The 144,179-nt window shown below is 34.3% G+C and overlaps 10 protein-coding genes, 2 long non-coding RNA genes and 1 pseudogene across 18 annotated transcripts in view; 3 read left to right on the plus strand and 10 right to left on the minus strand.

Moving 5' to 3' along the window:
- The first annotated feature begins 1,969 nt into the window (after positions 1-1,969).
- LOC130987937 (uncharacterized) lies at positions 1,970-4,407 on the plus strand. Of its 4 annotated transcripts, none has more exons than XM_057911649.1 (4): positions 1,971-2,533; positions 3,906-3,977; positions 4,060-4,109; positions 4,241-4,407. In XM_057911649.1, exons 1-3 carry the CDS (start codon positions 2,117-2,119, stop codon positions 4,078-4,080), a joined length of 510 nt encoding a protein of 169 aa, XP_057767632.1. In that variant the 5' UTR covers positions 1,971-2,116; the 3' UTR covers positions 4,081-4,109; positions 4,241-4,407. The 4 variants fall into 4 exon arrangements, with proteins under 4 accessions (XP_057767633.1, XP_057767634.1, XP_057767632.1 ...); XM_057911647.1 differs by having other exon boundaries at positions 1,972-2,533; positions 4,255-4,407; XM_057911650.1 differs by lacking the exon at positions 3,906-3,977 and having other exon boundaries at positions 1,970-2,533.
- Positions 4,408-32,200: 27,793 nt separating this feature from the next.
- LOC130987938 (zinc finger protein SHOOT GRAVITROPISM 5-like) lies at positions 32,201-34,654 on the minus strand. The gene is made up of 2 exons (XM_057911652.1): positions 33,831-34,654; positions 32,201-33,195 (listed from the first exon to the last, which is right to left on the minus strand). Exons 1-2 carry the CDS (start codon positions 34,301-34,303, stop codon positions 32,460-32,462), a joined length of 1,209 nt encoding a protein of 402 aa, XP_057767635.1. The 5' UTR covers positions 34,304-34,654; the 3' UTR covers positions 32,201-32,459.
- A 1,749-nt stretch (positions 34,655-36,403) lies between these two features.
- On the minus strand, positions 36,404-37,268 carry LOC130987939 (uncharacterized). Its single transcript, XR_009089883.1, has 2 exons — positions 37,139-37,268; positions 36,404-36,638 (listed from the first exon to the last, which is right to left on the minus strand). It is a non-coding gene; the product is annotated as an uncharacterized LOC130987939 (long non-coding RNA).
- A 17,678-nt stretch (positions 37,269-54,946) lies between these two features.
- On the minus strand, positions 54,947-57,575 carry LOC130987940 (uncharacterized). Of its 3 annotated transcripts, none has more exons than XM_057911653.1 (2): positions 56,605-57,575; positions 54,947-55,238 (listed from the first exon to the last, which is right to left on the minus strand). In XM_057911653.1, the coding sequence occupies exons 1-2, from the start codon at positions 57,357-57,359 to the stop codon at positions 55,079-55,081; spliced, it is 915 nt and encodes a 304-aa protein (XP_057767636.1). In that variant the 5' UTR covers positions 57,360-57,575; the 3' UTR covers positions 54,947-55,078. The 3 variants fall into 3 exon arrangements, with proteins under 3 accessions (XP_057767636.1, XP_057767637.1, XP_057767638.1); XM_057911654.1 differs by having other exon boundaries at positions 55,209-55,345; positions 56,605-57,556; XM_057911655.1 differs by lacking the exon at positions 54,947-55,238 and adding an exon at positions 55,271-55,389 and having other exon boundaries at positions 56,605-57,555.
- A 2,140-nt stretch (positions 57,576-59,715) lies between these two features.
- On the minus strand, positions 59,716-61,449 carry LOC130987941 (protein BASIC PENTACYSTEINE2-like). Its single transcript, XM_057911656.1, has 2 exons — positions 61,334-61,449; positions 59,716-61,092 (listed from the first exon to the last, which is right to left on the minus strand). Exon 2 carries the CDS (start codon positions 60,944-60,946, stop codon positions 60,011-60,013), a length of 936 nt encoding a protein of 311 aa, XP_057767639.1. The 5' UTR covers positions 60,947-61,092; positions 61,334-61,449; the 3' UTR covers positions 59,716-60,010.
- Positions 61,450-63,494: 2,045 nt separating this feature from the next.
- LOC130987943 (protein PAM71-homolog, chloroplastic-like) lies at positions 63,495-69,659 on the plus strand. Its single transcript, XM_057911657.1, has 10 exons — positions 63,495-63,837; positions 65,510-65,666; positions 65,959-66,139; positions 66,578-66,625; positions 67,512-67,608; positions 67,949-68,112; positions 68,281-68,346; positions 68,990-69,040; positions 69,140-69,244; positions 69,322-69,659. Exons 1-10 carry the CDS (start codon positions 63,699-63,701, stop codon positions 69,385-69,387), a joined length of 1,074 nt encoding a protein of 357 aa, XP_057767640.1. The 5' UTR covers positions 63,495-63,698; the 3' UTR covers positions 69,388-69,659.
- A 1,138-nt stretch (positions 69,660-70,797) lies between these two features.
- Positions 70,798-77,514, minus strand: LOC130987944 (putative 3,4-dihydroxy-2-butanone kinase). 2 transcript variants are annotated; one of them, XM_057911659.1, is made up of 21 exons: positions 77,450-77,514; positions 77,279-77,353; positions 76,393-76,466; positions 76,237-76,300; positions 75,351-75,463; positions 75,197-75,244; positions 74,919-74,990; positions 74,740-74,829; positions 74,258-74,431; positions 73,801-73,884; positions 73,612-73,667; positions 73,366-73,496; positions 73,197-73,289; positions 73,020-73,084; positions 72,332-72,475; positions 72,213-72,253; positions 71,825-71,908; positions 71,639-71,712; positions 71,444-71,556; positions 71,267-71,362; positions 70,798-71,134 (listed from the first exon to the last, which is right to left on the minus strand). In XM_057911659.1, exons 2-21 carry the CDS (start codon positions 77,316-77,318, stop codon positions 71,012-71,014), a joined length of 1,779 nt encoding a protein of 592 aa, XP_057767642.1. In that variant the 5' UTR covers positions 77,319-77,353; positions 77,450-77,514; the 3' UTR covers positions 70,798-71,011. The 2 variants fall into 2 exon arrangements, with proteins under 2 accessions (XP_057767642.1, XP_057767641.1); XM_057911658.1 differs by having other exon boundaries at positions 72,210-72,253; positions 77,450-77,513.
- A 1,954-nt stretch (positions 77,515-79,468) lies between these two features.
- LOC130987945 (uncharacterized) lies at positions 79,469-83,648 on the minus strand. Its single transcript, XM_057911661.1, has 7 exons — positions 82,887-83,648; positions 81,241-81,279; positions 81,081-81,151; positions 80,510-80,574; positions 80,323-80,412; positions 80,144-80,236; positions 79,469-80,060 (listed from the first exon to the last, which is right to left on the minus strand). Exons 1-7 carry the CDS (start codon positions 83,315-83,317, stop codon positions 79,620-79,622), a joined length of 1,230 nt encoding a protein of 409 aa, XP_057767644.1. The 5' UTR covers positions 83,318-83,648; the 3' UTR covers positions 79,469-79,619.
- A 4,875-nt stretch (positions 83,649-88,523) lies between these two features.
- Positions 88,524-91,761, minus strand: LOC130987946 (purple acid phosphatase 17-like; annotated as a pseudogene).
- Positions 91,762-94,313: 2,552 nt separating this feature from the next.
- On the plus strand, positions 94,314-104,899 carry LOC130987947 (probable serine/threonine protein kinase IREH1). The gene is made up of 17 exons (XM_057911662.1): positions 94,314-95,179; positions 97,563-97,633; positions 97,749-97,928; positions 98,021-99,385; positions 100,179-100,355; positions 100,435-100,677; positions 100,812-100,904; positions 100,994-101,134; positions 101,223-101,315; positions 101,929-102,133; positions 102,641-102,726; positions 103,361-103,449; positions 103,846-103,897; positions 103,987-104,043; positions 104,129-104,302; positions 104,386-104,466; positions 104,557-104,899. Exons 1-17 carry the CDS (start codon positions 94,507-94,509, stop codon positions 104,638-104,640), a joined length of 3,864 nt encoding a protein of 1,287 aa, XP_057767645.1. The 5' UTR covers positions 94,314-94,506; the 3' UTR covers positions 104,641-104,899.
- An 8,431-nt stretch (positions 104,900-113,330) lies between these two features.
- On the minus strand, positions 113,331-116,171 carry LOC130987948 (probable inactive receptor kinase At1g48480). Its single transcript, XM_057911663.1, has 2 exons — positions 114,579-116,171; positions 113,331-114,054 (listed from the first exon to the last, which is right to left on the minus strand). Exons 1-2 carry the CDS (start codon positions 115,894-115,896, stop codon positions 113,444-113,446), a joined length of 1,929 nt encoding a protein of 642 aa, XP_057767646.1. The 5' UTR covers positions 115,897-116,171; the 3' UTR covers positions 113,331-113,443.
- Positions 116,172-134,129: 17,958 nt separating this feature from the next.
- Positions 134,130-135,511, minus strand: LOC130987949 (uncharacterized). Its single transcript, XR_009089884.1, has 2 exons — positions 134,849-135,511; positions 134,130-134,321 (listed from the first exon to the last, which is right to left on the minus strand). It is a non-coding gene; the product is annotated as an uncharacterized LOC130987949 (long non-coding RNA).
- A 7,805-nt stretch (positions 135,512-143,316) lies between these two features.
- Positions 143,317-144,179, minus strand: part of LOC130987950 (uncharacterized) — a 7,511-nt gene continuing 6,648 nt past the window's right edge. The window contains exon 11 of the mRNA XM_057911664.1: positions 143,317-143,909. Coding sequence (XP_057767647.1) covers positions 143,684-143,909 — 226 coding nt within the window. The 3' untranslated portion in view covers positions 143,317-143,683. The remainder of the gene's footprint in view (positions 143,910-144,179) is intronic.

Genomic DNA, 144,179 nt, shown 5'->3' on the forward strand with positions numbered 1-144,179 from the left:
TTGTACAGAAAATCATCATATAATGCAGTTGAGCACTATTTGGATGATGATCCTTTGCCCAATAATGATAATTTTGATATTCTTGATTGGTGGAAAAGAGATCAAACGTATCCCACCTTGCAAAAAATTGTCAAGGATGTTCTTGCTATTCCCGTCTCTTCGGTTGCTTCGGAAAGTGCTTTTAGCACCGGTGGAAGAGTGGTTAGTTCTCATCGTTCTAGACTTCACTCTCAAACTGTGGAAGCATTGATGTGCTTGCAAAATTGGATGGTTGATGATATCAAAGGTAATACTTTACTTTTATGCTACTTTAAATTTTATTATTATTATCTCTTTTACTTGTATTCATAATATAATTTTTCTTTTTTCCAAGGTAAATTGGAGGACACACATTCTTATTCTATTGTTACCGAAGATTGTGATGAAGATGGAGATCAAATTGATTATATTGATATGGTATTTGATTTTAATCCATTTTATATTTTTTACAATTGAAATAAGTTTTATTTCTCATTATATCTTGTTCTTAATTTTTGTAGGATGTTGATGATGTCGAAAGTAGCTGCAATATGGAAGACATCTTTGAGGATTACAGAAATTGATCGTTTCAATATTAGGATTATTATGTTCTCATTTTGGATTGTTTGGTTTTAAATGAATTATGACGTTCTTATTTATTTTGGATTGTTTAGTTTTAAATGGATTATGGTGTATTTTGTATTCTTGAATGATTGTTGAAACTTTAGACAATTGTTATGATTTTTATTTTAATGTTTAATTAGCTTAGAATTTATTTTTTAGAAAAATGATATGGATCTGGGTCTGGACCCGAGACCCTGTGGATCTTATGGATCTGGGTCTGGATCCCATTTTTTTGGATCCAATGGATCTGGACCGGATCTGGATCTAAGTAAAAAAACATGGATCTGGATCTGGACCAAGCAGGATCCGGTCCAGATCCGGCCCATTGCCATCCCTAGCTGAAGAGCAACGTCTACTACGAGGAATGAAGAGCATGAGGCAGGGTTGTCTTCGAGCATTCTTAGGGACTTCTCTCACTTAGCTAGGTCAGGGCTGCGACCCCAATTTTACCATTTTGCCCCCTGTACGTCTTTATAAATAGAACTACTGTACCACAATGTAACTTACGTGATTTCTAATACAATGGTCTTTACATTTCTTAATTAGCAATTGCTCTCAACTTCTACTCAAACGCACAACAGGTAAATCCTCTTAGAAACAATCCACTGAAAATGGACTCGTCACTAATAATAATAACTTTAATAATATTCATTTATCTGTCATCCACATACACGACCTACAAGTTAATATAATTTCTACTTTCATTAGTGACACCAACCCAACCTATATATTTTTTATTTTCAATTTATTTTTAATCATCTAGTATCTATTATATTTTTTTATTATATTTTTACAAATAAAATAAAAACTTATCTAAAATATTTTATTTTTGTAATTTATAATCATATTAAAACTTGCAGAATTTTAAAAGTTAGGATAATCTTGCGAATTTGGACAATTTTGAAAATTTGAATAAAAATAATTGGGATGATTTAGATCCATAACTTCAAATAAAAACAAATTTGTGAACAAAAAACTAAAGAGAATGTAAAATTATAAGAGATGAATTTAATTTGTGTGTGAGAATATAGCAAAATTAGGCTATATTTATAGAGCTAAAATTAATAAGAATTTTAATATTTTATTTATAAAGAAAAAATGTAGTCCCTCCGTCCCACTGTATCTGAGACTCTTTCCTTTTTTTGGTAAAAAAATTTTAACCTTCAAACACATTTTTACTTTTTCACCTACAAACAAAATACACTTTTCTTAATTTCTGTGTCAAAAAAAAAAAAGTCTCACATACAGTAAGACGGGGGGAGTAATTAAATTTAAACACCAATGAAAACACAAATGTAGGATGGCAGATGAGATGACCTTGGGGCGGCTGAAAAAATATTAAACAATTTCTTGTTTTTTCTCGGTGACCAAGAAATTTCGTGGGTATTTCTTGTTTGTTTAATTTGAGCTATAAAGACGCAGCTAGGAGAGTAAATTCATCTGCAGTTGTAGAGCTAAAGAAGCATAGTGGAGAATGGTGGATGCTGCGACGACATTCATACTGGATATGGTGAAGGAACTGGTGGTGGAGCAGATAGATCTGATATCGGGGGCGGAGAAGGAGCTGAAGCAGGTGCAGAGCGAGCTGGAGCTGATGAATGCGTTCTTGATGGAGTACGCGGCGAAGCAGGAGAAGGGTGAGGTGTTCATACATTTTGAGAGGCAGATCATGGAGGCTGTCTACAAGGCCGAGGACACCATCGACGCCTGCCTCACCCACAAGGCCAAATCCGGCGGCGGCGGCGTTCTCAACCTCAAGCATCATCTTGACTTGGCCAAGAAGGTCAAGGAACTTAGGCTGCAGCTCCAGCCTATATTCGATCGAACCATTCAGGCCTTCAACGCATCTGCTGAACCCCAAGGAACATCAGATGATAATAAGTTCAAAAAGGTATTCATTTATGTTTTTCATCAATTCTTGGTTGCGTCTAAATACACAAACTTTCAGCATTTTTCGATACGCGAACGTTGTGCTCATTTGATTTTTTCCAACTCTGAATAAATTGTAGTACTCCCTCCGTCCACAATTTAAAGCCCCACTTTGATGTGGGCACGGAGACTAAGAAAACTGAAAATGGTGATGTGGATGAAATAAAATGGTAGTTGACTAAAGTGTTAAAGGTGGTGTGTGGTGGGTCTACTAGTGATAAAGTGTAATAAATATAGAATATAAAAATAATAAATGTGTTGTAAGGTGGGTCCATTAGTGACAAATGGTAGTAATTTTAAATAAAGAGGGAGGGTAATAAGGTACAAAAAGCATAATAGAGCTTTAATTTATGGACAAAAATGTAAGGGGAAGTAGGGCTTTAAATTGTGGACGGAGGGAGTAATTGACTTGGCTTCTACATGGTATATTATTGCCTATGTGGCTTACGCGTGTCAATTTTTAATTTAACTTATTTGCGTGTAAATACACAAACTTTAAGCATTTTTTAGTTTTTCCCACGAACTTAATACTTTTAAGATTTTTGCACGTAACATGAAGTTCATGGAAAAACTATAAAATACTGAAAGTTCGTTTATTTACACGTAAGTAACTTTTTAAAAAAAAATAATTAAGACCGTCGGCTGGTCATTTCACGGTGGATACGTCAGCATTAATTTGGAAAAAAAATATTGTGGGAAAAATCAGTCGATCACAAAGTTCATAATATTTATATTGAAAAAATAAATTTTGTGAAAAAAATTTAAAAATACTGAAAGTTCATGTATTTACACGTAAATAATCCTTTTATAAATAGGTATTTATGAATATTCTTACTAAATGAAAATCAATATACTTAACATAAAAACTTGAGTACAATCGGTTGTACTGTACAATCGAGTTGACTCGCATCTTGATCCGAACCCGCATTCTAACTCAAATCGTGTAAGTGACTATTTGATTATACAAATGACACTGTCTATAATTGACACTATTCAGTTATATAAATGATACTATATCATTTAAAATGTTACTATAACATTTAAAATGTTTTAGTGTCAATTACAAAAAAAAATGTCATTTATATTTTTGAATATTGTCAATTATACACAGTGTCATTTACAATGTTATAGTGTCACTTATACGCAATGTCATTTGTATAACACAATAGTGTCAATTATAAACAGTATCATTTTTATAATCGAATAGTGTCATTTACAATTTCCTTTATTCTGAATTTGCCGCGGGAAGAGAAAGAAACTCCGCCTAGTCTTCTTCTTCATTTTCCTCTATTTTCTTCATTATTTTCTTCTCTAATTTTTTCATCTTGGTTTAGTTCGAAAAATTAACATTCTCTGTTATCGGAGTTTTGCTCCTCGGTTCGGTGCGGTTCATCTACCTCCATTCCGTGAGTTTCTTCCTCAAATTTATATTTTACTTTTGTAGTATTTTTTTTTTAAATTGTTGACGATTTTAACATTTTTTTTCAGCGAAAAAATGTCAAGGATTAAAACCGAAACGAAGAAGAAAAATAACTCAGGTAGATATGCATCGGTTGTTATTTAATTTTTGTTCCCTTGGTACGTTGTTTTGCTATATAATCTGCATTATTGATTTATCACTGATAATTCTTTTATTGTAAGTTAAGTTTATATTTACATCTTTAGTCAGTGGTATATATGCAGACATTCGCGGCCGAGGAAGACACTCTAATCAAGTATTTGAATGGAAAAAACAGAGCAACTTGGTGTTATCTCCATCGTGGAAATTGGATAATTAATTGAAATTGTGAGTGTAATAATTTTGAGTTTTGTTAAAAGGATAATTCTATTCATGGATGCACGAGTTTTAAGAAATCTTGTAAAATATAATGTGAGTGGAGAAATGATCTCACATTGATTGTGAATCTGTGATGTTTAATGGAAGAATTATTACATTTACGAAAAAGAAAAAATATGTATATTTTTATGGGACGGGGAGAGTAATACTTATCTAGCATTATAACTATGGATTTATTATTTTATCCTATGGTTTAAAACATTCTGATGAATGCTATCTAAATGTTCAACTCGCTGAATGCTCTACCCGATGATAGAAGCCTTATAAAAATTACTCCATCATATAAGGATTATGAGCTATAAAATATTTAATTTGGGGACTATCAACTATAGAGTATTTAATTTAAGAATTATGGGTTATGGGGTAAAATAATTAATGAACTCATAATTATTCATTATTATTATTATAGATGTGGTCTGTAATGAGTAAATGAGAAGTATGAATAGAATTATTCAAACTTTCTCTTATAGGCCCAAATGAAAAAGTGAATGACCTCGTGAAGTGCCATAGCCCGTAGGTACACGCTCAAATGGTGGACATGTACAAAAATGAGCAACAATCCAAAACTTTTAAAACAAAGAGAAAAAAAAATCATGAAAAGAATTAATAAAAACAAAATATCAATCAAAATGAGAATAAAATTTGGAAAATTGAGGTATTTGAAGATCGTGGGGAATACATCCTTTTGGATGTGTGAGTCATTAAGGCTTCAAGTAGCACATGGACTTGGATTAAATATTTCTATAGTCCAATTAATTATTTTCACATATTAAGAATATACTTCAACTTGATGGGCTGACCCGATTTTAGGCCCGGTTGAGCTTGGTCCAGTTTTACTCCTAAGTATGGTGGGCCGGCCCAGCCCAGCCAATCTAATTGATAGCACTATTGTAAGATTTGATATTTCAAATTTAAATATCATATACTAGTCATATGTTTTTTATTTATTTATTTATATATATATTTATAAATGGGAGTGCATATATATGAATATGGAAACGAATTTGTGAAAAGGAGAGATGCATAAATGAGTAGGTCTTGGGTGAGGTTGACCTCATAGCATGAGACGGGTCGGGTCGGGTCGGGGGCGCGGGTCGGGTCGGGTTTGGATGCGGGTCTGGGATAAAGTACACATTATCATTAATAAAAGTAACAATTATTGTGAACAAATGTAATAATTTAAAAACATTACATTTCTTCATGTCAATAATTACTTTTCATTATAATAACAATTACTTTGAATAACGGAGAAAATAAATAGAATATAGAAAAAAAAAATTAAGTAATCATTATCTTAAGGAAAAGTAACTATTGATATGATGAAATAATCAAATAATCATTGTCTTGAGGAAAAGTAACTATTGATATGATGAAATGTAATGTTTCTAAATTATTACATTTGTTCACAATAATTATTACTTTTATTAATGAGAACGTGTACTTTATTTCTAGTATCCCAGACCCGCGCCCAAAACCCACCCGACCCGTCAAACCCGCGCCCCGACCCGACCCGACCCGTCTCATGGTATGAGGTTGACCTCACCCAAGTTTTTGTGTGCATAAAAAGGAATAGAAAATCAAGTTTGAAAGGGGGAGAGACAGATAAGAAGAGAGGTAGCTAGGTGTAGCTTAAACTTTGTCACTTGCATCTAAAGCCTACCTTTATTCCATTCCTTCCAACATCACAAGCTGCATGTTTTTACTTTCTCTCTCATCCCTCTCTCTCTCTCAACATTTACAGTGCATCCAATAGCTTTTGCTTTGCTTTATTTCTTGGGACAAAGATAAAATATTGGTGAATATTAAGAAGGGAATAAAGTTATCTGAGTAAGCCAGACAATGTATTGTTTTAACTTTGAATTCATTTATTCATTTGATTTGAGAAGTAATGGAATCATTGTCAAGTAGCTAGGTTTAAATTCTGTTGAGCATTACTCAAGTTGGACTGATTTGATACTTGTCAGTATTATTTTTGACTCATATTTTAATAATATTCAATCTTACCTCTAGGATATATATAGTGACATACAACTTACCAATTATTTTCCAAGAAACACATGCATACCCATCACTACAAGTACTCCAATAATATTTGTATCTTTCAAGTTGGACCCTCCCTTAGCAAATAAATATATAGGTTAATCATATGTAGTTTCAGCCTTCGATTCGGCGTTTTTCAAAAAATGTCCCCGACTTACGTTTTCACTTAACCATGGAAAAGAATTGATTTATGTCTTGCTCTATAGAATTCAGCGACAGAATAATGAACGAGTCTCGTGGCTAGAGTTAATCTGCATTTTTCAATATGAAATTGCAGAAAGAAAATATCATAACCTAAGAATAGTGGCTCATCATTTCATCGTCGAACTTTATAAGACGAGCATAAATCAAACTTTTTTCAAAATTAAAAGTTTTTGAAGTGATAATTAATTTAAGTTGGGGATACAAATTATACAATATATATATATATATATATATATATATATATATCCATTAATTAAGACATGGATGATGGGTTGTCCTACTTTTGTTATCCTTTTCTCTCTTTTTTCTTTTTGGTTTGAATGAATTAACTTTCGTAAGAAGGAGACCTTTTTAGTATCCATGTGCCCACCTCCCATTTCACATATGAAAGACAAAACACTCAAGATAAATTCCCCAAAACCACTAAGATTAACACATTTTTGTCTTGGATATCTCTTGAAGCTTATTCCATGAAATAACAAGACATTCACAATAAAGGAAACAAATCTACAAAAAGAAAAAAATTATAAGATGGATTAATTGCTAGGGCATGAGAATCTACATATGTGATTTTTACATGGAAATTCTTAATCAAGATTTCATGTACTCAAATTGCTCTTGTATATAAAAAATCCAAACCCATGTATTGCAATAGAAAAGAGAGGCATGGGAATTTCTCATCAACAATCCTATCATACTTTAATTATTTCAAGTCACACATCACTAATGAAAAGCATTAATACCAATCTCATGAAACAAAATTAAATGTTCTAAAAAGGTTAAGATTCTAATTATTTAATGAACATATAATAAAACATTATTGTATATACAATGGTGCTTCTTTTGTGCTTCATATATTACGATAATGTTTTTTTTTTTTCTTTTTCATGGCAACAATAGATCATACAATAATGATTAATATGATGCAGCTTAGTTTTTAACCTAAGCACCAAAAGAGTATGTATAGCTCGTGATAGATAGATATTCATAAATGGTGAATATACTTTACATAAATTGGATAATGCAAGATGTAGTATATGATTAAACAATCATCTTAAAAATACATAGGGATGAAAAACAAACAAAAAGTAAAAAGGAACATAGGAGTAGTAACATGGTGTCACACACACAAACACACACACTTAGAAAAGGAATAAAGATAAGCAAAGAAAAAAGTGGTTATTGAAATGACATATGCTTTGGTAAGAAGGATCTAAAGAGGGAGTGGAGTGGGCATTCTTTTTATCTCTTATAGATGTAAAATCAATTCTCCAACAAACCCTAATCATCAATATAATGAACCAAAGGGGGTCCGATTAAATTGGAATCTGTCAGGCCTTGTTTCTTCTCAAATTTGTATATTTTGCCATATTTTGAAATGTATTGTTTTATACTCTATGTTAATTAATGTAACAATATTAAAGTTTTTGGATGAAAATTAAGATGTCAGCACCGTAGTGGGTACCTGTATTTATAACTAGTTTCTTGTTTTTCTCTTATCTTTTTAATTTTGAAACAAAATATACCATTTTCAGGGTTAGTCTGATTTTTCCATGGATCTTTTTAAATTCCTGAAATGAACGCCTGAAATGCCAGAAATTGTCAATGGGTAATTGAATAGGGTAGATTAGTCCAATTTAAAAGAGTTTCCGATACTCATTTATAACATTTCAGGCATCCATCTCAACATTGATTTGGAAGAATTTGACATTCATGAGAAAAATCAAACAATTGTGAAAGTGGTGTATTTTATTTTAAAATTATAAATTCATGGGAAAAATCAGAATTCACTTGAAATTAGTGTATTTTACGGTAAATAACTCTTTATTATATATGTAAGCTCAGATTTTGTATAATGTAAGTGATTGTGATGCTTAGTAATTTTAGAAAAGTAATAATTATATGGTTAAGTAAATAATAATATTTATAATACAAAATTAATTTATTTATGTAAATGGGTATTTATTAAGATGGGTATTCAATTATAAGTACAAAACTTAATTACTTTAAATATTCTATAAATTTAAATGAATTTATGTAAATAGCCGATATTACTATATGAGTTTGAGACGAGTATAAATAGTAAAATCAATTTATTACTTTGCCATCCCTAGTGAAAATGGAAAAACGTGTTCAATTATATAGACAATATGTTGATAACATTCTCGCGTTAGCAACAAACATGATATATAAAACAAATCTTGTTGGATTGAGTTATACTATTTAATATATGAGTCCAATTATGGAAATAAGAAATCATTACATTAGTTCATTGTTAGGGATCATATTGTAAAACTACAGCCATGAAACGACATTTCGAATTAATAATATAGAAGAAGATAACCTCTACCTGAAAACGGATAAATCGAGCAGGCTACTTGTTATGATAAATAAATAAAATAAATAAAAAAAAAAGACATTTAATGAAATTTCAAATAAATCCAAATATATGTCGCAGAATATATAGATTTAAAAAATAAGAGATGAGACTAAAGATGTCGGGTGCCAATCTGTGACAAAGTTGGGCAGTTAATGCTTAGAGGAAAAAGAATTGATTAAATTAAAGTTTGATGTTTGAGAATGAAAGCAATGATTTGGTTGTAAGGTTTTTGAAATTTGGGTATTTTGTTTTATAAACATAAATTAGAAGATTAAATAAATAAGATAGAAATATGAAGAGGAAACAGACCATGTGGAGGTGGGGTGTCACGCTTTTAAATCCAAAAAGAGAAGTTTCCCAGCGACACTCCAAAAGTCAAAAGCATCAAATCTAAAAGATTAGAAAAGCTACTTTCCAAAAGAACCTAACCCTTGTCTTCCAAAAAACAAATAAATAAATAAATACATAAAAAAATAAACGAGTATAATGATATATAGGGTTCGTTTATGTTAAAAGTGTCTCACATTGGTTGAAGATAGTGGCATGAGCCATTTTATATGATGAGGCAACCCTCTCCCTTATAAGGCATTTTAAGGGAGGAATATGTCCAATATCCATTTATAATATGGTATCAGAGCCAACTCAATCCAATGATGAACCCCTCCAATATCGTTGTCAATAAATGACGTTTGGGATAGTCCACGCTGCCCGTGAGGAGGGTGTGTTAAAAGTGTCTCACATTGGTTGGAGATAGTGGCATGAGCCACTTTTATTACTCCATGATACTCTCTTCATTCCAATTCAATAGCTGAATAGCTAGCCTATGTTTTTTTTATTTGAATGTCTCTTTTTAGTAAGTTATTTTCTAAATGGAAAGTCAATACGTAACAATTACTATATCCACATAACTCATTATTTACACCAAATTTCATTGTGGGCTCACACATAATTATATTTTATTTTATTTTAAAAATAGTAATATCTTCATTTTTCTCTCTATTTTTGTTGGACAAATATATCTTCAAAAAAAAATTACTTTCTTTCTCCTATTTTATTATAAACTATTCGTTTCTTAACATCTGTGCCCAAACTCTGTAGCATATTGAATTGGGACGGATGGAGTATGAGATAATGTGTGATATCTTTGACTAAGAGCATCCGCAATGGGCTTACGTAATAGCCTACTTGATAGTGGGTGACCACATTGAGTAAGTAGTGCTGCATTGGGGTTACTTGATAGCCTACTTGATTTTTTTAGTTTTTAAAGAGGAGAGAGAGATTTTTAAAAAGGAGAAGAGAATTAAAAAATAAATAAAAAAAAATAGATCGCTCGTGTATATCCGAAGACTCGAGTAGGCCTCGAGTAAGGTCCCCCGCAATGCCCTACTCAATTGCAACGCTCTACTCGAGTAGGAGCGTTGCAGATGCTCTAAGATATCTCATGTTTGGTAAGATATACAAAAAAAAAAGTGTTACACTATCACACTCAGGTGTGATACAAAATCAAAAGAATATGGATAGTAGACAACAAGTCATTAATTTATAAAAAGGCTTTGATTTTTTAAACAAGCAATATATTAGTGTGTTATAGGTAGGGCTGGGAATTTCGGGATCGGGTAATCGAGTACCCGATACCCGACCCGAAAAAATCGGGTATCGGGTACCTTATACCCGAAAAAATCGGGGTCGGGGTCGGGGTCGGGTATTTAGGCTGTGAAAAAATCGGGTATCGGGTATACCCGAATTACCCGATTTTTTAATTAATAAATTTTAAACTATTTAATTCCCAAACTCCCACTGCCCTAATCAATTCATCCCAAATCAATTCATTATTCATCCCTCGATTCCCTCCCAATTCCCAAATCAATTCATCCATCCCAATCAATTCATCCCTCCCAAACTGAACTCCCAGTCCGCCGGCCCTCCTCTCGGCTCTCACTCCAGAGTCCAGCCCCGGCCGGCCGCCCCACTCGCCGTCGCCCCTCGCCCCTCGCCAGCCCAGCGTCGGCGCGTCGCCGTCGTTCCCAGCCTCCCCAGTCCGCGACCCTCGCCCGCCCGCCGTTCCCGTCTCCGTGACGTCGCGACCCTCGCCAATCGTTCCCAGATTCGAGACCCTTGCTCAGTCGCCCAGCCGTTCCCGTCGTTCCGCCGCCGCCTACGACTTCGCCCCGCAGCAACCGCACCGCCTCCGAGCTCCAACAGGCGCTGCTGCTTCTTCTTCTTCCTCTTTTTTTTTTAAAATAAACAGATATGCTTTTTTGTACAAAATGGAGAATTGCTACAGATCTGAAAGTTGCTACGACTTAGAGTTTGAGAATTGAGCAAAAAAAATGAAATTATGTACAGATCTGAAAGTTGCTACAGATCGGGTAATTTAGGGTACCCGAATACCCGATTCGGGTACCCGAGTCGGGTATTAGGGTACCCGATTTCAATTTTGGGGTCGGGGTCGGGTATAGGGTTTAGGGGATTTTCGGGTTCGGGTACCCGATTTTTTCGGGTAGGGTACCCGAACCCAACCCGATTCCCAGCCCTAGTTATAGGTATTTATCTCACTCCTATAATGTATAGCAATCGAGTTCATAGTATATATATATGGACGGTCTAAATAGATTTTTATTTTATTTTATTATATGGTGGGTTTAAATAGATTTTTATTTTATTTATTTTATTGTATTTTATTTTATGATGATATAATAATTATTATGTAGATTACAAAGCATGTTTATAGTACAAGCATTGTTGTATAGTTGACAAAGTAAATATGATTAACTTACACCAAAAAAACTCATCTCTATATATTTATTAATTTATATATGTATATATATAATATATCTATGCACAAATTCATTATCACTTTGGACCGATTCAACTTAATTTTTAGAATCATGCATGAATCTCATTGGAAAATTTTCAAGTAAACTTTAAGGTTAATTAATTACTACTAAAAGACTAACCATATTTGTCGCAATTCTAAAAATATTTCAATAATGACATCACTTTTTTGATTTGTATGTAGTAACAATTGAAAAAGATGTTGTGACACAGACTTTTTTCAATGTCGACAAGAAATCGAAGGAAACAAACTATTGGATCTTGAAAGAAAAAACTATGCACGGCAATTTCAGTTCATATAGTACTACATAGTCATTGTACGTATAATAAAGTTATATTTCTAAATTATATACACGATTTTATAGAATATATAGTACATATATTTAAATACTAGGACAATATCGGTGGAAGCTAGATAGCCTTCCACATCTTATTTAGTCTTAGGAATTTGGCATTTTACTTTGCAAAATATAAACTCTATCTAGTCGAAAGTACTACTTCACATGTTTACATACAATAAAAACTACTCCCTCCGTCTTAATTCAATATGTCATATTTTCTTATTTGAACGTTCTAATTTAATAGGTCACTTTTCAAAATGGAAAGTCAACATATAACAAATATTCTCGCATAACTCATTATTTACACCAAATGTCATTCTACCTTACACATAATTATTTCTTCTTTATTTCTCTCTCTTACTTTTTGGAAACATATATCCTGAAAAAAGTTATTTTCTCTCTCATATTTTATTATAAATTATTAATTTCTTAATATATGTGCCCGACCCTTGTGGCCTTGGGACGGAGGGAGTATCTCATACCATTGCTACTTTTGAAGCATACGGTTTATCATTTTCAAATATTCATAAATTATTGTATATGAATGAATAAATTTATTTAATGATTTAATCATAAAAAGTAGTAACTTATAAAGATTTAATGTTCTAAACTTCTTTTTTAAAGCCTATAAACTCTTAAAATAAAATTTGAAGATCTTCATGTATTTATAAAGATTTAATGTTCTTAACTTATTGTTTATATCTGACACATAAATTATTTGATTCTTTTTAATTATATATAAGCAAGATGAATACAATCTTCGAGAGTCAAAGTTGCTCGACAAAAAAGAATTCAATAGATGTGGACTTGAAAAATTAAATCATTAATTTAACTGGAATTTTAAAGGATAATAATTTTGAACCATCAATAATTAAAATTATCGACCAAAGAGTGAGTCTAAGACCAAAGAGTAGTTTCAAATTTGAAATTAATTTCAAAATTGAGTGGCAATTTTGTAGTTATAATAAAATTGAAAGTTTATATTTAAATTATATTTTTCTTTTTATTTTTTATTTCTTTAACTTCTTATTTTTTGTTTTATTTCTTTCCAAAATTGTGAAATTCGATTAATTATAAAATATTTAATACGCATATTAAATTAAAGATCACGAAAAGAGCTTTAATTTGATATATTCTATGTAAATATTTGATTTAAAATGTAAAAATTAAAATTTTTTAAATATTAAAATTTATAAATTTCTCTCATCTCTCATATTTTTGGAAAAAATATATATTTTTAATTCTTTTTTATTAGTATTTTTTAACTTTTTTTATTTTTTTATTTTTTAATATTCAATTCAAATATATTTAATTACAATTAATTTTTATTATATTTATGAGTATGATAATTGAATTAATATTAATTTTTATGTAAATATAAAAAATTAAAAAAAATTCCGTGCATTACACGGGATCCAAATGCTAGTTTAATAAAACGAGCACTATAACAAAACAATTTTGATAAAACTACCTATAATAAATAAATAAATAAATAAATAACGCAATGTAAATTTAAGACAAATAATTAAAACCAGATTGAAGAACACATAAGTATCATGGTTCATATTGTCTCCAAAAAAAAAGGTATCATGGTTCATATATTAGTAAATTTTTTGAAGCAGTTCAATTAGTAAATTGGGTTAAGCTCTTTAACTTTTGGGCCTGTTTCATGAGATAGTCTGGCTTTTTTTTTTAAATACTAATATTATTGGATTTTGGTCACTGGATGTAGTCGGAAAAAAAATATAGAGTTTCATGACATTAACTTTCATGCTATTTTCCGACCACATTCTATAACCAAAACTCAAAAATATAAGTATCATTAGAATGACAGTGACAAGAGATTTGCAACGGTACCTTTGGATTGCCCATAGAATTCCAGACAATCAAGTTTATTAGCCAGTGAATTTTGGGCTTATATCAAATTCTAAAGCAAAAAATTATTGCATTCTTTTATCAAAAAAATAGATTTAATTAAAAACAAAAATTTGGGTATAATTTGTATATGTATAAGCAAGTAACCCCTTAAATTTATATAACAAGAAAAATGTATATATATATTGAAAATCTGATTATCTAATTTTATACAAACACAAAGATGATTTGTTTGGAGCTCGCAAGACTTTTGAAATTATTATTTTTTATTTAAAAAATATAAATTCTTTCTCCTAATTACTGAAAGAATAGTTGATCATATATCGTACAAACATTTTTTCTGTTTATATATATATATTTTTTGTAGCCACCTGAATTACTGAAAAAAAAATATATTATAGCCACCTGCTGAAATAGAAATTTATTGAAAAACACAAAGCAAAAAGCGAAACCTAAAACCCTTGTAAGCACAGGCACAGACTAAGGGCCGAGCCTCATTAAAACTTCTTTAAGAAAAACCCCAAGAGGGAAAACCAAAAAAAGGAAAAAGAGTGTCTATCTATAAGAGAAAAACTAAAAGGAGCAAACGGGCAAGAGGCGGAATTAAAACTACCTCAGGAGCTCGGGCCGAACCATTGTCCCTAGGAAGACCGGGCCCCCAAAACCCATAACAAAAGAAAAAGCAAAGCATTGCTGATAAAACAGCGAATGCCAAAAGAAGCAACCCAAAGGGGATCACCCAGGAGGAGCAGGGACCAGCGCACCAGAACCCTGAGAAACCCCATCCCAGGTGCCCCAAACCAACAACCACCAATGGATCGAATGCCGCCAAACCGGTCGAGAGACTCAGACCATGCGGATGAATACTGCCACTCCCAGTGGCAGAGCCAGGAATTAAGTTGGGAGGGGCTGAAATTGTACGGGGTTCGGGGCAGTAGCCCCCAAAAAATTTTTTTGGGCGTTTCATATGTTTAAGGCATTTTTTATTAAAAGACGAACATAATAGTAACAATAAAAAATATTTTCATAAATTATATAGTTTCAATATATTACAAAAAAAATAAATTGAACATTTTGTATATTTAAGACATTTTTTATTAAAAGATAAGCATAATAGCAAACAACATTTTCATAGATTATATAGTTTCAATATAGTATAAACTAGTTTCAATACATTACAAACTTTTTTTTGGGCATTTCGTACATTTTAGGCATTTCTTATTAAAAGACAAGCATAATAGTAATAATAATGAACAACATTTTCATAGATTATATAATTTTAAATAACACAATTATCTTTAAATTAAGTATATATGAGGGAATATAACAAGCAAATCAACTTTTGTAAAACAAAATTCTTTTGTAATAGCTATAGGCATATATCTATCTATCCATATATATGTATATTTATTTATTTAAATTATAAAATAAATAAATAAATTGGAGAGAGAGGGAGGGAGGGGGGAGGGGGGGGGGGCTAAAGCCCCCTAGCTCCCCTAGCCACGCCCGTCCCGCCAGCCACAAACGCAAACCGCAGCACCAGCTTACACTACAAAACCACCCGAACAAACGTCCTGTGCGCGTCGTCATGAACCAGATGCTCAATCTCCGAGATCGAGTGAAACCAAAAACCTTCTCTAACAAGTTTAGACGCGAGGAAATCAACAACCTTATTCCATTCTCTGTTAATGTGAGAGCAGCGAACCTCACACTCAATAATATAATTACGAATGCTTCGCCAACGACTTTTGAAACGCCATGGCACATTCAAAGAATCCCGCCACATAATATTAATCACGTACATGGAGTCTGACTCTACCCAAATTTTACGCTAATCGTAAACAATAGCTCTCTCCAAAGCAATCATCAAAGCAAACAATTCCACTTCGAAAGCTATACCATCGCCGGCGCCGCCCACAAAATGATAACAACCAACAGCATTGTTGAAAGTATTATAGCCACCTGAATTACAATAAAAGTTCAATAACAAATGAAGAAATCCTCTGCAAAATTATCAATAGCAATTAAATGTTATACATACCGCAATACTGCAATTGTATGCAATGAAAGTATGATTTACAATGGCATTGCACTATAGTTTTTATGTATACAAAAAATATAAATCTTTCAAAAAATATTCTAAAAAATTTCAACAAGAGGTTGGCCCATCACGTAAAGTATGTTTTCTCTTTCAAAATATATAAATATATATGTATACTATATGTGGATTATATGGTTTATAAACGAGCACGTGGGTAATCTGTATAAATAAGGATAAATTGGAAGATTGCCACAGTAATTGGAGTGTAATTTGTACTATATATATAATAATAATAATTAAAAAAGAAAATGTAAATAAAATATGAAAAATGTACTTTATTTTGACCAATCAAAGGTAAACCCTCACAACCCCAACCCCACGCCCACCACTCCGCGCTACATAGTTGCAGTAATGATATGTTGTAAAAAGAAAAAGGATATAAAGATTCGATTTTCTGATATTCACATAGAATATATGTCTAGGATTAGACTTTCTAACATGTTATCAATATCATCAATTAATATATAATACGAAAATTATTCCTGCACATTATTAATTATCTCTTAATGTGCACGACTAAAATGTCATTCATCAACCGAGAAATTCCATATGCCGTCAAAGAAAAAAAATCGGCAATAGACTAGTCAAGTAAATTATGCATGAAACCAGGGATCTGAAGCTTATCGATAAGCTTATAACGGAGTCAGTCGTCTTTCCAAAAATTAGTAATCAAGTCATTGCCAACGTAGCTATACGTGTTATTCACCATCTTGTTCACCTTGTCTCTCAAACCCAACCAGACTGAAGAACACCGGTGGTCTTCACTAAATCGAAATTGGTTAAATAACAATGTTTCATAATCTTGTAACCAAAGTCTTTGCCAAGAATTGTTTTTCACGCTATTTTCATAAGGAAGCATTTATTCATGAGATGATTCGCATCCTGATCCAAACCCGTATTCTAACTCAAATCGTGTAAATGACACTATTCGGTTATACAAATGACACTGCCTGTAATTGACACTATTCTGTTATATAAATGACGCTGCGTATAAATGACACTATAACATTGAAAATGACAATGTGTATAATTGGCACTATTCAAAAATATAAATGACACTTCCTGTAATTGACACTATAATATTTTAAAGGGCAAAGGTGCAGATTAGTCTCTGAACTCGACCCCCTAGAGCGTTTACCCCCCATACTCGGTCAAGGAGCATTGACCTCCCCGAACTCTCGAGAAAAAGATGCAACTAAACCCACGAACCAAACGGCCGATAAACGTCGTTTCTTCCAGTTTTTCTGGCGTAACCGGAGCAGATTTGCAGCAAATGCGGTATAACCGGAGCAGATCTGCAGCGGCGGCGGCGGCGTTCGAATTTTCTGGCATTTCGAGTGTATGACCTCTTCAGCAAGAATCTGAATTTCATGCGAATTTTGGCACCTTAATTCTCTGCCCTTTGCCATCACAAATTCTTTTGAAAACCCTTTCGCTTTGAAAATCTATTCGAAATTGAAACCTAGAAAATTGAAGAAATCCAGCCGGAGAAGATGACCAGAAATCGGCCGAAGAAGGAGGATTTTGTGATGAGCTCTGTTCAGCCGAAGAAGCTTTTCAGAAGCAAGAAGGCGTTTAGGCCGAGGAGGGTGGTGGCAAGTATGTACAACCAAAACAACGCGTCGTCTCAAGCTTCAGCAATGAGGAAGAGATCTCTGCCGGAGAATGATGGGGACGAGGGCAAAAGGGTGGAGAATAAAAGGTCTTTATCCCCGGGGAAGACAAGGGCTATTAAAGCGAGGTCCGTGTGAAGAAGAGGTGGGAGATTCCTAGTGAGATGATTGTGGTTCATGGCAGCTTTATTGTTCGCTATTATTTTTACTACGCCGCAAGTATACGGTGTAGTTGCAATATAGGGAAGCAAGGTCGTATTCCACAAGGATTAGTAGTCAAATTCTAGTGATTACCTTAAGTCATTATGCTAGAGCTATTTAGACTAAACAAGGAGGTGAGTGGTTTAATTATCAACTAAATACTCAACAAGTGCAAAGACAAATAAAATCAAATAAGCAAAGTGGATTAACAAGTGATTAAGGCGATTTAGGGACTAGGCATCGATGATTAAGCAAAGGACTTCAATTATAACTCAATACTAATCTTGACGAACCTAATTATCTAGAGTGATCTCCCAACTAGTTCTAGCCCCCTCCCGGACGACTAGAGCGGTAGATTACGGGTCATAGTTGCCGTCCCCGGTCAACTTCTAACCTATGACTCCCAAAAGCACACAAAGATCGACATACTCTCACCCAACTCTCAACCTCCCGGTTATCGAATTGATATGTTTCAAACACCTTATCTATTGCAATTATCCTCTCCCGATTCAAAGTGCAAATTAGAAATGCATAGAATGTGGCCAACAATCCATACAAGAAATAAATCAAGGGTTTGAAAAGATAATGTGCAAATGAACAAACAAGATTTATATTGAGCATAAATAATCAATCCATTACAATAATCATCTAGCCTAATCCCCAAATCAAAGAGAAATTTAGCCTATCATGTTCAACAATAACATACCCAATGAAAAGAGAAACATAAATGAAAAAGAGAGAAAGAATGAACAAATCCTATTGAGAAGCTTGCTTCAATCTTCTCTCATCTTCAATCCTTCTTCAAATGGGTAGGAATGAGTATGAATGTTGGGGATTAGGGCTTGGATATGGAGGTAGGAATGTTGGGGATGATGAATAATGGGTGAGTATGAGGTTGGGGAAGATGAATAATGTGAGGAAAAGGGGGAGAAAGGGGTTTAAGGGCTGAAAAACGCGACTCCGCTCTTTTCCCGCGGTCATGGCCCGCGCCCGTGGTGCTCAAACGTGGGCAAAACTCAGGGAACCCGCGGTCCCGCCCCGCGGCCGCGGGTGGTGACCGCGGTACACCCCTGGAATTGGGAACAGCTGACCCGCGGTCCCACCCCGCGGCCGCGGGTGGTGACCGCGGGGTACTGGGCGTATTGCGCAGTCCGCTCGTTTTGCTCCGTTCTCCCTCGTCCGGACTCGGATTTGGTCGCCGTTTGCGCTCACGGATTCCTCTCGAGACGTACTTCAATCTCATATCTTCAAAATCCTCCAATTAATCATTGAGGTTTCCTGAAATTGCTCCAAAACTACACCAAGATATCAAATCTTTATAAAACTAAATATTCGGGCACAAACAAGCATTCACAAGCAAAACATGAAGGGAAATGACAACAAAACATGTGGAATTGAGGTCAAAAGGGTGGAGAATAAAAGGTCTTTATCCCCGGGGAAGACAAGGGCTATTAAAGCGAGGTCCGTGTGAAGAAGAGGTGGGAGATTCCTAGTGAGATGATTGTGGTTCATGGCAGCTTTATCGAAATTGAAACCCTTTAGTGGTGCCGGCAAGATTTCCCCTTTCGACGGATGAATATCGCTGGAAAATTGAAGAAATCCAGCCGGAGAAGATGACTAGATTTTTTTTTATAAGAAAAATCGTTTAACGGCGTTAAACCGCGTTAAACGCGAGGGGTAAAATGCATTCAGAGAGGTCAATGCGCCTTGACCGAGTATAGAGGGTAAACGCTCTAGGGGAGTCGAGTTCAGGGACCAATCTGCACATTTGCCCTATTTTAAATAACACTATAAGATTGAAAATGACACTATAACAATTTGAAATGTTACAGTGTCATTTATATAATTGAATAATATCAATTATAAGCAGTGTCATTTGTATAAATAAATAGTGTCATGTACATGATTTGGGCCAAGATACGAGTTTAAATTAGCATGTGGGTTATGATTTAGGTGCGGATCAACTCGAGTGTACGGTGTACCCAAATGTACAAGAGATTTTGTGTATGATAAATACATTACGATAGTATTTCCCTCGAGTCGGTAGGATCAATCTTTTATGAAATTAAATTCTTGATTCCACAAGTGGCCTCGAATCTCATAATTATTTTTTTTTTGTTTGAATTTTTTTAATTTTATAGTGTACGTTGTTTTTTGTAATTTTATTATATATATATATATATATATATATATATATTCTCATATTCTCATATTCTCTAATAAAAAAATTATGAAAAATATTATCACATCACTACCTCATAATATATATACTATCATGAATTAAAGAAAAAATGAGAAAAAAAGATTGTTGCTCGAGGAAAATTATCCATCACACCAAACATATAAAAAAAAAGTAAAAAAATAATAAAAGTATATATTTTTCACACTGCTTCTCGATCAAATTAATAGAATGTAGCCTAACAGAAAAAATCTAGGTTAGCAAACGTACTATTGGTTATAAATCAATCCCAAAACACGTAATGAGCATCGAGCTAGGATACCAATTTTGAAATAGAAGATTTCAATTAAATATTATTCTATTTAATTAAGAGTTTGCACTTTGCATGTTATAAACACATGGACCACCATATATATATATATAGGGAGAGGTTCAAGAAAGAACCATAAATAAAAGAAGACCGGAGAACCATTTTCAGTCATTCGATCATCAAGATCTACGGTGGATGCATCATCTTGTTGGATGAATGCAGATCCTGGGTTCGAATCCCGAAGGGAGCATTTTTTTTAAAAAAAATTAGTGCATTAATTTTAACAGCGAATGCATTAATTTTTACAGTGGATGCATTAGATTTGATGGTTCTCCCGTTCTCACAAATAATGTAGTTCTCTCTAGAACCACACCCTATATATATCTATATATATATATCTATATATATATCTATATATATATATATATATATATATATATATATATATATATATATATATATATAGGGGAGGGCTACAGTGAAAACACTTCTTAAAATATAAATATAAACGTTTTTTAATGTACGAATTTTATCCAACAGGGTTACGAATTCATCCAACAGGGTTACGAATTGTAAAAATAAATTTTTCCTACCTTTGGGATTCGAACCCAGGACCACGAATTCATTTAAAAGGGTTACGAATCAACCGTAGATCTTGATGATCTAAGGGCTGAAAATTGTTTATATTTTATATTTTAAGAAGTGTTTTTATTTTACCCTCCCCTATATATATATATATAGGGTCAAGTTAAACAGAGAATTATTATATATTTCATTTTGAACAAGTCTATACATGTTACGAACATATCAATATAACAAACGAACAGACGTATTTAGTAAAAAAATAGAAAAACTCGCCACCAACAAGATTCGAACCCGGGGCAAATTGCTGTTCATGCGGTACATTGATTTGTTCGTAAAAATTGTAGATCTGTTCGTTTTTGTTTCACGAATTCTCTATTCTCTAAATATTTAGCATTCTCTGTTTAACTTTTCTCTCTCTCTCTCTCTCTCTGTATATATATATATATATATATATAGGGTAGGGTTAATATAAAAACCCCTCTTAAGATGAAAACTAGGAACCAATTTAAAGCCATTGATTTAAATAAAATAGAGGGCTGAGATTAAACTACAGATGCACAATTTCGATTGCATAGATGCACGGTTTCAATTGCATAGATGCACAATTTCGATTTGCTTGAGTATTTTGCATTGTTGGTTTCAATTGCATAAATTGCATATTTTTTAAGTGCACAGTAAAATATAATAGATGCACAGTTTCTTTTGTTGACTAAATCCTAACCATTAGATCTAATATTTAAAAGGTCAAGATTAGGTTCCTAGTTCTCATTTTAACAGAGGTTTTTATTAGAACCTCTTCCTATATATATAGATATATATATCTGGGTGATGGTCGCAGTCGCAGAAATTTTTTTCCCTCTACATTGGAGTGGTTGAAATCCTAGTTTTAAAGATTGGATGCATTGTAATATTATATACTTCTCATGCTTTCAATTTATGACCCTTAGCTTAACGAGGTCCGACCCTCAGCTTGTGCCTATTCTTCTAAGGATTTGTTTAAGTTTTTTCTCTTCTGTTTTTTCAATAAAATCATATTAATAATAATTTTTTCAATTTATAACGTCATTTTTAATAGAGTCAATTTGTGAAATAGTCATATTGCGCAATGAAACTCAATATTTTTGGTCACGCATCTACAAAACACACATTTCAGCTATTTTTTAATGTTTTAGGACTATTTTGCCCTTAATTAGACGGACTGGGTTAGGATTACGCGCGCAGACTGGGCTTCGGGTCAGATTGCGCTCGTTGGTTATAATGCTGGTACAAATGACACTATTAGTGCCAATTGTTCCATTCATGTGCCACAATTAGTGCCAATTGTGCCAAGAGAAAGAACGTGGCCGCGGAAAGAAGCGCGATCATTGACTTTCCCGCGAATGCTGGCAGTTGGTACAAATGACACTATTAGTGCTAATTGTGTCTTTTATTGGGTACGCTTAACACAATTAGTGCCAATTGTGCCAAGAGAAAGGGTGCGGCCGCGGAGAGAAGCGCAACTGTTGACTTTCCCGCGCTGACAATTGGTAAAAATGGTACTATTAGTGCTAATTGTGTCAGCGGCCGTCCAGTGGAGCAATGAGCGAGGGAGACAAGGGACGCGAGGGTATTTTGAACCGAAATTGTAAAAAATTATCATAATTTGTATTTTTCAAAGGAGTGGTCAAAAATTAAGTCTCAACGCTCAATTTGACTATACAGGTGCATATTCTCTTTCTAATAACCGTGGAGATTGTTGTTTCCACTATACTTTTTTCTTCAGAAGCACAATTAAGTACGCGCTTTATTAATTTTATTATTAGAATTTGTTAAATGGAAGGATGAGTATTTGATTATTCCTTTTAATTTAATTGATTAAAAAAATTTAATATTACGAGAATATAATTGAACAGAACAAACCCTAAATCGTTAACTAAATCGAAATAAACAATTTTTCGGTTTTTCCATTTTCTAATTTTTTGTTTTAAAGTGAAGTACTTGATTCCAAGCATTTTTTAAATTTAATTAACAATATAAATAGTCTAACAAAATAAGTGATATTCAACAAGACGAAATCATCAATTAATTAAAAGTTCAACAAAAATAATAAATATTAATTAGGGAATGATCTAATTTATAAGTAATTAGAAACACATAATATTTACAAACTTATTTTAGTCAAGCTGAATCAGAAATTACTTTGGATGGACTAAAAAATAAATGCGGGTAACAATAATGAATCTTTCATCAATCTGAAAGTATATAATTAGTCAAACTTTTTTATTTTTTTGAGAGGAATATATGATTAGTCAAACTTATTTTAGTATATATATGAAGGACAAATAATTGAATAATGGCAATAAATTATTATATAAATAAATGTCATTTTCACGTCCTTTATATATGGAATGTGAAATACATGGTGAAACAAGAAAGCAGCCAAATGCAGTATTAATTCTATCGTGATAAATATTAAATAGTCCCCTTACATGTATTTTTGCTAGAGGAGGATGTACAAGAATTTATTTTGAAAAGCATAGTCAAAACTTTCCTCATATTTATCCTACCAAAAGGCCACAGTAGCCTATAAATTTAAATTTGTCACACTAGAATACTATTACACTTACTATTTACTAGCTAGCTAGCTAGCTAAACTACTTACGGTTTCAAACAAAAAAAGGTTTGGTATATGTTAATGGAATTATTATTATAATACATATAATAGAGTGAGAAATTACTTTATTTTAAAATATAAGCTAAATTATAAACTATATAATCATTGATATTTACTGTTCAGATTTAATAGTATAGATCAAGGAATAAAATAACACTACAAAAAAATTTAGCGACGGAAAATTAATCCGTAGTTAGATTTAACGACGGATTAGCGACGTAATTTTTTGTAGCTAAAACTTTAGTTGTCATTCAGTTGTGCAGGCTGTAGCGACAGAATAATTCGGTAGCTAACTCTTGCCTCCAATCCGTCAATTAATATAACGCACGAATACCTGTATTCAATTGATGTGATGAACATTTTCCTCCCTCCAAAATTCGAACTCATATGAAAATATTGTTCGTACATTACCTTGATTTGTTCGTAAATTTTATTAACTTTCTCACAATTAATTTGAATGAATATCAGCCATAAGATTTAAATATCTAACGTTCCAGATTCATTCTCAATTTTCCTATAGATTATTTATCTCTCTCTTTAGATATATAAATCTATAAAGAGTGGTTAGATTGTAAATCACTCTCAAAGTATAAATTAGGAAAATATTTACACTATTGATATACCTAAAATCTAATGGTTGAGATTTAATCTTTAGGCAATCTCTTTGTAAATGCCTAAATTTTACGTGAAACATGTCTGAATTCATTCTGTAAATGTCTAAATTTTGAAAATAAAATTTCACTCTTTATGGGATTCGAACTCAGGATTATGAATTTTTAATAAAGTCATATATAAATCCACCGTAAATCTTCATGATTTAAAGGCTGAAAATGATTCCTATATTATATTTTAAAATGAGTTTTTATTTTACAAATATCCTATTTTCCATAATGGGATGTCTCATTCATTTTTTGGCAACATATTATCTCTGTATACCTAATATTTAAATAATTTTTACCAATCTACTTTATCTACTAATTACACACTTTTTAACTTCGTGCCCAAAAGTAATGAGACATTTATAATGGGACAGAGAGAGTAACATTTAATAGTGATTTCTTAATATTAGTTTGTTAAATTTGTATTATTTTTGTCCATTTTCTCTTTCTTAGTGAATTTTCATTACTGAGTTTGAGTCGATTCTTTAGTTAAAGTAAGATTATGAACTATTAATAGTAAAAGATAGTTCATTTTTGTATAAGATGGAACATTTGTTAAAATTATTATTTGGGTGTGGTTACAATGATTTTACATTCTCATTGTATGTAATGGTTCTTATTTGGGAATTGATTTTTTGTGAGAATATGAGAACAATGCATTCGTTGTTAAAATTAACGTACTTAAAAAATGTGCACCCTCTAAGATTAGAACTCAAATGATACATTCATCCGACAAAATAATATATCTACCATAAATTTTGATGATCAAAATAACTAAAAATAATTATTTATTCTCATTTTATATACTCCCTCCTCCGTTCCAATATAAATGTCTCATAACTTTTGGGCACAGAAATTAAGAAATGTGTAAAAAGTAGATAAAATGAGTTGGTGTAAATTATTTAAATATTAGTTATAGAGAGAGAATATATTGCCAAAAAAGGAATGAGACATTTATATTGGAACATTTCATTATGGAAAGTGGAACATTTATAATATTGGGATAGAATAATAATTTGCGTGTGAGACCTCAACATCAAACAATACAACACCGCACGCAGGCGGGAATATAACACCACATAAAATGGGAAAACATCACCGCATGCAGACGAGATTGAACCCAAGACCTCTCACAAATGAGAGTTTTTGAGTGCCTCAACTTTGCCACTAGAGCAAGGCCTTATGGGCCTATGTAAGCAAAACTTAATATTTATCTAACTCGATTTCAATATTGTTAAGAGTGTGTTTGATTGAGCTTAATTATAGTTTTTTTAATATAGTTTATAAATTTTTAAATAGGTGTTTGATAAAATAAGTTTTAATAACTTATAATCTCCTCAAAAAATAAAATCCTCAATCCCAACTTATTTTTTTAACAATCTTATAAGCAAAGATCATTTATAAAATCAATATCATGTAACATTGTGCCAATTTATAAGTTCTTAAAACTTATAAGCTATTTAAAATAGGGTTAAGTACCAAATTGTCCCCTATCGATGGCGTCCCTATGGCTTTTAGCCCCTTAAAGTCAGGGGGGAGAGCTGCCCACTACCTCAACGTGGCCTTTTGGCATCGATATCCCCCCTATCGATAGGGGTCCCCGTCGCGTTTAGCCCCTTAAAATCAGGGGGGAGAGTTGCCCCCGTCGAAAGGTTGGGGAGGAAATTGGTGCCAAAAAGTCACGTTAAGGTAGTGGGCAGCTCTCCCCCCTGACTTTAGGGGGCTAAAAGCCATAAGGACGTCATCGATAGAGGGCAATTTGATACTTAACCCTTTAAAATAACCTTAGACAGACACCCTCTAAATTATAAGCTATTTATAAATGAGCCCAATTAAAAATGACATTTCAAAACATAAAATTAATTTTTTTCAAATACATAAATTATTTATTCTGAAATATATAGTACTTTTATTTACTTAAAATTCATTTTTTATGATTAGTTAAATAAGTACACTTATCACTAATTAAAGCCTCAAAATATAATCTAAATGTCAAATTAATAGTTTAGGATCTCATTCTAACTTATAATAATGTATTAACGAGCTTGGTCACTATACCTAGGGGTGGGACGGTATACCTTAATAAATTATCCATAAGGATACCTTACATTTACCTCTGGTATAGAGAAATTTTATATCTTTACCTTTCCTTTACCTACGGTATACCTTAGTCCGGTATACCTTAAATTACCGTATGAAAAAATCTCATACCTTTACCGTACCTTTGTTCGGCATACCGTATCATGTTTCGGTATACCGCACTTACACGGTATATTGAAATTGATAAATTTCGGTACGATAATATCGATAATTTTGTTTTAAACCTGCTTAATTACCTGATAAACAACATCAAACAAATATAATGTCAACAATAAAATTCAAACGCAATAAAATAAATAAAGTACAAAATTTGTTCCCGTCTCAGCAATTTCACAAGTCTACAATATAACAACATTAAATAAGTCTATAACTTAAATAAGGTGAATATTATATTATAACTATGCTATAAGCCTATAATATCAATATAAATAATACTCTATAATTCAATTATATTAAATTGTATAGCCTATATATTATACTATGTTCATTTTTGTACCGATGATATTTATATTCTCATACTTGTATATATATTCATGTAAATATAGATGTTATAAGTTAGATGTAATTTATTGTAGAACAATAATCTTAGTTATATAGTATAAAATATAACTATATAACTCACATAAAGTGAATATTATATCATAACTATATGAAATATATTTTGTTTATTTTTGTATCATTTGATGATATTTATAAAGTCATGTACTTGTATATATTCATATAATATAGATTATATACATCATTTTATAAAATTTTATCAATATTTTTAAAAATATATATTATATATTTTAAAACTATAGATTTTGATACGGTATATACTGCGATTTTCGACATACCGATATATATCGACAATTGCGGTATATCATAATAAAGTATTATACCTTAATACCAGTATATACGGGTATACCGTTAATAAGGTATCATACTTTATTTCGGTATATACCTTTAATACGGTATTTATTAATTTTTTCGGTATATATCTCGGTATCGGTATATGCCGATGTACCCCGGTATCTGGAAAATCCATACGTTTACCTTGCCGTAAATCTTCGGTACGGTATCATACCTTACCGAAAAATCCGATATACCTTAAGTTAGGTATTTTATGGCATCATACGGTATGACCGGTATACCGAGTTTTTGGTATATTTCTCTCGCCCTAACTATACCTAATTATTGTACCGCTATCAAGTGATATGGAGTACTAGATAAACAACATATATAAAATAAAATAAAATAAAATAAAATACATTTCCGCTACAATACATGAAATATAGTGTATGCACTCTACCCACGTGGCGCAAGTGCCCCATATTTTTTTTTACTAAATATTTCTCTACGTTTTAGATTGAGACACTTGATGAGCATAGATTTTGGTAAAATTGGTGGTTAGTGGAGAAAGACTCCGACCATTATTTAAAATGAGTGGTTGAAATTGAATTAAAGTTGATTTTTTTGTAAATAAAAAGTATTGACAAGGATAAAATATAAGGAAAAGTGGTGGGCTCTTGTCTTAAAAGGAAGAATGCTCTATTTTTTGTGGACACCAAATATAATAATTATGCCCCATTTTTTATGGGCGAAGGGAGTATTAATATATTATTTATTAAAATAAATTAGAACTCTAATTAAAAATGCACAATCCATAAAGTATCTCCAATTATGATTAACAAACGCACTATCGTTATTGGTTATTTTAATGTGCCACATGCGCTGAGACAACCTCACACTATACGGATTTAAAAACATACTAATACAAAAAGACAAAAAAATATTGGCTACAATTTTTTACTACACTTATTTTGTAAGAAAAAGTGAAAAGGGTCAAAAAGTAATTGAGAGAGAGAGAGGAAAAGGAAATTTAGAGGGATGACTTTTTCGGGCAGGAATTGAGCTTTTCCTGTATTTTGCAAAGTCAGGGAAAGACAAATATCGCACATACGTACGCAGTTATTTCTCTCTTCTCTCTCTCTCTCTCTCTCTATATATATATATATATATATATCACATACACACACAACACACACACACGGCCATGGAGAGAGAGAGAGAGAGAGGGAGGGAGAGAGATGGGAAGTTGGGAGTGATGATAGGCTGCATAAATGGAAAGATGCCTGGTGAGAGACACTGATTCTGATGAAGGTGAATCCAAAGAAAAATTGTGAAATAAATGGAGCGAGTGAGAGTGACGAGTCGTGGATGAACGATGACAAGTGTGGCACTGAAAAACATGGCGTTTTTGGTTATTACATGCATTTATAAGGGTGCAGCAACTGCACACCCAAAAGGACTCTTATATCCCCACCCCATTCTTCCCTTCCTACTTGTACATCTATTGCGTACTATCCACCCCAACCCCACCCCACCCCAATAATCTCTTCATTTCTCTCTATATATTTCCTCCTCCGTCCCAATGAAAACGGTGCGTATTCTTTTTCGAGCCGTCCCAATGAAAGTGGTGCATTTCATTGTTTGGTAATAATTTTACACTACCGACAATGGGCCCCACACACCTTTACACACTTTTATACTGCAATCTTATCATCCTTAAATCTCGTGCCGAAAAGAAGTGCATCACTTTCGTGTTGGGACAGATGGAGTACTAATTATCATTTAAATCACCAATTTTTGATCTAATTTACAATTTTAACCTAATTTTTTTGGGAATAATTTAAATTAAGTGGGCGTTTGCCAAAATGTTCATCTCGTCGAGCTAGCCCGTTAAAGTATCACCAACGGCATGAATTAATAAATAATTATTGGGTTGTCAAAAGATTTCGTAGAGTTTTAATTTTGCCAAAAAAATTGATAAGTTTTGTTTCATAAGTTTTAAGAGTCATTTGCAAATTAATTGTTGTGTAAAAGTTCGTGATTTTTAAACCACAAATTAAATAATGTCTCTTTATTTATAATATATATATAGAGAGAAGGGTTCAACAGAGAAAGCTAAATATTGTGGAGAATAGAGAATTCGCAAAATAAAAACGAACAGATCTATAGTTTTAATGAACAGATCAATGTACCGCATGAACAACAATTTGCACCGGGTTCGAATCCTGCTGGTGGCGAATTTTTCTATATTTTATTAAATACGTCTGTTCATTACTTATGTTGATCTGTTCGTAAAATATATAGATTTATTCGTTCTCTCGAAAAAGATAATTCTCTATTGAACTCAACCCTATATATATATATGTGTGTGTGTGAGAGATATGATTACATGAAATTTGTATGATGCACATATGTTTGTACCGTGATGATGTGATACAATAATCTTTTAGCAGTCCGTTATTTAATGCTGGGTCAAGGCGAGGTTCCTTTTTCCAGCGAGCAAAGATCTTCAAATAGTCCAAACACAAAATCTAACAAACATTTACCTAAGTTGACACTTGATAACCACAAAATATGTGTGTGTAGTGTAGTGTATATAATTTCATTAAACAATATTCAATATGCATGTCTGTCTAATTACTAATTTGTCATTCAAACAGTTATTTTTTTTTTTTCACAGTAGTTGTAGAAAGATTGTAGTTGAGGAGAGTTTCATCATTTTTGGTGATTTTTGTATTTTGTACCAATAGATATTAGTTGTCTATGGCCACCATTGTAACTTTGATCGATAAATTTATCGTGAGAAAAAAATAAGGGATAACAAAAATTCCCTCACTTTAAGTTTCTTCATTTCCCCCCCCTTATTTTTAACAAAAGAGAATTCTATTCTTTCACATCCCTCATTTTTACTTCAAATAAGGATAATAATGGAGGATAATATTATCCCTCGTTGGAGTAAAACAAGAGGGAAGAGAAAGGATAGAATTCTAGTATTTAATTTGTAGATAATGAGGGAAAGAAAATAAAGGAATTTAAAGGGATAAATTTTTGTTATCCCTCCTTTTCAAGCTCATGACAAATTTATTAATCAAAGATAACATATTCCAAAAGTAAAAAAATAATAAGTATGCAAAGTGAATGATAGATGTAAAATAATGTTTAGCAAAATTAAATCATAAATTAAGACAATAAGTTTATTAATATTTGCTTGGTTTCGAGATGATTAATTTGGGGGGGGGGGGGGGGAGGTGATAATTGTTTTCACAGTCAAGTATCTCCATGCATGTGTGATTATATATGCATATATTATGTGATTATAATTAAATTTATAGAAATGCAGAAAACCCTATCACTTTCGAGTTTTGACAAAAGACTAGGCAAGGGATTCCCATATTAAAGCTATCTATCAAGCTGCTTACCTAATTCTGGCATTTAAATTAAGTTTTTTTTTTGCCCCTTTCGTTACATGCAATAGATATAACATTAATCTTTTTATCCTTAATATATATATGTATATATATATATACATATATATAACTATTAATTAATTTCTGAAGAACCTTGTCTTTCGAAACTCTTGATATTCTACTTTGTGATCTATTTTTGATTTTATTTATTTTCTTAGAGCACCCACATTAGCTAGCTGACTTGAGTCAGCTGATACAGGCGTTGTTGACTCGAGGCTTGACTCGTTCTATTAAGTCAAGCTCATGCGACATAATTAAAAAAAAATAGATTTTAAAAAATAATTTTCAATGGTCATTTCTAATTTCACTTGGTCGATTTTTTTCCCCTTTTAATTTATATGTTTATTTTAATTTTTTTTAATTTTATGTATTTTAAATTTTAAGTAATTTAAATTAATGTAACTTTAATTCAAGGGATTGTGTTATTTAAATTTGTATCATTTAAATTAAATCAAAAATTCAAAGATCAAAACTAATCCATATGAGTTAATAGATGAGTCAATGCAACACTTGACTCATAAGTGGTCCCGGAGCATGAATGAGTCGAGTCTTGACTCAACCAATGTGGATGCTCTTATATATTTTTTCTCCAATTTCAACATCGTATATTTTAGTTTAATTTTGTGATTATTAACTAGGATTTATTCCATCTAATTAGGGTATATAATTATTTTTATCATTTAATTTCATTTTTATTAACTAATAATAGGTTGGTGAATTAAAAGTTATGGTATATAATTTTTTAAAATTTTAACCTTTTTATATAAAAAATTATTATAATTCATAGTATTAATAATAAATTTATTATTAACTAGGAGTAATAAATTTTTCTTTTATAAAAAATATTATTTATAAAATAGATATAAGAGTGAGGTATAATGACATACATAAAATCGTGGTACACTAGGATAATTTTGCCTTGATCACATTTAATTTAGAACACAATTATTTGGATGATTATTTTAACATTTTTTTCAAATTCTTTATTGCCTTGTTGAATGTTCAAAATTGATGTTATTAGTGCAAACAAACAAATATACTAGATGTTAATTACAACACTGTACATTTTGATCTTCAACAATACCATTATATAAAATGTAAAGTTCAATAGTAAATCTTATCTCTCTCTCTCTTTTTCTCATAAATACTCACCAAATGTTATCAACTCAAACACAATCTTTTTTTCATTTTTTTTGAAAAAACTCAAACACAATCTTGAATAATAATCATACCTGAGAAGCAAAATATTTCTTGCAGATGAATAGCTATTAATGCGAATCTGATGAATACCAAGACATTTCATCTTTTTTTGCCAATGGAAATCGACAGGTAAGAAAAAGTAAAAAACCCTCAAAATTTCACATTATTGTTCCTGAACAAAAAGCTTCCATCAAAATTATGATAGCTAACCATAAACCTGTGGAAAATAAATGAAAAGTAACAATTAAAAAAATGTACATCATTACACAGATCATAACCCCGTTCCAACATATATCAACGCCATCTATCACAACGGGATAAAATCAAAATCAAAATCAAAATAAAATAAAATAAAATACAAACTTATCCGAAATCTACACATTAATGCTAACAGTAAATACCAATACCACAGCAAATGCAAATCCTTGATTTAATTAATTAATTTGCGTATTATTATTAGAATTATTATGATGATATTTAATTTTCATGATCGGCCTTCTTCCCTTCCCAGCCTCTGAGCGCAGACGAGATGAAATTCAATCCGATCGAGTTGGAATTCGAATTCGAATTGGAATTGGAATTCTCAGCGAATAACGCCTGCTGGAATTTTGATTTGCAGGAATGGCACGTGATCTCGAGCATGGCGGCGTTGATCTTCTTCGTGGCGTGGTCCTTGAGCGCCTGCGCCTTCTCCAGCTCCGCCTGCGCCGCCTGCCGGATCCGCTTCGCGTTGGAGAACTCCTGCTCCGCCGCCTCCATCTGCCGCTTCGCCACCTGCCGCGCCTCCTCCGCGTACGCCTTCTCCGCCATCGCCACCCGCAGCTGCTCCTGCGCCTGCTCCTTCACCCTCGCCGGCCTCTCGCCGCCCGTCGTGCTCCCCCGCGGCGAGCACCGGCTGATCTCCGCCTCGCCGTTGATCTCCGACGATCCGATCGAGAGCTGCAGCTGAGTCGAGTGATCCTCGTTGGATTTGGTGAGGAGCTGGAGCTCCAGATTTGGGGGACACGTCGATGCGGTCACGAAGATCGCCTCGTTGCTCGGCTTGGCCAACGCCGCCGCCGCCGCCTGCCACGGCGCGACGACGCTGAGATTGGTGTCGCTGGAGGGGCTAGGGCTCGACGCCGTCCGCGATAAGCACGCCGGCGGCGGCAGCGCGTCGGAGCGGAGGCGCCCCATGCTGCACGCATCTTGATGCTCGATGAAACTTTCCACCCTACAAATAAAAATAAATAAATAAAATTACATATATATAACAAATAACACAGAAGCAAGTACGTAGTAAAGTTTTCAAGGCTGTGATGATTAAAGATGTAGTAAAAAAGTCGAGCAAAAGGACATTTTTTGAACAGAAGAAAATGGGGTTTGAAGAAGTTTTGAAAAAAAACCCCATTCATGAAGACGAGTGCTACAAACAAGAATGCAATCATTTCGCATCATTACCATCTTGACCTTCAAAAACGCCACACCTTCTTCAAATCATGGATCAACAATGTCACCCCCAAATTTTCATCTTATAATTCCATGCACAACAAGTTTGCGTTTAATTTGATTTAATTTAATTAATAAGATGCGAAAACATTAATTAAAAATTAATTAGACTGACAATGAGTCAAAACCTAGTAGTCTAACGAGATCTTGGACTGGCTGAGAAAATGATTTGACACACAGTCTTCTGTTACGCAAGAACACACACATTCACATAGGGAGGGAGAGAGAGAGAGAGAGAAGAGATGCAGCTGCAATTGCAAGACATTCTGCACTGAATACAAGAAAACTCTGTGAAATGACAAGATTCCCTGATTCAATTCTCTCTCTCTGTCTATCTCGATATCATTTTCTCTCACTAACCTGGAGAAGACGCGGCCGCAGTCGCAGGAGTGGCCGCGGGTGCCGCAGGTCTTGAGGTGCGCCTTGTAGTCGGACTGGACGGCGTAGCCTTTGGAGCACTTGTCGCAGACCCACTGCTTCTGGTTGCTGTGCTTGCGGCGGAAGTGCTTCTTAATCCCGACGAGGTCCCCCAGCGCGTGGCAGGGGTCGTGGTGGAGGCAGCTCGGCTCGGGGCACACGAACACGCGCTTACGCGCCACCGGCGTCTCCCTCTTCAGCAGCTTCCACGGCACCTTGTGCCGGCGCCGGTGCATCTGCAGGTTCTGATCCCGCTGGAACCCTTGGTTGCAGATCTCGCACACGTACCGATCCGACTCCAGCAGCGTCTTCGGCGACAGCGACACCACCTCCGCGTCCGGATCTGGCGTCCCCGCCGGCCGCCGCTTCCGCTTGCTCGCCGCGTACTCGGCGGACGGATCAATGTTGCTCAGCATTAATTTTATTTTTAATAAAATATCCCAAAAATAAAAAAGCCTATTTCTTTCGGTAATATAATCAGCTTTTGATTCAGCTTTTGAGCGCTCGATCACTTTTCCAAAATAAATGTAAATGAGATACAAAGTTTTTCTCTCTCAAGAAACATCTTCCTCAGGTATAGTTATATATGAAAGGCTGCCTAAATAAACTTGTTGAAAAGATGATGATGGGGGTAGGGGGTGGGGTGGGGGGGGGGGGGGTGGGGTATAGGTGGGGGGGGGTTTAGGGGCCAATGACAATATATGGTTGAAAGTTGATATGAAGAAAAACATCCCCATAAAGGAACAAAAACACAGTCATAATTGTGATTTTCATGGGCAGAGTTAAATTGCATGCATAAATACTAAAGGCCAACTGCATATATACGTACACATTAGGAGCCTTATTTTTGTCTGCTTTCATACGCCCGCATTTCTCTGTCTAATCATCTCACTGTAGCCGACTCCACTCTTTTGGCTTCTCTCTCTACTCGATCAACTCTCTACACTGTATTCATCGATTTGATTTTACATCAATTTATGAAATTTCAATTTCGCTCCGAGATGGGATGGGGTCGACTACGTACGACGTCGTATTCTTCGTCGACGTAATAATAATAAGATCGTAGCACGTTACGCTTTCCACATGGAAGAGGAAAGTGTAGGTTGCAAGTAAACATTAATTCATTTGATTAATTATCTATCCCCATTCTTAGATATTCTCTTAGCCTTAGAGTACTTGGCTCAATTCACGCACACCATTATTATAACTTATTTCATCCTATAGAATTCGGAAGTCCGGTGGGCCGGGCTGAGCTGGCCCGACTCTGCCCATTTGACAGCACTAACAAACAATACAATAAAATAACTAAATTTTTTTTAGAGTTAATTGCGTGTGAATATATATTAATTTTGGTCAAAATTTATTTTTGACGCGTACGAGTTCAATCCGACTTCAAAGCGTGTATACACTTTTATTTGGATCAAGTCGTTTTGCAAGCGTATTACGAGTATAGACAAGTTGAGTTAAGTGGAGCCACCTCAAATTTTATTTATTGAATGTTTTGATGCTAGCTATATATGACTTCATTCGAGTTCAATCGAATCCAAACTAATTTTTTTAAATATAGGTTTAACTACACTGTGTTTCTTTTAATCGTAATTAAGTTAATTAGAAGTCAATATACTTATTATTAATTAATTATAGAATAAAATGTGTAAGATGTTCCAGGTTAATAATTTTATATTTTTTAAGTCAACTCACTTGACAGTGTTAGCTAGCAAGTAGTTAATGTCAAGTTCAAGCTTGAGTCATATAATTAACAATTTTTTATGGAGTCAGGATCTGAGTAGCTCAAGAGTCTAGTTTGACTCATTCTACATCCCTACTTATCAAGTGCAAAATCGTATTCTATTCTGCTAGACTAAAATCAATTGTTAGAATAAAATAGGAATAGATTTACACGATTGATCTATTTATAATTTAACGATTGAGATTTAAATTTAAGAAAATCGTATTGAATTATATGTAAAATGCATATGAATTCGCTGTGTAAAATGTCTGGATTGTGAAGAATAAAATCGAACTCAAGACCATGAATTTATCCAATAAAGTGATAAATCAACTGTAAATCTAGATGATCTAAGGGTTAAAAATTAATGATTGAATTATGATAGTATCATGTCGTTAGGTAGTTTATATGCAGTACTAAATTTAGACCCACTACAAAAAAAACGCTAATAGACAACGGTCAAAAACCGTTGTCTATTAAGAAATCAACTGTTGTAAATGAGAGTATTGTCTATTAAAGGGCGGTCATAGACAACGGTCGGAAATCCGTTGTCTATTCTCTGATAGACAACGATCGAAAAACCGTTGTCTATTCTCAGATAGACAACAGTGTCCTGACCGTTGTCTATCAGAGAATAGACAACAGTGTGGCGTCCGTTGTCTATTCTCTTACTGACAATCATTATCTATATTACAGTTTTTGTTTTATATTTATATTTAAAATTTTCTGCTTTTTCAATATATATTTCAATAAATCTAAAAACATAATATTAAAAGCCAAAATTACATAAATTAATAATAGAATTCATACATTAAAATCAAACATCATCCTATTGAAACATTGTTCATCATCCTATATTACATTGAAACATTGCTCATCATCCTATATTACATTGAAACATAACTTACAAGCAAACTTAATTGAGGCAGTAACTAGATCAGTTTCTATTGGATGCCCAGTCGCGACTGTGAGTTGGCTAAAGTAAGCACAACATGCTCACGTTGATTCCTTATATTGTCTTTCTGCAAAAGGCAAGTCAAACAAGCCAAGGACGAATGTTAAAACAAAAATAGAAGCCATAAAAGCAATAAATATAAGTCAATGAGCAAGCACTGGACATTGGTTTAAAAGATGAACATGTTTCACTCATTTAGCAAATCTCTACATGCTTAAAAGTTAAAACAACTACCAACAGATGACGATTTTCTATAACATTTTGGCTATCAAAACAATTGCTATTGGTTATAACAGCCCATTTTGAACAAATAAACTTGAACTAGTTAGGCAAAAAGCTCATATTAACAAGTAATGCAGGTCAAAATATGTATAAGGAACGTCTACCTTAGAAGTCAAGAAAGCTGAAATAGCTCAAAAAGCTATCACCTAACTGGTTCTCTAAATTAATACTACTATTTCACTCTCATTGACTACTTCCAATAACAAAATTGACGCAAAATTCACACAAATTACATGAAGATTAAGCGAGAATTCGATAATTCGAAAAATAAAAAGGCAAAATAACCTAAAGCCCGGCGCGGGAAGAGCGAGTGATGGGTTTCTTCTTGTCCTTATCCTTGTCTTTCGAAGCCGGAGTTTTCCACGTCAACAACCCATTTGCTCCTTTCCCTGACATTCTCTACCTCACGCAGATCTGAGAATTACACAGAAAATTCAATTGAGAATTAATATGAGGATACAAGAATACAAGAATTTGGGAATAACAAACAAGAAGAATTAACCAAGTGGAAAGTTCTAGGATATATACTAATCTTGAACTCTATATTAATAAATAATGAGGTAAGTGCAAATAAACATGTAAAGAAACAGAGACAAACTAGTAAGGCCCTTGTGTATAGGCAGTAGAATCTAAAGTTAAGCAGATGATTAGCCTATTAAATATAATTATTATAAACAAGAACATGTTGAAAGAGAACATATTCATTTATCACGAGACTAAAGTACTGCATAAGCCTAAAAGTGAAACAATTTAAAACTATTCTTTGCCTCCTTCCCCCCTATAAAAACTACTTGAATCTCCCACCTATGGAGGAAAGATTGGTCTCTCCTGCTTTACAAGAAGATATACAACATACAAGATTATCACAATTACCAAATCAGCTAGTGATGCTGATTATGATCTAATTCCACAAATGAGAGGGTTGTGCACCAACTGAAAGTCAATACTTCACTCTGAGCTAGCATCTGAAGTTGTCTTTCGCCGTGTTGGATGTTGGGACAAGTATAGCAACTACTAAGCATACCCCAGGCCAAAACAAGTTGCGTAAGCCTATGACAGTTGGATTTTCCAGTACTTGGACTTTAATCAGTTGCTCAAAACTTAATAAAGCTGCATTTTGGACCAACCCAAGCTGGGGGTATAATCCCAGTCGAACTGAGCTCAGAAAGTGAAAGAATGACAGAGGCTTCTTCCAGTTACCAATATCGGCAAAGATATTAAATAAATCTCTAAGCACAAATTTAATAGCTTTTACTTACAGCCGAAGAACTTAAAGCAAACATGGTTAATAATCCACCTACTTAAGCATATTGTGCTCATCATTTGTCATAGCACCACCAGAAGGTTTGCAAATTTCGGCTATTCTATCAAATACCAAGAGAGAAATGCTAGAATCAAACAATCTCCACCTGACCATAATCGGTAGGAATAAACACAATGTACACATTAAAATCATCATCAACTTGAGACCAAAACAATGAGAGAGGATTGCAAACGAACCAATTTGCGGCGTTTCTCTCGAGGGGAATTGAACTTCCGGATGGTGTTCACGACGACAATTTGAATCCATGGGAGCGAGATCTGCCCGACGCGCGGCGCCGGAATCGTCTGCGTGACAGAGCCCGTAAACTCAACCAAATCCAGAGCCTTCTCCTGTATCCACGGAAGCTCTTCCTCCAATTCCTTCTCCTCCTCCTCGGCCACCTCTTCTAGTCGGCGAGGAATCGATCAGGAAGAGCGGCGCGATGTTTCCAGAAACGACGACAGATCAGAAGTGGAGTGGCGCCGGCGTCGACAAACGAGCACCGGCCTCACCGACCCTTCAGCGGCGGCGGCGATCTGTGACAAAGGAGGACTAGGGCTCGCCCCTTTTTGCTTTCATTGTTTATGTCGAAACTAGGGCTCGGGCGAAAGAGAAAGGGGGTGAATAATAGGAGTAGTATTTTTTTTACAATTATTTAAAAAAAAAAAAAAACAAACATTACACAACGTAAAGACTACGCTGTAATATGACTATAAACAACAATTTTTGGATATCCGTTGTCTATTTAGGGCGGTCATAGACAACGAGCCTGAAAACCGTTGTCTATTAAGAAATAGACAACGTTTTTCAGGCTTGTTGTCTATGACCGCCCTAAATAGACAACGGTAATCCAAAAACTGTTGTCTATAGTCATATTAGACAACACGTTTTAAAGTCCATTGTCTATATTATGTTGTCTATGAGCTAAATTCTTGTAGTGTACCACACATTTTATACATGTGGCGCACTAAGAACGCGACACGTGGCAGAGGGCTTCCAAGGCCTTTCAAGGCAAAATATGCACATGTGTAAAATCGAAATAATTTTTTGGATATTGAAAAAATCATTTTATTTTATTTATTTTGAATTTTTTTAACCTGACATGTTTTTTATTCATAAATTTGCACACAAAAATGCATTACACTCTGCACAAAAATACACATTATTGTACACAAATATGCATTGCATTTTACAACATGAAGGGCACGATTTGAGCTACCAATTAATATAAATTAGGAATATTTAATTAAATTGTATCAACAATAATATTTCATGGAACACATAATAACAATAATTTTTTTAATTGAGAATAGTGATAGAAAGAAAGTCTGATAATAAAGAATTTTACATTTAAAACTAAAATTTTAATTTCTTTTAGTCCACAATAAACATAAAAAAAATAAACAACACCATGAAATAATAACAATATATTATATTAAAAAATATGAGGATAATAATCCCACTGGACCCTGCCTAATGCCCCCACTGGAAGCTTGGCTACGTCAATGAGGACAATAATTTAATTCTCATCGTCACTCTTCCCATTGTTTGATTTTTTTTTTTTTGTTTCATATTAGAGGTGGTGCTACTCTAAAAGATATTAGAAAAAATTTGGTATTTCACTCTGTAATGAGTAATAGTCACATGCAAATTTTGTAATGGGTAAGAAAATAATTTTCCGAACCTAGGTGGTATTCTGATTGCCACATATGATAAAATTGACAAGAAATTGAATTAGAATCATAGGTAGTACAAAATGCAAATTTAGCATTTAATTTATTTTGAAACAAATTAAGATATTATCTAATTTAATGTAATTAACCTATACGTACTTCAGCAATCTTCCGCCCGTTTTTGGATTATGAGAGATTAAAAAAAGTATTATCTCGACTAATTTCATAAAATATATATTAAAAAAAAAAGGTCTATCTAGTTTAGTAGTCGCTTCACATTTATTAAATAAAGCTTCCACCAAATAACCAAATTCGGTATTGTCATCGCTCAAAAAAAAAAAAAATGGTGTTGTCACACCTGCACTAAATGAATTTGGTATACATGCTACACGCTAAATTATGAGACAGAGAATCTCATTTGCTATACTGGGGTTCAATTCCGTCTATTTTTCTATTTTATGCTACTATTTAGGATAAGTTACTTTTAATATTTATGTTAAATGTAATTTGTGTGTGTGTTCTTTTTTTTTTTTTTGGTTAACATATATAAAAGTTTGTTTATGGTTTAGACAAATCAAGGATAAAGAGGCTCTTAGAGCAGCCACAATAGGGGCTCAATAGCCGGTGCGAGCCCTCATTTATTGCACCCCTCCCTAATGCCGCACCGACGGTGCAAAAAGGCGAAACGCTGGGGCGCTCCGGGTGCAGCCTCAGGCGCGTGTGCCCACCTCCCACTTTTTCGTATTTTACATTTAAAAAAAAAATCAAAAATTGAAAAATCTGGAAGAGAGACGTTGAGTTTTGGCCGTTGCCCCCCTCCCTTTTTTTTGGTCCTTATTTTGCTTCTATAAATATGTTCATTCCCTATTTCATCTCCTACTACTACTATACTTCATCTTCTATAATTTATACTCTCACAAAACCATGGAAGGAGATTGGAAAAATTATTGGCGTTAACACCCCCAAAATCCATCTCCCGACGAATCAAATGCATCCGGCCAAGGATTCTCGCCGTTCACGCAAGAATCAAATAAATAGAAAATGAAAAGTAAATCTAATGAGCCAAGAGTGGGCTCTCCCATTGTGGAGAGTGGGTGCAATAGGAGTGGGGACCACAATTGTGCACCCACCTCGGCTCACCATTGTGGATGCTCTTAGAAATGTTTTGGTTGAACATCCGCCGGAATAATTTACTCATTTCGAACATTAAATCCAAAAAAGTATATATATATATATATAAGTATTGTTTTATTTTGCAGTAATTATTATAGTTTTTATGATAAATTAAATTTTATGTTCAGTAAATTGAACTGTGAAATTTATAAAATATACTATCAATTACACATCTATACTATAAATATATTAAATTGTGTGATGTTATAAACTTTTTGTGGCCTTGAACTTCGACTATTTGTACAAAATGTCCTGACCTTCGAGATATACAAAAGAAATTGGGCCTCTGCATTTTCTCAAAATTATCATTGGATAAAAATTGTAGCACCAAATTTTTAACTTGGCACGAAATGTGTATCCAATTTTAAAAGTGAATTAACACACGCCATTAAGCCAAAGTCGAAAGTCGAAATTCAATGTCAACTTGTTGATCCACTACATTTTTAAACCTTTTTTTTTGTTAAGGTACATTTTTCCCCATATTTTCAAGGTCATTAATTCTTTTGCAAAGCACACCAAAGTTTTTGGCATTTTTGCTATACTATTTAATTGGTGTTTCCATCGTATACATTTAATGTGAATATTAATAATTAAAATAACTATTGTATATTATATTAATTTTAGTGTGACATAGGTAAATTGAAAATATTTTCTATGCTAAAATTGCAATTTTTGTTGTAAACCTGCAATAAAACACTAGTGAACGTACGTCTCAAAGACGTTAAATTAACTAATTTAGTATAATTATTAATAGTATTTGTTGGAAATCTAGCTAATAAATACCTATTAAACTATAATTAATTATGGTGGTTCGTTGAGATTTTTTTTTTGAAAACTACCCTCTCGATTAAAATAATCTTTTTTTTTAAATTACAAGAGGATATTTAATAAATAATCTAATAAGCAACCCGCATGCAGACGGGACCTCTACACCACACAAAGGTGGAAAAAACAATCTTTTTTTTTTAAATTACAAGAGGATATCTAATAAATAATCTAATAAGCAACCCGCACGCAGACGAGACCTCTACACCACACAAAAGTGGAAAAACAACAGCACGCAGGCGAAACCACTACCCACACAAAGGTGGGAACACTACCCACACAAAAGTGGAGAAACTACCCGCACACAAAGCTACAGGCGGGAATTGAACCCAAGACCTCTCACAAATGAGAGTCTTTGGATGTCTCAGCTTTGCCACTTGAGCTAGGCTTCATCGGCGTTCGTTGAGATTTTTTGAGATGAAATGTTATATGAAATCTCGAATTTGTGTATATGAATTTAATGTATTTATTAATTGATTTCGTGTTGAAATGAATGACTTATTAATGGCTAAAGATTACAACTTAAAACATAGAAAAATGTGGTTATCCCACAATGAAAAATAAGGAAGTCCTGTATAAATGTTTTCTATTAGAATGAAACAATCAAGTATCCACTGTTATGGTGCACTTTAGTGGACCTTTTGTATTAGTCTTTTTAGGTTAGTTCAACTGCTTATGAGACACCATCCGACCACGTGCACGTCGTAATAGGCGCTTTAACGGCGCACTTTGCACTTGAAGCATGCACATTGAGGAGCCTTTAATTTTAGTGGCACGGAGGCAGTAGTTGGGCCACATGGCAGCGGTTGGCGTGTGCCCGACCCGTGTCATATTGGACTCATGCGTTGGTTCGGATCAGGGTAGGAACCATCACATCTGTTCGGGCCGGATAGACCTACATGCTTAGAAAATATGGATAAAGCTCACATCTCTTCACAAACAACCACCTACCTTTGATAAATAGAGCCCCCGGGATGAACAAAAATCACTCATTCAACATACGACATCTCACTCATTCAGCATACCTATAATCTATGAGTAGAGCCCCCAGAATGGACGAAAATCCTCATTTAACATACGACATCTCACTCAGCACATGGTTTCGATCATAATCAAAGTATCTCATATCATATTCACATGGTTACTCAACATACGAATAGTTCGAGTCGTATGATCTCAAAGCATATGGTCGCGATCATAATTAAAGTATCTCACATTATATTCACATAGTTCGAGTCGTAGGACAAATATTCAGTCCCAAGTATTCAGTTGTTCGTTGGAATATCGAGCGCTCATCATGTGTTTAGATCACACTCAAAGCATCTAATTTCACATAGTTTAAGTCGTAGGACAAATACTTAGTCTCAAGTATCTAGCAGTTCGTCAGAACGACGAGCTCGTAGTTCAACGACTTGAGTTCACCCTAAACTGCGATCATAATTGAAGCATCTCATATCATATTCCCATATATAGTTCGAATCGTAGGACAAATACTCACTCCCAAATCTCATATCATATTCACATAGTTCGAGTCGTAAACAAATACTTTGTCTCGAGTATCCAATAGTTCGCAAGAACATCGAGCTCATAGTGTTCAACAACTCGAGTTCACCTTGAACTGTGATCATAATCAAAGCATCTTTTATCATATTCACATATAGTTTGAGTTGTAGGAGAAATACTCAGTCTCGAGCATTCAATAATTCCAAGTATTTAGTAATTCGTCGGAATATCGAGCACGTAGTATTCAACGACTCAAGTTTACCCTGAGTTGCAATCATAATCAAAGCATTTCGTATTATATTCACATAGTTCGAGTCGTAGGATAAACACTCAGTCCCAAATATTCAGTAATTCGCCGGAACATCGAATTTGTAGTGTTCATTTACTCAAGTCATCCTAACCGTTGTATTTTGGAGATAATTTACATTATTATTATTATTATTATTATTATTATTATTGAGCACAGGCAGTTTCTCTCGATATAATACAAAAAATATCACATAATAAAACTACCTTTTTTTGGACTTTTCTTCTGAAATTTTACAACATGATTAGTAATAATGCCCAAGAACTCATCATACATCTGCATAGGATTCATTGGGGGCATAAAATAGAAAAATTCAAAAAACAAATAAAAAAATTTAGAAAGATTCCTTCTGAACTGACAGATTAGAGTGGTGTAGGGCTGCCCTCCAATTTTATCCGTATATATACTATTGTCATTTAAGTTTGTGCATAAAATAATCTTGGCAATGAAAAAATCAAAAACACAATTAATGTAACATTTAATAAAAATTATTTCGGCTATTAGACTCGACAAACTCATGGCTTGAGTCGATTATTATATTTTAAAATACTCCTATATAGATTGGATAATTTGGATTCCTTGTTATATGAAGATAGTATTTTTATTGTATGCTTTTTTCATCAATAAATTATCCATGTATATATGTAAGTGACATCTTATCATTGTAAACACGTACTGTTTATTAATGTGATGGGAGACGGAACAATATCATTGTACGAAGAATATTTCAATTGCAAAAAGGGAAATAAATAAAACAAATCCAACATATGTGTAACAAGAGAATAATATAATTTCTCGCAATATGCTACTATTGAAGCCTAATTTGGCCATCCATAAAAGTTAAAACATTTAAGAATGATCCATATAAACTTAGCCAAGAGGATATATATAAGTTTTGGGGGATCAAACAAATTGCTATAAGACATTACAATAATATTATTGGTATCGACTTAGATATGTGTTACTCGAAACAATATTATATATAGTTTGATTTCTTAATTATTTAAATAGTGAATTTTCTGTACGTAGAGATAAGTTTTTGTAGGAATCATTGACCAATGACTTCATAAATCTTCACTAAATGGATGATCACCATTCATTTTCACATTTTTAGATAATGTATTATTGTATCTATATATGATAGTAAATCATACAAAAATTAACTATACAGATAAATTAGTAGTTCCTACAATGAAAAAAACATTTATTTGATCCTCCTATTTTTATGTATGTCTAACTAGTGTAGTCAAGTCCTTAGTATAATTTATACAAATCTAGACTATATAAATAAAATAGTGATGTTAACCAGCCACAATGTTCGGCTGCCCACAAACTAGTTAAATTAAAAAAAAATAAAAATAAAAAGGGGATTTAGTTATGTTACTGTATTGTTCACATTGTAGTTATTTTTTATTTTTAAATAAAATATACAAAAATTATCAAAAATATATATATAAAAAAGCTACAATGTAGACAATACAACAAAATAATTAAATAAATCAATTTTTATTTCTATTTTACTAATTTATGGGCAGCCACATATATTTATTGTAAATAAAAATAAATTTGAAGAGCAGCACATCAATGTAACAGTGGTAGGCAACAAAAACATTGTCTCATGCAAATGACATTTGGTGATGGGTTGGCACAAATGGGCCCTAATTTCCCAAATCATTTTCGTCCCATTAAATTATTAGTGTTGTAGAATATTATTGCAAAAACATTGACACATATTCAGCTTATTTCTATTTTCTTATACTTTTCTTCTCCTATGATTTTAGTTGGTAGTTTAAAGTTTCGTTTCATCACTAGCAAATAAAGTTGCAATTATTGATATCGAGATTGGAAATTGAGCTCCAATTTTCCACTGCATGTATTTGATTTGGCCGTCGGCATAGTAATCAATTGCTTAATTCTTTCTTACACTTATTATTTATTTATAAAAAAAATTGAGATCAATCATTTTACGGATCAAAATTTGTATTCAGATCCAAATTTCAGTGATATATCTATAAATTTATTAATGGTTGATTGTGATTGAATTTAATTAGATCTTAACCTTGTCTTACAAATTTTAATTTCCATAACACAGTTTAAAATAATTAAATAAGACTCCCTTTTATTTTTAAAGTAAATTCATCATTCCAATTATTTCCTACATTTTTTCAAGTGTCTCATTTTGATTTTTGTCTTGTCCCCCAATCATTGTTTCAATTTTAAAATTTAAGAGTGAAGTTTCGACATTCTTCCCATTTTGTCCAATTTTAATATTTATAGTAATTTCATAATTAATTATATGTATGTATTTTATTACTATAATTAATAAAATTACAAATATAAATTTTCTTATTTTTTATATGTATAATTTTGACGGTAGGAAACACTTAAAAGTGAAGGAATTGAATACATCACCTATAGACGGCGAATAATCAATTTATTATTTTTTTTAATTATTGTTTTGACATGGATGCTCATGTAATAAAGTATCTTAAAAATCAATGATTTATAATTCAAGATAAAATAATACTTCCAAGCTACTTAAGATACAGTTTTCATCAAAAACAGGCCGCCGATATCCACCAAATTCTTCATGCACAAGCATAATAACAAATATAATTATGATGATTGAGATAATTAAATAGACTCGTCGCTTTCACAACTATGGACAAATATATCAATTTAGTTAGATACACCCCAAAAATCCTAACTCCAATAATAAGAGCCTAAGTTTGAAATACGATTAATTTTTTCGAGAAAGTAAAATGAACGACCATTGTACCTATTTCAAGGATAATCTTATTTATTATGTAGGACTCAAAAAATTAATTACTCCCTCCGTCCCGCGAATCTTGAGGTCATTTTTTTCGGCACGAGAATTAAAAAAAATACTACTAGTATTTAATTTTTTTGCCATATAAGGAAATGATTCAAAATTCGTGGGACGGCAGAAAAAGGAAAGTGGGACGGAGGGAATATTTATTAATTAGGACCCAAAAGAAAAGGAACTAATTTAGAGTCTAAACAAAATTGAAACTACTAAATAAAAATAAATTACATATTTAATAAATCTAAATAAAATATCCTTCTAAATTGCAATGGATCACTCGTGCATAAATTTATTGGGAAAATATTAAAAGACATATCAAAGAAAATAAAAAGAAGTTAAAATATATAAATTTTTATTGATTTATAGAGAGTCGTTCAAACAAGTTCAGACATTATATATATAAAATAAAAATAATTTCTAGTTCTTAGATTGCGAAGATTTACGGTGGATTCAATATTTTATTGAATGAAATCGTGGTTTGGGGTTCAAATTCACAATGTTTCATAGCAGATTCACAGTGAATTTTATTTTATGTGATAATGTTTTATGGGGTGGGCTACCGTGAGAGCACATCTTAAAATAAGAAATAAAAGCAATTTTTAATGTATGAATTTTATGTAGAACACGTATGAATTCGCTGTATAAAGGTATGAATTATGAAAAATAATTTTTTGCTACCTTTGGGATTCGAACTCAGGACCATAAATCCATCAAACAGGATTACGAATCAACCGTAGATCTTGATGATCTAAAGGCTGAAAATAATTTTTATTTTATATCTTAAGAAATGCTCTTATTTTAGCCTTTTCCATGTTTCATAATAGGAATTTATAGAACGAATTAGTTTTTAGTTCCTACAATAGGGATATTTCTATAAGGAGGATCAAAAATAGAAACTTTTTTTTTCTCATAATAACTTATGGAGGAGAAATTAATGATCAATGTACCAAATAAACTGGTCATAATTCATTGAAATGTAAAAGCTTACAAAGCATTGTAGTTTTGCATGTATAATCAATATGAATTTATAATGTATCTACTTTGTACTACTATTGATGAAATTAAAATATGCACTTATGTGATTTTTTCTTCTCCATCCCTCAAATTTTTGAAATTGTACCCTTACTTTCAATTATTGAAGTTCTTTCTTCAACCCAAAATTTATCTGCTGCCCCAATTATAGAAAAAAGGACCAGATTATAAATTCAATGAATACAATGTTTTTTTATTTTATTAAGATCTCTCGGCCCCCTCTGTTTGTTTTTTTTAAAGAATTAATCATGCATCTGATCAAATATATAGCATATGATCATACAATATTATGATCATTGCACCTTGGAGAACCCCCCCCCCCCCCCACCCACGTCCTCATTCAGCCTTTCTTTCTCACATGTTCTTGACAATAATTAACATTTAAATCAAACAATATATATGTACTTAAAACTGTAATTATAATTATTACTCGGCTTGCTTCTTTTCATTAAACAATGTGGAGAACTTTCCCAATTATTAATTTAATATTTCTTAGGGGTCTACTTTTTTTTGTAAATAAAATTAAAATATGGTCTCTCTAATCTTAACCAAGATTCCTATATATATGTGCAAAAGCTAAGGGCAGGAGCATACGTGTATATATATACAGGGGTGCGTTCCAGTGAGACCCCCTATTTTTCATGACACACTGAGTACAATGAATAAGACGTATATATTGATGAAAAGGGCCACAAAGCAATATATATTGATGAATAACGAAATTTAAAAAATTGGTAATGTATAAGACATATAAACTGATGAACAAGACAGCATATACCGATGAACAATATAGTATACACTGATGAATAACGAAATTTAAAATATTTCGCTCCCTCCAAGATTCGAACCTTCCATCTAGATACAATATGATTGATGAGATAAATGCACGAGATCGTGTCTCAGATCTCACTAAAAATAAGGGGTCTCATTGAAGCGTTCTCCTATATATATATATATATATATATATATATATGCTTTCTGCGTGCATGAACCATCAAATTTTGTGATCATAATCATTGTACATTTGTACTCGATGGGATATTATATACATTGGTGTATCTTAGGAAATCTTTATTTGCTTGGCTTCACTGGAAATATTATGCGTAGCTATTAATTAAACCATCATCTTACGCTCTCTCTTTCTCCCTCAACGAGATCTCCAATTCTAAATTAATAAACATATATTTCATCTTCTTTTTCTTTTTCTTTTTTATGTGAGGGAGGATGAGTGATGGAGTTTGAACCCTATATCTCACTGTTCATAAACAAAAGTTCGCACCATTTTGTTGTCCTCGTGAGGACAATAATATATTTCATCTTCAAATCCAATTGTAGAATTGTCTTCAAATATGTATTTTACTCAAACCTTGACCCCGCGTTTACTTTTTAGCCCTGATATACAAATATAAAAATACAGTGTATACTTATATTCATTTTTCAGTTTATAATTCGAGTCAAAATTCCAACTAATCGACGCTGACGTGTCTCTCAGAATGTTGATTTGGTAATTTAAAAAAATTATATTGGCATGTAAATACATAAACGTCTAGCTATTTCACGAATTGCAAATGAACTTTAATTTTGGTACGACAATACATAAATTTTCATTTTGTTATGATTTTACCTTGAAACTAAAATCATCAAATTTAAATCAAATTCAAAGTCAATTAAGTTAAAGTACATGAATTAAAACAAAACCAAATATATACATATATGCACCACTTTCTTTGCAAATTTACAAATTTTTGGGGATTTTATTACCTTTGTGCATGGTAAAATTATAACAAATTGAAAAATTATGTATTATCATATTAAAATTAAAATTCATGTATAATTCATGAATTGGCTAAAAGTTTGTGTAATTATAGGCCAATAACTTTTAAAAAATACGTCGGACTCTGATATCATCCTTGCACGATCGCGTGTGGGGAGGAGCCACGACTCAAAAACATCATGAGCGTACTAGCATCACCGACCAAAGTCGGGGCAGACACCACCAGAATAGTGGTAGCGGCATGGGTGGTGGTCGTGCCGCCATGCCTTCTTGCCCGAGTGAGCGAAGAGGCGGTTGGTCCAGTTGTGCAATTTGGACAGTGTCAAGTGAAACGACGTCGCCTCGATTATGGTTGATGTGGAGAGTGAAATTTTGATGTACTTTTTATAAATTATCAAATCAACTTCCTGCAAAACATCTCAGTCTCAGTTGATCGAAATTTTGACTCGAACTATAAATTAAACAATGAAAGATAAATATAAGCTTCATTTATAAGATTTATAAATGCAGGTTGAAAATTAAACTCGTGATCAATTCAAACTATTTTCTAATAATAACCCTTTATTTATTTGTTTTCAAATTTTGCTAGTCAATTTTAATGGATAATTATAAATTTTCAAAGAACACGTGACCACCACGATCTCATACAATCTTACAATAAAAGATCCTTTCGGTAGTTTAAGTCTTCAATAGGTATAAATGATCCGTTCAAAAAAACAAAGTATAAATGATTCCCACAACGAATTAACTTAAAAACAAGATCTGCAAGTGCTTTAAATAATTATTGACGCACCCACCATTTTATTTGTCTACATTATACACAAATTTTATCATATTTTCAGTAAATATAGCTAAAATATTTATTTCCCTCATAACCCAAATGGAACTTGAAATTTTCATTTATTTATTTATTTATATATGATCATCTATGAAATGTGATGAGTAGTTGATAGAAGAAAATAGATTCTCAAGAAAAGTTAGCTCTTTCGACACCTAAAATGTGGCCTCCTGTTTGGTGGCTGCCGGTATAAAAAAGCAGTAGGGTCCCCCCCCCCACCCCCACCCCCACCCCCCCTCCCTCACACAATGATATCACCACCTCACCATTCTCTAATTCTTATCTACATTATTTTATTCATTATTATATCAATTTTCACCACATTAATCATTTAATTGCTAACTCACATGCATGATTCTCAACCCCCTTACAAAAGTATAAAAATCTTTTTTTCACTCATTATTGTATATTTATTATATATAACGTGCATCGGTTTTTCAAAATCATGACTATATATGCTTGAACTTATGTTACACCATCTTCAACATTTTGTTTTATGCATGAGAACTTGAAATAAAACGACAATTAAATATATCAACCAAATAAGCGTTAAATGCAAGAATACAACTTCTCTTGGAGAAGCTTCCTAGGCTTTACTATAGCTCAATAGAAGGCATAATTAATTTTTTGTTACGTATTTCCATTTATGTGTACAAAATCTTGAATTCACTTAATATAATAAGTTTAAGTGGACATAGTTCCAAATGATTAGTGGGAGGTCGTGTTGCAGGTGAGTTAAGATTTGTTTTTGGCAATGTAATAATATCGAAGAGTCTAAGTTAAGTTGATAAATATATTAATATGATCGGTATGATCTAATGGTATATATATATATATATTGTTTATTGAATAAAATAGTGATTTTTGTAAAGTAGTTGATTGGATGCGTAGGAATAGATGGAAAAATGAAAGAAGAGAAGTTGGGAGGGATGATTAATTAGTAAAGAAAAGACATGGTTGTGATGGGTGCATGTGTGTGAGAATCCAACTCCCATCATGTCCCCATTCTTTCAACACAATAAATTAGTACTATTTGGACTTTGCTTTTACCCTCTTAATTTTCTTTATTTGTCATTATTCTCTCTCTCTCTCTTGCGGAACCACAGCCAGGCTAGGGTGGGCTTCAGCCCACCCCATATATTTCTAATATGTAATTAAATGAAGAGGTGGTATTGGGTAAAATCGGGTTACACCCACATCTAGACCATGATCAGCACCCTGATCCGAATTCGCATTCTGACCCGAATCGTATAAATAACACTATTATGAGTGCGGGTCAACCCGGTTGTACGATACAGTCGGTTGTACCCAAGTTTTTGTGTTGAATTAATAGATTGTGTAGAACATAACAGAACATGCTAATTATATTTTTCTCAACAATTGAATGAATGATATAGTTGTGTACATTGAGAAAAATATTTTCTCAATAATTGATAATTAGAAGAACTTGCAACATTATTTTTAATTGATGAATACACATCGAAATCAATTGTCATTGATTTCTCGAAATAGAAACAATTAGCTAGTCAAGTATTTATTCTTAAATCATTTTTAGTGTATTGGATCTATTTAGTGTGTATGAAAATTTTGTTCTTATTCATTACTATTACTACTATTATGCTTTTCTTTTCTTAAAAAATAAACAAACCGTATTAACTGGCCAAAAAACTTTTGCTCGGGACTACCGCCTTCAAATCCCGTACAAATTCAGCCCCTCCTCACGAGAATTTCTTCACTACTGCGCGCGCGCACACACGTACACACAAAACAAGCATAACACGATGAAAGGAATCCTTACACACCCAAACATTTTTCTACGCTTGTAAATTTAGTGATTTGCGCAGAAATTTGCGTCAAGAATATGGAGAAATATTTTAAAGAAAATTACATATTGGTTCTTAAAATATAAAGAATTCAAATGTATTAATAATATTAGCGTAATACAATTCTTTGATTCCTCACACAAGTGTCACGTACTCTGTCACGCAACTAATTATCACAAAGAAACATTAGAACTATGATCTCAACCAAAAAAAAAAAAAAGCCATTAGAACTAGGAAAGAGATCCGTCCTAGTAGCTTAAATTTTCTAGTTCACAGATGGTTAGTGTTGCCACCGGACCGTAAATCGTCGGTTTTGGGCCCGAACCGGTAGTTCCGGTTCACCAGAATGGTAAATCGTAATCGGCCCGGATCTTCTGTCAGGTGGACCGGTTTTCGGCCCAGAACAATGTATATTATAAAACTGAACCATGCATCTCGTGTCAGTGAACTCTGCAACATGCATGATTTATCAACACAATACGAAGGGTTAATTGACACAATATACATGGTTCAATTTTATAATATGCATTGTTCTGTTGTACAAAAAATAAATTTCAACAAAAAAAAAATTGACCCTAGGGAGGAGTGGGGTGGGTCACTGAAACAAAAACAAAAAAAATAGATTTTTTGAAAAAAAAAATGCAATACTTTTTTTTGTACAATTTAATGCACTTTTGTGTGTAAAGTTATGCATATTTCTATGAAATATTATGCATGAAGGGAGCGCTCCAATGAGACCCCTTATTTTTAGTGAGACCTTAGATATGATCTCGTGCGTTTATTTTATCAATCTTATGGCTGATATTGTATCTGGAGGGAGATTTTTTTTCTCAGGGTTCAAATCCTGCAGGAAGGAGTGAAATATTTTAAATTTTGTTATTCATCAGTATATACTGCATTGTTCATCAGTGTATACTGCCTTGTTCATCAGTATATATATGCCTTATTCATTACCAATTTTTTAAATTTCATTTTTCATCAGTATATAATGCCTTGTTCATTAGTATATATGTCTTATTCATTGTCCTCAGTGTCTCACGAAAAATAGAGGGTCTCACTGGAGTGCACCCCTATATAAATATATATAATTGATTTTTTTTCGAATTTACTCCTGCACGGATTTTGTCTTGCAAGGCCTCTGCCACGTGTCATAATCTTGGTACGTCATATGGAGAAAATGTGTGGTCCAGATTTGCATCGTTGGTCTCCTCAATTAATACACGGACGATGAGATCGGTCTCCTCGAGAGTGTTATTGTGGCAACCCCTCTTATCGTCTGCACTAGCCGCCAACACATTCTCCTTGTAGGCCTTCGCCTTCTTCGACGTTGTGGCTCCACCGAGGCGTGACCTTCTCCTTGAGGCTCGTCGCCTAAATTCACCGCTAAGAGGTCCAATTAGTAGTGTGGACCGGAAAGATCACCGATCCAATTTGAAAAAAAATAATCGGAGGAGTTAGGATCCATTAAAGAACAAAGAGAGAGAATGAGAGAAAGTTGAGGAAGAAATATAACGGAGGATGATATTGTGAAGTGTGAAAATACTGTAGTATGGATAGGTATTTTTTTTTATATGAGAAGTGCAATCTAAAATGCGAAGCATAATAATTTAAATGGAAAGTGGTCACACACCCAAAAGTGAAGAAGAAGAAAATAATAAAAGAGAGGGAATCGAAGGTATCACTATTTTGATTGAAAGCTGATTCAATAGTTATATAATTAATCTGAGAGGCATGGTCACTCTCATAACATTTGTACCGAAAAAGAGAAGCCCAAGTTAGGACCACAGACAAAACTGAACCCCTAATTAAAGCCCATTATTATTTAATGTCTAAAATTGGTAATTCACATACACTACCTAGCACTTGGATTGTTCCTCTCAAACCCTAAATGCCAATTACAAAATAATTCCACTTTGGGAGGAATAAGATCTATCCCCATTTCCTAACTCGGGAAGAATAATTTCATCTTTTGTACAAAAAAATATTTTCGAAATAAAATAAAATAAAATTATAACATAAAAATATCTCATCTATTATATATATTAATGCAACATATTTCACTCTTAAAGTATAAAATAAGAACGGATTTATACTAGATCTACCCATAATTATCTAACGGTTGAGATTTGATTTTTGAAAAATCGTGTGTAAATGTTTTGAATTTTATGTAGAATAAGTTTAAATTCGTTGTGTAAATGTCTGAACTCAATACCTTGAATTCATTAACAAAGTGATGATCATCGATCGTAAATCTTGATGATCTAAGATCCGAAAATGGTTCATATTTTATACTATTATTTTAAAAGGTATTTTTATTTCTCTAGTTTATATTTTTACTTTTTTGAAAATGCATGTCAAAACGATTTAAATAGTATTTATATATTTTAGAATTATATATGTCGATATTTTAAACTTTTAGCGTCAACATTTAACTTGAATGCGTCTAGATCATCCAAATTTTCACTATCAATGATCAAGATTGAGTATATATGTTAGCTAAAACATTGAGAATAGTTATTCGTTCTCATTTGAACTCCCTTTCTCTCTCTCTATGTATATATGTATAGGTAAGAAGAAAAATACTAACATGTTTTACAATATGGAAATGTTCATAAAGAGTCATTTTCAAATTTAATATTAAAGTAGGCCGAAAATGTGTAAATATTTAGGACCACATAGAAGCTGGGCCTTCCTCAAACCTAACTTGAGGTGAAGTCTGCAAACTCACCAATCAAAGAAGATGACTATGAAATAAGGAAAAATGACTCATGGAATAAAATTACACTTTCAACTTGGCTTCTCATTCAATTTTGTAGCCCAAAGACTTGTCACATCCCTACCCTTAGCTTCCATATATTCTAAAATATTCCAACTATATCTAACAAAAATATATTACTATTAGGATCGGACCTGCCACGTTTCCCTTACTATTTATTAGTCTATTTTATCCACATAAACACCGAGTATTTCGTTATAAAGTTATTTTTAATCAACCAAATACTATAGTGTGAGATAAAGACGAATTACGTATATGAGAGTTTTTTTCTTTTTATCATGAAAAAAAGAGGTATAAAAAAAAACACCCTTTAAATCTCTTCTTTCTTATTCCTCATTTTCTAAAAAAGAAATTTTTATCATTTTTTTCATTCATATTTCCACTCCAAGTAGGGGAACGACATCAGCTCCCAACCAGTGTGTCCGCCTCTCGGACATCTGTCCCTCGCTTAATGCCTTCCCTCCTTCTAAGGTAGGTGGAACCAATTTGTGCCCTTTCTTCAGAGTGCGCTCAAGCATCCGCCCCATGAGTCTACACGCGTCAGTCCACGTGTAAAGTGTGAGATGCTAGAGAGAGATGATGGTGTGTACGGCAGCGGCCGAGCTTACCTGCGACGGTTGCTGAGCGAGAGAGAGAGACTGAAGAAGAAAAGAGTGAAGGGTTTTGGGCTCATTTCATGGGCCTATTTTAAAATGAAGAGTGGTCTATTATTAATTAACTTGGCCTTGAATCTTCACAATTAATGGATTTAATGTTATTCAAGGAAATTGGATTTGATTAAGTAAAATAATGGGAACGTAGCTTGCTTAATTAATTTGATATATGGACTACTGATTAAATTAATAACAAAGGCATTAGTATAATTAAAAATAATTACATGACATTAGAAAAGTTAGCAAATGCATGACTAGAACATTAATAATATAAACACAAAATCTCCTGTACACTCGGGTCGTACCCGACCCGAATCCTGATCCAACTGGACTATTTTACCCAAATGTCAAGTGTTAATGTCATTTCAATATAGTGTTAGTGTCATTTTTGAAATAATGTCATTTGTAAAACAAAATAGTGTTAGTGTTATTTTTGAAATAGTGTCATTTGTAAAATAAAATAGTGTTAGTGTCATTCCAAAATCGTGTTAGTGTCATTTCAAGAAAAAATTGGTCAGGATAGTCCAACTGGATCATGATCCGGGTCGAGTACAACCCGGGTGTACAGGAGACCACCTCTAATATAAAACGTACATGATATGAAACATAATTATATGAAATTAATATTTTAATATATAATTTGAGAAAAAAATATAGATATAATTGAAAATTATAAAAAGTAAATGGAGATTCAAAGTTACTGCAAGAATCCAAAGGTTTAATTGAAGTCGCTCCTATTTTCAAAAGGTTACTGCAAAAGTTATGAAGTAACAATAGTGACTTAATAATATAAAGTCTATAAATGGTTCATGCATCACTTGCATGAACATGCATCTCAAGAGCAACCTTTTGGTTCTCTATCTTTCGGCTCTCAACATTTTCTTCATTCTCCCTTTAACGTCAATAATTAATAGAAAAGAATAAACCGAACTTTGATTTTTATGTAATTTATTAAAACGATAATCTCAATAATAATTTGTGAAATGAAATGAAATGAAAATCAAAGTTGATCAAATTTCATTGATCTCGCAAAGCTGCCATTCCAAATAGTAGGCAAAATTCTTTGCTCTGAATCTTTTTTCTTTTTTAGAATCATTTACATCCCATTAACATCTAATCTTCACGAATCATCGATCGCTCCTCACCGTCGGATCCAATTAAACCGATCAATCAAACTAATTAATGAAAAAGAAACAAAATTGAAGGAAAGTGAAAAGGCGAAGCTGAATTAGCAGGTGATTTACCTCAAAGCGTTCCTAACCCTACGCACAATTTGATAAACAAAATGAACGATGGGCCAACACAGCGCCTGCAACGGCAATCCGACGTGGATGTGCCAGCACGACAGGCAGCACATCTTCATCCTCGAATTCTGGCCGTCGCGCTGCCCCGGGTTGATGATCGTCGCCGACAGCACGTACGCCGACGCCGCGTGCTTCACCAGCTCGTTCCGGATCGCGATGTCCGCGTTTCCGCTCGGCGACAGGCTCGACATCACGTCCTTCAGGCTCGTGTATCGCGGCAGCTCGCCGCCGTCGGTCTCCGATCCCTCGCGGCTCATCGCCGCCGCCTCCATCACGTGCTTGAACGACGGGATCGCGCGCAGCTTCTGATACCGGATCGGGATCTCGTCGGTCTCCGATCCCTCGCGGCTGATCGCCGCCGCCTCCATCACGTGCTTGAACGAGGACACGGTGCGAAGCTTCTGGAACCTCGGGGGGATCTCGTCGGTCTCCGATCCTTCCCGGCTGATCGGCGGCGGCGTCCCCGCCGCATCGATCACGTGCTTGAAGGAGGGGACGGTGCGCAGCTTGTGAAACCTCGCGGGGGTCTCGTCGGTCTCCGATCCCTGACGGCTGAGCGCCGGCGAAGTCCCCGCCGCATCGATCACGTGCTTGAAGGAGGAGACGGTGCGAAGCTTCTGGAACCTCGGGATGTCGTCGGTGTCCGAGTATTTGAAGGAGGGGATGGCCTTCAGCTTGTGATATTCTGCGTCCATGAAGGTTGCATGTGTGGAGAGAGATTAATTAGGTCAAATTGAGCTTTAATTGATTATGTACATCAGTGTTGGTGTTGGTAGAATTAGGATTAATTCCGGATTGAATGAGGGAGGAGATTTTCATGAGTGAGAAAAGCTGATGTGAGGGTGTGGATCTCTCTCTCTCTGTCTCGATCGCGCCAGCCTTAGAAGTTGTGATGATATGACCCTTTGGAAATCCTATGATTAAGGAAATTGAATAGGACAAAACAGTTTAAACATCTTTAATTAATTATAATATCGGATTAGTGGTGAGTGTGACGCCAGCTTACCGAGTTTAACGTTAATTAATTTCAGACCGCTTCAATCTTATACTAATTATTTGACATTATATACTAGTTAGGTTTCAAAAGGAGTTGGGCTTAATTGAGAAAGATTCGGACCGAATCTTAGTTTAGATATGATTTATAGACAAAATTGGTAATTTTATTGGCGGCAAAATACAAGTAACAAAACTTCCCGACGACTTGAAAAATGCAGTGGCAACGGCAAGTGCCGAAAATTGGGAGTAAATCATGTCGCAATATTTGTAAAATGGGTTAATTGCATATAAATTATTGAGCTATTAATAAATTCTTATTTTGAACACGAATTTTAAAATAATTTAATTATTTCTTTTTTCTCATTTTGTATATTTATTCATTTTTTATCGTGGTGACATGATATAAATATACTCGCTTACCATAAATATGCTTGCATAACATATACATAACCGTGTAGAAAAAAAAAAACTGACATTGTATTGTATTGTATAGTTAAATGAAAATAACGTCATTTTAAGATATACAAAATAAGAATCTATTGAAAGTTCAGTAATTTACATACAATTAATCATTTTTTAATTAAAAATAGGAATAAAGTTATTATAAAAATGTTGTACTAGAAGTCATGTATAAAATCAAAATCAAGTCAAAGATGTTTTTTTTTTAACAATTAATATTTAAATATATTCTTAAATTAGATAAAAAGCTAACTTTTTAAATATTCATCACGTTATTTAGCGTTCTACCGATAAAATTAGTTTTCAAAAGGGTTAATATACTATTTTATCCCAATAATAGGGCTAGGTATTTTTTTTCTCAATAAATTGAAAATGATAATGTAACACCCAATAAATCAAGCTCGATGCTCACTTTATCCCAAAGCCATATTATGTTGTCAATAAATGAGCACAATCGGATATCACGTGATATTTATGGCTCAAATAAATTTAGTAACATGATAGATAGACATTCCTATATTATCCTCATTTAATACATAGGTCTTCCAGCATTATTTGAGGCTTTAAGCAAAACACAACTCCCACATAGCTAGAAGACTAAAATGAACATATACCAGGATTAATCCAATTTAATTAAATGTTTGGTTTACATAATTGAACCCATGATGAATAACTAGACCTGCACTCTAATCATGCAATTGAGTGATTATTTATCACCCCAAAATTGGTGAATTAGTTAGTCACCCTCCAATCCTATCAATCTTATCTATCTCATCGTCCACAGTCCTTTTTCATCACAGCTAATACACTAGTGAGGCGTTTGGTTTGTGAGTGGATAAGGCATGTGATAGACAACTCGACCACTCCCCTAATCATGCAATCAGATGATTATTTATCACGTCAAAGTTGAGTTGATTATCTAATCATTCCTCAATCCTATCAATCTCATCTATCTCATCCAACAAACCAAATGCTCCTAAATGTTTCATCATTTACTCACCCACACAAGTCACAGCTAGCAAGAAAGGCTTAGTTGCAGTTAATGGTAGATAAACATGCATAGTTTTCTTTGATTTTTCTATACATCAACAAATCCTTTAATAAGCATAAAGAATCTAACCTAAACCAAGTATGAATCAAGCAATCCCCAGGATTGGATGTAGCATGTCCAACTCCAAATGAAATCAAAAAGGGCACACCTCAGAAACCTACAGCTTTCTAAACAGTTGGAAATCAAATACATTTTCAAGAAACAGTTACCTTAAAAGGCTAGGATGTATCTGGATTGAGGATTTTGTATCTTACTGACTTTCATAGAAATATAATAAGTTTAATCTATGCCTTTGCCCATCCAAATAGCATTTACATCCTATTTTAGGAATTCAATGATCACTCACTACCAACAATCTATTCTTATTAAACTTTATTATCTTTTACACTTTTGTACATTAATATAATTGCTTCACTAGAAGCTGAAGAACAGCAAAAGGATACAATAATCACAGTAGATACATCAGTGCCTTTCCAAAGCATGCCATTATTTTCTCTTAGTATATTATGCAAAAAACAATTTAGAAACAAGATGCAAATGCCAAATAGTATCTAAAACAAATTGATTATCAGGAAGTAAATTAGGAATCAGAACTGAATAAAATAAATCTCAACAAATCAATCCCATACCTTGTTACTAGACAAGATTACTGTTTTCGTTGAACTACAAAACGTGAACAGTTCGTTAAAATCTTCCGCGTGCTCCAGGAGGCAAAAATTCTGGAAAATGTAACTCAATTCTGGAAGCTGAATAGTTAGTAACCACCCAAAAGCGCCAGGCTGTTCATATTATGTACAGCAGAAAACTTAGAAGCCAACCGCAGCATCTCCATCACAAACTTCATCGGATTGTCACAAACTTATTTGTACCGTGTTTTGCCCAGTGACTCCTCAGATCAATTGGGCTAGAGAAGTTATAGCCTTCCGATGCAAGTTTTTCCAGGACCTTTTTGAAAGCTCCAATACTCATCTTCCGTCCCGCTATCCTTGCACCACGTCTCTTATCACTCGGAGGCAACGGATACTCAGACATGTGAGTTGTACAGCAAGCAGATTGCCAACCACCAGATCCCCATCTATAACACTGCTGAGGTGCTCCAGTGCAGGAGCAGACCGGTATAGGGATTTCTGAAATATCCATATTTATTCCATTAATAACAATTTCGGCACGCTTCTTTGGTATCCTGGCCCGGCTGGATGGAGGAGTGGGCTCATCCCTTGGAGGTCGAGGAGTCCTGGTCCTCGGCTTCTTCTCTTTCGGGGTAGAATTTGTGACCTTACTGCCACCTCTCTTCTTTACTACCACTGCCCCACCACTGCTACAACCACCATCATCTTTTTCCTCGCACATCTCTTCCATCTCAGACATCACATTTTCAGCCTTCTGTAAATTGAACTGCTGAGGCATTTGGACAGAATGAGCAGATGATGACTCGGGCGAAACCCCATAGCTCGATTGATAATAAGCAGGTTGGTGGTTTACAGGTAATACATTTAGGTACTTCTCCCGGCTCTGGTTCATCCAATAGTCGACGGGAATGTGGGATTCTGAAATACCACCAACACGATGGTGATGAAACGGCCCACCATTGATAGATGACATGACCGGCGACGGGTGCAAGTTCTGGTGGTCACGAAATCCGCCGCCGCCGCCGCCAAAGAGGGGCTTCTCAGCCATGGAAGTTATTAACTGAAGGCCAAGCTGGTTCTTCATACTACTTGCTGGGGGTTCAAGAAACCCCCAATTCCTAAAATTCATATTCCCATTTCCATCCATCTTATGTTATTTCCAAATATCAAACTCAACAAACCCGCGAAAAATATGAATTCGACCGTACAATAACTCAGCAATAATCCGAAATGAGATTTCACCAAAATAATCAAAATGACGTAAAGTCGCTCTCGAGATAATGATCGCAAACCCTACAAAAACCACACAAGAAATACGACTGTAACAAAACAAATCACTCTACGCAATCACTAACAAGAACACGGGCAGGATATGAGATACCGTAAGATTCAGAACAAATTAAATGCAGGGATTTTGGGGCTTTTGAAGTCAGATCTCTCTGGATTCATAAAAAACAATGCTTGCACCAAATTCAAATTGCAAATATAGCTACTGAAAATCAAGAAACAGTGCAAGTGAAGGAAGAGAACTTACTGAGAGAATGAGAGTCGGCCGATTTAGGGTTTTTTAATTGTTTCCTTCAGATTTTAAGCCCTCCTTGGGAAGGGGAGAAGGGTTGGGAAAAATGGCACAAAAATAGAGAAATCTCCTTTCTCTCAAAAAAAAGAAAAGAGAGTGTGATAAAAGTGACGGCTAAATGCATTATTTTGGCAAAGAAGAATCATAATAGTATGTTTTTTTTACTCACCCGTCCACCAAATTGTACTTATGCTATATGGGCTGAGTTTTACTAATAAAATAATTTATATAAAAAATATTTTTTGAGTTCCATAAAGAGTAGTAATGTACTACGTTTGTGGCATTTGACTACGAGTTGTTTATAAATATTAACGTCTCAAAAAAATAAAGCACCCAAATTTAAAAAATATACTATATATAGAAAAAATAAATAACGAGAGAGATACAAAGAGTAGTTAAAAAGTAAGAGAGAGATAGAGATAATATATGAAGTAAATTATTTCCTTTTTTGGTTGGGATATTATAAATAAGATGTTTTTTTTAGGGAATTATAAATAAGATGTTCAAAAATGAAATTTGGGAAGTTATTATTGGGACGAATGGAGTAAATGTGAGTGAGATTTAAAATATAAAAATAATTTTCAAAATAAAAAATTTATAATATTGATTGAGTGAGACTATAACTTTTTCATGATATTTTTTAGATTTATATTGTTATGTTTTTTTTTTTAGCCAAAAAGATATTCATCGCATACAATATCTTGCAATTAGGAAAGTTCTCTGTCTAATAATAAGGTTGCACATAATTAACAGCTAATCTAGAGCATACACTTCCTATTTGCACCCTTGATTGTCTCACTTTATTTTACATGTTTTTTATGATCATAATAATATTTTCTTGTACAGTTTACATGAGGATATATTTAAGAATGTAATTGCAAGAAAAAATGTTGAGAATTAAAAGCCTAGCTATTTCGGTGTTAATTAGATTTGAATGGGTTTTAATGTTATTTCGAGTTTTATAAGATCTTCACAAGAGAACTTCTTTTGAGAAAAATATGGAATTCACTTCATAGAATCGCAATAAATACGGCGGCTTCAAAATAAATTTTCTACAATCCCTAAAAAAATAAATATATTGTTCTCAAAAATATCATACATATGTATCTTGTTTTAAAAAACTAAGAAATAAATATGTTAAATAATATGAGCTCATTTGCTATGAATGATTAGAATATGTAGTATAATTATAAGTTTATAACTCTTTAATATCTTGTATGTTTCACAAACACAAAGCTCAATATCAAGCTGGAACTCTTTAGAGTTTTTTTTTTTTTTTTGAGAAAGAACTCTTTAGAGTTTTGTATACCACATTTTAGGGGAGAATAGATAATACAAATTTTTATTATATTAAATATTAATTCATTAATATACTAAAAATAATTTCAGCCTTGTATCATAAATTTATTGACTAAATTATCAAAATTTCTCTCTCCTATCATAATTATATATTCATATAATTAATTAAATATAATATTGATATCTTACAAGATAATCCAATTAAACACGTTAAAGTTTATATGATATTTTCAAATAAACGATAAGAAGTTCCTCCCGAATGATGTGTGTGACATTCTTTAGGTGGCGAGAGAAAGCTTCTTGCGTGGAGTTTTTCATACGCAGCGCTCTGCTAATTGCACGGTTCATAGACTAGCTCAGTTTGCTAGATCTTTTACTCAATCGGTCTATTGGACTAAAGATTTTTCTCTAGGGCTTAAGGATCTAAGTAATATACACAGCTTTTTCCTCAAATAAATAAATAACAAAAAACTTCCACTTCAGAAATAGAGAATCTAAAACTTAAACTAATTTCATCAAATCTCGTATACACTCAAAGAATTAAAATAATTTTGGAGGTGATTAGGGCGAATGAATCAAGTCATGTATTCATAGAATACACATACAAATCAACAAGATTGAAAATAACATATACTTATCAATTTATGTTTTAATGTAATTTTTGTACTCGAACACTTGTTCCAAATAATTATCAAAATGTTATCGCTTGAAATTAAATTTTAATAGCTTATTATATAGGAGTATAAATTAGAATGCATGGTGATTTCCACTAATATCTATTCATAATCTTTCAATTTCAAATCAAAGTCTGAGAAAATCAAAATTCTAGAAAAATATAGAATTCCCAAATACTTCCAAAATTCCTTCCCAAACACACCACACGCCCAGTAGGAAGCAGCCACACAACACAATCTTCTTCTCTCGCGTCTCCTCCTCTCTGCACCCAAAGATTTTCACTGAAATGGGACACAAAATCTCCTAACTGAAACCAGATTATCTGCCAGTTGAAAAGAGCAACAAAATGCAAGTTTTGGCTTCTCAGACTCCCCAAATTTTATCATCAACCACCGACAAAATTGCTCGCCCGCTTTCTGGGTTGATTACCACACTGCCGTTTTCTCCTCTGGTGCCCGGGAAAATCACCAGATCATCTTCTTCGTGTAAGTTCTGCTACTTCGTAGCGAAGATATTGGGGCATTATAAGAAAGATTGCATCTTTGATTGTGGTTGTGATTTTTAATTTTGTTGGAGTTTGAATTATGCGTTTGTTAGCGCTGTTATGATTTGCATATATACATATAGTAACGTTTAGCTGCTCTATTTGGATGTTGCAGCTGGAATTAGTTGATTTCGAGGTATCTTGTTAAGGATGAGACTCGATTTCATCTACTTGTTACGTTTCTACAGCTAATTTCTGTTGCTTGTTTTTTTGGTGGTTGTGCGAGTAGCTAAAATGATTCATCTTAGTCTTCAAAGCTGATCGATCAATTCTCTGATTTCAATGCCGTACAATAGATATTCCTAATTCCGGATTTAGTTCTTAAATGATGAAGCCCTGATCACTCCATCGGATTTGAATCATTTAGGGAAACTTTAAGAATTTCTATTATGACTAGGTGATTTTACTCAGTCCAAAGAGCCGATCAATCGCCTGGCCTTTCATTCGATCGTCATCATATGAAAGACAGCAGATCTATGAACATTATGAAGTCGCTGACATACTTTCTTTCTTTCTTTCTTTCTTTTGTTTGTTTGCTGTAATTTGGTTGAATACTTGATTGAACAGTTCAGTTCCTTTTTGAAGCTTAAAAACTACTGCCTCTGTCCCTAAATAAGCATCCCTTTTGCCATAAAAAAATGCATAAGTGGGCAAATTTACTCTATTACCCGTAATTATTTTGGGGCATATGAAAAAGTCTACAAAACTATAGTGGTATTCAAAAACTAAATAAGGGTAAATCTGGTAATGTGACATCATTTTTGCGTAGAATTCTGTAATAGTACAGGACACTTATTCGCAGACAAAACTATTTTCAAAATATTACACTTATTCGGAGACAGAGGGAGTACGTTTTATTGATTTAGCTTTAGATGAAGTACGGCATCTGCCTCTAATTCATCATATAACACAATTGAAAAAGAAGTGCGATGCCTTACATGATCTACTTCCTTATGTTTGCAATGGGGCAGCCTCATGGAGTAACCTGATCTAGGAAAATTAAGGGGCATGTCCTGGTGTTCTTTCTGCAGTGACTGAAGTTAGTAACTCTACATTATTGCAGACGTCTGGCGTATAATTGAAACACTTTTAGACTGAATTCTAAGTTTTCACAGCTTCTCATAATTATCATTTGGGTATGGGTTCGAGGTTGTATAGAAGAGGTTGATTTATATAATAGTATGAAGCATCTGCATTTTTACGATGTTCAAGTCTCCTCTCTCTCATATTTTATCTCCTTTTCTTTGTCCTTCCCTGAAATATTCAATCTACTCCTTTTTTTTTTTCTCATTCGGATTGTGTGTGACTCCCTCTGTCCTATAATAGTGTGCATGATTGTTGGTGGCACGAGTTTTAATAAATGTTAGGTGAGCGTATTATTAGTGGAATAAGAGTCCAAAAAAGGAAAGTGCACACTCTTGTGGGACGTCCCAAAATGGCAAAAAGTGCACACTTTTATGGGACGGAGGGAGTAGATAATAATAATAAATAAATAAATAATATCAACATTTATTCTTTCCTTTCTTTAAGTTTTGAAAATTAACTAATTCAGTTTTCTGTTTCTTAATTGCTATCCCCTTTACGCAATGGTCATAAAACTTCTTTTTTCACAGTGCAATACAGAGAGGCACCAAGATATGCTGCGGGGAGCAGATCAATTAGATCACATGCTTTGAATGTGGGAGCTGGATCTGGTAGCTATGACGAGAGGCAGGGAAACGACAGCCAGAGCTCCTCTGCCGAACAACATACTGAAACTTCCTCAAAAATGTAAGTAGTTCTGGCTTCAGCTTCATGTTTGTGGAGAAAAGTGTTGTGTGTTGACTTGAGTGTTTCAATGTGGGTGAACGATTTATCTGGATCGTTATAACAAGCATCATGCAAGCTCCACCTCATCTATCTGTTCAGAATCATTCCGACCAAGTTGTTTCTTATGTTCCAAGTTGTCTTTTCTTAAGCATGAGCAGAGACATGTCATTCTCTTCCGTGTTCCATATTTTTGCTCCGAATGCACCGATTAGACGTTACTATGTCCTAACTAATTTGTTCAACTTCATGGCAGTGAGAAATCTCCTGATCGAATTCCTTATCTTTTTCCTATTGCTGTTGTGCTGTGTTCATGCACTTTAGCATTCTTACTTATTCTTTTGAAGAATGGGCCTGCATCAGTCTTACCAGCGCTAGCAAAGTCAGGATTCACTGCAGCTTTCTCTTTGATATTTGTTTCTGAGATTGGAGACAAGGTATAATATTTGCACATGGACACATAGACACACACACACACAAACATATACATGTATAACTTTTATACAAAGAACATTTGCATGTGTGGAGAGTCTGGAGACTCTAGAGCCGAATGCTAAATCATTTATGTATTTGTGCGGAAGTTTTGTGCTGGATGCACCAGAGGCCTAGCGTCTCTGTGTTCTTTTAGTCTTGACCTGGATGCCTACTGCAACTGGTTTTATGAGTATTTTGTGTGGGGTCCTTTTAGATGTATTCAATATATTCGTAAGTATATTAAACCTAGTAAAGGTGTATGTACATGTTTTTGCTTTGATCAACTTTCCTTTTTGCAATTGTGCTAGCATGTTCATCTGATTATTTATATTTGGGTTATAGTTGAGGCTGGAAGATGTTGCTCGGCTTTAATTAGTTAGAGTTTTGCTTTCATTTGACAGACTTTCTTCATTGCTGCTCTCTTGGCCATGCAATATGAGAAAGTGCTGGTAACCCTCTCTCTCTCTCTCTCTCTCTCTCACACACACACACACACACACACACGCAGAAACATCCATGTGGAAAATGTGTTTGCTCCTATCAAGGTTTCTTCTGATTCTATTTTTAAGAGAAATATTATTGATATTTTCAATACTATGACCAATCCTATATGTTGCTTGAACCAAGGCATTTCAAATTTATGCATCATCTCTCCTATATTTCTCTTTATTAGGATTTCTACCATTAATCACCACTTTATTTTGCTTTAAACAATCTTCTGCAGAATGATCCTTTTCCGTTTAGGTTATCACCTTCTTTTTTTTTTAAAACCTTTTTTTTTTTATTTCTTACTTAGTCTATTACTACTATGATAAAAGTGACTATTCGTACAAATTTTGATATATCAACATCCTAAGAATCCTTTTGTGTCTAAAATTCTTCAAAATTTTGATAAGATTTATCTATTCCTGATATGTATATGTATAGAAATTTATTATTTAAATTCATAACTTGTGCGTACACCCACACGTAGCATTTTGCTTGTTTGTTAAAAATGACTCAAAATGAGAGTTAATCTTCCAAAGTACCAATCATGTTTGTGGACCTGTTCATTCTAATTCTTTTAAGATACGGATGGTGGTGGTCTGTGAGTATCTTAAGGGGAAATGTCAATTGCCATTAATTAACTATACCTATGTTAGTTATGAGATGGTTTCAAATATTGTAATTGATCTTTCAAATGTTTTTTATATCGATCATCAACTTGGAATCAAATGTATGGCCCTATGGCTTATAAGTTAGCATTTCCTAAGAACTTAATGCTCAACCAATACTAATTCTTGTCATGTGATGGGAAGTAACATTGCACACTTTACTCTTCATAATCGTGACCAGGTCCTTCTCGGGTCAGTGGGTGCACTGTCGCTTATGACTGTCCTATCCGTCATAATTGGTCGGATATTTCACTCAGTGCCTGCTCAATTTCAGACAAGTAAGAAATAGTTCTTGCCAACTGCCCCCAGCCATTATATAGTCATTTGTTAGTCTAGGCATACATGTCATATACGAATCATGTTATCTGAAACTCACACAATCAAATGCGAAGAGACCAAAATGGGTGAGTAATTTCTTATAAAACCAGAATTGATTCTTAATGTAATCCTTTTTTTCTTGTGTGTGTGTGTGTGTGTGTGTGTGTGTGTAAATATCTTAAATCTGGAAAATTGTAAATATATGATACTTCATTGTAAATAAACATGGTGGGCATTCGTTAAGTACAACTATTTCTTTTTTGCCATGAGGATTCTTAGAGTCTGCTAATCTTGGAACAGCTTTGCCGATTGGAGAGTATGCTGCCGTAACCCTTTTGGTGTTCTTTGGTCTTAAATCAATTAAAGATGCATGGGACCTTCCTTCTGCAGCAGCTAAAACCGGGGAGCCGAGCAATCAGGAATCTGACGAATTTGCTGAAGCTGAAGAGCTTGTGAAGGAAAAGGTGATTTTTTTTTCATTAGCATTCTCATGGAGAATCTTCTGATCGCACAATAGCTCATAGCTATTGTCTCGATTCATCTCGAATATTTTTCTATGGAATGTGATGCCTTTTGGTCTATTCCCTCTATCTGAGCTTGTTTTGAATTTCTAACATGTTATGCACTGGCAGGCCTCAAAAAAACTATCAAATCCCCTTGAAGTTATTTGGAAGTCATTCAGCCTTGTATTTTTTGCTGTAAGTATTTTCCTCTGTTGCAATTTCAATATATATATATATATATATATATATATATATATATATATATATATATATCTGTTTTTTCTATTTGTGATAAAGCATTCATCATTTTTCCATTACATCCTCTAGTTTTGCTCGTAGCTACATGAGAAACGGAAAAGCATAATACTCAGGCAAACCCTCTCTAGACGTTACAATAGATTTTTAGCCAAAGTAATACTTCCCTCCGTCCCATATTTTATGCTCCTTTTGCCGTTTTAGTCCATCCCCCAATTTCATGCCTCTTTCTACTTTTAGTAAAAATTACTCCACACAGCCCCATAAAAGGTGGGACCCTTACTCCACTCCACTTTATTCACTTTAACACCCTCAAAAAGGTGGGACCCTTATTCTACTCATAACACGTTCAACCATTTTATTAAAACTCGTGTCATTCTCAAAGGGGCATGAAATTAGGGGATGGAGGGAATAGCTGCCTGTTACCAACTCAATCTCGACCTAACTGCATTAAACCTATTTCAAGAAGTACAGATATATATGCTCGATTTTCCATGTTACGTCTGTTAATTAGAAATTTTCTCAAATATGTGTAACCAAAGATTTCATGTTTCTTAGAAATGTTACCTAACTTACCTTTCAGGAATGGGGAGATCGCTCAATGCTGGCAACGATAGCCCTCGGTGCAGCACAGGTATTAACTTGTCGAAATTCTTTTTGCACAAACTCTGCCATTCTCCAAAAACCTAACAGAATAAGAAAGTTTTGTTGACTGTGTTATACACTACTACAGTCTCCATGGGGAGTTGCAAGTGGAGCCATCATAGGACACCTGATGGCGACATCTCTTGCAATACTTGGAGGCGCGTTTCTTGCAAAATACATTTCCGAAAAGCTGGTAAACCTATCAAAACCATTCCAGTTAATAACAATGGTTCAATAGTCATTCTGAATCTTGGCTCGTGTTACAATCAGGTCGGATATGTTGGTGGAGTTCTATTCATTGTTTTTGGGATCGCCACTTTTTTCGGAGCCTTTTAGCTGCTGACTGTTAGAATTCAAGCGAACGAGGAGGAATATCAGCCATGGCTTGTTATATCTGACTTGCAACGAGACGTGGAGGGCGAGCCGGGGGAGACGATATCATATCACTAAATAGCAAGGTTAGGATGACTTGAGAATGAAGCAACTAAATATGAGCACATCTTCTACTAATGTTTCCAACTAGCAAGTTAAGAGTTGCTCAATTTGTGAAGGCGTGTATATGTTCACTTTTGCTAACATTTTTTTGATAAATAAACTTCAGTTCATCATTTTTTTTGAGAGAGAGAGAGCTATTCTTTAGTTCATCATTTGTCATGCATAATTGGGCACTATCGTTGAGATGTATGGCTGAATTTTTATTGCTTGAAATAGCAGCTTAAATTATAGTAGTAGTTTTTAATGCAATTAAAAGAGAAGGAAATTTGTAGTATTAATCTTAATGTGAATTTGTAAATAAACAATTAGTTATATATATTAAAATTATAATTTAGAATATTAAATATATTTATTTAATTATGTATATGAATTATTTATTTATTTAGATAAACACATTTGTTATGGGCAGTTTAAATATAAACTTTTAATAATACAGTTTGAATTTTTAAGAGCCCAAAATTGTATATTAAATGAGGACTATTAAGTTTGTTATATTGATGGTTTAGTATTAGTTGCTCAAAATGAGATTGACTTAAATTAGTCGCTTTACAATCTATAAATTTAATTGTTACTTATACTTATATAATTATTACTTATACAATACTAATTAAATTTAATATCATACTCATTAAGTTGATAATATTGTTATTATACATTATTTGAAATTAAATATTAATATTCAAATTAACATGTTTTTTTTTGTAATCAATTAATCTAATTCATAAATAATGATATTTTAATATTTTTTTCATAATTTAAAATTTTAAAAACAAATAAATATATCGTGGTTGGCAGAAGGATGTACTAGTTACTAAGATATTCTAGAGTTTAAACTAAATAATGATATTATAATAGGTTTATCAAAATTTGCAAGGGCATATTTATAATAGTAAAAGATATACTCCCTCGTATCACAAATTTTATCACATCATAGACAGCACAACTTTTAATAAAATGTGTGAAGTGAATAATAGAGTATGAATCACACTAAATGTGAATAAAATTTTATAGACCCTACAACTATAAATAAAAATGACGGGTGTAATTCTAAATTCGTCTAAACAAAAAAGCTAAAGTTAAATGTCCATTTTAACCAGCAAAAAGTAAGAGGATCAAGTTAGGATTATAGTGGTAACACAAGATGAGTTTTTAACGAATTTCATTAAATGCACATGACCTTGGTTAATTGTCTCTTCAATTTCTCTAGTTTATCAGAAGTAATGAAAAACAATACCCTATTCAATGGCAAAATTTGTTTAAAATGAAGTAAAAGAGATTGAATGATAGTTGTTGCAGTTGAGTGATAGTAACACATGTGAGAACAATACATGATGAATTTAACGCTCTCTCAGCTTTATGCATAAACTGTTGCATAAGCGGAAAGCTGATCCTCAACAAAAATTCCCCTCCTCCTCGAGAACAAAAAAAAGGATGCCGCAAGGATACATGCCTCTAACCTTACTCATCAACCCTTGAACTTGCTCTTTAAAGCCAACGCCCCGGCTCTGTACCAACACGCTGCAGCCATCGCTCCCGGGTCTGCAACCGATGCTAGAATATCAGCCGACACATATGATGACCGCCCCGCCTGCAAACCCGTGCTCGTTAGTGACTGGGTTTCTTCGTTTTTAGGTCATCTTTTCTTTATTTTAAACTTCTTGCAAAGTCAGCACAGTACTACGGTATGTAACGAAAAGAAAAGCTCATGACAGATAATCACCTGTGCTTGCATGTTTTTAGTTGACTCAGCACCAGTAACAGCTGCTTCAGCGGAAAAAACAAATGCCTCAACAGGATCTTCTCCAGATGCCAATTTCTGCCCATAAAGGCTCTCATTTTAACTAAAATATTTTGGATCTAAGCTCAAATTAAATGGAGAAGGTATGCAGCTTCTGACCTCTTTAAGGGCAGATGATGCTGGAATGAGAGCATCCAATAAAGTCCGGTAACCTGCTTTGGCACCACCGTATTTACTGACTGCAGCAATTGCAGCTTCAAGCGCACCAGCCCCTATATCGAGAAGCTCGGAGTAATCATAGTGTCGGATGCACAAGTCAAAATGTAAAAGCTATATGTCATTCAGTCATCTCACATTGTAGTGCTGTGATGCCAGCATGACTATTTGCCTTCAGGTGTGCATAAGCCGCCTTAAAGAAAATGTCGTATCTATTATTGTGAAAAGGAAACAATATGAAAGTCTTCAGTCATTATTGATAAACATTAAACAACATCCATAACCAAGTACAGTGTCAGAAATGAAGATTTGAAAGGAATATACATGATGCCACTTGTTCCTCCCATGACTTTTCTTATAGAAGATCCAATTTCAGCGACAGTCTCAGCAGGATCATTCAGAGGATAACTGGAAAGTAGAATACAGAAGAAATGCAGAGTAAGAAACTGAAAGGTGTAATGATACAATCAATACACTCTGGAATTAGAGAGGATTGCCATAGACCAAAACGAGGCTTTGTCAAAAGATGTCAAGTACACATATACAAGAAAAAAGAAAAGAAAAAAGTGTAACTTCAACTATTCAATTTCAGAGTAAAGCAAAAAACACTGGTCACAATGCAATGTTGTATGTTGATTAGCATTTAGCACACCAAAAACACCACTATGTCACAAGGAGAAAGAGGAGAGATGGAGAAAAAGAGGCTCACAACTTTTTCATGTCTTCAAGAATGGCTGAAGCACCTCTAGACATCTACCATATCAGATGAAATTGGAATCACTTGATCATCCAGATTCACATTTTTAAAAAGACATAATAATTCACACTTACAGTTGATCCACAGTCACCATCACCAACTTTGCTGTCCCATTCATTTAAATTGTCCTTGAGATTGATAATTGCAGTTGCTGCTGCTTCAATGGCCACTTCAAGAATATGCCCCAGAGGACTTAGCTGTTCAGGCCGACTCGATACCTAACCAGAACAAGAACCAACAAATCGATGAGGCTCATAAAAATGTGTAAACGAAGACTGTCCTGCATCAAGAATGAATCCAGGATACAACTAGCTATTGTTTCATTCACAAAGAAAAGTAGTCATCCATAGATCACAAACACTGGCAGTTCTTTGAATTGCAAATCTCATACTGACCTTATATATTTATATTTTAACTTAAAAAAGTAGACAACATCGACCTATATTTTGTCTATGGCAGTTTGTTATAATTAGTTTATGTTGTCCAAGGTATAGTATTTTTTTGTCTGAGACTGGCATAACATTTATATTAAAAGTGGAATTTTTTCGTGTATAATAGCCATATGCACAAGGTACATTAGAATTTTGGCTAAGAGAGGAAATGAAAATAAACTATCATAGCATCCTATGTTAAGAAAGTACGTTGTTTATTTATTACTTAATTACAGCTTGAGCAATTTCAAGAACTTCCGTATATGGGTGTACGGTGTACCCTATAATAAGATATTGAAGCTCCCAAAGAATGTATACAGGTCCAGCATACCTCATCATTCTTTTTAGAACGAGATGGTGGAACAGGAACAGGGATCTTTGCAGGTGGGTGGTTACCTGAGAGCATTATAACATTACATAACTATTTCGGTTACAAGTCAATTTCAATTGACAAATAAATATCTCTAAATTAGTGCGCAGCACATGAATGCACAGGCATGAGACTGACCATCTACAGCAACAGGCCAATTTGGAGCCCTAGTTGGGGCATCCAACCGGTTCAAAATTGCTTGGTCTGCCTTCATCACAGTGATTGAAAATCCTGTGACAGAAAATAATAAAAATGATAATATAAACTAGTCATTCTCATAAGCATACATTGGTCAGCATGGACTTACCTGCCATGTCGAGAGAAGTCATAAATGACCCGGTGTATACTCTCTCAACAGCCAGTCCATGTTCCAGCTGCAGTCCAGGAACAGCCTTTCCAGCAGCAATCATCAGTTCCATAAGAGGAGTGGCCCCTAATCTGCATTCCCAACCATTGAAAAAGTTTAATAGGGGGAAAGCGATTAAAACTAAAATAAATAGGAACATGGACAGCACGTGACATAATAGAAAGAGACATTAGGCTACAGACTTACCCATTAATCATCAGTACAACTCTACTACCACGTGTAATAGGAACATAATTTGTTTCCTACATAAACCAGGAAAGACATTGTTTTACACTAGGATCAGGAGATGACATCCAACACAGACAAAGTCTTCGAAAGGATCTATTATTGGCAAACTAGAATAAACAAAATAAATGTTAATAATTACTTGCATACCGCTGACAATATTTGCTTTAGGACATGAGAGACCACAATGTCAACAGGTTGGAGGTCAGCCACAGCAGCACCTGGTTCTCCATGCTGAAAGACAAGCAGTAAATATTGATCAATTTCCAAACATGTGACATCAATATGCAGTAAGCCAGTGACTTTGTCAAAATTCCTTCTACTGTAGCTGCTGATTTAGTGAAGCTTACTACAGCTATGGCCTATGAGGACAAAAAATCTTATGCACAATTTCTTGTGTAGAAATGAATGGATCAGAAAACAGTGTCAACTAGTTAGAAACATAACAATTTTCCAAGTCAAAGGATCAATGTCAATATGCATCTGATTAAGATGCCGTATGCACAGCCACTGTCACTATATTCAAATGGCTGAAAAATTGAAGCATTCCTAACCAAAGTAATTGTTCTTCCAATCAATATAAATATATTCAAAAGTAACCTCTTACAATTCCAAGGCCAAGCTCCATCTTGCCAGGGCCCAAACGATCTGGAGTCACTTGACCAGGCAATGTGCAGACTGACAATGCGACACCCATTGTGCCAACCATATCTGATGCTCGTTTAGCTTCAGCAGCAACTTCTTCTAAAGAGAGACCAGAAGCAGCTGCTGCTCCAGCAATCTGTGATTCACAATTTGAGATTGCAAAATTAGAAACAGAAGTACATATCGCTTCTCAAATGTATTATTTAGAGAGATTGGGTAATGAATGACAACCAGTGTAGCAATGCAGCCCCAAAACTCTGAATTTCGATAGTTTACAAGATAATTTAATTAACTTTTGACATAATTGCAACATCAGCATGAAATGCTTCTGTTCAACAACAATTAATAATATTGAAAATATATAAGCAAACTAAAACTGGCTAGCATGACCATAAGAAAGATAACAAAGATCAAAATGGTGGATCAAGAAGACATATAAACAACCTTATGAACAAGAATAGTTCCAGCTAAACCTCTTCTCCCAGCTATGCCTCTCGGAGGTGGTAGAGCACAGTCATCACCAACAATTACCATCTGTTAACACAACCCTTGTATTCCCGTATCAGCTAACCATCAAATTTTAAGCATAAGTTGCATGCCTGCGCATATAAAGAGGGACCTACCTCCACTTTATAACCTTCAGATTTAGCCTGCTCGGCTGCCAATCCAAAATTTAAGCGATCCCCAGTGTAATTCTGTAAAGAAATAAAACAAGATTTGATCATAAAAACTGAACACGACACACCCGCACACACACAAAAAACAAAACCTTAAAATATCCACTAACAGGCTCAATATATTTGCATAAGTGAAATAACGATACAGAATAAATGAGTATATGTTGATAGCAAATAGTTATCGTAAATTTGACAAGAGACGTGGGAACTTCATTAACAGATACCTTGACAATCAGGAGGCACCCTGAAGGTCCAGTCACAGCTCTGATGCCCTAATGCAAAAGATTTAGCATGATCAGCTAAAAAAACAATCAACAACGAAATAGACTACAAACGAAGTGATGATGTCATCTATAAGCAAATTAAAAATCTGCATACTGCAAGAATGGAGTCAACAGGAGGGGAGGCAAAAACATCCCCACAGATTGCTGCAGTAAGCATCCCCTCTCCAACAAATCCAGCATGAGCAGGCTCATGACCACTTCCACCTCCTATGTGTTAAGCAACTTTCATCAGGTTCACCAGCATGCTTATACAACTTCTAATCAAAATTTGAGCTCTTAATAGTGAGTCAGCTTGGAGTCCTTAATAATGCCATCAAATGAATAAGTTTGGCGTCTAAAATAACAGTCTGTCATAAGCCATTTCCCACATTGAATTATCTATTTCCCCTCGTGGGATCATCAAAATTATTACTTCCTTCTACTCCAATCAATATTTAACGGATCAAGTAAAGTGACAGCAAAATATGATTTCCCACTATAGTACAAAAACAAGAGCAAGTGGAACAGAGGCGTTCTTATATCTTCATGAAACCATAGGATTTTCTCATCAACATTATTTACTTCTTTTATGGTAAAAATCATCTGATTTTGTTGATCAAAAGGTATAGGTGTCCTTTACAAAAGTGAATCAAAAGGTATAGGTGTCCAGGGCAATAATATTAACTGGTTTTCCAAATGTGAATCAAAAGAAACAACAAAAATTCAATTTAGTAGCGATGGTCAAGTCCTTTTACTGGCATCTAGGAATACTCGAGTTTACATTGATCTAAGCTACAATAAGATATAATAAATAATAAAGGACGAGATACAGTCATCACTCGATGACTTGCATCACACAACCAAGTAAATGTATAGATACTCATATAGTCATATTCTTTTGCTTACTAGTCAAACACGGAATATATCATCTGCAAATTGCTATATAAATATCTAACAACAATAACTGAAAACAAAAACAAGCAGCTAACGATGTCTAGTACCTGATATTACGGCTACTTTGTCATAAGTGGCACCAGAAACATCAGCACGTAATACAACTTTTACCTACATAAAAAGATGTCTACCAATTAGAAAACAATGCATATAACCCATGCTCATTGAAGCAGGATAAGATATTTTCTCATGCAGTTACTTACATCAGGGAAACCATCCAAATACTGCAACCCAGGATAGGTTTCAACCAGACCCTCAATGAACTCTGTCACGACGTCTGCAACAAGAATTACTTAAATAAAATCCTGAATGCACTAATCTGTAATGGAAATAGAACATGTATCTTGGGCCAGCTTAAATAACAGGCAGATCTCTTAATCATCTCTAACGAAGCTGAAAACGATCAAACGTATATCCAATCCCCAAATATTGGAAGAAAAAGATACATTCCACTACACTAAAATCAATTACACCTATTACACAAGCACCAATATCTGGGTCACAGTTACAGGCCAGCCGAATAACATACAACTCTAAAAGCATGATCTACAGCATTTCAATCAGCACAAAGCACATTAGCACTAGTGCATTCCACTCAGAATTCAAGAAGAACATCAGTTAAACAACATGAAAATGAAAAGAAAAATTTTGAATTCCAATACATGCAAAAAAGCAACTAATCTCGTAGAAGCTGCACTTAGTGAACTACATTAAGAGTAGTTTCTACACAAATGTGCACACATACGCAGAAGAATGTGTGCGATTGTACAGGTAATGGAATTGACCAGTTATAATTCTCAAGTGTAACATCTACACAACCAATACGACATAAAGCGCAATCCGCAAATGGCTTCTCCCAACCGAAACCAAAAAAGTCAAAGTCGACACAAAATTCAAGTGCAAATGCATGCATCAAATCCGCACACTTCCATAAACCTCCACAAAAGCATAGAATCACACAATGAAGAATTTCACCAAAAAGTCGCGAAAACGAAAATGCAGAACCAAAATGGGTACGAACAAATTATACCAGAAAAAAAATCGCAAACAGAAAATCAAAAAGAGTAGCGAGTGAAGAACAATCGTAACCGTTTGGGTCATTAATGAGTTTCTTGCTGTGAAAATCCATGGGTAAATGCGTGCGCACAGTCCAATTAGCAATCCCTAATGCAGAATTAGGAAAACCCCCAGTTCTTAGAGAGAGAAAAGTGATGAGGGTTTGGAAATTTTGGAGAAAAATTGGATTCTATAGAAAGTCACCTGACTGTTGAATAGTTGTTGATTTTAATGCATTTTGCTTGTCCGAACAAGAAATTAAATAAATATACATATATATATATATATATACACACACGGCACGGCACACATTTATTCAATGTCCAGCTAAGAAATCGCTACGAGACCTGCGACTTTCTAATTCTATGGATAAATAAAATATTATATACTTTTTGCTTTCTTTCTTCACTATAAGTAGTAGCATCGATAAAAATATGATAATTATTTATTGAGAAGAATAAATTTTTGTTATTGAAAACACCTAAATTTCCTTTTCTTTATGATGAGAAAAGAGGCAAACCATACTTAAAAAATCAAGGTTTGTGAGAATAAGAATGTGTTAAACGTTAATTGAAAAAAAAAATTGTTAAACGTTCTTTCTAATTCTAATTAGTAACTATCCTTGTTTTTTCTATAGTTAAAAGAAAAAATGCATTATATTATTATTATTATTATAGCAAAAAAAAACTATTATAATTTTTTTGGCGGTTAATAGTGTGTTATGTCTCGAACTTTCAACGTTTTTCATAAAATGTCCCGAACTTTTGTTTTCTCTAAAAAACCTAACTTTTAGCTTTTTTCATAAAATGTCCTGCTATTACAAAAATCGTTGACGTAAAGATGATTTATTTCGCCGGATGAAATATTTTGGGGCTCACCATTGTTGGAAAATACTGAAAGTTTGGAAAATTTTTATAAGTAAAATTTTGAAGTAGCCAAAATGAAGCATAAAACACAATTTATGGTCACACGTTGAAAAAACACAAATTTTGGCCATTTTATTGATTTGGACGTTTTTACCCTTAATGAGGCGGACCGGGTAGGATCAGGCACGCGGGTCGCGTGCCGGGTCGGGTTAGGCACTTATGGCACTATTAGTGCCATAAGTGCCCAAAATGATTATTTTACTTGGTTTTATTTTGGATTTCCGTTGGCACTTATGGCACTTCCGTTGGCACTTATGACACTATTAGTGCCATAAGTGCCAACGGAAATCCAAAATAAAACCAAGTAAAATAATCATTTTGGGCACTTATGGCACTAATAGTGCCATAAGTGCCATACGTGCAGCACAAATATAGAAACAACAACATCATTTAAACCTCAAATGGAACATCTAAACCCTAAATGGATAATCTAAACCCTAAATGGAACATCTAAACCTCAAATGGATAATTTAAACCCTAAATGGAATATCTAAACCCTAGGAGGAAGTGCCATACGTGCAGCACACAGATCAGATCAGATCTACCATGGCTGAAATCAAAGGAGGCAGAGATCAGATCTGCCGATGGAGGAGGAGGCGCAACGATCAGATCAGATCCACCGCCGCCGCCTCATCCTCTACTCCGACGAATTCTGCCCAGGCGGCGCGCTGGAGAGATGGAGATGAGAAAGAGAGAGGAGAGAGCGGCAGCCGCTGGAGAGAAAGAGAGGGAGGATCTCCTCCACCACCGCCACGAGAGCTCCGACGAATTCTCCAAGCTCGGCGCTGCTGCCGCGCAGCCGCTGGAGAGAAAGAGAGAGAGGGAGATGAGAAAGAGAGAGGAGCCGTTGGAGCAGAGAGAGGGAGATGAGAAAGAAAGAGGAGCCGCTGGAGAGAGAGAGGGAGATGAGAAAGAGAGAGGAGAGAGAGAGAAGGGTAGAATAGTCATGACATACAAAAAATGGCCAAAATTTATGTTTTTTTAAATGGTGGACAAAATTTGATGTTGTATGTTGAATAGGGCCATTCGGCCCTATTGTTTCAATTTTTATCATTTTTCCGTCACCAAATTTTGCTTAACGGGACATTATATAAAAAAAAAAAAAAACTGAAAGTTCAGGATTTTCAGGGGAAACGAAAATTCAAGATATTTTATGAAAAATGCTGAAAGTTCGAGACATAAAACATTAATAACTTTTTCTCTTTTGGAAAACTTTCATTTGTATGCCCATTTTTAGACATTTCCCCTCCTAAAATGCGGTGAAGTTTCATATTCGGTTTGATTGCTTTCAGTAGTCTTTTAAGAGGTGAAATAGCAATTTCTTGAAGTTGGCCAACCAATTCAAGGGAACTAACTTCAAAATTAAATTAAACTAAAGAATAACCCAAAGTGTCTGATAATTAAGGCAAGTTTTAAGGAAGTACATGATCAAAGGACCATGAAATTTGTTACCAATTAATTGATTGATTCACTAAATTGTCCCAAGACCATAGCCTAGCATTCAACCATGTGATGATACTCTCTACAATTTGTTCCTTCTCAGGTTCGAAGAGCAGATCATGCAAGCATCCTTGGTAAAGCTCAATTGTTCGATCGCTTGAGGACGCCTCTCGGTGGAGCTTTCGGGAGCCCTCAGGGTCCGTCACCGAGTCATCCGTGCCGTGGAGGACGAGAAACGGCACCATCAGACGACTCAGATTATGCTGCAAGTAGGCAGTGACGCGGAGGATTTCGTAGCCCGTTCTCACCCGTATCGATCCAGTAAACACCAGGGGATCAGAATACTTGGCTCGCAGCGCCTCCAGATCTCTACTGACCGAGACGCCCCTCTTATTTGCTGCGCTGAACTGAAATCTTGGCAACAAGAAGGCAAAAACGGGAGCGATCACCTGTGACCAAAGGCACAAAGGTCATGATGTTGTTGGTGTGGAATTCATTGTAGTTGATGCAGTCTAGGAAGAAGGGTTCTTACAACGAAGATAGGATGGGATGGCTGAACTCCAACGGCCGGTGAGGTTAACACGACACCAGCTACACGTTGCTCGACCTTTGGATCGAGAACTGCCTGCTCTTGCACAAGATAACATCATAAGACATAAACATATGAGTTTTGGTAAGTTAATAAGTGATCTTATCAGATATCATTATCACCTTCAAAACTATTGCTCCACCGGTAGAATGTCCAAAGCAGAAGCAGGGCAATTTCGGGTTCTCAGCTAAAACCTTGTTAAGAAACATTTTCTGCATACAATATGGAGTATAAAACATCAAACACAATTAAATAGCTCTATGAAACAGCTAGTTTGCACCAAGTGCTTGCTCAGCATCAAGAGCTTACCATATCATTAACTGCATAATCGAGAGAAGGCACGTAAGCATGAAGTCCGTCACTTCCGCCATGTCCTGTGTGAGGTACAACACTACATTTAAATTCAATAATAGAAAATCTAGTACTTGGAGGCCAACTTATGTGTCAGACTATTACTTGTTCATAATACATTTTGATGCAGGTTAGCATCCGGATCTGTTCCATTTTGAATTCAACGTATTAAACCACGTTTAACGTGAAAGAATAGTTCTCATTCATGAATAACTAAGAAGTTGGCCTATCAATGTAGGGACAGAAAGCTGTAAGCAATTAAGTTTAGGTAACTACAAGAAGTTGAAGTCTCTTTGAAGCAATTCATCTCCCTCTCTCCCAGATAATGGTCAAATACAGAACCATGAAGCAGCTAAATGACAATCTTTGAGCAAGAATAAACAATAATTTGAACAATCTGCACATCTTATTTACGAATCCTTCAAAATAAAAGGTGTCAATGCATCAATTATTTGGAACTTTTTTTTTCTTGTTGGACAATTATTTCTTTAAAAATCAAACAAACTTCTATCACATTTTCTCCACTTACCGATCCAATCCATTCCATAAACCTTCAAGCCATTTGCATTGAGTTTCTTTGCAAAATCACCATACCTCCCACTGTCAAAGAAGTGCACAGAGGTCACGAACAATTAGAAGAATATAAACAGTAAACTGCATCTAGATAATCTACATTGTAGCATACAAACCTGTGCTCGTTCAGGCCATGCAAGATAACAACCACTCCCCTACACATCAAAATCACGTTTAAAATCAACTTTTCATCCTGAAATTTGCATACATATTGGAAGGAAAAATAAATGATCAACTAGGAAGAAATGAAGTAATATAATCATATATGCATCCTCTAGACAAGCTCTAGATTCCCCACAATTAATGTTGAAAATAATTAATGAAATTATTCGCTCAAGGTAATAAAGAAGAAACGTGCATGTAATATTCGCATGTTATAATCAATTATTAATAAGAAAATTAGTATAAACAAAATCAGATAGGTCATCGTTGCACCAATAGTTGCCCTCTTTCATTTTCTTTTAAGAAAATATTGTATGTAAAATTTGCAAGAGCCACGAGACAATTAATAGATTGGACCATATTGCGGAGTATGAGATTTTTATACTCAACTTTCACCCAATGAGTTAACTTTTATATCCAATGCACTTGCACACAAGTTGTTACAAAATATACTCTCTATGCCCCACTTCAAATGACCCAAAAAAATTGTGCACATAGATTAAGAAATGTGTGATAATTGTATAAAGTGATGGTGGGACAATCCAAAAAGTAATGTTAAATGTCTAATTTTATTTCTAAATTTGGGTTGTGTCATTTGAAGTGGGACAACCCAATATAGAAATTGGGTCATTTGAAATGAGACGGAGGGAATACAATAAACTACCCTAGAATCTTCAATCATTGATCCATTAGCTTCACTTTGTAACTTTGAGAATGAAGTCCGGAAAAACAAAGATACTAATGATCACTGACATCCAAAGAGATGTTGCAATGGACAACCTAACAAATGTTGAGCCAACATAACATAATTAACATCAGTCAATTCAATTAAGAAAAAAAAATAAGGTTATAGCCTTTTATCCTTTTCTATCTCATTAACACATCGAGATATACGTAGTCCTCACATAACTAAGCCTTTCTATCGAGACTTTGAAGATGAAGAATGATTCATAACATGCAGAGAAGGAATTTTCGGATGCAATTGGCAATTGGAACAACAACATTTGCTCAAGTTGCAGTGCTAATATATTGCTATACCTTATCTTCCATCAACCCATGTCCTGCCTTGTTGCAGTTAAAAGGTCACTTTCACAATAGCAGCTTGGGTTATTGCGACTCTTAGGGCGTGATCCAATCAAAACGTAACCAAAATAACTATTTCCCCTGTTTGTTCTGCTGTTAAATCTCATCTCATTTGAAATTACTATGATATCTAGATAAACCAACAATGATATCAATGTATAACACGTCAATATAGCAACATTGCGAGTTGTTGCATTGCATCTAAAACTCTTGAACTAAACTAGAGAAACAAGCTCATGTGGAAATTATTTGTTATCTCTGTCTATTCAATTAAGCATTAGGAATCAAGATTAAGCTCTCTTCATAGAAAAACTAACATTTTTTCAGACAAAATGCAAATTGGAAGCTAAGATAATAGTAAATGAAAAAGAACTTAAATATAACCAATAATCCAACTTTGAAAAAAATTCAAGAAAGAATAAAATTAAACAAAGCCCACTTCACAGAAAAGTAAAAACAAAAAACAATTTTACCAATAAACAAAGGAAAATCACAGTAAAAAATATGAGAATTTTACCTGACTTGAACTTTAATAGGGGTCCAAGATTGAGTAAAAATTGTGTCACCTCTGCAAGAAACAAACATGGAAAACTCCCTCAAGCTCTTTTCACCACCATCATCCTCCATCACCCTCTTAATCGCTGTCACCCGCCGCGCCGCTACCTCCTTGTCCACAACGCTCTTCCTAGGCAACATTCCCATCGGCATCCTCAACACCTTTCCTGGCGGCGCCGACAACTTCTCCTCTTTCGCACCGCCGCCCTTGTCCGCCGACTCCGGCGCCATGCACTTCCGCCACTCCCGAAACGGCAGCACGAAGATCAAGAATAATGCGTTGATCAGGAGCCACAAACTTTGCCATACGCTCAGAGAAAACAACGTGTTGATTCTCCTGCTCGCCCCCGACGTCAACATTACGGCGACTCTGTCGCTGTCTACTTCCGCCATTTTTTTGTTGGAGAAGGCCTTCTTTTGGTTTTGATCACTTAAAATGTAGCTAAAAATTCAACTTTGATGCGGAAAAAATATGCAAGATTTGAATTCTGCAGTTTAGAAAATTTTGAGGAGTTACAAACAATTTTTGAATGATTTAATCAAAAAGAGGTTTTCAAATTCTTTATCCATTTTCAAATTCTTTGTTTTCACACACTATTGCAGAATCCGAAATGGTTGGAGAAAAAATTCGGTAGTTCTTGAAGAACCTAAAATACACCTCATTTTTCTCCAAAAAGGTTTGATATGCATCGAGAATGTTGATGATATTGAGAATTTGGATAGCCTGAAATGGAAGAGTAAAAGTCGTTGTTGAATTTGCTTTTTCTATCTCTAAAATTGCGGAGCAGAGAGATAAAGGTGACGCGAGAAAAACACGCACATCTCGTTAATGGCGGTTGATATACTGACATGTGTCGGGTGGAAGTCCCGCCGTCCCAGTTGTTCATATATATATATATATATATATATATATATATATATATATATATATGCGACTGAGGCGATTGGTTTAAGCTTTTTTTACCTTAATTTTTTAGTTTTCTATTTTTATAAAAATAATAATCATAATAATAATTATCGGAGCAGAAAGTATTTTTTTTAAAATAATTAATACTACTACTTAATTCATTTCATTTTGTTACTTAAATAAATAAGGACATAATTAATAAGTTCAAAAAATAATACCCTCTCTGTACCACTTATAATGACATAATTTCCTTTCTAATTATTATCTTACTTATAATGATACTTTCTAAAAATAGAAATAATTAAAGTCACTAACTCTTCTTAATTCTCGTGCTCAAGTTACTTTACACCATAAACAAGTAATCTTCATTTATTTACACCATAACTTAGGGTTTCTCCAACAAATAACTGTAATTTCAGCTTCCAAAATGTCACGATAGTGTCACGTCAGCTTTGAGAGCTCACCTAATTTTTTCTCTAACATTTACCAGAATAGTAAACCAAATTCTAACCTTTTGATATTCCCACTATAATATACACTATCTTTATATATCTATATATTTGTTTGCCAATTAATTTTATTTGTATTATTATTTAAATACTATTCACATGTTTTGGTTATATATTTAATTTAAAATTCTATATTTAACTATCTAATATAATAAAATAAAACAGCTTTATAATTATACAATAATTCAAATTACATTAATTGAAAGTATATAAATATAATAATCAAACTAATAGTGTTACTTAATTGTAAGCATTAGTTGCATTGAATTGTACCAAAATATGTTGTGTCGAATCACATTGAAATTGAAGACGAGCTTTTTTATTTGTTAAATCGTTGTGATTTTGAGATAATTTTCATACGCGCTCTCGATTATTAGTACTCATTCATATTTGTTGTTGAAAAGTTGCATCTTCTTTAGACCAATTGCTCGATTTTTCACCCTCGTCCTAAAATGATCATGTTGTGTAAAGTAATCCATGTGAGCATTATATAGCGGATATCTTCCTTGAAATAAGCTAGTGCGGGACTTTGAACTATTGTCCAACGAGCTTGTAGCACTTCAAACGCTCATTTGGTATCTTTTCTTGCAGACTCTTGTCTCTACGCAAAAAAATTGTTTGTATGGATCTCCTAGTGTTGGATAACTCTTAACGAATGAAGCCTATGTTGGATAGATTTCATCTGATAGATAGTATCCTTTGTTATACGCCCGACCATTCACCATCAATTGAACAGACAACACATTTTCTTAAAGGAATTGATTAAATAATGGAGACACATGAAAAACATTTATATCATTGCTTGCTCCGACAACACCAAAGAAAGCATGTCATATCCACTGCCACCTCTTCATGAAGAACTATTGTAGGAATTTCGTGATCGCCTCGTGTATAGTACCCTTTGTAAGCGACGAGACAGTTCATCCACTTCCAATGCATATAATCGAGGCTCCCCAACATTCCTAGAAAGACATATCTTTCTTACAACGTTGATTATATGTTGCATTTGGAGTCCTTAAATATTAATCACCATAAATTACAATTATACTCCTGCAAAATTCATGCATACATTCCAACATAGTAATCCCACCCATCCGCATGTACTCATCAAGTGAGTCACAGAGAGCCTCATATTCCAATTATCGGGTAGCTGCGGTGCACTTTTGAAGGGATGATAGACCATTCCTTCCAATTGCATCTTGCCTCAATATGAAATATGGTGAGTAGTTGCTCGTCACGTCAACGACCTTGGCAGTAAATCTCTATGCATTTGAAATCTACGATAAAAAAATATGTTCATTGCAGATGGGTTCATCACATAAATAATCACTAACGAGATTATCATGGCCGCTTTCACTCTATCGATCCCTATATTTCTCCTTGTGAAGTTTGAGCCATTGTTGTGTCTGCATCAATCATAACAATCATCTCTCGCATAAATCGGATCTGTTGTCAAATTTCGAATGAATTGCTTCTACTTTTCGCCAATTTTATGTGAACTATGAACATCAGACATTTTTTTGTGTGTTGTGCTTAAATGAAAAGGTGAGTAGTTTTGAATGAGATCAAAAGAAGTACGAAATTTTTGTGCTTCAATGAAAAATGAAACACTTGTATATAACCAAAATATTTATGATCACCTTTGAATGTAATTATTGTGGTACGTTGTTGGACTATAAATGTGTATATCGTTGAATGTAGTTGTTGTGGTTGTTGAATTATAAATATCTATGCGTCACATGTATGATCGTTGAATGTACAAGTTCGACGGCTGCCGTTTAGATGAGAGAGCGGGGGATATGGAGTCAGTGTCAGTGAACCTGGGCGGCGGTGTCAGTGAACCCGGGCGGCAGTCGAAGGCGGCGGTGGTGGTGGGGATGAATCGGGGTTGGAGAACAAAGAGAGCACGGAGGGAGGCGGCAGCGGTCGCCGTCGCCGAGGAAGGAGACAGCGCCACGTAGGGTGGCGCCAATGCCTAGATCTGAGAGAAGTCGGGATGTAGGGCTAGGGCTCTGGTTGGCGGCAGCAAGGGCGGCGGTCGAGCGTGATTAACGGCGCAAGAAAGTGGAGAGATCCAGTTGGAGCAAGAGGGAGGGCGTCGAGTGTGCGGCGATGGGCTCGCCTGCCGCTGCTTTGCCGAAAATTTGAATGGGAGAAGGGGCGGCGGGTTCAGTGTGTGTGTGTTCTATGTGTGAGAGACAAGAGAGAGAGAGAGAGAGAGGAAAAAAGGGACGGGGGAGAGAGAGAGAGAGAGAGAGAGATGAGAGAGGAAAAATGGAAGTGAGTAATTTTAGGGATACTATAATCTTACCAATTTTATTGTCAAAAATTATTATATTAATTATATTAACTTATAATCTCAGCCCTTTATCAAGATTGATCTAACGAATCAGATTGTGTCTCCTTTCTCCATCTAACTTTGTGTTTCCATTGAACTTTTTCCCTATATATATATAGTTAGGTTCTAGTGAGATTGTTATTTTTTGTGAGATGTGAGACTAATGAATAAGCAGTGTATAGTGTTGAATAACGATATTCAAAATATTGGTAAAATTTTCGCTTCTTCCAGGATTCAAATCTAGGTGAAAATTTTCTCTCTCCAAATCAGTCATATGATATATTAAATCAACACCTATAAATCAATCTAAAATCTCATTATATATGAGGGATCTCATTAAATCATTATATATATACACACACATACATGCACGAACATATTACATAATTTCTTTTTGTATGAAATATGTAATAACATATTTTTGGTCATTAAATTATGTTGTTGATAGTATTGTAATTATTGGCTCATGTTTTATATACTTTTTATCCAAATATACTTTTTGTCCAAATTTACTTTTTGCATGTATGGTAAAATGTGATTATTATAAAGTTTAAAATATCTATTTCATTCATCCTCAAATAACTTCATATATTTCATTTTTGAGAGTCTGGGACGTTCCTCAAATAACTTCCTAGTCATTTTATGACATTATCCCACCACTAATAATACTTTTTTAACATTTCACCATTCTCAATATTAATTATAACACTTTTTACCACTTTCAATACTAGTATAAAACTTTTTCTCCACTACCAATACACTTAACAACTTTTCCTTAAATCTCGTATCGTCTCCTACTAGAAAGTTATTTGGGGGACGGAGGGGGTATAATTTATTAAAAAATGAACTTTAATTTGAATTGAAACAATAATTAAATAAATTAGTACTAACTAGTAATAGCTAGGCTATTAATATCACAATATACAATTATTAATATCATTTCTTAAAAAGAATTATATCTACTACAGACATGCAGTATTACGAAGGTATACGAGAGATCGAGGTTCAGTCTCCAATTCTTTCTTTTAATCTCCAATAATAATAATAATAATAATAATAATAATAATAATAATAATAATAATAATATAATAATAATAATAATAATAATAATAATAATAATATAATAATAATAATAATAATAATAATAATAATAATAATAATAATATAATAATAATAATAATAATAATAATAATAATAATAATAATAATAATAATAATAATAATAATAATCATATAATAATCATAATATAATACTAATATACTCATCTACTCAATAATCCTAACTCCTACTACTAATACTAATAATCCTAATCATACTCTAATACTAATCATATAATCATCCTCATCACTACCATCATACTCTCCTCCTCCTCATCCTCCTCCTCCTCTAATCTCCTACTCATCCTCCTCCTACTCATCCTCATCCTCCTCCTCCTACTCCTCCTCCTCTCTCCTCATCCTCCTCCTCCTCCTCATCCTCTCCTCATCCTCCTCCTCCTCCTCTCCTCCTCCTCCTCCTCCTCCTCTCCTCCTCCTCCTCCTCCTCCTCCTCCTCCTCCTCCTCCTCCTCCTCCTCCTCCTCCTCCTCCTCCTCCTCCTCTCCTCCTCCTCCTCCTCCTCCTCCTCCTCCTCCTCCTACTCTCCTCCTCCTCCTCCTCCTTCCTCCTCCTCCTCCTCCTCCTCCTCCTCCTCCTCCTCCTCCTCCTCTCCTCCTTCCTCTATATTTTTTTGTCAACATAATCTACAAAACACATTCTGATGCTTTACGCATTTTACAACCTACTATATATTTCTTCTTCTTTTTCCGAATGACCAATCCATAATTAAATTAAAAATCTATACATATAATATGACTCCGATATCTTTTTCTTATTTTCACATAATAATCTACCTCATAAGAATTTACATATCTGAAAGAAGCTGCTTGGACCTACTCCACCTGTGTAAAACCTTACCATATACATCATAAAATGTAATTTCCACATCACTATTGTGAGTTGAACTGACATGAACCCTTGCCCATCGTAGAAGAATTTTAGGTTTTCATGACTCAGATTTTTAACATCACCCCTCCAAGCCTTTGACCCGGCCCCGCTCGTCAAAAATTCAATAGGGCTGTAAACGAACCGAGGTACGTATCAATTTATTTAAAAACTAAAAATAAAAATATAGTAATATATATAGAAAAAATCTCATCTCATGTCTCCTTTAATTTTCTCATACCTTTTGTCGTCACTGATTTGTTCGAGACAGTGGTCGTGGCCGTTCATGTAGAAGTCGACGCCATTAGCCTGAAGTTTCAATTATATTTTATTAGAAAACAATGACGAGCTAGCATTTGTACTCTATGTAATGCACATAAAATATTTTTATATATTTATATAAATTTGATACCAACTCAATGATCATAGTTATAAATATAATAACAAAAAATAATTTTAACTGAATATTGAAAAAAAATAAAGAAGAATTTACAATAATAAATAATTGATACTGTGAAAAGGCAAAAAATAATTAAGTTAAAAATGAAAATAAAATAGAATTGTAAAATAGATAAGAGAGGAGAGAGTTTTTTTTTTTTAAATTATCTTTAAATAAATATAATTTTTACATTTTAAATCAAATATCTATATAAAATATTATCAAATTAAAGCTCTTATCATGATCTTTAATTTTATGTACATATCGAATATATATAATTAGTCGAATTTCAAAATTCTAGAAAAAATATAATGAAAAATAAGAAGATAAAAAAAGGAAATAAAAAGAAAAATACAGTTTACAAATAAACCTTTAATTTTATTACAACTATAAAATTTCCAGTCAATTTTAAAATTAATTTTAAATTAAATTCTTAATTTTTTAATATAAGTAAGATTTACCAATTCAATAAATAAATTAAATAAAGAATGGAGTAGATACCTGAAGCACCGGAAGAAGGAGATTTACAAGCTCTGTAGTGTCACCGTGATGGCCCACACTTCTAATAGCATGATGGCCCACCACTATTTTCCATTTTGCCCTTGAATCCTTCAAAGCTATCTCAAGATCCTACACCATTTTTTCTTCAAATTTTAATTTTACATACAAATTTTTAAAAATAGCATGCTAATTGGATCTTTCATCAAAATTTATTTATTTTTGCATACAAACTTTAAAATACAGCGTAATAATTACCGAACTATTGCTTTAATCTGATTTTGCTACCCATCGGAATTTTAATTAAATTTAATGCTAACATGGCTGGCTAAATAATTGATGTGGCATGATCGACAGGTGAATAAAACGACGTATGTAATAGCACATCGCAGTCGCCATTCGAAATTATGCATAAATTTGATGAAAGTTCAATAATGACCTTATCTTTTAAAGTTTGTATGCAAGATCAGAACCCGATAAAAATTCATTTTTTTTACTGACAATTATAACCATATGAGATATTTACCTTTAACGCATAGCTAGTGTAGCTTTTTGAAGGGACGACACCACGCCAATCATATACATGTTCTGGGTTTATGAAATAATCAGTCACAAAAGGAGTGGTATCCACCAAAAATATCTCTGCAACTTCTGTTAAAATAACACAACATTTAAATATCAACAAAAATTGAAATCCAAAAATAAATAAAACAATCATTTTGAAAATAAAATAAAATAAAATAAACAAGTGACCTGCATTAACCACAAAAGACCTCAAACAAAGCCATCTACTATCAATTTTCTGAAGAATGGGGCTCATTTGTGCAACTGCATCACCTCTGTAATCATGGTTGCCTAAAACTGTATCATTCACAAATTAAATACATTAAATTATTTATTGACATTTATTAAAATAGTATTTATTTGGGTGAAGGAAAATTTACCAGTATACCACGGTTTTTGGAGGCTTTTGGCTGTGTAAATGTTGGTAAAAGATTCAACAAAGTTGGGGTCAGTCTCCCCTTGCAATCCATTATCATAGAAATTATCACCTGTTGAAATTACAAAATCTATATCTAATTCTTCTCCAATTCTTCCCATCTGCATCCACATCAAAATCAATCAAATTTTATTGTATGTATACATGTATATTTATATTCATATAAAAAAAATTCGTTCAGAATCTTAAATGCTATGAGAATTGAGAATGCGTGTGAACACGTGCGAATAAGTGAATAATTTCTACGAAAAAAATTAATGTAACACATGAATAGGCATTCTCATCCGAGTTAGATAATTGTGGAGGGGATAAAATTTTCATCATATTAATTTGATACAATTTGTGAGTTATATTGATTTTATTCGTTGTTTATATTTCTTACGAAAGATAGAAATCTCACTGTAAGCAACCACACCCTATATTCATAGATGTATGTTGTCACATGTCATGTCCATATATAAATGTCCATATATAGGAATAGAGTAAAATTTGAATTGTATGTTAGATTATATTGGTGTCAATATTGTCTAAGTTACATTATATAATTTATATTTAGTGAGATGGCAAAACACAAAATGGAAGGTATAACATACACAAAATTTAATAAGTCATTTTTCCCATCACTGAATTTTGTGAAAAATATCAAAATTTCAAGAATTTTTAGGAGAAAACGAAAGTTTCAGACACTTTATGAAAAACGTTGAAAGTTTCGGAAATAAAACATTATCAAGTTGAATATCATCATAACACCTAATAATCAAAAAGAAACAAAGCAAAATTCAATCACATTAATTTCAACACAATGAGATTAATAAAAAATAAAAAATGAAAATATTTTGAAAACCTGAGCTGCAACATGAGATTGGTTATACTCTCCTTTTCTTCCCCAATCTCCAATAACCAAAAATCTGAGAGTTCCATCACCTTTTGTGGGATGCTCAAATTTTGGCAAGTTAGCAGAAATTTGGCCACAAATTAAGGAGATCGTCGCCAGCCAGAGGCACAACATAATAATTTTCATGGTTTTCTTCTCAGAAATACCCATTTCAATAATTTCTCTGACTGACAAGAAAAAGAGATGTTTATTTTTTTTTTCCTTTGAAAAAAGAAATTTACAAGGAAGAACGATAAAGAGAAGTTTTTATTAATTTTTTTTTAATTTTTTTTGGAGAAGTGGTGATGAAATTATGCATATATATATGGATGTGTAAATAGATAGTTGAGCGAGGTATATGCGAAGACGTGAAAATACTTTTAGTAGAAACAATAGGCAACGTACAATTGCTTTTATTTATTATCACAAATTTTTGGCTTTGGAAGAGATTCTTGCTAGTCGCCTACCACTAATTATCATCTTTAATTAAAGAATGAGGCAATTAAGTCTTGTTGTGGCTTACGTGGCAGATGACGTGTTTTTCTTTTTCTTTCTTCGAAAACAAATTCCACGTTTGAATTTGGTGACTTTTGGTGGAAATTTCGTGTTTGAATTTAGCTCCTATAGTCAACATGTGTTAAACCTAATTACAATCGGAGGTTATATTTGTTTTTTCTCAAAAAATGAGATATTATAATCCAAAATTTGTAACTTATTCCCCCTCAGAAAATAAAAATAAAAAATTAAATAAATAAATTGTAATCATCCTTCTTGTAAAAATTAAGTGACTTCTTTTTTCTCTTGAGATATCCATGTATATATATTACACTTGAATAATCAAATAATATTCATGTCATTACAAATTAGATTAAATATTAAAACAACCCAACATTAATTTAACATCCAAACAAAATACAACCCATACCGTCGTTAATGGAACTTGAACCAATGACCTTGTTAGAGTATAGATTGCTCTTAATTGTTTGTCATTATATAGATTACACATTCGGAGTTTGATACTTATTCAAATACATGTATCAGAAAATGTTCTTGATACTTGCTGATACTCCTAGCTGTGCGGGAATTAGTAGCAAATAGACATGAGGAGTCTATTTTTTCAGACGACTTCTACTCGTAGTAGGCTTTAGATTCCTTATTGTTGAAGATTTAATCTACTAAGATTGTGGATAGATTCGTTTGTGTTTATCTTTAAGGGGATAGATGTGTTCATGCTTATGTTCAAGGAATTTTTTCCATCAACGATTAGGAAAATATGAACTTAAGCTAAAAGAGATGATTGTGGGCATGGATAAGAAGACCCAATTTCATTCAAGAAAGCAGGGGAGTTCGTGCTTAATTGATCTCGCATGATGTGCTCTATAATTATTATGTTTATGTTAGGTGTCTCCCGAATTAGCTGCAAGTGATGCGATTTCTGATACTAATTCATTTCTTTATTTTAGTAGAAGAATGTTTATGAGATATACACTATTGAACGTATTTTTATAAAAGTATTTTGTGAACAAGATCTTCCAAAGGTAGGTGCTTTACCACTAAATTAGATAATCATTTAGTGCGTACTAATATTTTTCATGAGAAAAATGATTAATCGATTTTTCAGACTTCTTAATATTTGCAGCTTCCATTAGGCCGCCTCCATAAACAAAAATTTTTTTTTTTGAGGGGAGAAAAACAACTTAATTAAAATCCCGATGAAGAATATCTAAAAGCTAGCTCGGGAAGTCTGACTTCCAAATGGTTACATCATCAGTAGTAACAGCGAAATTCGCTAGGCTATGGGCAGCGCCATTAGCTTCACGCCGGACATGCCGGAAACCAAAAACACAATGTTCCTTTGCATGAGCAAAGGCATCAAACAGATCCTCGCAGAGTGTATCAAGACTTCTCTTTTCATCTTCAAGCACATGAACTGCAAGAATGGAGTCCGTAAAGACAACCATAGGGCCAAGATCATGATGGAGGTTGAAGCCAACACCCAAGAGTATTGCATGGAGTTCACCCATGAGAATAGTGTGCGTATGACCGATCCTTTGCGCCATCGCAGCAATAGGTCTACCTCTAAAATCTCTGAAAATGAGACCCACTCCCGTGCGAATTCCGTTCTCGTGAATAGACACATCAACATCTAAACGGAGAACACCTTTCTGAGGGGGAAGCCATTTTGTCGAACCTTCCTTAGGTAGGAGTTGTTGGTCCGAAAGGACCCGGGCGCGAGTCTCCTGAAACTGGAGCAGAAAACGATCGCAGCTCCCCATGAAATCCGGGTCAGGGCACGGCGTGTTCCCGTGCTTAGCTTCGCAAAGGCGTCGCCAAATCCACCAAAGGCAGACCGCAAAGAGATCAGCATCATTTGCCGAGTGCTTCTCCCAAAATATTCGACAAATATCCTGGAAGAGCAAATGGCGGGCTTCTTTCAAGAAGATCCACCAGGGGGTCTGTTTCCAAAGGCCTTTAACGTTGGGGCAAAAGAAAAAACAATGGGCCGTAGAACCCCAATCCCGCCGACACCACGAGCACAAACCGTTAGTAGGGATATGGTGAGAGCGGAGATTCAAATCCGTTGCCACCCAATTATTCACTGCTCGCCACATGAAAACCCTAATCTTCGGGGGGACATTCGCTGACCAGATGTGCATCCAAGACTCATCATTACTCGGAGCCGACTGAAACGGGTTGGGATCGTAGAAGCCGGTAGCTGCAAGGTAGCCAGATTTAACCAAAAATCTTCCCAGTATGTTGACCAATTTTCCCATATGTTGACTAAAATAAATGTAGTAAGTGTTTATAATAAAAGTTTAATTTGCCTAAATGAAAAATCAGGTTTTTACATTTTGAGAGATTGAAGCTCAAATCTGTCTGTGAAAAGCAGAGTGTGGAGCAAAAGGGGGGGTTGAGTTCATCAATCTCCATTTCCTTCCATGCTTTCTACTCTCCATTCTCTCTCTTCCCCGTTCTACTGTCCAATTCATCGCCCCTAAATCCATCTCCCTCCGGAAATCACGCTAATTTGCTAAAATGGTGTTCAAGGGCAGATTTTTCTCTTCCAAAAAATCCGATACTTCAAGCCCAGATGGATCATCCAACAGCCCGCGATCTTTCGGCTCCAACTCCAATTCGCCGATCCGATCCGATAAGAAGAAGACCAAATCTCCATCGCCCTCCCTCTCCAAGGACAGCTCTCCGGCGCCCTCCGCCGCCACCACGCCCAAAAGCCTTCTGAAGAAGAAGGACTCTTTGAAGGGCAAAGAGTCGCCCAATTCAAGCAAGGCCGCATCCAGCTCCTCATCGCAGTTGAAGAAATCGGAGCTGGCGGGGCCGCCGCCGCCGGCTTCCGGCCCGACCTCGTTATCGGTATCGCCGATTGTGGCGTCTTCTCTGGGGCTGAACAAGATAAAGACGCGATCAGGGCCGCTGCCGCAGGAGAGTTTCTTCAACTTCGGTAGTAGGGAGAAGGGCGTTTCTTTGGGTGCCAGTAACTTATCGCGGCCGCTCGTCGGCGGTGGCAATGATGGGGTTTCGGGTGGCAGGAAGAAGAAGGAGAAATCGTTTCTTGAAAATGTAGACAATGGGAGTAATTCGGACACGATGTCGACGGAGAGTGGGGCATCGAGGGACCAGAGCCCTCATGTGCTCCAGGTGCAGGAACGATCGCGCCTCCAAAATGCCGAATCCTCGTCTGGAGCTACTGGTATGCTTCAATTTCTTGATGCTTAGTTCCATTGATCATATTGGTGTAGCTATGTTGATTGATAGGTATGAGGTTTATAGCTGATTAGTTGAACATAGAATTAGGGCAAATGTTTTCTTTCTGATTTCTTTGCTTTTTTGGTATCATTAGAAAAATGCATGTTTTTATCTAAGTCACATGTGGTAAAATTGATTAGAAAAATGCATCCGAGTATGCTAAATCTGGTGAATAGGAATTCATATTTTGTACTTTGATTCAGCTGTCTTCTTTCCTTATTTAGCACCTATTATGTGTAGTTGGTCATAGCTCTGGGTTCTATAAACCTTGTGTAATATGCTTGCTAATTAGAGATACTTTTCGTCCAATAATATGCTTACACAAACAAGTATATGCTTTCCTTTTACTTTGGTATGGCACAATTATTGATCTGGCTACTTAATAGTTAATATACAAGGAAATGTACAAAGGGAGAGCATTGATCTAGTTTGCTGTATGAGCCAACATTGATCACTAATCTTCCATTAGCATTTTATCTGCAGCAACTTTAGAAGACATGCTACCACACTGAAAGTAATAGAATTGGACAACACTACTTTGACATCTAAGATTGGTCAGGGTCAACAACCGATATATATATATATATAGGGATCAGTTATATTGAGAATACTATCTTTTGTGAGAAATGATTGATTGCATAAGCCAATATATAGTGTTGCATCATAAATTTTTTATCTAGGTTCGAATCCTGGAGGGAGCTAAAATTTTATATAATTAATTGAATTTCGTTATGCAGTCGTTACAAGCAGCTTATGCAAATTACAAGCATTTTATGCAACATATATACTGGCTTATGCGATCATTCTCCATTCTCACCACATTTGTCCATTCTCATTTGATCTTCTCCCTATATATATATATTTCCCTGTGTGATATGTTGAACATTAAGATTTATTGGGTCCCCGTGTCTCTTTGTGGCCCTTTGCATTCATATCTAGAATCAAATGTAGCTACCTTCATAACATATAATGAAAGGAAGAGCTAATTTAAGTAAATGCATATCTTAATATATAATCCAAAATAAACAAGAATTCTTAATTCATATTTGTTCTGCACGTTGTTGATAAGTAGTTTCGAGTGGATATCCACTATTTGGAACTGAGTTCAATCATGAAGAACAAAGAATCGTTTGTCATTCCTTTAGAATTCTAGATAGGTAAAGATGGACTACAGTCACCATTCTTGACTAGTTGACTGGTTTTGACTGGATTATGTAGACTTTACCCACTTATTCTAGAAACATAAAAGAGCAAGAACTCGGATTTATTCTAGAAACATAAAAGAGCAGGAACCTCGGATTTGGCTTTTGGTTTAAATGTCCTACTGGGTTTCAAAACCATCTCAACCACGCAAATCTTCTTATTCTCAAGAGTCGAAACTGACCATTAGTTTCTTAAAAGCAAGTTTTATGCCAGTTAAGACAAATTTAGAAACAAAATATGTCAAAATCTTATCCTTACTTTAGAGAAATTTAACAGACATAGTATTTTGTTTAAATTCAGTAGGCAGATCAACATGCAATTAGCAGATCACTCCCTCATTTCAGAGTATAATGTATATAAAATGGGAGGATGCTTAAGAGGTCACCAACTCTCATGTGCTAATAATTATGTAATTTGTAAGATCTTGAGGGCCTAGTACAATGAATCTATAGGGAAAATGTTGCATCGTGGTTTTAGAAAGTAAGCTCTAAGCACTGTTGAAAAAAAATAAAAAAAGTAATACGAAGAAGGTACTTATATCTATTCCTTGTTAATGCTTGTACCAGAACCTTATTATCTCTTAAAGTGAATATAGCTAGATGATATGCAGTAGTTGCTTAGTTTTTCACACTACGGCCTAGTAAACTTGGATATAAATATGCAGTGGCTGGAGATCTGACAATTATTTTGCAAAATATTCTCTCTCTTGCTCCTGTGCCTATGAGATTTTAGCGAATCATCGCTCAAATGGAACTGAAGCCTTATACATCTGTATGTCTAGGGCGTTTTATGTAGGTGCTCATAGTTTGCCTTACTTTCTACCAATTATCTAACACATATTTACTCCTAGAAGGAAATCATGCAAATGAACTTGAGAAATTTCACATCATTCAGTTTCATGGAGTAAAAGTTGTTTAATTCAATTGAAATAGGTTGATTTCCTTAAACGTTATGAGTTTTGGTCATTTTGCAATTCCAACGCCACCTTTAAATTCTAGCAATCACAACTTTTAATTTTTTGCAATTAAAAAGTAGATTATGTGAATTAAAAGAGATCCTGCTTGAAAATACGGCATCGTTCTGGCCACGTCATATCGGCTAAGTTTTCCTTACATGTCATTCAGGCCAATTTGGCTCATCATGGGATGATTCTGGAGCTCTCAGAAATTCAGATGCGTGCACTCCTGAGATGAAGGTAAAAAGGTGTATTTTCTTTGATGGTCCAAAGCATTCAATTCTACATTTTTTCCAGTTGAATTTAGATTTGCATCTGCATCTGCAAACTAGCTGAATTTTAAATGCTTATGTAGACATATGATTGTGAGAATCCAAAAGAGTCTGAATCTCCACGTTTTCAAGCCATACTTCGTGTTACTAGTGCTCCTAGGAAGAGGTTTCCTGGTGATATCAAGAGTTTCTCTCATGAGTTGAATTCTAAAGGTGTACGTCCTTACCCATTTTGGAAACCTCGAAGGTTAAATAACTTGGAGGTAAGTAAACTTTACGAGTAATAATTACTCTACAAAAGACATCTTGATCATTTTACTTCTGGATATTCATTGATACTTTATAATTAAAACAGGAGGTTTTGGCTATGATTAGAACTAAATTTGACAAAGCAAAGGAAGAAGTGGATGCCGATCTGCATATTTTTGCAGCAGATCTGGTAGGAATTCTAGAAAAGAATGCCGAAACTCATCCAGATTGGCAGGAGACTATAGAGGACTTGCTGATTCTGGCTCGGACTTGTGCTATGAGTTCTTCTGGTGAATTTTGGCTACAATGTGAAGGCATAGTGCAAGAATTGGATGACAGGCGTCAGGAACTTCCCATGGGCATGTTAAAGCAACTTCATACCCGAATGCTTTTTATACTCACCAGATGCACTAGATTGCTGCAATTTCACAAAGAAAGTGGGTTGGCTGAGGATGAGAATATATTCAATCTCCGTGGATCGCTTCAGCCAGCAGTTAAACAAGATCCTCCAGGTTCAGAGAAAGATGGAAAGCTTCCTTTAGATATAAAATCTCTGAAGGCTCCGTCCACAAGGAAGTTTTACAGTCAAGAGCAATCAGAGTGGAAGAAAGACCATGCCGTACCAGGGAATTTACAACCTTCACTTGCTGAAGCCACAAAGAACCTGGATTCTGCTGTTAGTAGAAACAGGATGGCATCTTGGAAAAAATTCCCTTCTCCTACTGGAAAAAGCCCAAAAGAAGCTGCTTCTGTTAAGGAGGAGCGTAGTGACAGTATCATGCAAGCTTCAAAAACATTAGATAACAGTAGAGGAATCAGTGATGCTGAGCTTGCAACCGAAAAGGTGCCTGAGCTTCCCTCTTCTAAAGAAGCACATGCCTCGTCCACAATGCCTAAGCACCAACACAAACCTTCCTGGGGGTATTGGGGAGATCAGCCAAGTGTATCTGATGAAAGTTCAATAATATGTCGCATTTGTGAGGAGGAGGTTCCCACTTTGCATGTTGAAGATCACTCTAGAATATGTGCCATTGCTGATCGATGTGATCAAAAGGGTCTAAGAGTTAATGAGCGCCTCATTAGAATTGCTGAAACTCTTGAAAAACTGATGGAATCTTTTTCGACGAAGGACATGCAACATGGTGTTGGAAGCCCTGATGGTGCTAAAGTATCTAACTCAAGTGTGACTGAAGAGTCAGAACTTCTTTCTCCAAAATATAGTGACTGGTCCCGTAGGGGCTCTGAAGACATGCTAGACTGTTTTGCTGAAGCAGATAATACTACCACAGATGATATGAAGGCTTCCATGTCATATAAAACTCGATTTGGTCCAAAGTCTGATCAAGGAATGACAACATCATCAGCAGGCAGCATGACTCCTAGGTCGCCATTAATGACACCACGTACGAGCCCAATTGACTTGCTATTATCCGGAAAAGGTGCTTTCTCTGAACATGGTGATCTTCCTCAGGTATATCGTCGGCTGGCAATAATTTATTGCTGTCATCTTCTTTCTAAGATGTCTTTTTAGCATGAACAATTATAGTTCACCTCTTAGATTCATATGAAATTGATGTATCTTAATTTCTGATTTAGCTTACCATGTCAATCATCCTTCTTCTACATTCTTCATTCAGTGTTTCATTTTTTTATAACATGATTATCTTAGATCTACTTTGAAATGGGAACTTAACGATTAAAATTCAATTTAATTTCTGCACCACGTAGATTTCTTGCTATTCTGGTAAATATATGATAGTCTACTGCATCCAGTTTGTGTGTTGCATGTCATTGGAGAATGCATCAAGGTATGCATTGTATAGGGGTTGGGCATGCTTTTCCATTCAAATGGACTACATGCCTTAGGCTGGCATGGATATCATGCCTTTTCTTGTTTAAGTCCAGATCAGTCTGCCCAATGGATTGTTGTTTACTGAAATCAAAAATTACAAGTCAATGAGTAGTTTATTCCTTTTTTTTCTGCTTCTCTCTCTGTCTTCCATTTAAAACTTGGGCAAGGTTTTGATTGTGATCCTTAACCTTATGGAACCAATCTTTAAGTAGTACAGGGCATGGCTGTATGATTAAATATGCTGTAGGGGAAATGAGCTTTAATACGATAAGAAGTATAGCATACAGGTGTTATTCACTTTGATTTAGTAACAAAATTGTAAATTTAGTTTTGAGTTCTTTGTTAAATGATTGTTGGCAATTTCACCACTCATATCTATCAACAATATCATATCGATTTTTGGCCAATGCAGATGAATGAACTTGCTGATATCGCTAAATGCGTAGCAAATACTCCTCTGGATGATGATCGTTCTTTGCAGTACCTGCTTTCTTGTCTTGAAGACTTGAAGGTTGTCACAGAACGTAGGAAATTTGACTCCCTAACGGTAGAGACCTTTGGAGCTCGTATTGAGAAATTAATCAGGCGAGTTAGAGATCTTGTTTGAACATTGTTGTAGATTAGTTATGGGGTAATCCTGCTGATAATTTATTCAATCACCCAGGGAGAAGTATCTACAACTATGTGAACTAGTTGACGATGACAAAGTTGATATAACGAGCACTGTGATTGATGAAGATGCTCCTTTGGAAGATGACGTTTTACGTAGTCTACGAAGTAGCCCTGTACATTCTTCCAAAGACCGCACCTCGATAGATGACTTTGAGATCATAAAACCAATCAGTCGTGGTGCATTTGGTCGGGTGTTCTTGGCAAAAAAGAGAACAACTGGGGATCTGTTCGCTATAAAGGTATGTGGAGAACTTATAAATATGGGTATATAATACAAGAGCATCTCAACTTATCTTAATGCAAATGAAAATTGTAGGAAAGACACATTGAACTCAGAGAATAGCTTGACATTCTTAATTCATCTATTCTGCAGGTTCTTAAGAAAGCAGATATGATTCGCAAGAATGCAGTGGAGAGTATTTTAGCAGAACGTGATATATTGATATCTGTTCGCAATCCCTTTGTGGTGAGCCTTTTATGTATTGTCGCGCATTGGCTCTAATTATGTGTTATATGATCATCTATCTCACTTTAATATTATATCTGATATCCTAGGTTCGCTTCTTCTATTCATTCACTTGTCGTGATAATTTGTATCTTGTAATGGAGTACTTGAATGGCGGAGATCTTTATTCCATGTTGAGAAATCTAGGCTGCTTAGATGAAGATGTTGCTCGCATATATATTGCTGAAGTTGTAAGTTTCTTTTCATAGCCTTTTCCACTTATCTGTTTCCTCATACTTTGGTAACTAAAAGACCTGCATCCCCTGCAATACTGAATAGGTGCTTGCTTTGGAGTATCTGCATTCTCTACGTGTCGTTCACCGTGATCTGAAGCCTGATAATTTGTTAATTGCACATGATGGCCATATAAAGGTTCTTTCTCTTGGTTTCTCGGCCTAGTTCTCGTTATGCTTTTTATGTTAAATCCTCATAGATTTACTGATTCATTAATGAACTTTTATTTGATTGTGTTACTAGTATTCCACCCGCATTTTTTTTTTTTTAAATTTGTTACAACCAAAGAAAGGAAAAAACTCACTCACACTCTAGCTCCTAGGGTGACTCGAACCCCCGACCTATTGGTTGGAGGGGAAGCGTCTTACCAACAGACTGCGCTTCATCGTCCTAGTATTCCACCCGCATTGCACAGGCAAAAATATAATGTATTTGAGTATTATGGGTGACCAGAGAATTTGTCAGAAATTTGGAAATTCATTAGTTTCCGAATTTTATATGTAGGTTGCTTGGATTGTTGTTTTCAGAAAATAAGCTTTAATTGCTAACAGCTATGAACACTATACTGTCATGTGATCAAGTTTGATTAAATTTTGTTTATGCTTTTAAAAACATTGAACATCGAAGTTCTCACAGGAAATTTACATGACAAGTGAAGCACGTGAAATTTGTATCAAGTCTTTTATCTGTGAAGGAACCTCATGATTCTTTCATTCTGAGGTGCAAAAACTCTTTCTATAAATTTGAACAGTTGACAGACTTTGGGCTATCAAAAGTGGGTCTTATCAACAGCACTGATGATTTGTCGGGTCCGGCCGTCAGTGGAACAGCTTTGATGGAAGAAGACGAACCACCATTATCTGCCTCAGAGCATCAACAAGAAAGGCGTAAGAAACGGTCTGCTGTGGGTACTCCAGATTACTTAGCACCTGAGATTCTTCTTGGAACTGGGCATGGTTGGTGAAACTTCTTCCATTTCTTTTTTGGTTTATTAAGTTAGATAGAAGTGCCACATCGATCAACTGTTATTTATCCTATTTTCTTATAATGGTATATCATTTATTATAACAAGCCATACTTCTATCAATCTTCCAAAATTAAGCAGCGATAAGCTGAGCACCAACAAAAATGAACCAGAAAACCTTAGGCATTGTAGTTCTCGCTAAAGCGGTGTCATTGTCTTTTACTGCTCTGCTTCTGATTAAAAAATTGCAGAGAGAAGAAAAGAATAAGTGCGGCATTGCTTACTTTCTGTAGGAACGAACAAAGCTTGCCAATTTGTTGTAGAGTTGTAGTTTAGAATTAATTTAATTTAGTTGTTTATCTGTGAAGTAAGTGTTTTCCACTAGGGACCAGGACTCCTTTTGTTTTTGTATATGAGATTTTCTCATGTATATTTGGCCTATAACTTTCTTGTCGATTTAAAATGAATAACTATATTGTTTATGTACACCTTTCCTCAGGCTTTACCGCTGATTGGTGGTCTGTGGGTGTTATCTTATTCGAGTTGATTGTTGGCATCCCTCCTTTCAATGCTGAGCACCCTCAGGTTATTATACTGTTCGGAACTTTATCCTATCCTCTCCATCATAGCTTTATATTGTACTTTTATTACATTCTTTTGTTTTGGTTTATGGCTGAGAATTTTATGCAGAGGATAGGAATCAACAAAATACATTCTTTGGAATCTAGGATTTGAATAAATTCACACTCTTTACATTTTCTATGCATAATGAAATCACCTCTGAAGACATTCGGTTTTTGCTTATGAATTTATTTTGGGGTTCCGTGCTCTGTATATCTAATACAATGATCACATAAAAATTAAATGGCTTCAAGTCCACCAGTTATTTACTTGTTCACCTTTAGAAGTGATGAGCTTGTAGCATCATTGAGGATTATTTATAACTGGGTAAGATAGTCTAAAACAAGTAAGAATGCTCAATTAAGGATCCATGAATCAAGTTCAATAACATCCTTGTGTGAAGCCTCCTGACTACCCCCCCCCCCCTCCCAAACCCCCAAAAAATGAAATAAAATAATAGTAATAATAAAAATACAAAAACAAAAATGCCAATTTGATCACCCTGATTATCGTTTGGACGAGAATAGGCCTTCCATTTATTTTGCATCGCAACTCAAATTATGTTTCTTGTTTTTTCAAATTTCAACTTTCTTTGTAGAAAATATTCGACAACATTCTGAATCGGAAGATCCCTTGGCCTGGGGTGCCTGATGAAATGAGTTATGAGGCATTTGATTTGATTGACCGGTAAGAAAATTATTATTTATTTTTTCTATTTTTGATGCAAGGACAGTATTCATACCTTGAATAAAGCATTTCTGCTCTTACAATTTCTTCCTATTAAGTTGCTCTTCTTTGTTATTTCTTATTTTGAAGATTCTAGTATCATCACAGTTTTTCAAGATAAGACGGTCAATACTCAATGTCACATGCTTGAAACTCCCCTCAGGAATTTGCAAACCATGCTTAATTCTTTTTTATCATTCATAAAATCTTCTGCATGGTCTAGTTGCTGTGAACATGCTATTTTTGTTAAATCAAAATCTCAGTATGATCATATGTCGGGCAGATTGGTCAATATGTTGGTCTTATTCACAAATCCTTGGATCTGTTTATTTTATTCATTTTGATATCCACTGGCAGGTTATTAACTGAAGATCCTAATCAAAGACTTGGAGCTGTAGGAGCTTCAGAGGTAGTAACATAACATGTCATGTAATGGTCCCCATTTAATTTCTTTCATTTTCTACCATCCATCTGATAAAATTATTTGGCAATGTGCAGGTCAAGGAGCATCCATTTTTCAGAGATATTAACTGGGATACGCTTGCTAGGCAAAAGGTTTTGATTGTATATGTAAATGACCATTGTATTTGTCCGTTCTGCCAAAAGCAGTGATGCCTAATCTTCTTGTGCTCTGTCCCAGGCTGCTTTTGTTCCCGCGTCAGAGGGTGCAATGGATACTAGTTACTTTACTAGTCGCTACTCCTGGAATACTACAGACGAGCATGTTTATGCTGGTAGTGATTTTGAGGATTCCAGTGAAAATGGTAGCTTAAGTGGTAGCAGCAGTTGCCTAAGCAATAGGCACGAAGAAGTGGTGCGTAAATCATTTAAATAATTTGAACCGACACTTCTCTTATACGATTTTTCTATCATCTTAACTTAATTTGATGGCAATAGCAAGGGGATGAATGCGGGGGACTCGCTGAATTTGACTCAAGCAATGATATCAATTACTCCTTCAGCAATTTTTCATTCAAGGTAGTCCAATATATACGTTTTCTTCATGCTCAAATGCCAGCTTCTGCTATATTTGCTTCTCATTTGGTTTCATTTTTTTGGTGACTGCAGAATCTTTCTCAACTCGCATCCATCAACTACGACTTGCTCACCAAAGGTTGGAAAGATGATCCGCCTACAAATTCGAGTACGTAACCATGAACTCATCTCTCTCTCTCTCTCTATCTCTATCTCTTTCCCTACTCCCTTGTACACTGCACACAGGATTTCTTGGGGGGTAGGATTCCCAGTTTCCGATCCTTGTAAATATATTTTGGATTATCTCGGCCAATTGTTCTTGTTTATGGTATAATATGCAGACAAAATATACTGTATGTACAATGTAAATGTACCAATGATGAAATAGAATTTTGGCGCAAGGTATATGGATTTTGCACCAGAAATTAATCTTTTAGCTTTGCTCTTGAAATGAAAATAGGTCTTTTTGTTCCTGAAGAAAAATGTCTTTATTGGAGATATAATATCACATTACATGGATGAAAAGTATATTAAGGTATGCTATAATATGTGAGTTTCAGTATTTTTCTTCTCACTGGAAAATTTGTTGATTTTCGTCAATCTTTTCTAAGTTTTAGTTGTAAAAAAACAGCTTTTTTAAGGAAAAAAAGGAAACATGAATTCAGACTTGGGATATTTTTGTTATATTTTTTAGAGATTGGTTACCAAAGTGTTATACTACATCCGTCCCACTAGAATAGGCTCGTTTTTCATTTTGGAAGGTCCTACTAAAATAGGCTCGTTTTTCTTTTTGAGTAAAAAAAATATACTATTGGTGTGGATCACATCAATTTTTCCCTCAAAAGTAAGTTTCTTAATCTCTGTGTCCAAAAGAATTGAGCCTATTCTAGTGGGACAATTGGAGTAGTTTAAACGTTTTGTAACATTTTTATTTTATTTTTCCCATTTACTTTTGTGACATTTTTATAATTTTTTTCCCATTTACTGTACTGCTGTAAGGAACTCATGGAACATAATGTAAAATCTAATTATATTAGTTACTGCTGAATAAGGTAACCACTGACATTAAGTAACCATGAATAATTTCTTGGAAACTAAAATCCAGCACACTATTATACATGACTAATTTATAAGTTTTGGGCTGGATAATAATGAACAAACTCAAATAGCCCAATCTGAATAAAGCCCAAGTTCCCGGCCCAGCACACTATTTTACACCATGCTCACATGCTGTATCGGATCACTATATTCCACAAATCAGATATTTATGCATTTATAAACAATTTTTTCATGTAGAATATTTATTTGGCATGACATTTTTGTTTTTTATCTTTTGTTCATCTTAGAAATGACAAAATCATTTGAGAAAGATAGTGTAGATCTTGCTAGCACTTACAACTTTGTTGGCCCAAAATACATCACTACACGACAAAAGTGTGTTATGAAATATCCTTGTCTTGTTGTGTAATTGTGCATCAACACTGAAACATCACATTTCTATATAAATTTAAACATCAACTGAAAATTCGACTACAACATCTTCTATCAGATTAAATACTTGCAAAACTAAAACGAGAAGCGAAATCTGTTGATAAGACACTTCTTTTTTAATAGGTTGGAGATTTGAGTCACTTAAAGAGTTAGAGTGTGAGTGTATTTTTTCATTTTTTGAGTAATAACAAATTTTTTAAAAATACTAACAAACTAACAAAGGAGTCGATAAAATTTATACTCCCTTCGTCCCTAATAAATGTATCACTTGATGGGCGACATGAATTTTAAGAAATATTTAGTAGATAATGTGTTGAGTCGAAAAAGGGAATCACTATTTTTTAGGTGCGGTATTTTTAAAGGATAAAAATGTGAGAAGTTGTGTAGGGTCACGTTTTAAAACAGGCGTGATATATTTTTAAGGAAACAGATGAAAATGAAAAAAGTGATATACTTTTCAAGAACAGAGGGAATATGTATTTTTTTTTTATCTTGTGAAAAAAAAGTTCGATATTTTCCATTTTGCACTTTTGCTTACTTTATTGGAAGTCGATTACAACACACTTATATAAAAGTTTTGTTTTTGAGTGAATTTAATCAATACCCAATTCATTTAATACGTTCGATGATCCTCGTACCTCGGGTGATTCTATTCGTAAGAAAGAGTACTACTCTTCCAACCGCTTATGGATTCGGTTCGCACATAGCAGCTGATAGCTATCCAGTCTAAAGTGGGAGCCCGAGGTATCGGATAGGCAGAGAACCCGTCGGGAAGTTTCTAATATTTTTGATGGAGGTGACTGATAAGGATGCTACGGAGGAGACGAGAAGAGGACGTAGTAAATCCAGGGATCCGGCTACCGGCTACTAGACTTATTGATTGATAGTTATCCGGTAATGCATCTGGCTTCTGGTTTCTGGTTTCATTCCTTACCGGAATTTCCGCTAAAGCACCAAAGCGGTTAATAACCAATATGTCCATGCATGCCTGTCTAGTTCATAATGCGATCTCTGGAATTCGCCGGCAGTGAGTAAGTCAACCGAGTCTGATCCTATAGGTTCGTTCTAAAGGTCAGTGGTTCAAGTCAATAAGCGAGGAGGCCCTTCTCACTCAAGCATTTACTTTTCGAGTTAGAGACCAACGTCTTGGGGCTAACGTGGGATCCGCTTCTGTTGCGTATAATGTAAATTCCGTAGCGGAGCGCAAGAAGTTCTTTCGGTTAAAACGCCGTGCGACTCGGAGGGTGGCCAACCAAGCCAAGAATCATCGCCCGAGAAAGCAAGGATCGTAGAATATCAAATTTTCTGTGATCATATACGAAATTTCCCAACTCGATTGATTTTAACAGATTAACTGTAACCTTAGCTAAGCTCTGATCTTCTTCCTCTTCGCTCCTAAAAGATGGGCTTAATAGACGGGGCGTCGGAATGCTGGACATGAGGAGTTTTTGATCTCATTCGTATTGTCTTTTTTTCGAAGAAAGAGGTTCAGCTATCTTTTTGAAGGCGATAGTTCACAGTGCTTATTCTATATATACTTGAAAGGCCAACTCATGTTTCCACTCTATTTTCATTACGAAGATGTATCACGTCAGGATCCGTTGCTCAAACTGAATCACGCCAACGTTATGGAAGTTCCTGGATTATGTAAAATAAGAGTAGTACCAAGAGAAGGCGAAAGATTCAAACTTCCCTCACGGAACACAAGCACAAATTATATTGCAATTTTTTTTTAGAAATATAACCTAAGTTTTGTTTTTGAGTGAAAACACAAACACAACTTATATTGCAATTTTTTAAGAAATATAACCAAGTTTTGTTTTTGAGTGAAAACATAAACACAACTCAGATTGCAAATTTTTTTTAGAAATATAACCTAAGTTTTGTTTTTGAGTGAAAAGTAAAACACAAAAACAACTTATAATTCTACACATAAACCTCAAAAGACTAGCAATAAATGAAAACCAAAATTAGGTATGGCGTCGCTCAATGATTTCCTGAAACGAAAGCTGAAAATAGTTTGCCAAAATATTGTATTAAGTGAAGAAAAGACAGAAATAGGCCCCAATTAAAAAAGAAAAAAACAATAATTAATAAAAGACAAAGAGAGAGAGAGTTATTTGGACCACTCATTCACATAACTCAGTTTCGAGTTTTTATTTATTTATTTATTTTGAGGCCCCATTCTCTAGTTTTGTTATCACATGAAAAAATCTTATCTTTTGGGTTCAATGATACAATTTTTGTTTCTTTCCTTCCATATTAACTTCAATAATCTACAACACCAAATACTGCCAAATCGCAACACATTTTTTTTAATCCCTTTGCAAATATAGATACTATTTGTCCAATCATTTATGTCGCAAGGTAGACTAAAATATTGAATTTTAAGTTATTATACTACTATTTAATGTATTACATAATTCAATTTTGAAATTCAAAATTCAAAATTCCAAAAAGAAAAAATGGCACGAGATCGTAGAAATAATAAAGAGTCTAGGAATTTGTGGATGTTAAGTTCATTCAATTTGTCGATTTTTTTAGTGTTGTTTTGTAATTGCATCATATTTAAAATTGTGGAAAATTAGATTATTCCAGTTGATAGGTCCTTGTAGATCCAATCTTCTTTCTTTCTCACTCTTAGATTTATTATACAAATTCAAGTCTAGACACAACCTAATATCAAAAAAAAAAAAAGTCTAGACACAACCTCCAGTTTGTCGTTCCTTTTTTGTGGGACTGAACTATTTAATTATTAATTTATTTTATATACCCTTCATAATAAATCAAGCTCAATTATACCATCATACTATCATAGTTACAAACCAATTTCTTCACAAGGTTAACTTTCCCCAAAAAAAAAAAAAACATCACATTTGAGTTTGCAATTGTCACACTATTCTTAACAACGTGTTAACTATATAACACCAATATTTTATTTTGCAATGAGAGCATTCCCAATATTTTCAGCCATGAAATATGTCATTTTAGTGTTAATAGGGAAAAATGCCCCCTTCTTATAAAAACTTGTAAAATTGCCCACTTTTGTTTATGAAAATGGGCAATTTTACAAGTTTTTATAAGGATGTGGGCATTTTTGCAAATGTCCCGTCATTTTAACTCAACATATCGAATAAACACTGCTGAACAAAAAAAATGTTGAAATTGTCATGAATAGCTAAATTTGATCAAAGTGGTGTTATTTGCGACAACTAACCCTTTCTTTATATATACACACATGATACATAATTTTTTGAATTAGAATTACAAGAGATATATAAGAGGTATATAAATATAATCAAATAAGCAATTCGGACATAGCCGAGATCTTTACACCATACAAAGGTGGAAACACTATCCACATAAAAGTGAAAAAATTAAATCTCACGCACGCGGGATTGAACCCAAGACCTCTCACAAGGGAGGGTCATTGGCACAAATGCTACATAATTTATTTGATACTCGAGTCAATAGTTAGGGAGCAAAAACTATTTCTGGACTAACAGAAACTTTGAAAGAAAAAATATCTACATATTTGATGAAAATTTTAATGATATTATAATATTATTCCTTAGATAAAAATATATTGTTAAGGCATTGGTCATTGATTTTCTACATCTTCAGAACAAGATTGATTTTCTACATCTTCAACTATAAATGATTTCATCATTATCTTTATCATATTATATCAATTAAAGTTATTTATAAGATAAATAAATCTTGAATTTTACTTTTCTAATAATCATAAATTAATTTTTTTGTTATTATTTTAATTAGATCATATTGTGCATGACGAGAGTAAAATTAGTATTCCTCTATTTTAAATACAAGTGAGTTTGACGGTAAGTGAGTTTCCACCCAAATAGCCAAATACATTTATTTAGTCAAATCCATCACATGTTTATATTAAATAAAATTTTTTAAGGTATTATTTTAAATTTTAAGGATCTAAAAAGTGAAAAATTGAAACACCATGGACCTCAAAACCAGACACAATCTGATTAGATAGCAATTTGTGGACCACCAATTTTACCTTTTTCTTTTTACTGGCAACAAATATATGAGTATAATTTTACATTTTAGAAGTTTTTTTTAATGTTACACTTTATTATGAATTCTCAACATCGTCACTCCTTTTTATCATTGTGAGATTGCAGATAGCTGTCACATTCACTAAACCTCTATTTCTAAACATTTATAAGTTTATTCATTACAAACAGGTGCGCATTTGGTCCCAACCGATATTGTTGGCTTTATTTATTATTACAGTTAGGTTTATTTTAGTTTTTGGTTGCTAAAAAAGCAAAAAAATTCAACATATATATATTCACCTAATTTGACCGACAATTCATGACAATTCGGTAGATTTTTTCTCAATCAAATTCATCCTGGTTTAGATTTGAGAATAATTATAGCAAGTAAAGAAGAGAGAAAAAAAAATAAAAAAAAATAAAATAAAGGTAAGATCTTATATAGTATAGTATTAGTTCCAAAATTCTTAATTTCATAAATATATTTGTATAGACCTTACATAGGATATGTCGTTCATTATTTGTGAGTATCACCGTTAATATTTAATTTAGATTGGTTATTTTATTTTTCTTTTTTAATATTATTTTCTTATTTTAATCTCACAAATTATTATCAGGATGCTTATAAATTAGTACAATACAATATGTATTAAAATAATATTTGTGTAGACTTTTTTTTGATAAATTAACAGTATTAAATAAAGAAATTTAAAGGCCGCGCCACATGGGACTCGAATCCAAGACCTTTGGCCTCAGTCGTTAACCCCTTACCGCTTGATCAACACACGCACGCAATACTTTTATAGACTAAATATGAGTGATGCTCATGGAATATGGTATCTTATAAATGGTGAAGAATAAATTTGCATGTATATAGTTTTCAAAGATGACCATAACAAAAACCAAATAAATTGGAAAACAACACAAGTTCATAACCAAATGGATTAATCACAAAGAATCACAATCAAAATGGCCAAATTGCCAGATATAAATTTATAATATATAGAAATATTCAACTTTGCAAAGTTGTCTATAGGAAATATCAAATTTTTCCAAATTATTACATTACATAACTATTTGTATTTTAAATATTCCAACTGACAAAATTAACAAAGATTTTTGATTTTGTAGAAATTGACTTCATTTGACAGATTATTTCCTCATTAATTATGTATGAATTATGCGCTCGATGGTATAATCAAATATGTCGATAGTAAAATGAATTATACCGGCAGTATAATGGAATATGTCAGCAGTATAATGAATTATGTTGGCTGTAAATACCGTGACATATAATTATGACTGTAATTAATTCATGTAATTTGCTGTTATAATTAAATTCTTATGAAAAATCCACCTATCAATGATATATTTGCCGTGCAGTGAGCCAGATAATCATTGTACTAGATTAACCTGCAATCTCAACTTTTTGCAACCAAATGTATATTAAAAAAATCAAATGATTATAGGTTATAGCAAATACAAAAACGGTCTGCATTTATTCACACCGTGTTCAATGAATTTTTATGTTGAATATATAGGGGGTCGAACCCCAGAACCCCCAAATTTGAGTATATGTTCACGCCATGTTCAACGGATTTTTATGTTAAATATATGAACGTTCAACGAAATGACTGATATGTTCAATATGATTTTATGAATATGGGTGTATTCGTGTTCTTCATTGAACGTGACCCTGTATAAACATATCAAACTCTTATTTCCTTAGGGGCCGTTTGATTTGCAGTTTAGGATTGATTAGGATTAAAATTATCTTGAGAAATTAGTGTGGATTTATATTATTTCATGGGTGTTTGATATCATGGCTACTTAATCCTATATTATGTTTGATATCCATAGGATTATGTTGGATTATATTATCTAATACCAAAACTATCATCACATAATTTTAAAAATATCATGTATGTCCATCATTACTTGGGCATTTGCATCGATATGCGTGAGGAAGGGTAGCAGAATTTTTATCCAACTTCTCAGTATTAAATTTATCCGAGGGGGGGTGGGCGGATTATTAGTATGGGTTAATCCCACAAAATAGCATGGAGAAATAGGATTAAGTAGGAGTTGACCATATTAACTGCACATGATATCAAACATCACACTAATCTGTATTAATTTAATTTATCATACCTATAAACCCATATCAAACAGGCCCTTAGTTGAATATATCAAACCTTTTTACGTGTTTAGCAGAATAACACGGCTTCTCGAAAATTACATATTAGTAATTCCCAATATTTGCATTTAAAACAAAAATGAAATTGAAAGCAAGATAGGATATCGAGTCAACCATTTTGATACTCATGATGCAAATGTAGACCGAATCGCTATAAAAGACCCTAATCCAAATATTTCATTTTACTTTTAAAGTTGCACTTAGTTCTAAACATTTATGCTCCCACTATCTTCAAATAAGTTTCATATTATAGAGCTTTTTTTGTCCCTTTTATATTGCAAAATTTTAGAGTAAAATTGAGTTAAACTTTCAATTCTATCCGTATCTTAATATTAGAATTAAATGTATTCTTTTTATTTTCTACTCCACTTAATGAAGAGAGAGAGGAGAGAGTCAAAATTTGAAATCTTAAAGCAATGAAATACTATAATTAAGGGTATGTATAAAATTATACTCCTCCTTGGTATGCATAGTTTTGTATCATATGACATTTATATGAAGACGAAGGGAATAAATCAACCCTAACGCAAAAATTTATGGACATTCGAACTTATTCATTTTAATTATATCTAATTAGAATTGTTATTATACACTAATGTATCTTGTATATCTAAAAAACGAAATTTGAAAATATTGAAAGAAAAAAAAATAATCAAAACAGCATATCTCTTAAATTTTCATCTCGAATTTGCAACATGCAATTAATCCTATTAAAAAATTGAAAGCTTGAGATATTTCTTGGTAGTTTAATCCATAAATGCAGCCCTACCTTGTCAACAAACTTCTCCATAGTTAATCGAATAAAAAAGTAAACAAATGTATTTACTAATTGATCCAACCATGGCCTTGGATTACAGAAATAAATTCACCAAGAGCAGGCAGCTGTTACACCTTGTACCCTAGGGTACAATCCACATGTTCTCAAGCAACATGAAAAAGAAAAGCTCACTCAAAAGAAAGAAAAGCAAAAAAGAAAAAAATAATAAAGAGAAAAAAAAAAGTTAAAGCTAAGTAATAATTACAGCAACCATATTCCACCCAACAAGAACAAATGGAAGTGATATCCCCCAAACCCCCCCCCCCCCCCCCACCCCACCCCCCACAGTAAAAATAAGAGATAATTGTACTAAAAAAATATGAGCTGTTGATGATGACAAACAAGAATTATGAGCCCAAATTTAACAAACGAGTACAACTAGTTCAAGCAGAGATCAAGATTCATTAAAAATTGTTGATGCTATTTTTTCTCAACTAGAATCAATCAATCTGTTTCGCTCACTTGATCGGGCTGTTCTTGAAATCCTGTCAAGCTCGAGGAGCGGAGCTCCTCGATGCGGGCGGCGACCTGAGAGATCGAGGGGCGGTTGTCGGGGTACTGAGCCGTGCAGTCGATCCCGAGCTGGAGGAGCTGCACCATCTCCTCCTCGAGGTTGTGGTGGCGGAGGAGCTCGAGGTCGAACACCTCGGAGGTCCACTCCTCCCGGACCACGGACTGCACCCACCGCGGCAGGTCCACCCCGTCCTCGTTCAGGAGGGCGTGCGTGGGCGCCTTCCCCGTGAGCAGCTCCAGCAGGAGGACGCCGAAGCTGTAGACGTCGGCCTGCTGGGAGACCCTGCGGGGATCGGTCACCTCCGGGGCGCGGTAGCCAGCCACGCGGGTAGGGGAGGACGGGGGCCCGACCAGATGGCTGAGGCCGAAGTCTGAGACGCGCGCGTCGTGTGACTTGGTGAGGAGGATGTTGGACGACTTGATGTTGCCGTGGGAGACGCCGGGGCCTTGCAGGTGGAGGTATTCGATGCCTCGTGCAGCTCCGAGGGCGATGCCGGACCTCATCTCCCAGTTCAACGGCGTCCGGCCGCCTCCCTTGTTTCCTGATCAACAACAGCCACCAAGATTTTGCCATCACCAATCAAACAGTTCTAGTTTTCAAACAATCTGGATTGCATATGCTACAGGCATTGTTGAAGAACAACCACAAATAACAAATTAATCTAATCACCACCTCAAACAATCAATGACTAATATTAAAAGGTAGTTAGGTCACACAATATTTAGATTGCAAGACAGCAGCAGCAAGAGGTAATTATCTCACCAACTCCACCTAAAGCAAGTTGACACTTAAATTTTGATGATTATATCAGCACACACTATACAGCTGCACTAAAACACACATCACCATCTCAATCAAATAATTCAAGTAAACCCAAGTTAGGGATTAATGAACCCCAATTGGGGACTGATGAACCCTAATTGGATTACACAACTTTTATCCCAAATTAGACCATAAAAACTATGACATCAATGAAATTAAAGAATCCTCATTTTCTTGAATCAGATGAGTAAACAAATAACAATCACAATGCATCAAGAAGAATTGCAAAAAATGGAAACTGACCATGTAAGAGTGCAGAGAGGCTTCCCATTGGCATATAGTCATAGACAAGAAGCTTCTCCTCCCTACTATAGTAGTAAGCTCTAAGAGGCACCAAATTGTGATGATCCATAGCTCCAACACTCTCAATCTTGTCCTTGAATTCCTTCTCCGAAATGGTGACATCCTTGAGCCTCTTCACAGCCACCACCGTTCCCACCTCCAGCACCGCCTTGTACGCCGTTCCAAACGTCCCCTTCCCCAACACCTCCGCCGACGCCCTCAGCAGCTCCTCCAAATCGAATACCCTCGCCGCGCCACCGAAGAAAACCAGCTTCTTCGCATTCACAGCCGCATTGCTCTCGCTGTTGCTCTTCGCGACCCCATTCGCGGTCTCCACCGCCTCCCCCGCGGCGGCGGCGGCGGGCTTCTGGGCGGCGGCGGCGGTCTCGTTTTCTTGATTCTTGAACGCCGCGACGTCGACTGAGCGCGCCTTCTTCCCGCTCCGCTTCCTACACAGGACAAGCAGTAGCAAGAGCAGGAGAAGTAGCCCGAGGACAGATCCAATCGCAATTCCGGCAATGGCGCCGCCGGAGAGCTTCTTCTTCTTCTTCCCCCCAGTGGTGGGCTCGGCGGCGATAGACGGAGTTTGGCCGGCATTGTCGGCGCAGACCGTATCCAGAGGCTTCCCGCAGAGCGAAGTGCCGAGAAACGAGTCCTTCGATTTGCGCACGAGCCCTTTCGGAACGGAGCCGTTTAGGTTATTGAAAGAGACGTTGAATTGGTCGAGATTTGGGAGGTCAATGTCGGGGAGATTTCCGGCGAAGCGATTATTCTCCAAGAAAAGGGTGCGGAGGCGGGTCAGATTGTTGAAGGCGGAGGGAATTGTGCCGGAGAAATTGTTGTCGGCGAGATTGAGTCTGACTAGGGCGTGGAGGGAGAAGAGGGATGGCGGGGTGGGGCCGGAGAAGTGGTTGCCCTGGAGGTAGAGGTTGCGGAGCTGGGAGAGTGAAGAGAGGTCGGGGGGGAGGGGGCCGGAGAGGTGGTTGAGGCGGAGGCTGAGGGTGCGGAGGGCGGTGAGGTTGGAGAGGGCGGAGGCGGGGAGGGCGCCGAAGAGGGAGGCGGCGGGGAGGCGAAGGACGGTGACGCGGTTGTCTTCGCAGAGGACGCCGGCCCAGTTGCATGGGCTGCTGGCGGTGGTGTTCCAGAAGAGGGTGCGCCCCCCCACCGCCGACCGGAGGGCTAAGAGGGCGGCGCGGTCGCTGGAGAGATCTGCGCCGCTGGCGGCGGAGACGAGGACGACGAGGAGCAGCACCATTGCTGGGAGCTGTGCAGTCGCCATTGTCGAGTGTGTGTGAGGGAGAGAGAGAGAGAGAAAGGGGGCGACTTATGGGGTGGAGGAATCACTCGAGGTGTGACTGACACTATGAATGTGTGTGTGTGTGTATGTATATCTGCGTGTTCTCTGCTCTGGTATATTTGTGTGTGTGTGTGAGAGAGAGAGAGAGTGGCACAGGTAGAGATAGAGAGAGAGGGATCCAGGCTGGGAATGAGGGTACTCTATAGAGAGGGAGAGAGAAAAAAACAATTTATTTATATAATAGATTCATTGGTTAGTAGATACCAAATATATCTACAATCAATTTATAATAGTCACATATTCACATGCTCCTAAATTCATGGTTTAATAGAACTGCTAAATTCTTGGTAACTCTAATAGACCTCACAAAATAATTACTCTCGGCCTCAGGTAAGCCCAATTTCTTTTCGGTACGAATTTAAATAATTTTTTAATAAATTAGTGATTTGTAGCACACTGATTTTGCTATTCTACTTCATGGTAAAGATTGTATTTTCATTTTGGTATATATATATATATATATATACATATATATATATATATATATATATTTTAGACTCATTTAGTATGCATGTTATGAAATTTTAAATTTTGTTTTAAAATTTAAAATTCGTTGTAAATTAATGACATGTTTCAATAGTACTATTTCTTAAAATTTAAAAAGATGATTCAATATTGTAGCTCACCTCTATATAGGTAATATTTGTTTGATATGAATGAAGTTTTGACTATATCTTCAATTTCTTTTCTAAAACAGAACAAACATTTATTAACAATAAATAATTACATAATCCTTTACATTCTATTTCTTGTATATAATTTAAGTTATCATGATAACATATGACTAAAGTTAAGTAGATTTAATTGTCTGCTATGAATTACTTTAATTTTTTTTTTTTTTGAGGAAAAATTACTTTAGAAAATTTGCATACATAACCAACTTGAAATGAGGACATTTGAGAGAGAGAAAAAGTAGATTATCAAGAGATACTTAAATTTTTATTTTAGTATTGTGGTTTATAAAATTTGATACTAATATATATTTTGCTATAAAATTTTGGAAACAATGCACATTCTAGTGAGGTGAGGGGTTCGAGTATATTGTAGCGTTGTTTTTAATTTTATTTATTAATTTATAGAAGAAAAAAAAAATCAAAGCTAACTAAAGTTACTCATACTCTATACAAATTCTATTATTGTATACCTCACTCCATCTCACTTCAAATGTCTTAAACCTATAAGATTTCTCCTATAATTTTGAGACATTTGAAGTAGGACGAAGGGAGTACATTTTAGCACTTTCAGCTCTGACATTCAACTAAATTTATTTCGATATGAATGTTTTGTATTTATGTAAATATATCATAGATATCCCCTTATAAATATATACAAATTGACATAATTTATGGCCACCATTTTAACCAATTTGAATATTAATAAATCAAAAATTACAATAATTGTATGTATAATACATACATATACGAGGTGGGAGTAAAAGTGAGTGAAGAAACCCTAGCTATGTACAGATATGGTCAACTTACAGATAGAAAGTAGCCTGGAAAAAGTAGTAGTAATATAAAAAAACAGTTCAGTTTTAGTTGAATAATTTATTGTTTTATTATCTGTTGCCTTTTTCTTTTTTGGTCACAGAACTTATTGGTAATACAAAAAAATCCTTGGACGTTATGGAATAATGAAAAATGTGGAATTTGTCAGTTTATTTTTATAGGGAACACCACATATTTTATTGCCTTTAAAGATATAGTCTAATAAATAAAGGTTTTGTGTCAATTTTAGTATAGTAAATTGATAATAGTACAATGTTTAAGTTCAATTAATGAATTTATTTCATAACAATTTTATCATGAATCGTTGGTCATTCTATCATTTATGATTGTTATAAATTAATTTGTAAAAGCAAAATTGATGTATTATTATACTATTAAAAAATGTATTATCATCCAAATGCATTATTGTAATATATAAATTGCATTATTATATATAAAAAAATATTATTGTATATAGAATTATTGTTCCACATGAAAATTAATTGTGGACATCCATTTATCTACTCTCAGTTTTCAGAATTAAAGATAACAATATGATTTAATTTTTTTTGTACATTCAATTTATTTTTCCAAACTACGCGAGTGTTTATACTTTGCTCCTAATTACATATTAATATGATATATCTTTTTATCAAGTATAATTTACAAACATTCAGAGTGAATGGAAAGAAATGACTTCAACTCACAAATCACAATATCAACACACTAAGTATAGTTTATTATAAGAAAAACATTTCTAATACAATGAGGCATAACTCAAATGGCAAAGTTGAGGTACTAAAAGATTCTCATTCGTAAGAGGTTTTAGTTTCAATCCCGTGATTCCCGTCTGCGAGCCGTATAGTTTTCTCACGCCTCCTATTTGTAAAGAGGTCTTTGGTTCAATTCTATCTACGAACAGTATAATTTTTCTACTTTTGCGTGAATAGTATTTCCAATTGCGTAAGCCCAATTTTCAAGTAGTAACATCTCACGAGGTCATTGAATTTCGGATATAAATCAAACTTGTGATCACTAATCAATTTGAAATACTTTACCAGCTGCCGTAATTTTGGACACGATTATTAAAAAGAGTTAAATTAATATAGTAAAAGTGTGTAAATATATGTGGCCATATTGTTTATAGTGTAAATCATTACCAAAAATAGAAACAAGACAAGATTAATGGGACAATCCAAAAAGAAAAACTGAATAAGATCAATGGAACGGAGGGAGTATCTTATTAATGAAAGAGAAAAAAACATAAAAATCATTAGGAAATACAAATCGAAAATTCAAGAGTCAAGCCTCATTAAAATATTTATTGCAAAAAAGTAATACAAAAAACATCGGAAAAAAAAATCATCTATACAAGCATACAACTATACGAGTAAAAAATGGAAAAAAGAAATCTTGAAAATGACAAAATTTTCGAAATTTCAATATTACTCAAATAAAATTTGCTCGAGTTTATTTGAGATTGAATTGGCACAATGCATGATCAATTTTATGATAGAGGGAGACTAAGACGCATGAGATAAGGCAAACTACGTGACAATGTCCTTAAACTAAATTTTAAATTGAATCCACACAATAAAATACTAACATACTATGAAACTAAATTTTATCTAATAAATCAAACACTTTTTACAATGAGAATGTGAAATAAATAGTAGTGGGCTTCCACTGGTACAAGAAAAGGGCAATGAAAATTGAAAATAAAGGGAGGGTGATGATGGGATTTTTACACCCCAATTATTCACCCTTTTTGGCATGAATTTATTTTCACTTTGCTATATTATGTTTGGGTAGGCCCAACTACACCCTTTAAAGCTGGCATATATTTTTTTGTTTTATTCATATTCCTTTTTTTATCAATTAATAATTAAATAGATAAATTTAAAGATCACGCTACAGTGGATTCAATTTTTTTTTTCACTTCTTTTGTATTGCTAAATACAACGTTCTAAAAATCGGATTAGATCAATCTATTCAATCGGTGTAATTACGAACACATAGTTTTATCGATCTGGTTATATATTAGTACTTGCAAATTTGAAGTCATCCAGTTCATATTTGTAAGAAGTGATAAAAACAGTTAGACCAATAGTAAGAAAATAAAATAATAATATTAATAATTGCTGAAATTATTGCTTACTTCCAAAATTACTACTATTTCATTCAGAAGAGCATTTGTAAGACTATTGTTGTTGAGCTATTTTTTTCATATATACAAAATGATAATGGGACAATTATCGTTGCTAATCTTTTAAAGTTTTGGTCATGTAATTGATATTCATGTTAGTAGTGTTCATGATATTCATGTAATTGTTTATTTAGTTTTACGGGCATATTTTGATTAACATGGACATTGTTTTTTTAATCAATATCGATAGAAGTAAAAAAATATTGTGTCAACTTACGCATACATATCAATCATATTTGTAAAGTATTTTATACTTGGATTGTGTTCTCTTTAGTTGTAAATCTATCATGAGCAAATGAAAGTTAATTTTTTTTTTCACCATTTAAATTTCTCCTTTTATTTTCCTTCATTTCCTACCAAAATAGAATTTCACTCTTACTCATTCCTTCTTTTCACTACAAAGGAGGGATGATATTATCCCTCTATTTTCCGTGTAATAATTATAGTATCCCTCATTGGAGTGAAAATGACGAATGAGTAAGGGTCAAGTTCAATTTTATAGGAAATGAGAGAAAAAAATGATGAATTTACAGGGTAATTTTTTTTTATCCCTCTTTTTCTCATGATAAATTTACAATCAAAGAGAACACTCTTAGTATATATCCAAAGATTATCTATTAGGTTTACTTAAATTACAAAATAAATTTGTATAGTTTTACTTTAGTTTCTCGGGATGTAATTACATGAAAGCCGAATTTCTCGTCTTAACTTCTTGTTCTTGATATTGTACATTCGGATTTGAAATAATACAGTTCTTGTTTGGTTTCAAAAAGAAAATTATCATTAGGTGACTTTTCTATTTTTCAGAAACGTCAAATAAAACAGATTGGCTAAAAGGAAATAAGGGAATCTTATGCCAAGTCATCATACGAATATATAAGATGAATTTAAATTCAAGGTTAAAACACAATTAAATACCAATAAAAATCATAAATATATTATCAAATACAAGCTTGGATCATAATCTTAATTTCTCTTATAAATTTTGACCCATGCACTGAACAGCCTCACACACTTTAAATTATTTTTTACAAAAATAATTTAATTTCTCTTGATAACGATTTTGTGTATATATAATATATGTATGACCTTTTGCCTGCAAAATCATCTTCTCCAATAAACAAATGGACGAAGCTTGAAATGCATATTAAAAAAAAATCATACACGCAAAAAGGAAAAGGTTTAGGTAATGCCAGACAAAATAGGGGCAACGGCCAAATAATTAAAATGTTTTGATTTATTAAGCAGCTTTGTAGGAGCCACATATGGATTAATATATATAACTAATTTCTCTAAGGTTGTGACTTTAGTAAACATGGACATCAAAGATTCCATCTAGTCTGTTTGATTCTACACATATACTATCATATTATGTATATATTAAATGTTATATTTATTATTTGTTGATGGACCAAATAATAAATATGGATAACTTGAGAAGTTATAAATATGTATGAGGTCTGGTCCCCGAGAAACTGTACCGTTCTGCATTCTTTTTCCCATCAAAAGAAATACGCTAAAGAAGATACTGTATTCCTGAAAGATCAAATCTTCATACAGAATTCATCATGCATGGCTTCAGTCAGTGGCGGTTCTGAGGGTGTGCGGGGTGGGCGACCACACAGGGCCCCGAAAAATTGAGGGCCCCCGATTATATATAGGTCTATATATTTATATATACTTAAATAATTAAAAAATAAATAATTTTATTAACTAGTTCAATGGAAAGATGCTCTCTTCAAGTTATGTGGAATCTTGTTGATGTAGGTTCGATTCTTGAGAGTTACAATTTTATATTTTTTTATTGCTTTGGGGCCCTTTTCCTTCATTAAGTGATGTGTGAAATTGATGATGAAAGTGTTATTAGTGATTTTGTTTAGTTATAATTTTATATTTTTATTGCTTTGGGGCTCTTTTCCTTCATTAAGTGGCGTGTGAAATTGATGATCAAAGTGTTATTAGTGATTTTGTTTCAAAATTTACAAGGAGAGCAACACTTCTCAAGTAAATGATTTAGTTTTTACATGCTTATTGTGTAATAAAATAATAATAATAATAATAATAACTATCGCTCGGTAATATATATTTTTTTGATGTTTTTGATACATTTTTAGCTATAAAAAGGGCCCGATTTTAAATTTCACACCGGGCCTTCCGTAGGTTAGCCCCGCCCCTGGCTTCAGTTAGTGATTCTGGTTTAATTAATCTCGATTTATCATCATAGACTTTGTGGTAATTACATGAATTACTTCTAACACCTAGCTCATGTCTTCATGCATGCCCAAAAAACTCTCATCCATTCTCTTACGTATCTTATTGTTTGGTGCCATGGATTGATACAAATCTTTTACCATGAAGATGATTCTCAATCTGCATCTTTCAGAACTCATTGATATCACTTATTATGAAATACTATAATGTTTTATTGAACTTCTCAATTGGTATTTTTCCATAAATAACATTTTTTCATTGATATATATCACTTATTATGAAATACTAATGTTTTATTGAACTTCTCAATTGATATTTTTCCATAAATAACATTTTTTCGCTAGTCGTCGTATTTGCTCTCACTTAACACAGGACTCGGATACTACTTATTAGAAAATAACACACACAATAATTACAAAAAACGCACGAGAATTGATTGGTTAGAAATTAACAAACACAACTATTAAGATAATTAGTTATCCAATTCATTTTTACGAGATTAGACGGCTAAGTCAATGATCTTTCCACTAAAGAATGAGGGTCTATTTAATTATAAGAAAGAAAAAAAACTAATAAACAAATTAAAATCATAATCTAACTATAATTCCTCCAAACTCATAATTAAGCTTTAGTTCTAATTTTATTAGGCTCTATAAAAAAATATAACCGCATTTAATTTAATTAACGCGACGCAGATTACAATGAAAAGTTTTAAAAATCAATGATTATGATTGACAGTCGGAGTTTAGTAAGTATTGAAAGTGGACTAATTTACAAGTTGGGATATAAATCGACTAATTCGATTAGCGTGTATTATAATTTAGGGGTTATTGCCCCTAAATACATGAACTATGACCAAATTCTAGTTTATAACACCACCTTTAGATTTTGCCCCATAATACATAACCTTTCAATTTTTTCTGGAATCTCCCATGACCAAAGTTTGGAATATTCAAAAATAACCCCATTATAAATTTTTTTTGTATTTTGACCCCTAAAACTTTTTGTTTTTGACTAAAAGACAATTTATATCCAAAATATGTTTAAGATTGGGCTTAAATGGTATATAGGCTGGAAACTTTCCTCGTGCCCGATAGATTACCTGGTAATCTGGGTCTGGACTGTGAGACAATGCCACGTACTATTAAGCAAAAAACAGTTTAAAAGATCCTTGTTTAAAATGGTATCAGAGCGGGTTTTTATAGAGGAATTATGTAATTTTTAATTTATTTTATTATTAACCCATGTGGGAGGAGACTCCGTTTAAAGTTTATGGATCCGGACGAGTGTCCGAGATGTGTACACTACAGGAACTCTCTCCAGAATTTGGAGATAGAAATCAGTCACTTTATTAGTGACCTCAGATGGAACAATCGAGCCCTCGTAACCAACCTACGACGAGGAGGAGATAACGAGCTTATTCGCGATATTATCGCGAGTATCCAGTTCTACCACGAACACCTCATGAGAATGGCCGCAGCCAGAGCGACCATTGAACAAAACATGGAGGATGCCCATTGGTCTCACTACTAATGGAACCCAAAGACAAGGCGAGTGTAGCTTTTCCAGGCTACCAAAAGATCGAGCCAAGCTCTTCCGACAATGTCAACTTGCGGGAAATCCAAAAGACGGTGGAATATTATGGCGTCAAGCTGTACGATCTACCGATGGAGCTGAGCAGAATATCACTCAAACAAGAGGAAATATTAACCCTTTTGCGTGATATCCAGAAAAGAATGGAGGAGATCGAAAGGCGAAAACCATGTTCCGGGAAAATCCGGAAACAATGGTCCAATGACCCGACGAATCCATCTCTATTTGATGCAGCACCCAAGGAGTTGCAACCGAAGGACATAATCCGAATTATGAAAGGCAAATATTATGAATAGCCTGGACAGAATCGGATTAGAGGATCTACAGGAGTTAGCAGAATCCTTTGCTAACCTCAACATGGTTGATCTAAAGATGAACCAAGGAGATGAGGTGCCCAAAACCGAGCACCAAGAAGAAAGTTCGTCAAAAAGGGGTGGGGCTTCAGATGATGCCAGCCATTACCAGCGAACCAGAAGACGGAGGCCACAGATGAAGGATACTCCTGTAGGAAAGGCCACACTTGAACCAATCCATCCCTATGGATTGATTCTCAACATAGACGAAGCCAGCTTCAAAGATTGGGAGGATCTGATCGACGAATGGGCTTCATCATTAAATATCGTAGTCACCACAATAGAGTACGATAAAAAGGAGTTTGCCAAAATCTTCGAAGCAAGTCTGGCAGGAATGGCAAAACAATACTGGGATAAAATCGACATCTCAGCAAGGGAAGAACTGTTTACTAGTACAAAACCTTATGATATCATTAAGGAGGCTACTAAACAGATTAAAATCCATTTCTTGGGAATGGGTTTTTTCGAGGGATCTGCAGAGGAGAAACGCAAGAAATATCATCAGGCACTCTACAATCTAAGATTAATGGTGCTAGAGCCAAAAGCTCTTGATGAATTTCTACGTCTTTATACCCTATATGTTCATATGGGGGTTGTTGATGCTCAAACCGCCAAGGACCTCTTTTTCACAAAGTTCCCAAGTCCATGGAGGGAGATGCTCATCAACGAGTACGTGTCACCAGGAGAATATCCACTTGATAGTGCTTCAAGAAGGATGTCTTATGTCCACAAAAAGATGTCCGAATGGTGCCAGAAGGCGGCGGACATGAGGAATCTCAAGAAATTGAGGAGGCTCAACAAGAAATCTCCATTGATGTGCGACAACATTGATCTTCCAACAGAGATTGGTGCTGAATTGCTATATCAAAGAAGGAGCAGAAAGAAACATAGGTACCAACCCTATGAAAGAAAGTCCAGAAGGAGTTCTTGGAAGCCAAGAACTATGTGGACCAAACAGAAGGCACGCTCCTACAAGTCAGGCCAACGGAGCGGACCATCAAGAAACCGATTCTCAAATCAAAAGAGAATCCCGGCGAGGAAAACTTTCAGGCGCACTCAGGCCAAAGTTAATGAAAGTTTCAAAGATTGCAACTGCTGGACGTGCGGTGCAAAAGGGCATATCTCTACCAATTGCCCCGACAACGAGAAAAGAGGGATAAAGAAATTCGAATCCACGCAGGATATTGAAGATGCTCTCTATTACCAGAAATTGATACCCGTATATCAATTTGAAGATATATCCTCTGATGAGAGTATATATGAGCAAGAAGAGGTCTTTAGTTCTGAAGATTCGGAGATGTCCGATGGATCAACCGGAGACGAGTCAGACTAAAGAGGAACACGAGGTCCACCACATCCAGAAGGAGGATCAGAATGGATTCACTAGCCATTTTCTGATTCCTCAGGAAGAAGTGGTGAAAAAGCTCGTAAAGAAACTCAATAGGGAAACTGGAGAGGTACAAACATACCAAGGGTTTTCCAATGGGAGATTGAATCGAGTTTTTAATAGCTTGATTCCATCCAAGAGGAAGCATCATGTCTATTTTGGTGTCACAAACCGAGAAATGGCGCTTCCAATGGAGATTACAAGTAATCAGGTGGAGATCCAGCTGGTTCCTGCTGAAGATATTAGGCAGGATCTTAAGAAAATGAAGCCAGAAGTCGCAAGTACGATGAAATGGATTCATATTGGAGCAATTCAGTTGGTAATCAAATCATCCCTCTCCCCAGGGACAGACCAACCAATTGATGTCGCACTTTGCGACAAAAGAATCAGGGATACTAGAGCATCAGTTCTGGGAGCCTTTTCGGGCAATCTCTATGCCAAAAGAATTATAACCGAGTTCTATCCACAGATCGCTTATAATCTACAGGATTCATCCTTCAGCCGAGCCCTGACCCTCTATCAGGACTACAAAAAGAAGGAGCTTATGACAGAAGGGAATAGGCCATACTCACTGACTTATCAAGTCTCGTATGCCTTATCAAATTCCCATCACACAGAATTATTTCTGGGAAAAGAGTTCATTGAAATTCCAGAAATATTCAAGGAGGTAGCCAAGGCAGTCAAACCAAACCGAGTGGAGATTCCTCAGATCGGAGAAATCGACATCGATATTGGAGACAAGACGGTGCTCAGCCATACCCAAAGTCTCAGACTAGGAGCACCAAGGCTATCATTCCAAGGAAATAGGCTAACTTCAGGGCCTATTACAAGAAGTTTCTCTCATTCATATGAGAGGATGGCGATTCAGGAAACCCCAGTTCTGGACATGAAAGTCAAGCTCAAATGTCCCGAAGGATGGAGGCAAGTTTCCACAAGATTTGATACAACAAGTAAGGAAAACAAGTTTCCTTGCAGTTCGTTGTATTATTTGGCAAATCCAGGAGACAACCGATACATCGGAACTCTGGAGGTTGGAGGTTTTAAAATCCAAACCGAAGGCCAAGCCGGACAAGAAGCAGATGTCCTGATCCTAGGACGAGATTTCCTTGACAAATATAAACCATGGTCATGGAAATCAGGAGGAATGGAGATCACCATTGGACGCCAAAGAATGGTGATCCAATGACCAGCCCATTCTCGATATACATCTCTATTGGGATGTTATACGAGGAATACAAAGCAGAATATTTTGCTGCTTATGTGGATTCAGGAGCAGGAATCTGTACAGCAAAACGAGGCGTCTTTCCAGCAGAAGTGGAAGAAGATCTACCTCGAATTGCGGGAAGGGATTTCTCCAAAAAGATTTTACTCCTATCAAAAGGAGTAAAACAGACGGAAATATTAATCGGCGGTGCAGGACAGACACCTTGGTACAAGGTCAAGACTCCACCAATATATTTCCATGATACCGGAGCAGATATATTATTCGGAAATAATTTTCTGCAAAGCTTCAAGAGGTATATACAGGACAATGAAGCCAGGAGGCTAGTGTTCACAACCAATTGTGATCACAAGATCATTGTACAAAGGCTCAATGGAGCTTTTCATCGTTCAATGCCAATCAAATTTCGCAGCAAGCGTGGTGATGATGGCAGACTCCGGAGACCCCAAATGAAGGATCAAAGGAGATTCGGAGAGGTTTTGCTTAAATGCAGAACTGAGGGATTCCCAGATCTCTCTGAGGAAGAAATTCAAATCCTCAAAGTCTCCCTGATATCACACAAAGATATCAAGGAAGAAGAACATGTGTCCATTGCCGACGTCAAAAGGAGAATCCAGAAGTGTTACCACGAGGATCCTTTGGCATGGTGGGACAAGAACCAGCTCAGAGCAACCCTGAAAGTCAAAACTGGAAAGGAGCATGAGTTCGTAAGGTTCAAACCTATCCTGATGAACCCTCGAGATCAACAGGATATGATGAGTATAATCAAGGAACACCTTGATTTAAAGCTGATCGAAGATGGAAGATCACCCTACAGCAGTCCTGGATTTCTGGTAAGAAATCATGGGGAGATCAAGCGAGGAAAGCCAAGATTGGTTATTAATTATAAAGGGATTAATGACATTCTTGAGTTCGATGGATATTTCATCCCAAGCAGAGAACACCTTATCAACTGCATCAGAAGTGCAAGGGTATTCTCAAAGTTTGATTGCAAATCAGGTTTCTACCAGATTCGCATGGAGGAAGGGAGTAAGAAGTTCACAGCCTTCTCAACTCCTCAAGGACATTATGTTTGGAATGTCATGCCAATGGGGTTAGCCAACGCGCCTCAGATATTCCAAAGGAAGATGGATAATCTCTTCAAAGATTATTCTTCGTTTATGTTTGTTTATATTGATGACATTCTCATTGCATCAAAAAACATTCATGAACATGTCAGGCATCTAGAGATCTTTGCGGATGTTTGTCAACAAGAAGGACTAGTGCTGTCTGAAAAGAAGGCAGTCATAGCCACCCAGAAGATGGAGTTTCTGGGGATCGAGATCGATGAATCTGGAATCATTCTACAAGATCATATTGTGGAAAAGGTCCAGAATTTTCCGGAAGATCTCAAGGAGAAGAAGCAGCTCCAAAGTTTTCTCGGAGTTGTCAATTTTGCAGGGATGTTTATCAAAAACCTTGCAGAACACAGAAAGGTTTTCAGTCCACTACTGAAGAAAGATGTTCCATTCATTTGGAAGGAAGAACATCGAGAGGAAATGAAGAAATTGAAAGAGATTTGCAGAAATCTCCCGAAACTGTCGATACCACAAGACGAGGATGACTTGGTCCTCTACACCGATGCGAGTGATTCATGGTGGGCAGCAGTGCTTACAAAGATCACTCCTTATGGAGAAGAACCTTGCAGATATTGTAGCGGTCTTTTCTCCAACGACGAGGCTGTGCGATGGCACATAAACGAGAAAGAGTTTTTTGCAGTCAGGAAGGCGTTCAAAAAATGGCCGCTATTCTTACTTGCTAAAAAATTTGTTTTGAAAGTAGATAACACTAACGTTAAAGCTTTCTTAACTAAAAAGTTTGAATCTAAACCTGAAAAGGCTAGATTGATTAGATGGCAAGCAGAATGCCAATATTATGATTATGATATTGTCGTTTTGAAATCTGATCAGAATGTTCTTGCAGATTTCCTTACAAGGGATGGAGCTCCCTGAAGTGGAGGCCATCGAGGCAATACAGGGGCAGCTCTTTGAAAGTCTAGAGCTGCTACAACAAGAGTGGCACAAATGTGTGCTACATACCAAACAAGCAGGAAAGATACAAGCGGCTGATGAAGCCAAAGTATCTAGCCAAATCGATGTCTGCTTCATGAAGATGTTCAATCTTCAGGAAGCAACCAACAAGCCGCTCTTGCGCGTTGTCCGTGAAAACCGGGCTAAAGCAATGCTTTCCGTACAGGGCGGATTACCTGTAGCAGGGGATTCAAGTACCCCTAGCACAAGTCCTGAGAGAATGGCTTCACAGCCGGACGCTCGAGGAAAAGATGTTGTTAAGGGGTCACACCCTGAATCAACATGTCAACCCTCCACCTCTGGGGTAAAAGAGGGAGAGATCAATCTTAGGCCTATGACTGGCCAACTTAAGGTTGATACTAATTTTATTGATATTTCTCCTTCTTGGCAGATTTATCAAGACCGATGGGAGAAACTCATCACGAGAAAAGGCATTAATCCGGGAAATTGTCGGGTTGATGTTGCAGGGAGATACCCTAGGATTTGGACAACTCCGGGAGCCAATCCAAATCACATCAAGGAATGGTATGAGTTTGGGGCTTTGGCCTCAGTTTATACCACTGCCCCAGCTTTCAACGAAATCAAGGGTCTACCAAAGTGGATCCAGAGAACAGTATTTGAAGCCTGGGAAAACAACGAGTCCCTTAAAAGGGGAGATGTTCTAGAACTCTACTTCTTCAGTGCAGCTCCAGAACCCGTCGGAAAAGGAGTCTATGAAGCTTTCCATTTCATTAAGCTTCGGAGACCAGATACAGGAGCCTTGAACCGGATCAAAGTTCCTGATTTTCAAGTCCCAATCGCCTCAACATTTACGGAGGATCAAATCTCCACGAGACGAGCATGGGGTCTTTGGGTCTGTCTCACAGAGATGGACAAAATGAAGTCCAGATTTAAATTCTTTCAGAGTTCAGATCTGGGAACGTTCCTGGTAAACACAATGACAGGAACAACAACCGAGTTTGCCGAAAAATCTTTCGAGAAAAAGAGGCAAACGATATGGGACAACAAGATGGCGGGGAGCAAAGAGACTCGTCGCAAATTCTGCAACATGGCTCATTCGGGCCAATGGATCGAGAAAATCTGCGATCAATGTTCGTCGCAGAAGGAACCAGAATTCGGCAAGGGTTTCTTCCCGAAACCCGATAGAAGAAGGTTCCGGTCTGATGAGCATGACAAGCATCAGACCCCAAAGGGAAAAACTCCGCGAGCACCAAAAAAGTAAGGTGGCCGACAGAGCAGAGTGAATCATGTGATTCACAGCAAGGATCGCACCCACAAAAGAAACGACAAAAGTGGGTGGAGGAACAGGAGGACCACTCACCAAAAGCTCCAGGACAAAAGTGAGTGGAGAGAAAAGCAGCCGGCCCCTACCAGCATTATCACAAAGCGATAAAGCAAGAGCCCAGCACATGTGACAACACCAACAAGTGTCGGCAATAATAGCCAACAAAAGAAGGTGGCTGTCGATTTCAAGCAAGCTGGCCACGAAGATAGAATCCGAGGCCAACAACCAAGCAATTATAGAGGGGATCAAACCTCTATATAAACCCGAGTGCTGGAGAGAAGAAGGAGGAGAAAAATCACACCCATTTCACACAACACACATCTTCTCTCTAGAAAAATTATCTTTGTATTTCTTTTAAATTCTGTTTTCAAAGTTTTTCGTTTTTAGTTTAGTTTCATTTTTATTTTATGTACACAAGTATTGGCTACTATGAGTAGCTAAACAAGTTAGTCTCCTCCCTTGGGGAGTTTTTATGAAATAAAATTAATTATTATATAATTCCTCTATAAACGCTTAGTTTTTGTCCAACTATTCCGGGTTGAGTAAAAATATTTTCTTTAATTTTCCAACAAAGTATTGAGTCGACACTTAGTGAAGGAGAAGGGTTGCAACCATCTCTTGCGAGTGTGTGGTTGGTGCGTGCCGGGTGGGCAGACGAGCCGTAAAACGCAACAAGACCGACTCCTGAAGAAGACCAGTCGACAAAGGTATAATGTTGGTTTAATTTAAGATTTATTTCGAAGTGTTACGGAAGCATGTTGGGCCTGATTATTTGTTAAACTGTTTTAGAATTCATAATGAGGGTATATTGTCTTGGTTTTGTAATTGTTGGGGTTATTCTGCAAATTTAATTATTTTGGGGTGGTTTTAGAATTTTCAGAAAATAGTTATGGGAGAAACTAGAAGAATCATAAAGGTGGTGTATTATGGAGTAAAAACTAAAGGTGATGTTATATTCTAGAAAATTGGGAAAGTTGATGTATTTATTGGCCAATACCCCTATAATTTATGAATTTATAAATCGGAGTATTTTATTTTCTCGTTACCCGAAAATGAGTATGAGACGTAGAGAAAAAGAAAAGAAATCACGTGCAGTAAAGAGAGTAGTATTCCTCGAAAAAATGGTGTATGATAATAAAAGAGGTGAACTAAATTTGCAATTGGAAATTAATTTTAAAATTGAGTGATAAATTTATGATTATAATAAAATTGAAGATTTATTTATAAATTATATATATATATATATATTATTTTCTATTTTATTTATTTTATAAAATGTTGAAATTCCACTAGTTATAAAAATATTTGATATGCATATCAAATTAAACATCATGACAAAAGTTTTAATTTGATATATGTTAATATTGGATTTAAAATGTAAAATTTTTATTTATTTAAAGATCAAAACTTAAGAAAAAATATTGAATAAATCTATTTTTTTATTCTTTTTATTTTTATTTTTATTTTTATTTTTATTTTCAGTTTCATTTTTTTCTTTTAATTTATACTATTCTTTTTACAATATCAATATTTATTATTATGAACGTTTTTTTTTGTTTTTTTTTATATTAAACTCAACTATATTTAGCTAAAATTATAATATTGTTTATTTATATTTATAAATTTTCATATAATAATTAAATTTATATCAATATTATATATAATAAAATATAAAAACGATTTCCGTGAGTTTCACGAGTGAAAATGCTAATTGAATTTAATAGTTTGTGGAACTACTCAATTATGGAAGCCAGTAAACTACATTTATTGCATAGAGCAATCATATCTCGAAACATATTTATAATCGCACCAAATAACAGATAAACTTTTACTCCTATGACATTAATTAAAATTCAACTAATTAATCGAATGTGAAGTATAATTTCCCCAAACATCTAATTCCATGTTTTAAGTTGCTTCCATTTTCTGAAAGAAAAAAAATTCAGGAAATTAATTAATATATTTAAAATTAACAATTCGTTGCCAAAACCAAGCTCGTGATCATAGGATGCTACATAATTCAGATGGTAATTAATTATTGAAACCCTTGAAACCATGTAATTATTATTTAAGAAAGGGGCCCATTTTATCCCATGGGAGACAGAAACATAATTATGATACTTCCACTTATCCTTAATTTGTTGGATATAATTAGATATATTTCCAATGTGTCGTAATCATAATATTTAGACATATCGCTATCATTTCATTCAAGAATTTCATTTAAGAATCAATAGTGGTTTAATTCAACCATGAGCAAAGTTCTTCACTTGACTATTTCTTTCAGTCATTTCTTTTAAATAAATAGTAAAATTTATTTAAATACGTACAAAAGGGTAAAATTCACTAATAAAAATACACAAACAACAAAATCAAAATAGCTTAAGACATATCATAAGATAGGATTATAAATTCAATCTTCTAATTGCTGACATGATGGAGGTAGAGCTATATAGGGTACATTGAAAGGCATATAACATTTAAATTGAGGTAGTATTTTTGCTACCTCACCCTACCATCACTCCAGTGTAAAAACATAAATAATTGAAGGCGTCTTTCTACAAAATGCAAAAACATACTAAATTATTTTATGAATGTTGTAATAGGATTGCAAGCATCTGGAAGAATATCAATAATGATGTTGATATTTTGGAGATGACAAAAACATATACAAGCAATATCACAGTACACAAGGTTTCAAATATCTTGGAATTTGGAGAATTTTGACAACATGTCCCAAGTTTATTGAGGTGGAAGGGAATATTCATGCATCTAAAATATTTCCTCCAAATGCTTTCTTTTCCATCTCATTGTAAGCCGACTTCGATGAATAGATTCCTTCGCGTTGCGTCTCCCACTTTCATTTGTCCGTCTTATCTTGAATTGGCACAAAACATGTCAATAAGATAGAGTATAAAGCATAGAAGCTTTCTTTTTCTCACTCAAGGAGCTCCCGCCCTCCAACTGCATCTCCATTCCCATTTATTTCCTACCCATTTTTCTTTGTATTTGATACAAATGCCTTTATCACTTACTATTTTAAACAATTTATTGAAACTCAATGGTAAACTGTTACCCAATTTTCTTAGTGATGTTGTCAGTGACAGAGCCAGACATTCAATTTAGGGGGGTGTTCAATTTTTTTCAATAAAATTAATAATTAAATTTAAAATAAAAAGTAAATTAAATTATATAAAAATAAATAATTATTATTAACACAATTATACATTATTTTAATTATAAAAAATACCTTTCAAACTTTCTTTCAAGTTCATATTAAACAACTTCAAAAAATTAAGACGGATAAAATTTAATTTACAAGGCGAAATAGCTTTTAATATCAAATTCAAAAATTGATTCTATAAGATCCAAACATGACATGCATAAATTAATTATGTATTAAATTTATCAAATCGTCAATTTGTACTTTATACCACATTCACACTCAATATTTACAAAACACACACCATTTATTTTTTACAATTTGGTGAGCTCAATACTACCCTTTAACACTAAAATCATATCTTCCAATTTTTTTTATTAAAACTCGTGCTCTCTACTGCACCACACACTCTTTGTCATGTAAAATTATCATAAATTTAAGGTGAGTTATGCAAATAACCCACCAAACTAGAGGGCGGTCATTTAATACCAAGAGTAATGAGAGTTAGATACACTCTTTGGTGTTGTACTACTTGGCTTATCTGGAAAATGCGTAATGAGAGTAGATTTGAGAACAAAAGATGGGAGAGTGCAAATCTGTTTGGAGAAATCAAAGCTAGAGTGTGGAGTTGGGGTAGAATTTTTGGTTTTGTTAATGATGGAGTTGGGATTCATAGGTGGATGTCGAATGATGAATCCCCCATGATTTTGTAATCTTCTTGGTACTACTGGTGCCTTTTCGTTCTATAATATTTACTTTTCTTATCAAAAAAAAAAGATACATATAGGTGGGAAATTTTGAGCAAACCTTATAATGATAAATAATAATTTTGGAAGAAAAATGGAACAGTCAAACAATGATAGGAAGCAATGTGACAATATCTATACTAATATTAAAGCAAAGAATTTTGGGGGAGTGTGTTTCCCGCCAATAGCAGCACCCTTTCAGCCCAATGGATATTTTAATTGCAGCCCCTTTTTATCCAATGTGTAATTGCTTGCTTCAATGTTTATCTGTTGGAAATTGAGCACAAATGCTGTTTACCCACTAGGTTTTGGAGCCAAAACTTGAATTTGAATTTGAATACAACAAATCTTGGAGCCAATTTGCTGCTCAATTAGCCTATAAATATCAAATGATTTGAGACCAACTTGCTCAATTTGCTGTACAAACTCTCTCTCTCTGGTTAATTTAATTCTTTTTGTTTATTTTTTTTATGTTTTTATGGTTTTCATGTTTTTATGTCATTTGTGATTCTGTACAATATTTATTTAAAAAGTAGTAGCTGATATTAGTATAGATTTTCTCAGCAGATCAATGGAGCGCGGAAGATCTGCAAAAGACTCAATCTTTCAATGGAGCACAGAAAATCTACAAAAGCCACAAAAAAATGGTTTTAGTGTATATTCAAGATTTACAACAAGTAGGCATCAAGAAGAAGAAATTTTATATCATCCCTAAAAGGGTTTCCTCAATCCGAGAATATATTATATATTAGTAATCTACATCTTATATTTTCATTAGTTTTTCATTTATTTGTCTAACATTATTGAACACAAAAAAGAGTTCATTATATTCATAGATGTTCATAGATCTACTAAAATCATATGCCAAAAAATATTGCTGAAATCAGATCTGCGAATTTTTTTTTTTTTGTTTATAGATCTACAAAAATCAGATGGCCAAAACAGATGCCAAAAGATGCGCAGTTTTAAAAAAAGTTAATCTGCAAAAAAAATAAAAAAAACTTTTCTTTACAAATGATATTAATAGATCCACCAAAATGATACTACTATAAAAACAAAAAAAAGGTAAAAATTAGAAAACGAAAAACTAATAAACGAACAATAAAGATCTTAATAAGTATAAAAAAACAATCTGTAATTAAAGATGCAGACCAGGGAGGCGGCCGAGATCTGGAGCTAGGGATCGGGAGACGCTGTCATTTGAAACCCGGACGGCGGCGGCTGGATACGGGTTGTACAGCGGAAGGCGGCGACGTATTTATTGTCGTCGAGGAGGGAGGCGACGCCAAGTGGAGCGGCATCAGTGCCTAGATGTGAGGGCGGAGTTGGTGGTTTGGCGATATAGGGCTTTTGGCCGGCGGATTTGCCGCTGTAGAGGGTGAGGCAGAGAGAGAGAAGACGAGGGAGAGCATCGGCGACCATGGCTTCAGGCCGACAACGGTGGTTGAGTGATTCAGAGGGAGAGTGTGATCGTCTGATTTGTGTGTGTTAGAGCGGAAGATGTGGAAGAAGGAGGGTTTGGACCGAGAGAAGAGGAACGAGGGAGAAAAGTGAAGGAGTAGCGGCGCTGATTCTTTTTTGAAACCCTAAAATGTGAGGAGATATTTGAGGGGAAATGGGCTGAAAGTGTAGAATTGGGCTCTATTTTTTTTTTTATCAAATTGGGCTCTATTTAATTTATTGGTTTCACGTTAGTTCCTCCAGCCTTATTAACCCTAATTTTGATTATTTTCGTGAATTTGTTTCTAAAAAACATTTCAAAAATAAATTATGTTGATATAGTAATTATCCTAGAACAAGCTTCTCGAACTTTTCTTAAGTAAAAAAAGAAAGTCATAATGTGGAAAGATACAATTCAACTATATTGACTTAATGAAATAAAATATGGAGTCGTTCAAAAAAAAATATGGAGTATGATTATTTGATGTAGCTTCTGCTTCTCCATCAAGACTTTGACATCATTAGTTGGTAGAGTACACTGCATGATTTATTTTTTTATCACTATGTGTTGTATTTAATTTATTGGGTTGTATTAATTTAATTGGGTTGTATTTAATTTATTTCCCTAATTTATTTAATTAGGGAAAATGGCTGAAAGTGTAGAATTGCGTTGTATTTAATTTATTTATTTTTTGTTTACACTATCATTGTGCTTTGATTTTTTTTCTTCTAAATGAATAGACATTGTTGCGTATTAACTATGGGCTATGTTTACACTGTGGGCTTTGAAATACTCAATAGGTAGAATTACCTATTAGTTTTTTTTATTGTACAATAGTTGAATTCAAAATTATATGTACAACTTAAAAAAAAAAAAAAACCTCATTGTGCGGCAAAAATGGAATAATTTGGTTAATTACCTAATTCAAATCAATTCACATTGATTTTTTAAAGACTTTATTGTCAATTTTGATTAATGAAAATATATTCAATATGCATCTTAAGTCTCTTCCAATGCCTGATGCATTATATTTTGGATAATTGTCCGAATCTATAATTTTTCTTTGAAGTCTCTTCCCACGTAGAGTTCATTACTAAATAAATTAAATATAATATAATTCTTCAATAAAAATCCACTCTGATACGATTTTAGGTGAGAGCGTGAGAGAGTGTGATGTGTATGTTTTATAATTATAAAAGAACAAATTCATTAGGGTATTCTGATATATAAGTTCAAAAGGTGAGGTTATTGTGTAATTTATTTTGTGAAGGGGTCAATACTGAATATTCCAGATTTAATGGGGTCAGTTTTGAATAATCAAGAATTAAATCATGGGCAATTTGAACAAATATCAAAGTATTTGATATAATTTGGATTTTTAAAAGTTCATGGGGAAAATGGATTTTGAGCAAAGTTCGTGATATTACACGCAATTAACCCAAAAAAAATGGTGATAGTGTAATTTTGATATTAGCTAAACTATTTTCTACATATCCAATGTATGAATTCAGATGAGATGATATTTGCAAAAGGAGAAGAGATTTCGTATTGTGTAGATTTTCATTAGTAATCTACTGTCTTAATAATATAAGTCGTATGATGTGAAACTCTTTTGTTTTTTCAGTTCCTATTTTTTGTATTATGTAATGTAAATTTTCAATTTGATTTGATTACTTTGTATTTTTTTTTATCACTTATATTAATTTATACAATTCTATAGTACTCCTATTATGTATTACAAATACGTATGAATAATCGGACCCTGCGAAGTAGGAGTATAATTATATTATTACCATTTAAATTACACCACATCATTATTTAAAAAGTAGTAACACGATTACTTCATAGCATTTCTCTCATCTTCTTTTAGATTGTACTACAAGGCTAGGTTTATTAATGATGAAGTAAAAACACTCACAACAGGATAAATTTTTATATATTTTTTTATCCAATATAAAATGTATTACAAATTCAAAGTGTGTCATAATATTAATTCTATTTTATTGGGTGGAAAGAATCATAAACAAAGCTTTATTGAATTTTGAAGTTCAATTCAAAGTGTGTCATAGTATTAAATCTTCTTTATTGACTTAAATGAGGGATCCGATTCCATACATATTACCTAAGGATGTGTTGGAGAATAAAAAACTTACATATTAAAGAAAGTTGTATTAATCATACTTAATGCGTTATCGAGAATTAACTCTAAATATATTATTATTGTCGTACGAACTTTAATACCAATAATAATATAGAGAAAACCAACTAATCATCTCTCATGCAAAACATAATACTATTCTAACAAAAATAATATTTATATATAATTATTAAAATTAAAAAGACATATATACTAAGTATATTATTATTTTTTTGAATTTCAGTGGGGTCCAATGCCCCCACTGCCCCCTAGCTAGGTCTGCCACTTATTGTATTGTAAATGGAGAAAGGGACCCACTTGATGAAATATATGTGGTAGGATGAGTAAAAAATAAATTGATACATTGAGGGTAATATGTATTGATTTATTGATAGGTAATATATGTATATAAATGAGAAGACACAATTTTTGTAGACGTACAAAAACGATAAAAGTGGACCATTTTTATGGGACATATGAAGTATATGTTTTTTTTTTCTCAAAAAATATAATCATAAGTCAGTTACATAGTTGCAATTATTTATACAATTTGAATTATATATATATATATATATATATATATATATATATATACTAACAAAAGTATTCACTTTATATTAATTCTTTTATTAACTTATGAAATAATATTATACTCTCTCCGCCCACGAAAGAACTTTCTAAGAGGGAGTGACACACGTTTTAAGAAAAATATTATTAAGTGTATTAAAAGTGGAGAAAAAGTTGTTGAGTGTATTGAGAGTGGTGAAAAAGTATTATAATTAATATTGGGAGTTGTGAAAAAGTGAAAGTAAGAGTTATTATAAGTGGTGGGGTATAGTCCAAAAATATGTAAGAAGTTCTTTTATGGACAACCCAAAAAGGAAAGATAGGAAGTTCTTTCGTGTACGGAGGGAGTATATATATATATATATATATATATATATATATATATATATATATATATATATATAGGGGAGGGCTAAAATAAAAACATTTCTTAAAATATAAAATATAAACAATTTTCAGCTCTTAGATCATCAAGATCTACGGTTGATTCGTAACCCTGTTGGATGAATTCGTGGTCTTGGGTTCAAATCCCAAAGGTAACAAAAAATTATTTTTCACAATTCGTAATCATGTTCGATGAATTCGTAACCATGTTGGATAAAATTTGCACATTAAAAAACGTTTATATTTATATTTTAAGAAGTGTTTTCATTGTAGCCCTCAAAAATTCGAAGAATGAAGACCAAATCCTGTGTGTTGATCTTGGTATATCCAAGGGTGATGATTCATCTGGTGAAGATTTGATATTTTCGTTAATTGTCATAGATATAGGCAATCAAATCTTTTATTTATGAAATATTAATTTGATGAAGAGTCTGTTACGTGAATAACACATCCACGGAACACAGTGTTCGTAGAAAATACTAATGAACATACTTATATTCGTTGATATGTTCGTAAAGAACAAATGAACATACTAATTTTCGTTGATATGTTCGTAAAAAATAAATGAACATACTTATGTTCGTCGATATTTTCGTAAAAAATAAATAAATGAACATACTAATGTTTGTTGATATTTTCGTAGGAAAACAAATGAACATAATAATGTTCACATATTATGTTCATTGACGGATCAGGTCCCAGAACAGGAAGTTTCGAAATTTTCGGGATTTATTCAACGTGATCCTATGATGCACGGATTCGCGCAAAAACAACACAGTGCAGCATCCGATACGCGCGGGGGGCGGGTGCGGGCGCGATTCGCGTGGGATTCGCACGGCATCCTCCCTCCCCCCCCAAAAAAATTGGATTCGCGAATCGGGATTCTCACTCTCGATCTCAGTCACTCTCCACAGAATCTCTTCCTCCCTCTCTTCTTCCTCACTAAATCCGACGAGAGAGAGAGAATAGATGGCAGGGTGGCGGCGAGTTCTGCTGGACGTTGGCCAGGAGAGGCAGGAAAGTAGCGATGCTACTATGGTTACCGCGGCGGCGGCGGCAATCCTTCGCAGTTGACCGTCTAGCCGAGAGAAAAAGAGGGAAAGTTAGGCGAATTTCAGAGGGTGGATTTCTGTGAGGGAGAGAGAGTGATGGAGCGACTGAGTGAAATGAGGAAAGTTAGGCGGATTTATGCGAGGGAGAGAGAGAGTGATGGAACAGCTGAGTGAAATGAGGGAAGAAGATAAATAGGGTTGGATTTTGGGCCTGAAATGTTGGACTTGGGCTGGGCCGATTTAATTTATTTTAGATGAGGCCATATTATAATTTTATTAAGTGGATTGTGTAGATTGTATTAAAATGATTTTCACTAAAGTCAGTTTAATTAATTATTTTATAGAACAATTTGTATAATAATATCATATTATTATTATGTACATATATTACATGAAAAATCAAATCAGGAAATTATATGAACCGTTAGATTAAGCAAGATCGACGCACATGATTTGATCTTTGTTCTGTATGTAGGGGAGTGGTCTCCATAGAAGCTAACCATACATATATATATATATATATATATATATGTGTGTGTGTATTAAAGAAATTTTGTTTATCAATATCAATATCAAGAAATTGATATGACCTAATTGAATGGGGATGGGAGAAAGAGTCGGAAAATATAAATGACATGCTTGAGAGAGAGAGAGAGGTAAACTTAAAATTGAGGTGAATAGAGCTATACTTGCAATTGAGATGATGTATGTAAATCTAACTAAAGTAGCAATTTGTTAGATGAAATTTACATGTCTAAGTTTATAAATGAAATTAGGTTTTCGGTCAAAGTTGAAACTCCAAATAAGCTATTAAGGAGTAACATAGATAATTGTAATGGAATTATATTAATTATTATTGATTTGCAAGTTTTGAATGGAAGATTATGGAGTGGACATAATATTGAACATAAAATTTTAATATCTTGATTATCGTTGACGCTGTCAGATCCAAAATTATTGTTCGAATTCTAATGTCGACAATTTTCATTAGTTGTGTCTTATGTAATGATGATTAATACAAGTTAGAGTTAATCTATATCAAGAGTTACTAATCATTGAGGTATGAACATTATGATATATGGGAATGATGATGGAAATTGTACTCACAATAGTATTTACATGTTATTCCGAAACGTCGGGCCGCGGGAGACTTTTGAAACCGTAACCGACCCGGGGCTATTAGCGGTTCTGGTTTCGAAACCGACCCGTGGTCAACGGTTCGGGCCGAAACCATTGATCTCGGGCCGGTTTCAGGCCGGAACCGCCAGTTCTGATTAGCTCATGACAACACTATAAGCCAGTAATAGTGTTACATAAGCTGCAAAATAATACTGCATAAAATTTTTATCTGGATTCGAATTCTAGAGGTTGCGAAAATTTTATATAATTAATTGAATTTTGTTATGCAGTCGTTACAAGCATTTTATGCAACACATATATTAGATTATGCAATCATTCTCAGCACATTTGTCCAATCTCATTTAATCTTCTCTCTCTCTCTCTCTCTCTCTCTCTCTATATATATATATATATATATATATATATATATATATATATATATATATATGTCCGCGTACAGTACGTACACGAAATTAAATATTTTCACTTAATATTTGTGTTTAATTTTTTGTCATAATATAATATATTAGATTTATTCTTTTATATTATATATTTTATTAAATTTTCAATTTGATTTGATTACTCTGTATTTTTTTTGTATCACTTAAATACATTTTTAAATTTTTATAATACGTATGAATAATCGGACCGTGCGAAGCACGGGTATAATACTAGTGCTTTAAAAGGCTTTTGTTGGATTGGCAGCTTTGTCACTTTATTCACTGTCGGAACAAAATCTTTATTCTACATAAATATAAGTAATTATCTATTTATAAAAGAAAAATCACTCTAAATTTACTAATTACGAATATCCTTTTTATTTTATCACCAAATTATGATAAAGACACATTTAATATATTAAGTCTTTAATATTTATACTTTTACCCTTTTTATTATTGAAAAAGATTGAGACAATAACTTAAAAACACATTGACCAGATCGTGAACAATAATTCTTAATTTCTTATTTAAACCTCTTAAAAAAATGAATAAAATTTTCGTGAGACAATATAGTATTGACTAAGACAATATACAATGTTAAAAAACGATATTCAAAAAATTAATAAATTTCTCGCTCTATCCAAAATTTGAACTCAGGTAAAAAAAATTCTTCTTCAAATAAATATCAGCCATAAAATATACTCCATCCGTCTCCCAAATATATTCCTAAGGAGAGATGACACGAGTTTTAATAAAAGTTAATTGTGTGTGTGTTGGTCAAGTGGTATGAGGTTAATGTTTAAGGCCAAAGGTCTTGAGTTCGAATTCTCTGTGGCGCGGTCTTTAAATTTCGTTTTTTAATACTGTTAGTTTATTAAAAAAAATTGTCTATTTGATACATAGAGAATGAGTCCCATAAAAAGTGAAATTGTAAGAATAATAGTTAGTGAAATTGGAGAATGGATCCCACAAAAAGTGACATTGTAAGAGAATAGTAAGTGAAAGTGGAGAATGTGTCCTACAAAAAGTGAAATTATAAGAGTAATAATTAATGAAATTGTTTCCAAAAATAAGTTAGGAAAATGTTTCAGGGACGGACCAAAATAGATAGATAGAGAGGAAGATGTTAGAGAGTATTAAAGAAACACGTACAAATCAATCTAAGATATCATCATATACGAGGAATTTCATTGGAACCATTCTCTAATACTCCTTTCGTTCCATAAAAACATGTACTATAATTTTTCTTTTTCGCCCATCCCATAAAAATATGCAAACCTCATTTATAGTAATAACTCCATCACTAAACATCAATAAATGTGGGGTCCTTTCTCCACTCACATTATATTTTACAAGATTTTTAAAACTCGGTGCCTTCTCAAATTATGCATTATGAAATATATATATATATATATATATATATATATATATATAGGGAGTGGTTCAATTGAGAAGCTCAAATGTGTTGAGAAGTTAAGAAGCAATCTAATAGATGAACATATTAGTACATTTTGATGAACATGGAAATTAGACCCTAGATCAATAAATTCTTTGAACATACCAAATATAACTGACGAATATACGAATCTATTTAATTTGTTAAAAAATACGTCACCGCCAAGGATCGTACCCCAGATCAAACTCGCGTTCATAAAAACTATTTGACATGTTCATCTATTAGATTGCTTCTCAACTTCTCAACACATTTGAGCTTCTCAATAAAACCTAACCCTATATATATATATATATATATATATAATTTGATAAATAATTTTGTCGCATCTCACATTAGGAGACTCGTGAGTTGGCAGCTAGAAAAGTCGACATTGAAAAAGGGGCGCGACATTAATGTCAGCCCACACAAGTGTTTGAGCAATTAAAAAAACAATCACAAAAAGTTACTTCAACCAACACCCATTTCTCAAGTTTTTTCCCATCACAATTCACGACTTTCTTCCAACTTCACTATCAACCAAAACTCTCACTATTTCTAATCCCAACATTTAGGAAGCCTTTACATTAAGTAGTAGTATGATGAATTCATACTCCCTCCCTTCCATTACAAATATCTCAATACTTTTGGGCACAGAGATTAAAGAAAGCGCAATTAATAGATAACTTTAGAAACATTAGGGCTCATATACAAAATAATGAAACATGTTATAAACCCTTCTCATCTATAATTCCTCCTAACTACATGATTCACATAAATGGTAGCTTGCAAGATAAAAAAAAACCCCTCTTTCTTTTTTGCAAGAAAATCCAAACACCCAAAACCCACACCTAACATTGATAGCAACAAGGTGGGACTAATAAAATCCATTAATAACCAAACATGACTATTTGCCAATATTTCACACTCCAAATTGATTTCATTTCCAGGAAATCATGCAGTGAATCACACAAATTCCCAAGGTTCTACTATGTTTTCTCATTAGACTATCTCACCACATCATTTTCAATCAGTTGACCTATAAAAATGGAGAAAGACACATCTTTTCGTGACAAGAAGGAAAAAGTATACACAGGGATGTAGAGTGTCTACAAGGGTGAAAACATTTTATCCAAATTTAGGATCGGTTGGTACATAGGCAATAATCAAAATCTGGTAAATATACAGTTGTCACGCTACGCTAGGACTTGAAAGAATGGATTGGTATCAACATACAAGTGTAGATCCACCAAGAACTCAATTGTATTCCTCAAACGAGCATTAAATGCCTGAGCTGGCCTCGACTGAACCGGTTAGAGATTCGAGCGGCCATAATGGTTTCTCAAGATACTATAGAGCATGCAGTGAATGTACTTGCATAGAGATAGAATTGTGTTACCATTGTAGATGTTCCATTATTTTATCCTTTTACCTCGTTTGTGAATTCCAAGCTCCATTTGTTTCCTTCGTTGCCAGAATTTAGACCACCAAGATTTGCTCATTAAGAAAGTGAGAACAGCTGAAAACAAAATGACAGACGTAGCACTCATAGAAGGCAACTTTGGTAGGTTCTTCGTGTACATCGCTGGTGCTGATGTATCAATGCAGATTGATGCAAATTTTTCCCCGGGTTGCCTTCTCCTATGAAGTGAAAACATATTAAAGAACACGAAACTAATCTAAGATAAAGGCTGAGATTAGAGATGCAAGAAGATAACAAATATTAGTACGTAAATATGATGCACATTCAATAATTATAGTTTCAATCGGCCATCAGGCCTAAATCTCAACAAAGAAATGAAAGACTCAAAGCTGACTGCTAGTTGAGCTAAGGGCAGATTTTACCTACGTTAAAACCAACAAGAAAGATCTATTGGATGTATAACAATCCAAATTACACGTGCCACACGG

Source organism: Salvia miltiorrhiza, chromosome 6, assembly GCF_028751815.1.
Source record: "Salvia miltiorrhiza cultivar Shanhuang (shh) chromosome 6, IMPLAD_Smil_shh, whole genome shotgun sequence".
NCBI lineage: Eukaryota > Viridiplantae > Streptophyta > Magnoliopsida > Lamiales > Lamiaceae > Salvia > Salvia miltiorrhiza.

Bases quoted from the DNA above. Each gene is read 5' to 3' on its own strand.
- LOC130987940 (XM_057911653.1), bottom strand. From the start codon at position 57,359: ATGGACGCAGAATATCACAAGCTGAAGGCCATCCCCTCCTTCAAATAC. The intron at 55,239-56,604 runs GTAAATCACCTG...TGACGCGTGTAG, and splicing joins AGGGTTAGGAACGCTTTGAG to ACTCATGGGGCGGATGCTTG.
- LOC130987944 (XM_057911658.1), bottom strand. From the start codon at position 77,318: ATGGATTTTCACAGCAAGAAACTCATTAATGACCCAAACG. The intron at 75,245-75,350 runs GTATGCAGATTT...CTTTTGCATTAG, and splicing joins CTGTTGACTCCATTCTTGCA to GGCATCAGAGCTGTGACTGG. The intron at 73,085-73,196 runs GTCAGTCTCATG...TAATGCTCTCAG, and splicing joins TTGGCCTGTTGCTGTAGATG to GTAACCACCCACCTGCAAAG.
- LOC130987943 (XM_057911657.1), top strand. From the start codon at position 63,699: ATGCAAGTTTTGGCTTCTCAGACTCCCCAAATTTTATCATCAACCACC. The intron at 69,041-69,139 runs GTATTAACTTGT...ACACTACTACAG, and splicing joins TAGCCCTCGGTGCAGCACAG to TCTCCATGGGGAGTTGCAAG. The intron at 69,245-69,321 runs GTAAACCTATCA...TGTTACAATCAG, and splicing joins AATACATTTCCGAAAAGCTG to GTCGGATATGTTGGTGGAGT.
- LOC130987937 (XM_057911649.1), top strand. From the start codon at position 2,117: ATGGTGGATGCTGCGACGACATTCATACTGGATATGGTGAAGGAACTG. The intron at 2,534-3,905 runs GTATTCATTTAT...ATCTTGGTTTAG, and splicing joins ATGATAATAAGTTCAAAAAG to TTCGAAAAATTAACATTCTC. The intron at 3,978-4,059 runs GTGAGTTTCTTC...ATTTTTTTTCAG, and splicing joins GGTTCATCTACCTCCATTCC to CGAAAAAATGTCAAGGATTA.
- LOC130987945 (XM_057911661.1), bottom strand. From the start codon at position 83,317: ATGGCGGAAGTAGACAGCGACAGAGTCGCCGTAATGTTGACGTCGGGG. The intron at 80,575-81,080 runs GTAAGTGGAGAA...TACCTCACACAG, and splicing joins TTATGGAATGGATTGGATCG to GACATGGCGGAAGTGACGGA. The intron at 80,061-80,143 runs GTAAGAACCCTT...CTTTGGTCACAG, and splicing joins CATCCCATCCTATCTTCGTT to GTGATCGCTCCCGTTTTTGC.
- LOC130987938 (XM_057911652.1), bottom strand. From the start codon at position 34,303: ATGCTGAGCAACATTGATCCGTCCGCCGAGTACGCGGCGAGCAAGCGG. The intron at 33,196-33,830 runs GTTAGTGAGAGA...TTTTATTTGTAG, and splicing joins TGCGGCCGCGTCTTCTCCAG to GGTGGAAAGTTTCATCGAGC.
- LOC130987948 (XM_057911663.1), bottom strand. From the start codon at position 115,896: ATGGCGACTGCACAGCTCCCAGCAATGGTGCTGCTCCTCGTCGTCCTC. The intron at 114,055-114,578 runs GTCAGTTTCCAT...GTTGTTGATCAG, and splicing joins CCTCTCTGCACTCTTACATG to GAAACAAGGGAGGCGGCCGG.
- LOC130987947 (XM_057911662.1), top strand. From the start codon at position 94,507: ATGGTGTTCAAGGGCAGATTTTTCTCTTCCAAAAAATCCGATACTTCA. The intron at 97,634-97,748 runs GTAAAAAGGTGT...ATGCTTATGTAG, and splicing joins CGTGCACTCCTGAGATGAAG to ACATATGATTGTGAGAATCC. The intron at 100,905-100,993 runs GTGAGCCTTTTA...CTGATATCCTAG, and splicing joins CTGTTCGCAATCCCTTTGTG to GTTCGCTTCTTCTATTCATT.
- LOC130987941 (XM_057911656.1), bottom strand. From the start codon at position 60,946: ATGGATGGAAATGGGAATATGAATTTTAGGAATTGGGGGTTTCTTGAA.